Source organism: Macaca nemestrina, chromosome 19, assembly GCF_043159975.1.
Source record: "Macaca nemestrina isolate mMacNem1 chromosome 19, mMacNem.hap1, whole genome shotgun sequence".
Classification (NCBI taxonomy): Eukaryota; Metazoa; Chordata; class Mammalia; order Primates; family Cercopithecidae; genus Macaca; species Macaca nemestrina.
Window position 1 is genome coordinate 21,766,254 of NC_092143.1, and position 121,896 is coordinate 21,888,149.

A 121,896-nucleotide genomic window follows, 5' to 3' on the forward strand; every position below is an offset into this window, starting at 1 on the left:
AGCTGCTTCAGAATACCTCCAAGTTTCCAACATCCAAAATCAGCACCATTCAAAGGAGTGGAGTCTCGCCCTTCTGAGAGAGGAGGTAGAATTCACGTGTCCCAGAACCTCTGAGATGGTCCTGATTGCACATCTTCTGTCCTGTTATCAGCTCTTGTGGTAGATTCTAGAACCAGATCTGACCCAAGGACACTGAGCAGCAGGATTCTTCCTCCTCACGGCATGAATTGTTGAATGTATTGCTGCCCCCTCTCCTAATATTGTGGCTTTGAAGTCCCCAGTGGAAGACTCTTCACAGAAACCGTGGAAGGGGAAAGGCGGCCTCTTGGGTCACCACTGAGATTGTCCCATCGCCCATCACAACCTCCGCATCCCACTGGTCAGTTCCCGTGAAGGGAACTTCCACTAACCTTTCCCTTTGAAGGGGTTTGCTACATCTCTACGAAGTGTCAGATAGCCCCAGGTTTAGGATAAGCACACGTTCCCTCTTCAAAGTGTTTACCTTTTACAGAATTCTTTCAATCTCCTTGATTGTATCAGGGCAAAATATATTGAGGGATGTATTAGGAATCTGTTAGGTTGCAAAATCCAAAAAACTCGACTACTGCTAACTTAAACAGGGCAAGGTTTCTCAACCCCAGCGCTATTGTTGTTTTTGGGTTGATGCTCTGTGTCGTGGGGGCACTGTCCTGTGTATTGGAGGATGCTTTGCAGAATCCTTGGCTTCTACCCATTACCTTAGTGATTCTCAAACAGGGGCGATTTTGTTCACCCAGGGGGCATCTGGCAATGTCTGGAGACATTTTTGGTTGTCACAACTGGAGGCGAGGGGTAGAAGTTGGCATTACTGGTGGCTAGTGGGCAGAGGGCGGGGATGCTGCTCAAATATCCCACAATTCCCAGGAGAGCTCCCAGCAACAATTACTGGGCTTCTGAAGGCCAGTCATGCCAAGGTAGAAAAATCCGGGTCTGAGGGAATGGAAGTGGGCATTGAAGTTGATCCAATAGGATGAAAGGAGAAAACCCCCAGAAGATTGACACTTCCCCCAAACATAGAATTCATATCCTATTTCCTCTGCAAAATCTGGCCCCATGCTGAGAAAGCCAAAAATAGTTGGTTTTAACTGATGAGTGCTGGGATAAGATTCCTCGCTGGCCTACTCCCTGAAACAATTTTGTTTTGTTTTGTTTTTTGAGATGAAGTCTCACTCTGTCACCCAGGTTGGAATGCAGTGGTGCGATCTCAGCTCACTGTAACCTCCACTTCCTGGGTTCAAGTGATTCTTTGTCCCTGAGCCTCCCGAGTAGCAAGGATTACAGGTGCATGCCACCATGCCCAGCTAATTTTTTGTATTTTGGGTAGAGATGGGGTTTCACCATGTCAGAACTCCTGACCTCCAGTGATCTGCCTACCTCAGCCTCCCAAAGTGTTGGGATTACAGGTGTAAGCCACCGCACCCGGCTGGGACTGCAAAAATTCTAAAAGCCACCAAATGCAGCTGCATTGGGCAATATGAGCCCTGACAATATTCTGCAAAATGAAATCCTGAAAGAACCAGATGCAAACACAGCCCACCTGGGCAGCAGGCAGGGCAGCCTCTGCGTTCTTTCTTTTCTTCCCCTTTATCTGACATCTGTTGAAATGCTTCGGCCTCAAAGTGCAATCAAATATCACCCACTTGTACGTACAAATGAAAATAACGGATAACAAAGGGAGAAAGGAAAGTGTATAAGCATAAATGCCTCAGCTGCAAATCGATCCAGTGCTGGGCATGAAAGATTGTATTTTTTGTTCTCTTATAAGTATAGCTAAGTGATGATAAATAAATAGATGTGAGTCGTCACCAATTAGCATAGCTACTGGTTTCCTCCTCACCCTTCCTCCCCAGTGACAATGCACTGGGTATAGGTTGAGGGAGAAGGTCAGCTATGGAGTGAAAGAAAGGAGAGGTTAAAGTCATGGTGTGCACAGCTGCTGGGTGCACCTGAAATAACATTGTTTTCAAACCTTTTTCTTTTCTACCTACCACTAGCTTAAAATACAAGAGCTCATATGCATCTTTAAAATCCAAGTACAGGAAAATGGAAAACCAGACCACACTTCCAGTTCTACTTTTTCTCTCTGCTCTTCTGGTGTTATCAAGAGATACCACCACCTCCCTGGGCTGTCCTCTGGCCACGTGCTCTCAGGCTCAAGTCCCTTAAAGAGCTGGACAGCAAAGTCGAGGATGAAGGAGAAGGGACAGGCAGAGGAAGGTCTGCCATAGGCAGCACATTCCCAAGACATGTTGTGGGTATGAAAACATTCTGGATTTTCTCAAGTCCTTTGGCAACATTAAATTTTGTGTGTGTGTGTGTACTAAGGCTGAAACAGAAGGACTCGTAGAAAGAGGATTGTTGGTGAGTGCATGTAGACAGCCTGTGGTTGCATTGATAAGCCTTGTTAAAGTATTCATGTGAAAATTTACAAGTCAAAATGGAGAGAATTTAGGGCAATTCTAGGTCCCCAAGACCAGTGACTCTGACATTATTCAAAGATGATGGACTGGGCTAGGTGGAGTAACTCACACCTGTAATCCTAGCACTTTGGGAGGCTGAGGCAGGAGGATTGCTTGAAGCCAGGGTTTTGAGACCAGCCTGGGCAACATGGCAAAATCCTGTCCCTACAGAAATTTTTAAAATTAGCTAGAGCATGGTCTCATGCACCTGTAGTCCCAGCTACTCTGGAGGCTGCAGTGGGAGGATCGCTTGAGCCTGGGTGTTTGAGGCCACAGTGAGCCATGATTGCGCCACTGCACTCCAGCCTGGGCAACAGTGCGAGACCCCATCTCAAACCAAAACCAAGAAGTGTTAGCAGACTCACCCTTCCACAAGCTTTTGAGCCTCCCAGAGTGGGAACTGGCTCAGTCTATACAGCTCCCAGCACAGCATCAGGCAAGGGCGCCATCATGAGTAGTGTTATTAGAGCCAGTCTGCCTGGGTCCAAATCCAGGCCCCACCATTTACCTCCCCTGTGACCTTGAACAAGCCAGCTAGCCCTCAGGGCTTTTATTTTCTCCTCTGTAAAATGGGCATAATAGCAGCATTTCCACTGCAAAGACCTGAACGAGTAAAGTGGTTAGCACTGTGCCAGGCTCATAGCGCTCTATAAGTATTAGCAGTTATAATTATTAGGGGTTCAAGTTCTGTTTTGCTCAGCTTTCTAGCTCATTGAACGCTAAAGACCCAGTGCATTGATTGCTCAAAAATTTGTCATAATTGCTTGGAACTTTTCATTTACATACTGCAAAGATTATTTCTGCCATAACATTGCAAATGTTTTTGAATAGCCTACTTCCCGTTTCTGAATATGGGCAGGGATCCCTTTGGGGTGCTCGCTGACCACTCCCAGATGAGCCATGGGTTCTGTGTGGGCTGTGTGTGGGGAGGGCGTGGAGGGTGGCATGACTGAGATGTACAGGGTGGAAACCCTCGGGACAGAGGTGCACTGGAAAGTTCGTAAGGCGCAGTGGCTGCAAAACCTCACACCCACCTTAGAATTCCCAATACACTTTCCTCAGTGAAGTCAGTCTCCAGGTCTGTCTTTTCCTTACAGTGTTTCTCAGTGCCTCATTCTGTACATGAGAAATCCCAGTACAAATCCAGAGTGGGAACGATGCAAAATAGAACTGTACACTTACAAATGGTTAATATGGCAAATGTTATGTTTCACAAGAATTAAAACTAATAGTAAAAAAGCCACAATTATAAAAAACAAACTAGAGTAGGAGGGACCTAGGGACGTCTATTCATGATTTGACATCCAATTTGGAGAGGCCAGAGTCAGGGGAGCTCCCTGCCAGGATTCTGGTCCTTTTTCTTTTTCCCTGTTGGGTGGGTAGTTTTCAAAACTCCATTAGAATCTAAACGCTTTTGCTTCCGTGCCCTGCCCCTGCCCCAGGGGCCCCAGGGGCGTATCTGGTTGACTGTTCTCAAGGCAGGGGCCTCCCTCCCAGGAGATTTGGTGGAGCTTTTTTGCTATTGCTCTGCCCTTTGGCAGCATCACAGGCGTGGGTGTGGGAGAGGGAACCCGCCACTTGTCCTGGCCTGTTCGTGCATGCCCGAGTCTGGCTGTCATCCCAGCCGCCCTGGCTGCTGTCCCTCGGTCTTCCTGAGGGCCCCCAGGCCTTCCAGGTATCGTATTGAGCCACGAGCTGGACGGGGAGGGCCTGGGTGTGCTATGCGTGGGAGCTCGCGGGTGGGTGAGAGCGCACCACTACCACTGTGTGTTGCGCAGCTGCAGGGCCCCCGGCAGGTGCAGATGGCGCTCAGACCGGGACGAGTGCAAGCCTGTGCTGCCCTCTGCTGGGGACCCAGCTCCTGACCTGCCCCGAGCGCAGAAGGCTAAGGAAGACCCAAGGCCAGGCTGGGGCCCACAAAGCCGGGGTCCTCTAAGGGGTGCATCCATTTCCCAAGGCCCCCGTGCAGACTTTTAGCCGTCCCCGCGCGGGGGCCTCAGGGTTTCTCGCCGGGCCCTTCACGCCCTCTGGGCTCAGGCTGGCACGCACTGAGCCATTCTAGGTGGCCAGGACTCTGCTGTCTTGCCTAGGCGCCAGGTGAGCTCGAACTGTCCCCCTGGGGCGGCTGTGACTCCTGCAGGCTGTGCCTTCCTGGGCTCCTTTTCCAACATTGCCATCTGCCCCATTTCCTTTCCAAAGCAGAGGTGTAGGCGCCTGCCCACTATCAGTCCCCCTTTGTTGCCGGAGGCTCTGAAGGGCCCTCCTGCTTCCAGACCATCCATTCCCGTCTGACTCTGCAGCCAGACAGATCTTTCCAGAACACTAATCTGATTCTGTCATGCCCTGGCCTGACCTCCTTCAAAGTCTGCCAATTGCCAAGAGGGTCATTACAAAACTCAGCATGAAATACTAAGGCCTTCAGATCTGGTTCCTGCTTCTCTTCTACCTTTTAACCCCCAGCATTATGGTCTCTTATGTCCCTCATCTTCCTGTGGAGACGAGAGGCCTTGTGCTCTGGAGCCACACAGCCGGAGTCCTCTCCCAGCTCTGCTATTTGCTGGCTGTCTGACCTTGGCCGAGTTTCCTCTCTCTCTCCTTTTTTTTTTTTTTTTTTTTTTTTTTAAGATGGAGTCTTGCTCTGTCGCCCAGGCTGGAGTACTGTGGTGCAATCTTGGTTGACTGCAACCTCTGCCTCCCAGGTTCAAGCAATTCTCCTGCTTCAGCCTCCCAAGTAGCTGGGATTACAGGTGCCCGCCACCACGCCCAGCAAATGTTTTTGTATTTTTAGTAGAGATGGGTTTTTACCATGTTGGCCAGGCTGGTCTTGAACTCTTTTTTTTTTTTTTTTTTTTTTTTTGAGATGGAGTCTTGCTCGGTTGCCCAGGCTGGAGTGCAGTGGCCGGATCTCGGCTCACTGCAAGCTCCACCTCCTGGGTTTACGCGATTCTCCTGCCTCAGCCTCCCAAGTAGCTGGGACTACAGGCGCCCGCCGCCTCGCCTGGCTAGTTTTTTGTATTTTTTAGTAGAGACGGGGTTTCACCGTGTTAGCCAAGATGGTCTCGATCTCCTGACCTCGTGATCCACCCGTCTCCGCCTCCCAAAGTGCTGGGATTACAGGCTTGAGCCACCGTACCCGGCCTTGAACTCTTGACCTCAGATGATCTGCCTGCCTTGGCCTCCCAAAGTGCTGGGATTACAGATGGTGACCCACCTCGCCCAACCCCGGAGTTTCTTCTCTTGCCTCAATTTTTCATCTATAAACTGGGGATGATAACAGTAATATGCTTCATAGGGTTGTTGTTAATATTATTTGCATATAGAATATATAAATGTATGCAAAGCACTTAGAATAGTATGTGGTGCATAGTAGGTACTTTATAAGTGTTAGTCAACATTATTCATTGAAAATGTGGGGTATCTCACTATGTTGCCCAGGCTGGAGTACAGTGGCTGTTCACAGGAGTGGTCCTGGCTCACTGCAGCCTCGAACTCCTGGCCTCAAGGGATCCTCCTGCCTCAGCCTCCCTAGTAGCTGGGACTATAGGCACGTGGCACTGTACTGGCTGCAATGTCTTCCCTTTGACTTCAACTTCTCCTGTTCATCTGATGGCTTGAATAGCCATTCAAGCAACCTATCCAGCAACCTCAGATCAGTTCCTTGATCTTAACCCCAGTGACCTTCACTTCCAATTTACTCAATCCACCCGCACTCATGACCACCCCAGAACTGGCCAGCACTCACACTAACAGAACTGTCTTTGAACTCTTACATTTCAGTATTCCACCTTCTGACAGCACCCACCTATCCTTCCAGCTATCTTAATATAAATGATTTTTTATTTGCTCATTTTCCTTCCAGGTTATCCAGATTTTTGGCCTCTCCTTTTACTATCAGATCTTTCTAGCTTTTTAAAATTTTCCTACTGAGTTTATACATTACTGATCCCTTGAACTCTTACCAAGTTCTTGAACTTTCTTGCACATCCATTCCCTCATGTATTCACTCAGTGAACATCCAGGGACTGTGTCAGGGACCAGCACACGTGATCTCTGCCCGCAGAGCTTAGAGTGGAAGAAGGCAAAAAACACATTCACAGTTATACAATTTTGCATGAGAAAAATGCTGGGAATGAAAGCAACAGGCTGCCAGGTTGGAGAATAAAATGGAGAACTGCAAGAGGAGAGTCTTCAGGGATGGCATCTGAAAAGATTCTTTGAATGTCACCAGATTGAGGCCATATGGACACATTGACGAGGACAGTTTTTTTGTTGGTTTGTTTTCAGGAGAAGAGTGTTGGGATTGAAATAATTTCAGAGTTAATAAAAGCGGACTGGGTGCGGTGGCTGAGGCCTGTAATCGCAGCACTTTGGGAGGCCAAGGTGGGTGGATCCCTTGATTCTAGGAGCTGGAGACCAGCCTGAGAAACAGTGAGACCCCATGTCTACAAAAATTTAAAAATTTGCCAGGCATAATGGCACATGCTTGGGCCCCAGCTACTTGGGAGGCTGAGGTGGGAGGATCTCTTGAGCTCACTGTGATTGCACCACTGCACTTCAGTCTGGATGACAAAATGAGACCCTGTCGAAAAAACCAGCATTAGTAAAAGTGACAAAGTAGAGATACAAGTAGAAATAGAGATGGTTCACACAGGCTCTGTTTTGGCAGTTTAGAGGGGGAAGCAGAGAAAATGGCAGATACTAGAGCAGGCAGGACTGGCTCCTTGTTAAAAAATTAAGGATTTCTAAGCAGCGACGGCAGAACACTAAACCAGGCACAGGGCCCTGTGTGTCTGCAGAGGTCTCACGCCCACGAAGCTGGCTCTGACAGCATGCCTGTGTGCCAGTGAGAAGAAGTGGTCAAAATGAGGCATATTGATCATATTAGAGGGGACATAACCGAATAAATGAAATTTAGGAAAGACAAAAAGGAGATGGAGAGGCCGGGCACGGTGGCTTATGCTTGCAATCCGAGCACTTTGGGAGACTGAGATGGGAGGATCACTTGAGCCCAGGAGGTTGAGAGCAGCCTGGGTGACATAGCAAGACCCTGTCTACAAAAATAAAAATAAATTAGCTGGGCATAGGTGACGTGTGCTTGTAGTCCAGCTACTTGGGAGGCTGAGGTGGGAGAATTGCTTGAGCCCAGGATGTTGAGGCTGCAGTGAGCTATGATTATACCACTGCACTCTAGCCTGGGCTAGAGAGTGAGAACCTTTCTCTAAAAGAAAATAAAAGGGGATGCAACCCAGAGTCTATGTGGAGGGGTTAGACAGGAGTGACAAGTCCTCCACTGTAACAGGAAGAAAGAAAACTATAGATGCAAGAGGGTTAGTAACACGCTGTGATGGCTTCAGTTTTTCAATGACGGGTGAAACAAGGCTCCTAGGAGTGGGGGAGGGTAGGAGGAGAAGGGGAATGAGGGGCTGAAGTAGACAGAAGTGTGTGGAATGGTGGGGTTGGAGTTTCGCCAGCTGAAAGTAGAAGAGTGGATAGGGGAGTTGGTGTTTGTGAGAGCAAAGAGATGAAACAAAGAATCCAGATTCTTTGTTAGACAAGAAAGTCAAGATTTGAGTGAAATAAGAGGGGCCAAGCGTTAGCATATTGATTCTGGTGACTTGTGATATTGAAGGGGCACTCGAGAAGGTGGGCTGGAAGATAGGGATTTGTAATCAGAGAGGACAAAATTTAAATCCGTGATTTTGGAAGAGTGTAATTTTTGTGATGACAAGGTCCAGGATATCTCTTGGGTGGTGTGTGGTTGGGTTACAAGAAGTCTCTGGATGAGGAAGCCAAGGAGCCGAGAGAAGAATTGCGTGGGTCATCAACATGGAGGTGAAATTACCAGGAATGATGAGGGCATAGGATGGAGCTAAGCCTTCAGGACAAGTGCTAAGTCTTCACTCTTCTCTCAAGATGGGAAAATAATGTACCATTAAAATTATTTTTCTTCTAGGCATGGTGGCTTACACCTATAATCCCAGCACTTTGAGAGGCCGGGTGGGAGAATTGTTTGAGCCCAGGAGTTTAAGACCAGCCTGGGCAATATAGCAAGACCCATCTCTACAAACAAAACTAGCAGGGCTTAGTGGAGGATCACTTGAGCCCTGGAGGTCGAGGCTGCAGTGAGCCATGATCAAGCCACTGCACTTCAGTCTGGGTGACAGACACCCTGTCTCAAAAAAATTTTTTTTTCTAACAACAGCAGTTCTAAGTTTTGCGAACTCCTCTCTTCTTCCACTTCATCAGAGAGATCAAATCTCCGTGGGACTGAAGGGGGCACAGTTCTTGCTTTGAGCCAGGAGAGGGAGCAAGAGACTGCAACAGAAGGTTCTGAATCTAAATGAAGCCATTTGGAAAACAAAGGGGTGGATCACAAAAGAGCTTGTGGTCCCCCCTGGCCTTTCTGCATTAGTTTCCTAGGGTTGTTCTAATAAATTACCACTAGCTTGGGCCTTACAATAGTGAACATTTATCCTCTTACAGCTGGAGTGCAGTGGTGTAATCTTGGCTCCGCCTCCTGGGTTCAAGCAATTCTCCTGCTTTAGCCTCCCAAGTAGCTGGGACTACAGGTGTGTGCCACTGCACCTGGCTAATTTTTGTATTTTTAGCGGAGATGGGGTTTCACCATGTTAGCCAGGCTGGTCTCGAACTCCTGACCTCAAGTGATCTGCCCACCTCAGCCTCCCAAAGTGCTGGGATTACAGGTGTGAACCACCACACTGGGGCCCATGGTATGCTTTTTTTCAAAAAAAAAACAGCCTCAGAAATTTTGAACTACTTTTTCTAAAAGAAACCAGCTTTATGGAGAAATAATTCACATGCCAGATATTCACCAGTTTGGTATATTTCCAGATCATTGTTCATCACAATCAATTTGAAAACATTTTTATCACCCCAAAAGAGTCCCCATACCCATTGGCAGTTCCCGTTTCTCCCAAGTTCCCTGGCACCCAGTCCCTGATAGCCTACCCTATCACTGGAGATTTGCCTTTCCTGGACTCTTTACAGAAATGGAGTCAGACAGTAGAAATGCAGTCTTTTAAATTACTGATGGGCTGAGCTGGGTGCTGTGGCTCACTCCTGTAATCCCAGCACTTTAGGAGGCCAAGGTGGGCAGATCACTTGAGGTTAGGAGTTTGAGACCAGTCCGGCCAATATGGTGAAATCCTGTCGCTACTAAAAATGCAAAAATCAGTTGGGCATGGTGGTGCACACCTGTAATCCCAGCTACTCAGGAGGCTGACGCAGGAGAATCAATTGAACCCAGGATGCAGAAGTTGCAGTGAGCCAAGATCACGCTACTGTACTCCAGCCTGGGCGACAGAGTGAGATTCTGTCTCAAAAAAAAAAAAAAAAGAAAGAAAATATTATGAACAGCGGGTTAGATGTCATTCTTTTGATTTTAGGGTTGTATTCAAGTATAAGACTCATTCTTTTCACAATGAGTGGTTAAAGCAGCAAAGCTGTAGACATCTGAAGCCTTTGACGGCTTAGGGAATAGGAGGAAGATCTCTGGGGTCCCCCCTTTTCTCTCTCCTTCCCCCGCAGCCCTCTCCTTTGCCACCACCAGCCGAGGGAACAGTCTTGGGGGAAAGGAAACATCCAAACTCAGCGCTGTGGGGAGAGAGGAATGAAGGCATGGTAAGAGACATGCGGGGCTGTTCCTGGCTTACTCACCACCTCGTCCTCGTCTTCTTCCTCTTCCTCTTCCTCACCAAGACCACGGAGTTCCCCCAGCCTTGGAGCAGAAGTGTGGTTGCGCCTCTGCAGTAAGCTGGGTGTGGGACTGGCCGGCCAGCATCTGCACTCTATGCCGAGTACCTGTGCCTGGGTGACCCTTCCCCTGCGACTCCAGTGTGACCTTCCTTCCCAAGCCTCTTGTTTCCCTGGGGGTCTTCCACATTCAGCCGTGTCAAGCTCAGGGAATAGCAGGAGGAAAATGGGATCCCCCCAGAGTTAGGGGCTGGGGGATGGGTTGCCACAGGTACTAACAGGCAAACCTGTCTTGTTCTTCCAGCCGGGTGCCAGTGGTAGTTGACAGGGAAGGGGCTCCTGAGGAAGACAGCAAGTGGGGAGAGAGGGAGAGACAGAGAAGATGGAGACGTTGGAAGTCTCTGCGGTGGCCCAAGGGGGCAGTGGGGCCTGGAGGAGGTAGTCGGGTTTCTGCTCCCACCAGCCCATAGGCCACTTGGTCCCTTTACTATGGACCCTGCTGTGGGCAGCCATGGTGGGGTGGAGGCATGTCCCTGGCACCCCCATGTCTCCCTGCAAGAGTTTCTTGAGGAATCTGTGGGCATCCCGACGCCCTCTGGGTTTTACCTGGAGAACCACTGCTCACAAGTGGCCTCTCCTTATTTCTTTGAGCAACTTGAACTCTTTGTGAAATGGGCTCCACGGAGGCCTGTGCCGGTGGAGACAGGAAACATTGCCGCTGTTTTCAAGATGGTTCCGTTCACTCTTTGTCCTAGTGACCCTGTATTCAGCTCCCACTGTGATGGCTTGGGCGGGGGGATGGGCTCGTTTTCTGGATAGTTCCACTGCCTCTGCCCCACTGCATGCGAGCCTGGTCAGCCTGGTGAGGGAGGGCATGCTCAGGCCCCCTCCAGCCCTGGGCCTGCTGTCCTTCAGTGGCCTGTGTTCTGAAGACACGGGTGTGTCTCTGTCACCCACTACCCACTGAGTCACAAACACCTGGGGCAGGAAGGAAGGTAAATGCTCCTCGAGGGAGAGTGTGTGTATGAGGGTGGGGTGCGTGGCTGGGGGGCACATGAATGGTAGCTCCACTTAGGCGCCTGTACCCACATTCTAGCAGGTCAGCACGGCTGAAGCCAGCAACTTTGTTGTGTTTTCTGGGCCTCAGCAGTCACCACTTTGGGCCCCGAGATGTGCCCTTGTCGCATTTATTTAAAGAGTTGAAATCTGAAAGGTGCATTAGAAATCGTTCTATTTCTAGAGTCACTCTAAATACACTGCGGTGGAAGATGGCCAAGAGCTATTGTGAAGTGAAAGTAGGAACTGGAAGACGGTGCACTCAGCATGATCTCACACATGCACACGTGTGTACACCTGTGTGTATACATGTCTAAAAGATCTGTACACATGTATGTGTATAATACTCATACGTGTGTGTGTGTATGTGTCCAGGTGGTCTGGAGATTTATATACATAATACAACCGGAAGAAATATACACTAAAGAGGTAGCATCATTTCTTGAAAGTGGGATTGGGATTATGTGGGGAGGGGAACTTTTTTTTTTTTTTTTTTTTTTTTGAGACGGAGTCTCACGCTGTTGCCCAGGCTGGAGTGCAGTGGCGCGATCTCGGCTCACTGCAAGCTCCGCCTCCTGGGTTCACGCCATTCTCCTGCCTCAGCCTCCTGAGTAGCTAGGACTACAGGCGCCCACCACCGCGCCCGGCTAATTTTTTGTATTTTTAGTAGAGACGGGGTTTCACTGTGGTCTCGATCTCCTGACCTTGTGATCCGCCCGCCTCGGCCTCCCAAAGTGCTGGGATTACAGGCTTGAGCCACCGCGCCCGGCAAGGGGAGGGGAACTTTTAAACATTAATTTACGGAAAAGAAATGGAGAAACGTTCTGGTTCAGTCTAGCCAGGGTAAGTTTGAGACCTGGACCCCAGGGTGACTTGCACCTCAACCACTGCTCTCTGCCAGTGGCCTGGCCCTTGGTGTGAGTGTTTACAACCTCAGAAGTTACTTGTCCTGCAGGTGATTTCTTCCGATGGCTGGAGAATGTTTATGGCATTGTCCATCTCTCTTTCTCCTTAATGAAACTGCCTGGCAGCCACGGTATTTCAGAGAAGTCTTAGCCCCTAGTCACTCTCCCATGTAGCTCTCTGTTCCATTTTCCACGGGGATGACTGCTCTGACATCAGAATCGGCAATGGCAGCAGGAAGCCGTATCATCAAAGGTGCGAGGTTGAGCCCTGGAGAGAGAGGTGTTCATAGGGTAATTTTTGCAACAGTTGGAAAATGCTCTGCTGGACAGACCTGGCTTTTGCCCAGAGGCTCAGCAGGAGTTGGTCCACGTGCTCCGTTCTCATTTCCACCACCCAGTTACTCCCTGGGCCACCCGCCTGCCGCAGAACCTGAAGTCAAATCACCAGAGGCTCAGCTTTCTGGTCCACGGGGGGCTGTTTCTTTTTCTATTTATTTTATTTTATTTATTTATTTTTGAGATGGAGTCTCACTCTGTAACCAGGCTGGAGTGATCTTGGCTCACTGCAACCTCCACCTCCTAGGTTCGAGTGATCCCCCTGCCTCAGCCTCCGGAGTAGCTGGGACTACAGGTGCACGCCATCATGCCCAGCTAATTTTTTTGTATTTTAGTAGAGACCGGGTTTCATCATGTTGGCCAGGATTGTCTTGCTCTCCTGACCTCATGATCCGCCCGCCTTGGCATCCCAAAGTACTGGGATTATAGGCATAAACCGCCACACCCGGCCATGTGTGACTGTTTCTAGGAGAGATTTCTGTCTCATCCATTCTCTTCCTTTTTTCTTTCTCTCCCTCAAAATTTTCCAGTGTTCCTGGGAGGGCTAGTCATTCACAACTTAAGAGTGGCATAGTAGTGGGCTTTCTGCCTGAAAGCTGAGGAGTTGGGACTTTAGAGTGGATGAGTGGAGGGATCGTTCTGGAGAGGAAGGCAGTGACTGGAAACTAGGTGGCAAGCAGGCATCGTTTTGCACTTCCACTCATCCCGTCTCTTCCCCAGAGCAAAAAGAACTGCAGTAAATTCTGGGGATTTGCAGTACTGACATCAAGTCCCCAGGGTGTCCCAGCAGAAGGGGTGGCAGCGACCATGGGCTGTTTCTACTGAATGGAAGGCTCCATCTCAGGAAGCAATAAAAGGCAGTGAGGTTTTTTGGGCACGTGGCATCTGTGAGATCTGAGGGGATCAGATAATGCCCAGGAAGGATTCTGAAAGCAAATGAGAACATTCAAAAATGCTTACTGACAGCACAGCCATGTACAGATTATCTGGGAGATCTTAAAGGAGGCATTTTTCCAGGGATGGGGAATCTCAGGTTGGCTTCAGAAGGTTGACTGAAGCGAGGGCCAGTGCCCTCTCCCTGTACCGCCTGCTTAGGTTAGAATGCATGTGTGCCTCCCTCACTAAGGTTTCATCAGTAATTTATTCTTTTTTTTTTTTTCTTTTTGGCGGGGGGAGACAGTCTCTGTCACCCAGGCTGGAGTGCGATGGTATGATCTCTGCTCACTGCAACCTCTGCCTCCCAGGTTCAAGTGATTCTCCTGCTTCAGCCTCCCAAGTAGCTAGGATTACAGGCACCTGCCACCGTGCCCGGCTAATTTTTGTATTTTTAGTAGAGATAGGGTTTCACCACATTGGCCAGGCTGGTCTCGAACCCGTGACATCAGGTGATCCACCTGCCTTGGCCTCCCAAAGTGCTGGGATTACAGGCATGAGCCACTGTGCCCCACCAGGGTTTCATTCTTTAAAAAGGTCTGAAGTATCTCAAAGTAGATTGTAGCCACCATACACTGAACAAACAAAAAAAGCATTCTTCAGTTGGGCATGGTGGCTCACGCCTGTAATCCCAGCACTTTGGGAGGCCAAGGCAGGTGGATCACCTGAACCCAGGAGTTTGAGATCAGCCTGGCCAATGTGATGAAACCCCATCTCTACTAAAAATACAAAAATTAGCTGGGCGTGGTAGCACATTCCTATAATCCCAGCTACTTGGGAGGCTGAGACAGGAGAATCACTTGAACCCGGAAGGTAGAGGTTGCAGGGAGCGAAGGTCACGCCACTGCACTCCAGCCTGGTGACAGAGCGAGACTCCGTCTCAAACAAAACAAAAACCATTCTCCATTCGTCTCATAATTGAGTTTGGATTGGGCGACTGAGGCATGAACAGGATGTGAAGGAATGGAGATGTGGGTGTGGATGGTGTTATTGAGTAGTGTGGGAGAGAATGAGGGAGAGTTGAAGAGGGCATCTGGGATTGAGAAATGTCTTGAGGGGTGATGCTGCAGCCTCTGGTCAAGAAGCCAGTGTCCAGGGAGAGGCTGCACATATCAGAAAGGGAGGACAATGTGAGCCCCACGGATGAGTGAGCGGGGGCAGGTCCTGAGGGAGTGCTTCTATGAATTTGGCATCCTGGGCAAATTTGGCAACAGATGGGCAAAAACCCAGAGGTGGAGAGAGGAGATGGGATCTCACATGAAGCTCAGCCTGGAGAAGTATCTGGAACTCTGAGCTCGGTGGGGGTGCAGAGCGGGGTGGGCATGAGAGAGCATGGAGGCTGGGGACGGGAATGGGGGCGTGGGCCCCTATGGCCTCTGTGTCTCCATGGAGTGGGCTGAGTGGTCGTCTGCTGAGATGAGCATGGTGGGAAAGAGACGGGGGCTCCAAGGAGAGAGCTTAAGCTCCAGCTCTTGGGCATGCCCTGCAGAGTCTGCCTGATGCTGGAAAAGGAGGACAAGGAGAGGAAGGAAGTGCAGTGCTGAGGGATAGAGGCTCTGATGGGGTAAGCCGAGGCTCCCTGGGAATGTGCAAAGGGGAATTTTATCCAACTTGGAGGCTGAGCAGTAAGGTTTTCTGAGGGATGTGTCACTTAATTAAGGTACGATTTGAAGAAAGAAGAGGGGTGAGCTTGGCAAAACTGTTACTGGAAAGAGGTCTTGATCCAGACCCCAAGACAGTGTTCTTGGATCTTGTGCACAAAATAATTCAGGGTGAGTCCATAAAGTTTATCAAACAAGTTTATTAAGAAAGTAAAGGAATGAGAGTAGTTATTCCATAGACAGGAGTGGCATGGGCTGCTGGATGGAGTATATTCATGGTTACTTATGGATTCTATGCAAAACCAGGGGTGGGTTGTTCATGAGTTTTCTGAGAAAGTGATTTCCTGGAACTGAGGGTCCCTCCCCTTTTTAGACTACATAGGGTAACTTCTGGACATTGCATGGCATTTGTAAATGGTCAATTAGCAAATAAGTAGCAATGAGGATGATCAGAGGTCACTTTCATCACCATCTTGGTCTTGGTGGGTTTTGGCTGGCTTCTTTACTGCATCCTGTTTTATCGGCACGGTCTTTGTGACCTGTATCTTGTGATATCAGTCCTGCCAACCTCCTATCTCATCCTGTGACTGAGAATGCCTAACCTCCTGAATGCAGCCCCTATTCAAGATCGAGTCACTCATTCAAATCCCTCTGACAAAGTTAGGAAGGCATTCCAGGCCGTCAGCAGCAGGCACAATATTCCAGAGTGAGACAGCCTCAAGTGTCCTGGGGTGTGGTCATGATTAACCTTGACCAAGGAAAGGTTTGGCCCTTATCCCCGGCACCCAGGAGGCCACCTCTAAGCCCTTGGAATTGCCTCCCTGATAAGAGTGCATTTATTTACCTGGGGGCCTTGAGCCCCAAGAGATAGCCTCTGCTAACAATGTGACCTATGGGGGTCCCTCGGGCCAAGTGGTGTCAGCTCCACCTCTGCAGGGGCTGGAAACCAGCATCAGCCAACAGGATCAGCCATGTCTGGGTGACCAGCCCCCAGTAGAAATCTTGGACACCAAGGCTCAGGTGAGCAGCCCTAGCTGGCAGCGCTTTGTGTGTTTCGGCACATCGTTGCTGGGAGGAGTAAGCACTGACCGTGCAACTCCAGCAGAGGAGGATGATGGAGGGGGCCTGGTCTCTCCTGGCCTCTGTCCACGTGGCTCTTCCCTTGCTGATTGATTGGAATCTATATCCTTTCACTGTGATAAACCATGACCATGAGTGTTACAGCTTCTCTGAGTTCTCAGTTGTTCTCGTGAATTAATGGACCTGATCTTCCAGTGGAATGGGGTGGGCGGGAACCAGATTGGCCCGTGATGGCCTGTGATGTCCTGTGATGTCCTAGAATAGCCAGGTCACAGGTGGGCCTTCCCATCTGGGGAAGGTGATGAGCCCAGCCTGGCTGGTGCAATCTGGGGTCCTTGTCAGGAGTCATTCATGCCAAGAGATGGTTTAGTTTCCATTCTGTGTGCGTTTTTGGGTGAAATGCACACAGAAAGCACTACTCTCTGTCTCTGCATGGCTTCCTGTTGAGGGGACCAGGGAGAATGCAGTAAGAGAGATGGCCTTTGAGCTAGTCTCTGAGGTCCCCTTTAGGAATTGGTAAATAACACAACCCCAAAAGGAGAGGGACTTGGAGAAACCCAATGCTGGCTGGGGTGGCAGATTTGCCCCTGAAGTCTTTGGGTCGGACCCAGCTGTGTGGCAGCTCCCCTGCCTATCTCCCCAGGCTTAGCTCCCACGTGCCCTCTGCCCTCTAGTCTTGTCTATTGCTCTGCCCCCAGTGCTGGCCCCAGAGGTCCCCAGCCTTCCTGCTGAAGTGCCTGGGCTCCTGAGGAATGGAGTCCAAGCTTCCTCACACTCAGCCAGCAGCACTGGCCTGGGGCATGGATCACATGCCCTTTGGGGAGCGGGTGAGTCCTCTAGGAGTAGGTCCCGCACTGCCCCTCTGGCCTCTCACAGCCCCACTCGGATTATGTATTTGGAGATGGGCTCAGGGAGCCTCAGCTCTAGGCTTGCTGGTGACCCCAGGCCCTGTAGCATCTGGCCAGGAAGTTCCTGTGCAGTGTAGGCCAACAGCCAGCCTCCCTTTTAAGTGGCATTTTGAAAGCCAGCTGCTCCCATTGGCCCACCTGAAGATATCCCTTCTCCTGCCTCCAGGTCTGCTCAGCTGAGCAGGGCATCACGCAATGGTCTTCCTTATCCTCCTTCTCGACACTGTTTGGTGACATTCTTTTCAGTCTACTGGCAGAATGAATCCTACCTAGTAACGGTTGTGGTTTCCACAGCCCTCAGCCCTCCGCCCTCCCCACTCTGTTGGCCAGTCTAGCTTGGGCCTTGGTGGCCAGTGTTGGTCACATGCTGCCAACAAGGGGCCAGGACACGAAAATGTCGGAAAAGGTAATTTGTGAGTCATACCATGGGTCAGGTCTGAGATGTGAAGTCAGCTCACATGGCTAGAAAGGCTCCAAGGCAAGTCTGCAAGCTGAACCAATGAATTACTGTAGCTCAAGCAAACTGGTCAGAAAGCACCCCGGGTGGCAGACACTGGCAGGGTCCTGTAGGTGCTGTCCAGGACGGGGAGACTCTTAGCTTGGAAGCATTCAGCCTCACTGGCAAGGTTGGCCAATGAGAGGGACATTTGGCTCATCTTAGCCTGCTGTCATTAACTGTCAGGTTCATCTAGATGACCCCCACCCAGCCCCGCGCCATGTTCCTTTCGTGCTCATAGAGCCTTGGGCTATGATGTGGCCTTCTGCACGTACACTTCCAGGAAAAGCATGTCCCAGCATGCCAACCCCTGTGTGCCCCCTATCTGGCCTTCCCCCAACAAGCACACTTCTGCCTCGCAGGTGAGAGTGTCACTGCACACCTCAAAACTGTATCCCTCCCAAAGCTATATAACTGGGCGTCTAAGTGTAAAATCAGGTTTTCAGACACTTAATACCTAGTTAGCAGTAACAACTGATTCCAGTGGGAAGATACCAGACGGTGCTGCGCCTTGTTAGTAGTACCTGCTAGCAAGCCACATCTTGAATAACAAAGCTGATTTGGGGGACAAATTTGGTGTCATTTGCTCGAGGGCCTGAACCGCAGGTCAGGACCTTTTCACATGGTCTTTCCCTGTCACCAGCAGCTCACACTGGCTGACAGGACTCCCTCCAGGCCAGACGCCTCCAGCCCTCACTGTGTAGTCAGGAAGCTTTTCTTCCCCTTTTCTCTAAGGGCTGCGGTCTCCCAGAGGCGCCAAGCTGGTGTGGGGTATGGCTGTGTTGGGGGAGAATCTCAAAGCAAAAGCAGGGTTTAGCGCAGACCAAAACTTACCTGGAAAGGCAATGTGAAAAACAGTGGGGAACCCCAACCCTGCCCCTCCAACAAGGGGCTACTCTGATGTTTGAAAACCACTAGACATAGACGTGAGGTCAACTGTCTGACCAGGAGATTGGGAAGGAAACAAAGCCGCTTACCCAAGTTGGAGCATAACATAAAGGATGCTGAGGTCAGATGGCAATGTGACCCACATCTGGCAAGAATAGATGTATATGTTACAAACACAGACTATAAAAAAACTGTCAGCCTTTGAGGGAGACACTGTCTTTGTAATGTAGAAATAACCAGTCTGTACAGACTTGGAAGTGGTAAAACCAAAGCTTATGAAAATATTTTTATTTTTATTTTTTTTATTTTTTTTTTTGAGACGGAGTCTCGCTGTGTCGCCCAGGCTGGAGTGCAGTGGCCGGATCTCAGCTCACTGCAAGCTCTGCCTCCCGGGTTTTTACGCCATTCTCCGGCCTCAGCCTCCCGAGTAGCTGGGACTACAGGCGCCCGCCACCTCGCCCGGCTAGTTTTTTGTATTTTTTAGTAGAGACGGGGTTTCACTGTGTTAGCCAGGATGGTCTCGAACTCCTGACCTCGTGATCCGCCCGTCTCGGCCTCCCAAAGTGCTGGGATTACAGGCTTGAGCCACCGCGCCCGGCCTGAAAATATTTTTAAAAATATTAAAAATTTCCCTAGCAGAGCAGCCTACTGTGTGGAGCATAATACAGCAACATTAATTTTAGGTCAAATCCTTTGGACATAATGTGACCTAAAAGTACATCACATTTAGAGATGCACTTTTGCTTCTATAATGTTTCAATATTTTAAAAGCGTTTTTCATGTAAGAATGAAACATTAAGACACTGTTGTGTACTTCTCCTGTTACGGTATAAGCAGCAGCAGTACTGTGGACAAAATACCCGGCTCTGGTCTGCGTCTGAATCATCCTGGCTCTGCCCTTACTAGCTGGGTTATCCCGGAGGGTATATTAATATCTCTGGTTAGCCTAACAATCAGTTCATCTAGGAACTGCAAGGCTGTTGAGGGTTAAATAAGACCTCATGTAAAATGTTTTAACCTAGCACACAGAAAGGGCTTCCATCTGCTACCCTGGTGCTCAGCAACTTATTAATGGAGAAATACTCATCCAATCATTTTTAGTACTTAAAATGCTATTTATCAACTAAACTCAAGCACGATGAAAAAAAAGTTGGAATTACTTCAGATTTTGAGGTAGAATGAGCTTTACTAATTTTGTAACAGAATAACACTCTGTAATATGCCATTGTACTTTTAAACTGAAGACTCCTTATGAAAAGTTAAAAATGTGTTCTTAAAACAAATTTATTGAAGCTGAGCATATTTACATTATACAATTGTGCATATCTGTATTTTAAAATTATACAATCGTTCACTGTGTAAAATCTGCAAGATACAGGTAAGCAAGCAAAGAAAAATTATCCCACCAGAGATAAATGCTGTTAATCTTTTGGTAAATCACCTTTAGAGCTGTTTTGCAGGGTAGATACCTAACACAAACAACTGGTGGCATTAAATCTGCATGATTTTTGAAAAGCGATTCTGGAGTGGAATCCAGAATAAATTCTGCAGTGGAATAAAACTCAATTGCAACTTTAGAAGATAAGCACTGCCAGCTGGGCGCGGTGGCTCCTGCCTGTAATCCCAGCACTTTGGGAGGCCAAGGTGGGTGGATCACTTGAGTTCATGAGTTCGAGACCAGCCTGGCCAACATGGTGAAACCCCATATCTACTAAAAATACAAAAATTAGCTGGGCGTGGTGGTGTGCGCCTGTAATGCCAGCTACTCAGGGGGCTGAGGCACGAGAATCGCTTGAACCCAGGAGGTGGAGGTTGCAGCAAACCAAGACATGCACTGCACTATAGCCTGGGAGACAGAGACTCAAAAAAAAAAAAAAAAAAAAAAAAAAAAAAAAAAAAAGAGATGCACTGCCAATATATGAAAGTACTTTGTAGGAAGTACCTGAACAATGAATACACTCTATACTGCCTACAGGTATAGCTTTAAGAATTTAAAGCACATTTAAAGCACAAGGTTGATGGGTTGATGCTTTCCAAAAACGCCAGCACTTTAGAGGAACGGTCTTATTTAGTACTGCCAGCTCTGTAAAGTATTATAAGCCCTCTGATGATACAGCACCATCCCCATTTTACAGATAGGGAAACAGAAGCACAGGCAAGTAACACACTGAGCCACGCTATTAGTAAGGGCTGAAACCTGAGGTGTCTCAGATGACTCCTCCGTCATAAAGCCAAACTTTGATGCTCAGTATTTTTAATGCTACCAAATTAGAAAAAAGAGAACATGGACACTTACATATTTTCACACTGAGTGTACTCTTTACTAATATTTTATTTTTGAGATAGTGTCTTGGTCTGTTGTCGGGGCTGGAGTGCAGTGGCACAATCTCCACTCACTGTAACCTCCGCCTTCTGGGCTCGAGCGATCTTCCCACTTCAGCCTCCTGAGTCACTGGGACTAACAGGTGTGTGCAACTATGACCAGTTAATTTTTGTTTTTTCTTTTTTTTGGTAGAGATGGGGTTTCACCATGTTGCCCAGGCTAGTCTTGAACTCCTGGGTTCAAATCATCTGCTTACTGAAGCCTCCCAAAGTGCTGGGATTACAGGTGTGAGCCACCATGCCCAGGGTTTCAGTGTCAAACTCTGAATTTGAATGTGAATGTCAAACTGAGAAACAGGATGGAATGTACAAAAGTAGTGTGTAAACTGAGTAGCTGACATCAGTTAACAGTTAAAGTAATGACAGTATATAAGTATCAGGTGAATGTTCAAGGAATAGGAAACAACTTTGTTAGGATGTCTGTTAGGAAAAAAAAACCCTTAAAAGTAAAATTACATACATCAGATTTTATCCAGATATTAAACTGATGCTGCTGAGGCAGGAGGATCACTTGAAGGATGGGTGTTTGAGACCAGAATGGGCAACAAAATTGAGACCCCACTTCTAATAAAATTAAAAGCAAACTAAAAAAGCTTATGCCAATATACATGTCAATGATCTAAGCTTTGGCTACATAATTGAATTTCTTGAATTTGACAAGTCAAAAAATTGCAATTACTGAACAGGCCATCTCACTGTTACTTCATGTGCAAGTCAGAGATTTGAAAAGTAAGAGGTATTAGAGACGCAGGAAGAAGGAAATGTCTAAATGGACCTTTTCTGTGCCAGGATTCTTCTTTAAAGACTTTCTTTTCTGAAATGTGTTGACTTGTTCATCTCTGAATGAGGAACAATCCAGTGTTTTATATTCAAATTATCCCATGAGTTGAGATTTCTTTTATTAGAAAATATATAATTTGTAATTGTGACTTTAATTTTTAATAATTACCTTCCAGAAAATATCCCGTCAGCATCAAGTACTAGCTTTGAATTTGCGTGAGCCTTGAATTGCTCAAACCTCCACTATCCTAATTTCTTTATTACATTCTAATTGGTATTGATAGATGTGATAGATAATCTTTTCTAAATTCCACTTGTGTAAATCCTACTTCAGTATTTTTTTTTTTTTTTTTTTGAGACGGAGTCTCGCTCTGTCGCCCAGGCTGGAGTGCAGTGGCCGGATCTCAGCTCACTGCAAGCTCCGCCTCCCGGGTTCACACCATTCTCCTGCCTCAGCCTCTCGAGTAGCTGGGACTACAGGCGCCCACCACCTCGCCCGGCTAGTTTTATTTTTTTTTTTTAGTAGAGACGGGGTTTCACCGTGTTAGCCAGGATGGTCTCGATCTCCCGACCTCGTGATCCGCCCGTCTCGGCCTCCCAAAGTGCTGGGATTACAGGCTTGAGCCACCGCGTCCGGCCCCTACTTCAATATTACAAAGCAATTGCCACGAGAGATTCAAGTAAAATAAAAACATGGTTGATAAAAAAAAAAAGACCAAAACTGTATCATTCTTTTTTTAGCCAGTTTTAAAATTACAAATACATGTTTAGAATTTTTAAAAAAATTCATGCGATTCTCCTGTCTCAGCCCCCGTGGAGGCTACAGTGAGCCGAGACTATGTCACACTGCACTCCAGCCTGGGCAACAGAGCAGGACTCTGTCTTAAAAAATATATATATATATACACACACACACACACACAGAGCAGGACTCTGTCTTAAAAAAATATATATATATATGTACACACACACACACACACAGTATAAAGGGGAAGCGCGATTCTCCTGCCTCAGCCTCCCTAGTAGCTGGGATTACAGGCGTGTGCCACCATGCCCAGCTAATTTTTTTTTTTGTATTTTTAGTAGAGACAGTGTTTTGCCATCTTGGCCAAGCTGGTCTCAAACTCCTGGGCTCAAGAGATCCACCTACCTTGGCCTCCCAACGTACTGAGATTATAGGTGTGAGCTACCACACCTGGCCTAAAACTAAAATTTTAAATTCAGTTCCTCACACTAGCTATTATTTCAATTGCTCAACAACCCCATGAGGCTAAAAGCTATCACACTGGGAGTGCGGACACCAAGCATCCTATCACAGCAAGTTCACTGGGACAGTGCTGCTCTGTGGTAACCACAGCTGGGCACCTGCATGTATTTTTTTTTTTAATTATTACATACATGATTTTTCAAATTTTTTTTTCTCCCATTCTGAGGGTTTTCACTTTAATGGTGTCCTTTAAGACAAATTAATTTTGATGAAGTCCCATTTATGTATTGTTTTCCTTTGTTGCTTGTGCTTTTGGTGTTGTATCTAAGAAACCATTCCTAAGCCCAACACCACAAAGATTTACTTCTGTTTTCTTCTAAGAGTTTAAACTCTTATATTTAGGTCTATGATCCATTTTGAGTTAGAATTTGTAATGTGGTAGGAAGTAGGGATCCTTTTGCTGGGCATGTAGCTATCAGTTGTCCCAGCACCGTTTGTTGAAAAGACCACTCCTTCTCTATTGAATGGTATTAGCATCCTTGTTGAAAATAAGTTGATCAGAAATGTATGGGTTTATTTCTAGATGTTCAGTTCCATTCCTCTGATCAATATGTCTATCTATATGCCTACACTATCTTATTGTAGCTTCATAGCACATTTTGAAATTGGTAAAAGTGTCTTCCAACTTTGTTCTTTTCCAAGATTTTTTGGCTATTCTGGGTCCCCTGCATTTCCGTATCAATTTTATCATCAGTTTGTCAATTTCTGCAAAATATACAGCTAAGTTTTTGATAGGAATTGTGTTGAATATGTAGACTAATTTGGGCAACATTGCCATCTTACCAATATTAAGTCTTCTAATCCATGAACATGGATGTCTTTCCATTTATCTGGATCTTAATTTCTTTAAACAATATGTTGTAGTTTTATTCTCGATGCTACTGTATGTAGGATTTCTTCTCATTTTCAGAATGTTTTGTTAGTATAGAATTAAAACTGATTTTTGTATAATATTTGATCTTGTATCCTGCGCAACCTGTTGAACTCATTACTTTTTAGGGATTCCTTAGCATTTTCTATATACAAGTATATATCAACTGTGAATACATATAGTTTCACTTTTTTTGCAGTATAAATGGCTTTTATTAGCTTATTTTATTTTTTAGATGTTGAACAAACCTTGAATTCCTAACCTAACTGCTCTGGCTAGAACTTCAAGTACAATGCTGAATAGAAGTAGTGTGAGTGAACATCCTTGTCCTTCCCAATCTTAAGAGGAAAACATTCAGCCTTCAGTCTATCACCATGAAGTATAATGTCGTATGTGGGTTTTTCATAGATGTTATATTATGTGTAGGAAGATTCCTTTTATTCCTAAGTTTGTTGAGTGTTTTTATCATGAAAAGTTTTGGATTTTATCAAATGCTATTTCTGTCTCTATTAAGACAATCTATGTGGGTTTTGTGCTTTATTAAATATGGTACAGTTGATCCTCATTATTCACAATTATGTATTTGTGAATTTACCAACTTGCTAAAATTTATAACCCTCAAATTGATATCTGTGGCACTTTTGTGGTCATTTGTGGATATGTGTAAATGGATGAAAAATTTGAGTCACCCAATACACATGGTCCCAGCTGAGGCTGAACATGATGATGCTCTGCCTTCCTGTTTCAGCCTCTGCCTTCCTGTTTCAGCCTCATAGAGAAATGACTGGAGGATGGAAATGGCAGGGGAAATTCAGTGTAGTACAAGAAGCTCTGGCTCCAGGGCCAGGTGGATGGGGTTTGAATTTCAGCTCTGACACCTGTTAGTGGGCATGTCACTTAACACTTGATACCTCACTTTCACTTCTGTAAAATAAAGTAGAATTTGCTAGGATGAATTAAGAATTCAAGCTCATAATGTGCATGAGATAAACATATGTATACACACATATACACAAACACATTCTCCTAAAAGCAGTTGTTCCATATTTAATTCAGTGTTTGTGGGAGAATATTTTGTAGAACATAATTACTGTCAATAATGAGAACTGACTGTATATTAGTTTATTTGATTTTTAGATGTTGAACCAACCTTGAATTCCTGGGATAAATTCCACTTGGTCATGATGTAGAATCCTTTTTATACGTTGCTGGATTCAGTTTGCTAATATTTTTGTTAATGATTTTTGTGTATTAATAAGGAATATTGGCTTATAGTTTTCTCGTGATATCTAGTCTAGTATCAGGGTAATACCTCCTAGAATACGTTGGGAAGTATTCTATTCTCTCCTACTTTTAGAAACAGTTTGCAAAAAATTAGTGCTAATTTTAATGTTTGGTAGAATTCAGCAGTGAAGCCATCTAGGCCTGGGATTTTCTTTGTGAGACTTTTAAAATTATTAATTCAGTATTTTTCCTTGTTAGTGCCAATTGCATTTTTAACCAACTTTTAGGTAGAACCAAAGATAAGAATATTATCTCATTAGGCCAGTGAAATTCAAGAAGAAAATACATATTATCAAGGAAGATGCTAAATATTTGGAAAATTCAGATAGGCAGCTATGAAAATTATCCATTATATCTTGATTCTTAACCTCTATCTAGCTTTAACAAACATTTGATCACTTCTCATGTGGTTTTATAATCTTATGAACAAGAAATTTCAGCCTGTTCTACATCAGATTTATATACAAACCTCTTAACTAAAACTTGCAGCAAAGTCCTTATCAAAAACTAAAGTCTGTACATTCCTTTAGACAATACACAGCTATGTATCTCTATATATTTATACATATAAATATATTTCACTCTATCTACAAAAATAACACTTAGCTCAGAACCTGTCAGGAAGGCAGTGTGTAGTGGAAAAAATACTGGAATAGATTTCTGGAGGTCTCAGTTCTGGTGCCAGCTCTAACTTAGATGCCTCTATGTGTTTCTTCCATTGATAAAATGAGGTTATGCCTGGTGATCAGCAAGGTTCTTTCTGGTGTTAAAAATACAATGACTTATTCTGCAATAATGCCATTCTCATTGCTCTTACTTCAGATGGTCACGATGAAAATATTTTGTTATATACATATAAACATACACACCTCCATACTTCATTTGTACAGAACTAATCAACCAATTCACAAAATCTTAGAAAGAAGAAGTCTGTGATTAAATAATGTAATTCCAACATCTCAAAGTCCTGAAGTTTGCTATGAAACAGTTACTACTATTCTTTCTCTACATATACAAATTTGCCTTTTCACTTTATGTAAGTGAGTACTATCTCACATGAGGCATCTATAATTATGCTAACTTTCAAAAACAAGGCGGTCATTTTTCAGAAATTCTGAGCCTGTCAGAGAAACTAAACGGTATTTCATCAGTTGTCTCTACTGGCACATTACTTCGACTAAAATGACATGAAGAATGGTGAGCGAAACTTGAAATAAATGCATCTGGAGTCCGGCTGCAATGACAGCTATCTGCTGGTGTAACATTACTTGGATTACCAGGATGTGAATGGTAAACACCATGGAATGGGTCTTGCAATGAGTGATAATGCCCTGCTCCTCCTGAGGTGGCTGCAGAACTCTGGTAAGGACCATTAGACATAAGACAAGTTTGAAAGCAAGTCTTCCTTCCCAAACCTCGATGCATGTCTAATTTAGCAATGAGAGGTTTCCCAACATTCACTTCCTGCTTGTCCTCTACAGTATCTTCCAATCCTGAGTACTGATATGATAAACATACTGTGAAGACTAGATGTTCCTGGAAAGGAAAAAAATCTGGTTTATTATTGGCATCAACAGTGAATATATAGCAATCTGAAAATATATTCACACATACACACCCCACCCCCTCACCACCAAAAATCCACTAACTCTCCTTTTCCAGGTTCCAAATCCTCAAGGCATCCTTTATATCTCCCCAAAACTGAGAAACGCCAGCTATCATCATCTTCCTTTTCCTTCATGCGATACTTACAACACATTTAGAATTTCTAGTTCTTAGTACTGTTAGTAGTCAAAGTCAGAGATCTTATATTCTAGATGAACAGGGAAAACATATTTTCCAAGCAGTGCAGCTTAGGAAACTTATCCTTCCTTATTACTAGAGATGGGGAATGATCTGGGCCGGGCATGGTGGCTCATGCCTATCCCAGCACTTTGGGAGGATGAGGCAGATGGATTACTTGAAGTTAGGAGTTCAAGACCAGCCTGGCCAATGTGGTGAAACCCGTCTCTACTAAAAATACAAAAAATTAACTGGGCATGGTGGCGTGTGCCTGTAGTCCTGGCTACTCAGGAGGCTGAGGCACAAGAATCACTTGAGTCCAGGACGTGGAGGTTGCAGTTAGCTGAGATTGTGCCACTGCACTCCAGCCTAGGTGACAGAGAGACACCACCTCAAAAAAAACAAAAAACAAAAAACAAAAAAAACCAGTTTTGTACCAGTTTTATAAAAAAAGCTAAAGTTGTTTTTAAAATATAGTAATCCATAATCGTAGATGGAAAATATAACTGAATCAGATAATGGGCTAACTTTTTAAGAGAAGAAAGGACTTTTAAGTAGATGAGCTCCGAACAGGATGACAACAGGTTTACGTGTGTAATTCTCAATTGTGCCCATTCCATTCCCTGAGTTTTAGCTGATACATTCTATGGGCATGTACTTGTGAACAAATTAAAATCTCAATTTTTGCAAAGAAAGCTTTCATTAGGGCCAGGCGCAGTGGCTCAAGCCTGTAATCCCAGCACTTTGGGAGGCCGAGGTGGGTGGATCATGAGGTCAGGAGATCGAGACCATCCTGGCTAACACGTGAAACCCCGTCTCTACTAAAAAAATACAAAAATTAGCCAGGAGCGGTGGCGGGCGCCTGTAGTCCCAGCTACTCGGGAGGCTGAGGCAGGAGAATGGCGTGAACCCGGGAGGTGGAGCTTGCAGTGAGCTGAGATCCGGCCACTGCACTCCAGCCTGGGGGACAGAGCGAGACTCTGTCTCAAAAAAAAAAAAAAAAAACAAAAAAAACAAAAAAGAAAGCTTTCATTAGAACACTCAACATGCAGAACTAGCTTCTCATTTGTAAGTCAACTAGAAATAAAAAATGGAAAAGAAATTCCAATTCTAATTTGCTATATGTTTAGTTACAGAACTAGGAAATGATTACTTGAAAATCTGAACATATTTAAAAGTAGAATATGGAGCTGGGAGTGGTAGCTCACACCTGTAATCTGAGTGCTTTGGGAGGCCAAGAAGGGAGGATTCTTGAGGCCAGGAGTTCGAGATTGGCCTGGGCAATATAGTGAGCTCCCTTCTCTACAAAATGTTTTAAAAAATTAGCTGGGTGTGGTGGCATGTGCCTGCAGACTCAGCTACTTGGGAAGCTGAGGTGGCAGGATCATTTGCACTCAGGAGTTTGAGGTTATAGTAAGCTATGTTCATACCACTGCACTGCAGCCTGGGCGACAGAGTTAAGACTCTGTCTCTACAAAAAGAAAAAAGAATATGTTCTATGTTACTAATTTTTCAGCATTATGGAAGGTAAGCACACAAAGTCCTGTGGCCACCAGCGGAAACAGAATATAAGAAGGGTCCCTGATAGGACCTTCTGTAGACTGGTTATCTCTATTTAATAATAAGGCAGCATATCTATGGTCTATGCCAAAGTTTTCCATTAGTAGCTATAAACAGAAAAGGTAGTAACCTTTAATTTTTGCAGTGAACTGAGTCTGGTATACAGGCAATGCTTGGGAAGATCCTTTGATACCAAGTAGCTGCCAGTTTCTTCAGGTGTGCCTTTATTTGCATCTTTTGGATCAATATCTAGGTCCTGTAAAAAAAAAAAAAAAAAAAAAAAATTAGTGACTGTTAATAATGAAATCAATGAAAGCCACAATATAATCTAGTACATAAGAGGTCTTAACTGATATTGTTCTCTCGTGAATTTTGGCCTTTTGCAAATTTTGATAATCCCAAAATTATCCAGGGCTAAACAATGAAAACAACAATCTATGGTTATAATAGGAATTCTCAATTCTGTATTAAGCCATTTAAAAAGTAAAGTGGGCCGGGCGCGGTGGCTCAAGCCTGTAATCCCAGCACTTTGGGAGGCCGAGACGGGCGGATCACAAGGTTAGGAGATCGAGACCATCCTGGCTAACATGGTGAAACCCCGTCTCTACTAAAAATACAAAAAACTAGCCGGGCGAGGTGGCGGGCGCCTGTAGTCCCAGCTACTCCGGAGGCTGAGGCAGGAGAATGGCGTGAACCCGGGAGGCGGAGCTTGCAGTGAGCTGAGACCCGGCCACTGCACTCCAGCCTGGGCAACAGAGCGAGACTCCGTCTCAAAAAAAAAAAAAAAAAAAAAAAAAAAAAAAAATAAATAAAATAAAAAGTAAAGTGAGCTCTGAAAGAGTTTCCTTTCAAATGATTCCTAGAAATGCTTCTTGAGCTACTCAAGTTTCCTCTTAAGCAGAGAGAGCCCCATTAGTGTTTGACTCCTGGATTCTCTTCTCTTAATGATCACTTTTGGGAAGGTGCAGGGAAATTTATATGATTAGAATATTTAAGAAGGATAAATAAACAGCCTTTTCCTTTTTCTTCTTTTAGAGCCAACCCAATGGCCAAGAGTAAGAGGGTTCTGCTCCTCCAGTGAGAAGCCCACAGGCCCCTGGCTTGCTCAGCACCCCAGGAAGCCTATCCGGGCTCCGTAGTGCTGAAACTGGAGGTGTGGGGTGGCCACTGAATTCTGGGGTTTGGTGCTAGACCGTTTACTCTGACATGAAGCAATATCCTCCACAAAGCCTCTATCAGTAATAAAAGTGATATTTTGGGTTTCTGCTTGTCTTACTCCTTGCTTGCTTCTCAATTTTGTCACACTCATGTAGGAAAGAGGGGTACTCTTTACTGGCTTCTTCAGACCAACATAAAATAACTATCATACCTGAATGTTTGAAAAGAGCAGAACTAGATTTCTATTATTCCAGGATATGACCATACCTTAACAAGACTTAAAAACTACTGTTTCCAATATAAGTTATAACTGTTTAAAAGGAAATTATTCTTGACATATTTGTAGCACATTTTATTCCTTCACATTGGCTCTCCTGTTTAGGATACAAGAAATCAAAGGCATCCTTCCTGAGTGAACTTTAGACATTTCTAAATCTCATAAACTTAAGGTATTTTGGAAGTTAGTAAATATTATGACCAGTGTTACTAAACTATAAATATATACACATATATATTTCCTTTATATTTACCATCAACTGTAAGTTAAAAAATTGAGTCTTTAATAAGTGAGAATATATCACTATTTTAAATAAAAGAGAAACTCACAAGTGGAAAATCGGTAACGTAGGCATCACACATTATTATCTCGGGTGGTTTGTAAACTATACTTGTATAGATTATCATGACATTGGAAAACTCAGCTGCAAATCCTAATTGAATCTGAACACCACAGTCAAACTTAAGACACATACTTTCCGGAAGTTCTGAAAAAGAACAATAAGAATAACTTTGGTAGGTTTCCTGATAAAAGGCAAATATTTATGGAGGAGAATATAGTTAGTATTTCTTTTGCTTAAAAACATGATTTACATTGTTTAAACACATACAATTTAAAAAATAAAGCTCAATATTCTGCTGGCCAAACAAAATCTTTCATTTACCATTTGCTTATAGTTCTTATCCGACTGTATATATAATTTTTATTGTGGCAATAAAAAATATGCATACAACTGTAGATAAATTCTCACTGTTGCCTCAATTTATATGACCAGAATTTTTAATAAAGCACAGTGTCACTGAATGGCCACACTATAGTTTGTTACCTTTAACCATTCTGTTAACTCTTGAATATAATACTTCTGGGTTTTATTGCTTTTCTATCATAGTTCATAATGCTTTAAGATTGTCAGATGCCGGGCGCGGTGGCTCAAGCCTGTAATCCCAGCACTTTGGGAGGCCCAGACGGGCGGATCATGAGGTCAGGAGATTGAGACCATCCTGGCTAATATGGTGAAACCCCGTCTCTACTAAAAATACAAAAAACTAGCCGGGCGAGGTGGTGGGCGCCTGTAGTCCCAGCTACTCGGGAGGCTGAGGCAGGAGAATGGCGTAAACCCGGGAGGCGGAGCTTGCAGTGAGCTGAGATCCGGCCACTGCACTCCAGCCTGGGCGACAAAGCGAGACTCCGTCTCAAAAAAAAAAAAAAAAAAGATTGTCAGATATAGCTATGTGATTGTTCCTTTACATATGGGACAAATTATTTTCAGTTTACATGGAATAAAAGTTTCAGCATAACATGTCCAAAACAGAGTATTTTTAAAACATTCGTCTACTTGATGGTATTAAAAAGTAGAAAGATACCATCATAGTTTTAACTATACTTTAATTACTTAAATTAGCCATTTAAAAAATTTCTCTATACTTCCAGCAGTGTGGATTATTGAATTTGCATCATTTGCTTGTTTACTGAGGATCTAAATGTTTTTTTCTCTTACCTTTTTGTATGAGCTCTTTATTATTAAAAAACTACCTACTTATTAAATTTGTTACAAATATTTTCTATACGACCTTTTAGTTTTGTTTTATTGTTTCATTTATTGTTGACCTTTACCACTGTAATTTTTTTGTTTGTTTAGATCTTTTTTAGAGAAAAGACATTCAATTTCAATTACTTATCCAGTTATCTGGAATGGTGAGATATTTATAGCATTTTATATTTTAATGTGCTTTAGTATGTTAATTTACTAAAAATACACATTAGAGAACAAATTTTTTTTGAGACCGAGTTTTGCTCTTGTTGCCCAGGCTGGAGTACAATGGCGTGACCTCGGCTCACTGCAACCTCCGACTCCCAGGTTCAAGTGATTCTCCTGGCTCAGCCTCCAAAGTAGCTGAGATTACAGGCGCCTGCCACCATGACCAGCTAATTTTTTGTATTTTTAGTAGAGATGGAGTTTCACCATGTTGGCCAGGCTGGTCTTCAACTCCTGACCCCAGGTGATTCACCCATCTCGGCCTCCCAAAGTGCTGGGATTACAGGTGTGAACCACCGTACCTGGCCAAGAACAAAACTTATGTATGAAAATAAAGATATTTTACAGAAGTTCAATAAATACAATTATTTTTCAATTATCTGTAAGAGACTCACAGAATAGATACTTGGACTCAGAAAATCCAAAATTATTTCAATCGGTAAACTTTTTTCATTAAACCATACATAATTAGCAAAAGGTAATTAAGGTACAGATTGATTTTCACCTCGTCATCTCTGCTGATCACTCAGCTTACTGATCAAGTGTCCAAGAGAGGATGCTCAGTTATGTATGAATAATCACAAGTACAGAGGACTTGCTGAGTGCTCTGTACCTGCTCATTTCTACCTGCGCACTCATTCAATCCCAATAACCTATGAGGCAGGTACTGTTTTCTTCTTCTTTTCGAGACAGAGTCTCGCTCTGTCGCCCAGACTGGAGTGCAGTGGGACAATCTCTGCTCACTGCACTGTGACCTCCAACTCTCAGGTTCAAGAGATTCTCTCGCCTCAGCCACCCTAGTAGTTGGGATTATAGGCATGCGCCACCACACTCTGCTAACTTTCTGTATTTTCAGTAGAGATGAGGTTTTCCCATGTTGCCCAGGCGGGTCTCTAACTCCTGACCTCAGGTGATCCACCTGCCTCGGCCTCCCAAAGTGCTAGGATTACAGGTGTGAGCCACCACAACTGGCCTGAAGCAGGTACTATTTCTTATTTACATGTTATAGATAACATGTTCATACAGTGGTAGAGACTGGATCAGAACCCAATCCATGATTTTCGACAGCTGCACACTTTAACAGGTCACAATATAGGAGACTCTAAGGATTGTGTATTAGATGAATGGAAAATTAACCTATCGTAAAAACAGAAAAATTTTTAAATGGTCATTTTAATTTCACCAATAGTGACAATAATGGGCTAAATAATTTGATATCTCTAACATCAAATATACCAGTGTAATATCCATAATTGAAATATTGGTTTGGTTTGAGATTTGCCTAGAAGGCCAAAATATTTTCACTGTAAAATTGGCAGGAAAGTTATTTATTCAGAAGAAACTTTATGATTTAACGTAAGTATATTATAGATCTAAAAAAAGGGCTTTACCATACCATGAGCCTTGGCCCACTGTAGATTCCGCACAAGAGACTCTGCAGAATACTCTGTTCCCTGTATTGGATCGGTAAGTGCTCTCTTCTCAGATAAACTACTTCGAATCTCTAGTGCCTGTTTGCCTTTGGTAAGGTGACACTTACCCATATCTAAAAGATATGAAAATAAATATTTTTCAGACCACCAATTCTTATGTTTTAAATATTTAGGATAAGAACTACATTATCAGGTTATATTCTCAGCATCATTTATCCACTCAACTAGTATTTCCAGAGCACCTATTATGTGCCAGACACAACAAGCATGTTTTAATTTTTACTCATGTGTAGGTATTCATAAATGGTATATGCCAATGTTTTAGGTTTTCGAATTCAACAAAAATGTTATATTATGTCTTTGTAATGTGCCATTTTCCTTCAACATGTTTTAGATACAGACTAATGTATATGGATACACATCAATTTAAATTTAGAAGTATATTCTTTAAGTTATAGTTTATCATACTTCTGTCTACTACATTATAAATTAACAATAGTAAAGGTTCTTTTTTTAAAAAAAAGAGACAAAAATATATGTGATCCAGAACTAAGTCTAAGTTAAATCAACATGTTAGGGGTTAAAAGGAGACACCTAGTATTGTAGGAGTATATTAAAATTATTATTTGTTAGAGAAGAAAAGATATACAATTTTTTTAAAAAAGGAGAAAATGAGCCAAATCAAAAAATTAGATGGTTAAAATAAGTACAAAAAATAACAAATGTAAATTAACTGAATTTTCTCATTAAAAGACCAAGATTATTAGATTGGATTTAATTTTTTTTTTTTTTTTTTTGAGACGGAGTCTCGCTCTGTGGCCCAGGCTGGAGTGCAGTGGTGCGATCTCGGCTCACTGCAAGCTCCGCCTCCCGGGTTTCCGCCATTCTCCTGCCTCAGCCTCCCGAGTAGCTGGGACTACAGGCGCCCACCATCTCGCCCGGCTAGTTTTTTTGTTTTTTGTTTTTTTTTTTTTTTAAGTAGAGACGGGGTTTCACCGTGTTAGCCAGGATGGTCTCGATCTCCTGACCTCGTGATCCGCCCGTCTGGGCCTCCCAAAGTGCTGGGATTACAGGCTTGAACCACCGCGCCCGGCCTAGATTGGATTTTAAACAATCTGTTATACGGTGCCTCCAAAAGCTACAGCAAAGCAGAAAGACATGAAATGGTTGAAAGTAAAAGTGTAGAGAAGCAGGCTAGCCTAGGGGTTAAAAGTAGGAAAGTAAAAGTGTAAAAAATAGCATATTAGGTCAACAAAAAGGAAGCTAGTGTGGCTCTATTAATATGATACAGAAAGACAAAAAAGCATTTGAAATGGAGGCATCACTACAAAATGATAAAGGTTCAATTCAATAAGAAAATATAAACATTGGCCGGGCGCGGTGGCTCAAGCCTGTAATCCCAGCACTTTGGGAGGCCGAGACGGGCGGATCACGAGGTCAGAAGATCGAGACCATCCTGGCTAATATGGTGAAACCCCGTCTCTACTAAAAGTACAAAAAACTAGCCGGGCGAGGTGGTGGGCGCCTGTAGTCCCAGCTACTCGGGAGGCTGAGGCAGGAGAATGGCTTAAACCCGGGAGGCGGAGCTTGCAGTGAGCTGAGATCCGGCCACTGCACTCCAGCCTGGGCAACAAAGCGAGACTCCGTCTCAAAAAAAAAAAAAAAAAAGAAAATATAAACATTTAAAACAAAAATAGTCACTAGGAAGTAAAAAGTGCTAGAATTACAAGAAAATTGGTAACCTGAGAGAGTTCAACATCTCAATTATTGATCAAAGAGACTATCAGCAGAAATATAGAACTGAAAAAAACCAATAAAAATTAATAGGCCAAACCTAATGGGCACACATAGAGTTCTGCAACCAGTTACTATAAAAATATCCATTTTTTCTCAAGTACACATGCAAAATTTACAAAATTTCATCTTTTACTTGGCCATAATGAAAACCTCCACAAATTTCAAAGCATAGCAACTAGACAGACTATATTTGATCACAAAGCAATTAAGGTAGAAATAAAAAGTGAAAATTCCTGCCATATTTGAAAATTAAAGATAATATATAACTTAAAGGTCAAAGAAGAAAAAACTAAAAAAGTCCCTAAACTTGTAGGATGTGACGAAAGTGATGTTTTAAGACAAATGTAAAGCCTTAGAAACTTAAATTGGAAAAAATAGGCTAAAAGTGAATGAACTATGATGATAGAAAAAGAATAAATCAAATGCAAGGCAAGACATAAACAAACAGCAGAAGTTAGTGACGTAGAAAACAATGAAAAAGTAGAAGAAACCAATGGAGCCAAAGATTGGTTCTTCAAAACGAAATAGCACAACTGGCAAAAGCTGGCAATAAAGAAAAGAGGAAAGTAGGTACAAGTAAGTAATACTGATGAAAATGGATACATAATTACACATAAAGCAGAGATTAAAGAATACTATTAGAAATATGAGCAACTAGGCCGGGCACCATGGCTCATGCCTGTAATCCCAGCACTTTGGAGGCCGAGGTGGGCAGATCACAAGGTCGGGAGATCAAGACCACCCTGGCTAACATGGTGAAACCCCGTCTCTACTAAAAATATAAAAAGCCGGGCATGGTGGCAGGCACCTGTAGTCCCAGCTACTGTGGAGGCCGAGGCAGGAGAATGGCGTGAACCCAGGAGGCGGAGGTTGCGGTGAGCCAAGATCGCACCACTGCGCTCCAGCCTGGGAGACAGAGCAAGACTCTGCCTCAAAAAAAAAAAAAGAAAAAAAAAAAAATATGAACATGAGCAACTAAATGCCAACAAAATTGAAAACTGCCTAAATTCCTACAAAAATATTACAATATTACTTATCAAAATGGACTCAAGAAATGAAAAGCCTACATGGTACGATAAATATTCACGATATTGAAGCAGTAGTATTTCTACCAAAAAAACACCAATCCCAGGTTGGTTTATAGGCAAGTTCTACCATAAATAGATCACAATTTATACAGAATTCCCCAGTAAACAACAGGGTGTACTACTTCTGTATCAGAGTTCTCCAGAGAAGCAGTACAAACAAGATGTGCACATGCGTACGCGTACACGTGTGTATGTGTGTGTGTACCCAGAGATAGAGTGAGAAGAAGGGATTGACTTAAGGTATTGGTTTATGAATTGTGGCGGTGCAAGTCTGAAATCTGCAGGCAGGCAGGCCGGCTGGGGATGCAGAGGAGAGCTGTAGTTTGAGCCCCAAAGGCAGGCTGCTGGCAAACTCACTGCTTGTGGGAGGTCAGTCTTTGCTCCATTAAGGCCTTCGGCTAACTGGATGAGGCCCATTCACACCATGGAGAGCAATCTGCTTTACTGAAAGTCCATCAGTTTAAACTTTAATCTCATCCAGAATAACGCTCGATCCATCACCTAGAGGCATCTTGAATAATGCTGGACTAAATATCTTGGCACTGAGGCCTGGCGAAAGTTGACGTAAAATCAGCCGTCACAACCTCCATCTCATTCTACAAGGCCTACGCTACATTCTATCAGCATAACACTGATACCACTAAATACTAATTTTATTTTCTCATAAAATTAAACCAAATACTATAAGAAAGTAAAATTACAGGCCCATTTCCCATATGAATATAGATATGAAAATTCTAAACAAAATGATAGCAAATTAAATCTAGTAGTATATTAAAAATATAATATATCCCAATGAAAATGATTTATCTCAAGTTGGTTTAATGTTAGACTATAAATTTAACTCACCATATTAAGAAATTGAAAGAAAAGAAACATCCTATTATCTTCTTCATAGCTGCAGAAAAACCATTTAATCTTGTTCAACATTTATTCATAATAAAAATTTTCAAAAAAACAATGTAAAGAGAACTTCCTTAACCTGATAAGGAGTGTTAATGAAAAACTTACAATATTATTCTAAATGTGAAAACATTAGCAATATTCCCTTTAAAGTCAGAAACGAGACAAGGATGCCCACAACTACCTATTCTATTCAATAGTGTCTTAGCGGTCCTTGCTAGTATTATATCAAGAACACATACAACATTTCTCTAAATCAAACCGAAAAAAAAAAAAAAACCCACAAACACAGTAGAAAAATGGACAAATGACATGAACAGATGTTTCACACAAGATACACATATAGCTATTAAAAATATGAACAATGTTCAATATCACTAATGGTTAGGGAAAATCAAATCAAGACCACATGAGATACTATTTAACATCTGATTGGCAAAAATAAAAAAGTCTGACTATCAAGTGATGGAGAGAGTACAGATTCACATTATCCCTTGCTGGCTGCGGGGAGCAGGGTAAGTGTAGACTTGGCAACCACTTTACAAAACTGTCTGGCATTCTCTCGTAAAATGGAATACTGTCACACCCTACGACAGCAATTCCAAGCCCTAGAATCACACTGCAAAGAGATTCATGCATATATATTCCAGGAGACATATACAAGACTGTTAACCACAACTAACTCGAACGCTCACCAACACAGGAGAGTAGCTGAAAAAAACTGTAGTATGTTTGCATAATAGAATATTACATAGCAGTTAAAATGAAAAACTACGGTCATGCAACAATATGGCTCAATCTTAGCAATATAATATTAAATAAAAAAATTCTAGTCCCAAAAGACTACACAGACCATATCTTTTTATTAAGTTAAAAACAAAACTATGCATACTTTTTTGGGTATATATAAACTCAATAAAACTATGTAAAAAGAAAAAGGAGTAAGTTTAGAATGGTAGTTATCATGGAGCGGGGGAAGGGAAAAGAGAGGTCCTATAATTAGATGTAGGTTACTGTCAAGGTCCTATATTCATATCGAACATCTACTCACAATAAAAACCCTCAGTAGTATGTTCAACACTTCTGATAATAATGCTGTCCTGAATAGTACAAAAATAAAAGTCGGGTTACAGACTGATGGCTGTAGCTTTATAACAACCAATTTACCTCATATTATGTTTTCCTTGCACACAGTTGAAATTCGTAAGGTGGGCCGGGCACGGTGGCTCACACCTTAATCCCAGCACTTTGGTAGGCAGAGGCCGGTGGCTCACTTGAGGCCAAGAGTTCAAGACGGGCCTGGCCAACATGGTGAAACCCTATCTCTACCAAAAATACAAAAATTAGCCGGACATGGTGGTGCGTGCCTGTAGTCTTAGCTACTCGGGAGGCTGCGGCGAGAGAATCACTTGAACGTGGAAGGTGGAGGTTGCAGTGAGCCAAGATCATGCCACCGCACTCTAGCCTGCGCAACAGAGACTGTCTCACACAAAGAAACCAAAAACTGAAAAAAGAAATTGGTAACATGTTTATTTTCCCCTTCAACTGCTTGGCTTATAATCTCTGAATACTTTTCCCCCTCTGGAATGTTTTTTTTTTTTGAGACAGGGCTCGCTCTGTCACATACGCTGGAGAGCGGTGGTGTGATCACACTTACTACAGTCTCAAACTCCCAGGCTCAAGCCGTCCTCCCACCTAAGCCTCGCGAGTAGCTGGCAATAGAGGTGCACACCATAATGCCTGGCTAATTTTAAAAATTTTTATAGAGATGGGGGTCTGACAATGTTGCCTAGGTTGGTCTCAAACTTCTGTGCTCAAGTGATTCTCCTGCCTCAGCCTCCCCAAATGCTGGGATTACAGGCACGAGCCACTGTACCTGGCCCCGAATATTTTTTTTTTTTTTTTTAATTGAGATGGAATCTTGCTGTGTTGCCCAGGCTGGTCTTGAACTCCTGGGCTCAAGCAATCCTCCTACCTCAGCCTCCCAAAGTGCTAGGATTACAGGTGTGAGCCACCATGCCCAGCCATGGAATAATTTTTAATTAAGTAATCTGGAAGATCCAAAGGGAGAAGCAGCAAAGTTCTGTTTCAAAATTGAATGATTTGTGAAAAATTTCATACAACTGCTTTTGCTTTTCAGTACTAAGACAGGGGTCAGACACAAAGCACCCAAAACTCAAAATAAGGGCTAGATTTAACTGGATTATTTATCATGATACTATTAGACCTTTACTTATTTTATACAATGAGTGGGCTGTTACCCATGAAGGGCACAATGTACATGGCACTGAGCTGAGTGTGCTCCACGTACACTGCAGGCTCTTCCTGCCTGGGCACTTCTAGGTAAGCAGACATGGTAGGACTGAAAAAGACCAGTGAAAAGCAAAACTTTCTAAGACATTTATAAAAAGTTCAAATATCCTCACAGCACATACTGGGATGCTATTCACTGCTATGACAATTTGGTACATATCATATATGGGTGAGCATGGTGCTTTTTATTAAGTTTTAAAACAGTTAAAATGTACTTAAAAATGAAATTGAAATAAAACACTGTTAGAGTTTCTGGAGCACCTTACTGGATCTCAGTTGGAATATAACTGATGTAATCCAAAGGTTTTTTTTTTTTTTTTTTTTTTTTTTTTAAAAAGCAGAGACTTTCCTTCAAATGTGAGCTTCAGAAGAAGCCTAATGCAGAAAACAAATAAAAGTGGAATTTCTCTGGTTGAAGTGGGAGGGTGGCAGGAAGTCCAAAGCCCTGGTTGGTTATGTTAAATGGAAAAGTGGCTAAGTCAAGTGATCTAACTAACATAGCTACACAGATAAAAACATGAAAATAAATATGGCTGACAGTTGGCCAAACACCTTATACCCAAACTGCCATCACTGGAACATCCATGAAACTCCATTTTCTAGTGGTGCTAGTTTGTAAAAGAATTACTTTCTTCCTTTTTATTTGTATTTTTTATTTTGAAGACAGGGTCTCGCTATGTTGCTCAGGCTGGTCTTGAACTCCCGGCCTTAAGTGATCCTCCTGCCTCAGCTTCCTAAGTGCTGGGATTACAGGTTTGAGCCACCATGCCTGACCAAGTTACCTTCTTTCTGCTATGGCTTATAAAATGTTTTTTCAAAAACCACAGTGCAATCTACCAAAATAATAGGTACTTATTCAGCATCTGACATATGCATAACATTATACCAGCAGGCAGGGAAAGAACAGATAGAAATGGAAGATGTGGCATTAGAACCCCTAGGATCACATCCTTAAATCAGGATTTTAAAACTACTAAGTTCATTAAGGAAAAAAAATGAACTCAGCTTTTTCCAGCAGTATCTAAACATTTCTGTAAAGTTTTCTCACTCCCATCCTGGGAGAGACTGCTCACTGGACATCTCCCCACCACCCCTCCACGCCCCCCACCCACCCCCAAATAGGGAGATTTGCCAGCACCAAGGCACTGGGCACAGAAGCAAAGCAGAGATCTGAGGATTCAACTTTTAATGACTGTGCCTAGGCTTAGCCTTGTAGTCTAAGTAATGCTGCACAGATGGAGAGCTACGTCAAAAGGGAAAGAAAGATGACATTAAATAGCAGAAGTGTTGCTGAATGTTATATTAATATAAAAATTGTTTTATAAAGTAGATACTAATTCCAAACCCACATAATAAGAATTAAACAATCACCAGAGAGGGAACCCTGAATAGGTGTGTCCCCCCTGCTCTTTTTTCTGAGTAGTTTCTCTTTATTTTTTACCTTCTGCAACTTCATCCAGTAACACAGTGATTTTCTTATCTTCTAATAATCTATCTTTCAAAAATTTCATAAAGATTCCATTTGCTAATCCAGAATGCTGGATTTCAAAAGCTTCTGCTCCTTGACACCTTAAAAATAGAAAAAGAAGTTAAACCAGGCACAGAAAGGCAAATACTGTATGTTCTCACTTATATGTGGATGCTAATAAAAATGAACTCAGAGAAGCAGCCAGCAGAATGGTGATTACCAGAGGCTGGGAGGTGGGCATGGCACAGGGACTGTTAGTCACAGGGTACAATGTTTCAGTTAGGAGGAAAAAAATGGTAAGTATTTGAGGTGATATGTGAATTAACTTGATTCAATCATTCCACATTGAATACGTACATCATAGCATATCTTTGTATCCCATAAATACCTACAATTATAACTTGTCAATATCCAATAAAAATATTTTTTTAAAAAGAAAATGTTAGAAAAACAAACACTTGCCACATGGGACTTCTGTGTACACTGATGAGCCTCATTTTCTCTTCTGCCTCTCACATGACATCAATAATTAAAGAGTTAATCTTTAAGCAGGAACTACATGCCCAATTTGGGCTTAATAATAAGATACCACGATATGGAATGCTAAAGTTGACGATTTAAAATTTTCTACCAAGAACATCAAGGAGGTAAATTTATGCCTACGTGTCTATAGGTATTTTCTAGGCCTCTAATCTAGAATCAAAAAGACCTCAGGAGCCAGGCACAGTGGCACATGCCTGTAATCCCAGCGACTCAGAAGACTGAGGCAGGAGGATTGCTTGAGCCCAGGAGCAGTGAGCTATGATGGCGCCTCTGCACTCCAGCCTGGGCGACAGAGTTAAGACCCCTGCTCCTAAAAAGCAAAAGCAAACAAAAAGATATCAAAGAATAAAGGAAACTTCAACGTAAACATAAAATTTTCTTACGTGGCATATCCAAACACAATATTGGCGGTGACTTTTAGTGCATCCAAGATTGGAATGGTATCATCGTAGTCATTTCTATTCAACGGAGGCAGAGAAGAGCAGACAGAAATATGAAAAGTTAAAGATCATCCTTAAAAGAGTATAAATAATGAGATAATACAACAGTATTTTAGAATACATAATTTAAAATTATAGATTCAAAATTTTTCATCTAGGTAGCTACATATCTACCCAAAATAACCCACTAACTCCTTGTGAGCTTTAAAACCGGAGTTGCATTTGAACTCTGGCATTGGATTTTGATTCGTAAATGCTGAGCAAGCAAAAAATAGTAAATCTAGAGGCACTGGTTCTATTTCTTAGAAAGGCAATGGCAGATAAATGGGATCCAAACCTCCAAACATCTGCTTCGGCTACTCATTCTGTATCTGGAAGACCAGGACTGACTAGTGACCAGAAATCCCAACTCCATGGGTGCTGGTTTTGTTAATTCCTGAGGGAATAACTACAATGATTATTAAAGTCATCTAAAGGCATTCTGGAGAGTTGAATCCCCTGTAGTATGAGTAAATGCCCATGCCCTTTAGTTCTTTGTTTATGTTCTATAGCAAATATGAAGAGTTAAAATAATTAGATACACATGGAGTAAATATATTTTTCTCTAGTTTTGTTCTTCCAGTTTCGATGTATAAACTAAAATTCACACACGCAAATGGCTGTTAGCATTTCGCAGGTTTCTCTAGTTTGTCAAGGTTGATATTTAACTCCAACAATTGTTTAATAAAGATTAGAAAATTTACCTTTTCCTACACATATCCAATAAGAATACATTAAGTCCAGTTTCTTTTTCTTGCATCAATTTCAGTATATTTTGTACACACAGACAATTTTCAGACCTATATGGATTTGGAGCATCAACAGGGACCATGAAGCTGTTCCCAAAATTTTCATAACCATGTCCTGCATAATACAATAACCCTTTGAAAAGAGGAAAATAAAAGAGAGGTAGATTTCAATTCTAAATGCACTGTGAACATACAGACTGCATAACTTTTTGTAAAAAAAAAAACCATGACTTTAATTTTCTTCAAGGTGATGTGAGCATATGTAAGAAATACCCAATTACAAATATAGACAATGTTAATTTGCATTTAAAATTATTGGTAACAGGTCAGGCATGATGGCTCACACCTATAATCCCAGCACTTTGGGAGGCCAAGGCAGGGAGATCACTTGAGGTCAGGGGTTTGAAACCAGCCTGGCCAATGTGGTGAAACCCCATCTCTCCTAAAAATACAGAAATTGGCTTGGCGTTGTGGTGGGCACCTGTAATCCCAGCTACTTGGGAGGCTGAGGCAGAAGAATCACTTGACCCTGGGAGGTGGAGGTTGCTATGAGCTGAGATCATGCCGCTGCACTCCAGCCTGGGCGACAGAGCAAAACTCCGTCTCAAAAAAATAATAAATAAAAAAATTATTACCAACAATCTGTACTTAAAATTTGCATTTTAAGACAGTAACAAAATGCTGTCTGAAGTATATCCTAATTTATAAAAGTAATATATTTGTAACCAATAGTATAATCTAAAATACAATTTTATTTTATGATATATAAAAAAGAATGCAGCTAGGATTTCTCTCCTGACTCATTTGTCTCCTCCATGAAGCTAGGAGTTCTGTTAGGGCAGAGACAGTCTTACATTTATTTATTTGTGTATTCCTGGCATACAGCAGGAGCTTAGGAAGTATTTAACAGATGAACAAACACACACAATTCAGATGAACAGCACCTGCAATATGAAGTTAAGAAACTCCACAGGTATTACCATAAACATTAGTTAAGGGTTATTAAAATATAAAGGTAGTTTTATAATCAGAGATGGGAAATCTGATTTCACAGATTACTATTTTTTTCTTTTTGCTATGAGATATGAATACCAATCTTCCATCTAGAGTCTTTTGAATTAATAATCTAAAATTTGCGATATTTTTAGGACTCAATAGATGAATCATATTTCCTTACTGAGAAATGATACTATAAAAACTAACACAACTCAATGTTTTCTTGAAAATAATTTTGTTTTGGCTGTAAAAAACAACAAAAATATCAGTCTGAACTTCTTCATAAAAATACTGGACAAAACACTTTTGAAGATATCCTCCCCTCTGCTTGCAATTTCTGGAGCCCACTAATTTTGCTCTCTCAATATTCTGGATTTAATTATTTCTTTACACGGTATTTTAAAGCAAACAGTAAAAGCCATTTAGATAGGGAATCCAAAATAGCTAATCCATTGTAATTATGGCCCCGACTCCTAGCAGAGACTGTGGCTTTGAGAATTAAAGACAATTTGCTGCATGTGGTCCTACAGGACAAAATCCACGTCGTCTGTTTTTTTTGAATTTCTATTAAAATGAGAAAAACGGTTCTTTCAAATACAACATTTCAGCTAAAATGAGAAAATAGATACAGCCATTTATCAAGTGTGGGTTCCAGCTCATGTGTGCTCTGGAAGTTATCACATAGGCACTGAGAGATGAAAAAGAAGGACGAAGACAAAGTTCCTAACCTCTTAGCAGGAGACCGGGAGATTCATGTATGGAGATTCACACATGTTTATGTTATCAAGCAACAATGAAAGTCATCATATAATTAAATGCCATAAGTCATGTTAGTGGAACAACCACCGTGTATGTATGAAATGAATAAAGTACAGAGAGGAATATCAGTATGAAGTGAAACAACAGGGGATGGTCTTAAGAGAGGGAAAGGCTAGAAATTTGGAAAGGCAGAGAGAGAGCAAGGTAGATTATGGGCAGGAGAACAGAAATAAACAGATAGGACCTGGAATGAAAGCTAACAGAAAAGAGACTAGCTTAGCAAAAAACTAAATTACTGTTGTGAATGAAAATAAGACAGCACACATTGGCCGGGCGCGGTGGCTCAAGCCTGTAATCCCAGCACTTTGGGAGGCCGAGGTGGGCGGATCACAAGGTCAGGAGATCGAGACCACAGTGAAACCCCGTCTCTACTAAAAAAAATACAAAAAATTAGCCGGGCGCGGTGGCGGGCGCCTGTAGTCCTAGCTACTCAGGAGGCTGAGGCAGGAGAATGGCGTGAACCCAGGAGGCGGAGCTTGCAGTGAGCCGAGATCGCGCCACTGCACTCCAGCCTGGGCAACAGCGTGAGACTCCGTCTCAAAAAAAAAAAAAAAAAAAAAAAGAAAATAAGACAGCACACATAGGGAATTTTAAAAAGGAGTGCACAGATAGGTTTTAAAAATAATGACCAAAAGAATGGATTTAATTCAATAAACGACAAAGATCAGGTAACTGAAAAGACAACCCACACAACAGGAGAAAATATTTGCAAATCATTTATCTGATAAGGACAGCTTGTATCCAGAATAAAGAACTCTTTCACTCATCAGTAAAAAGACTAATGATGGCCGGGCGTGGTGGCTCACACCTGTAATCCCAGCACTTTGGGAGGCCAAGGCGGGTGGATCACCTGAGGTCATGAGTTCAAGACCAGCCTGGCCAACATGGTGAAACCCCATTTCTACTAAAAATACAAAAACCCAGCCAAGTGTGGTGGTGGGAGCCTGTAATCCCAGCTACTCAGGAGGCTAAGACAGGAGAATCGCTTGAACCCAGGAGGCGGAGGATGCACTGAGCCAAGATCCCGCCACTGTACTCCAGCCTGGGCAACAGAGCAAGACTCTATCTCAAAAAAAAAAAAAAAAAAAAAAAAGACTAATGACTTGATTTAAAAATAGGCAAAGATCTGATGCTTCTCCAAAGAGGACGTATGAGTGGCAAATATGCACATGAAAAGATGCTCAACATCATTAGCCACTAGTGAAATGCAAATCCAAGTCATTTCACACTCACCAGGATGGCTACAATAAAAAGACAGACAAGAACAAGTGTTGGCAAGGATGCAGAGAAATTGGAACCCTCATTCATTTCTGGTGGCACAAATGTAAAATGGTGTAAGAACTTTGGAAAGAGTTTCGCAGTTCCTCAAAAAGTTAAATACAGATTACCATATGACCCAGGAATTTCACTCCCAGGTACATACCGAAGAGAAATGGAGACTATGTTCACATAAGAATGTGTACACAGTTGACAGGTGCAGCACACCAACATGGCACAAGTATACATATGTAACAAACCTGCACGTTATGCACATGTACCCTACAACTTAAAGTATAATAATAATAAATAAATTAAAAAAAAAAAAAGAATGTGTACACAAATGCTCACAGCAGTATTATTCATAACGTCCAAAAATGTCCATGAGATGATAAATGATAAACAAAATACAGCATATAATTGAATATTATCTACTCCTAAAATAATGAAGTTCTAGTACATGCTGCAATATGAACGAACTTTGAAAACATTATGCGAAGTGAAAGAAGGCAGACATAAAAGGCCACATATTGGGTGATTCCATTTATATGAAATGTCCAGAAGAGGCAAATCCAGAGAAACAGAATATAGATTTGTGGTTGCCAGGGGCTGGTGTAAGGAGGAATGGGAGTGACTGTTGACGGATACAGGGTTTCTTTTTGGGATGATGGAAATGTTCGGAAGTTAGGTAGTGGTGACTGATGCCCCACCTTTGTGAAGATACTGAAATCACTGAATTATACACTTATAAAATAGAGTACAACTTATACTCCTCTATCAAGTATTCAAAACATAACTCTATTTTCCATCAGTCTCTTTACTGCTTCAAGAGCAAGACAAACTTATTTTTAACCTCCACAACTTTGCTCAAGTTACTCTATCTCCTTTCTATCTACTCTCCTCAAGGGTTATTTCCAAAGGTCAGAATCCTTAGCAAGTTACTACCTGGTAACCACTACCTGGTAACTGGTTTGTGGCTTTCTAACACACTTCAAATTCTCCCTACCTTGAAATGCTGTAGCAGCACTTTCTGACGATCACACACAGGCTTTTCCTGATATTGTATAATCCTATGTCTACTTAGTTTTTCTGATAAGAAATCATAATGACACTAATCTTTTACATTTGCACACTCTGAGTAGCTCTTATCTGAAATGTTTGGGACCAGGAGTGTTTTGGATTTGGGGTTTTCAGATTAGAGATACTCAACCTGTATATTTTCTTGGTTTTCAAAGGACTTTCATACACACAATTTAATTTTAATCTATATAATAACTTTAAATGATTTCTATCCTTATTTTATAGATGAGAAAATTAAATTACAAAGATTAAGCGATTTGCTTAAAATCACAGAGTTGATGTATGTTTTGACTCCATAGTGTTTTTTCTCATTGTATTAAAGGACAATAATTTTCTTTTTTTGGGATGGAGTTTCACTCTTGTTGCTCAGGCTGGAGTGCAATGGTGCGATTTCAGCTCACTGCAACCTCCCGGGTTCAAGTGATTCTCCTGCCTCAGCCTCCTGAGTAGCTGGGATTACAGGCATACACCACCACGCCTCGCTAATTTTATATTTTTAGTAGAGACAGGGTTTCTCCATGTTGGTCAGGCTGGTCTCAAATTCCAGACCTCAGGTGATCTGCCTGCCTCGGCCTCTCAAAGTGTTGGGATTACAGGCGTGAGCCACTGTGCCCGGCCTGGGACTAAAACTTTCTTAAAAGGACAGATCATGATCTGTATTCACTATTATTTCCCTCAGCACACAGCATACTCCTTCATCTGGACTGTCGATGTAACGAAAATAACTCAGCAAATACTTACTGAATTGCATTAAATTAACAATGCAAACCAATCAAGACAGTCTCAGATCTGGAGTTCTCTTTTCAAGGGTCTTTTAGTAGAAATGGTACCATTTCAACAACTGGTATTACTTAGAGACAACTGACAGCAGGCCTAGGTGCTGCCTCCCTCATGTCAGGTAATATGTTTGGCTCCAGCAAGACTTGACTGGGGTGAAGACACAACTCTGAGGGAAGGCTTAGCTTCCATTCATACAGGGAAAAGCTGAATGTTGTTCTGTTACATTAATGCCACATGCCCAGCCCTCCAACTGCTGAATGAAATTAAGGCACTTAACACCAACATATGTTTTTTCTTTCCCAAAATGTCTTATGAAAAGGGTAACTATTCTGTATCAAAGTCTGCAACCAAATTATATTGAGGGGAACTAAGTACTTTTGTGTAAAATGAACTAGTCCAAATCATTTTTAAAAAAATTTTATGTATTTATTTATTTGAGACAGGGTCTTGCCCCGTTGCCCATACTGGAGTGCAGCAGTGCAATCACAGCTCACTCTAGCTTCGACCTCACAGGCTCAAGCTATCCTCCCACCTCAGCCTCCCAAGTAGCTGGGACCACAGGCGTGTGCCACCATGCCTGGCTAATTTTTAAATTTTTTGTAGAGATGAGGTCTCACTATATTGTCCAGGCTGGTCTTGAACTCCTGGGCTCAAACAACCCTCCCACCTTCGCTTCCCAGAGTGTTAGGATTATAGATGTGAGCCACTGTGCATGGCCCAACTCACTGTTGTTGTTGTTTTAAATTCCATCTCTAGTACTGCTTATTTATTTAACTATCCTATTACTCAAGGATAGAGAAGAAAATATGTGTTTTTTTACAAATGTCAAAAAACTTACTATACTTAGAAATATAGTTCTGCAAATTAGATCTTTAGGGAATTTTATTTCTTGGGAGGATGATTCAAGAACATAGTCATGGATATTTATTTTTGCCTACAGAGAAAATAATCGTTTAAATGAAAAACTTTTCCACTCAACTGAATATGCACTCCACGTAGCACGTGAGGGGCCGATAAGCACAACCACCACCACCCCAGCAGGCTTACACAGCACTTACTATGTGCCAGGCACTGTTCCAAGAAAGGTCACTAGTTATATTGCCTCACACAATCCTCATAACAAGGTAGGTAATATTAACAACCCTCTTTCACAGATGGGAAAACTGAGACATGAAGAGGTTTAAAAGCTCATCCAAACTGAAATGCCTAGTAAGTGACAGAACCGAAATACAGATGCTGGCCAGCCTTGCTACTGTGCTATATAATACTGTCTATAATCTACTGCTGGCTTTTTAGGGAACTTGACTCTCAGACAATGTAAAATGTCAGTGCACTGGTTTTTCACTGTTTTACTACAATATAGCTTCAAACTCCCCAACTTTTTTTTCTCAAAATAAAAACCTTAGGCAGGCCGGGGCATGGTGGCTCACGCCTGTAATCCCAGCATTTTGGGAGGCCAAGGTGTGTGGATCCTGAGGTCAGGAGATGGAGCAAGACCATCCTGGCTAACACAGTGAAAGCCCGTCTCTACTACAAATACAAAAAATTAGCCAGGTGTTGGTGGCACGTGCCTGTAATCACAGCCGCTTGGGGGGCTGAGGCAGGAGAATCGCTTGAACCCAGGAGGCGGAGCTTGCAGTGAGCCAAGATCACGCCACTGCACTCCAGCCTGAGCGACAGAGTGAGACTCCGTATCAAAAAACTAAACAAAAAACCCCACAAAAAACCTTAAAAACCTAAAAAAAAAGAACCCCTCAAAAAACCTTTGGAAGACCCTTAACACACAGAAACTGATTAAAGCTGGGTTTCTCTCATTGAAGCCTGAAGTAGAATGCTACCTAGTCCAAATCACCAATCTAAAGATGAAAAAGTGCTTGAATGTCTTTAATCAATTGACAGGAAATGACAATAATAATGGGTACAATATTTTGAGCACTTTTAGTGTGCCAGGCACAGGGATAATTATTTTGTCTTATCCTGTTAACCTCATTAATTTAGTTCTATCCATTTTGTAGATTCCTTTTGGCTTAGAAAAGTTAAAGAACCACAGTCACACGGCTAGTTAGCAGAAAGTCAAAGCTTCGAACCCAGGCTAACTACACTAAGGCCCACTGCTTAACCACTGAGCTACGTGAACTCAACAGCTGCTCTGCTGCAGGTCAAATAACACTTTTGCCATATTCCGACCAGACTCCTTTACTGTTCTTCTACACGAATGCACAGCAAAGCTGCAGCAAGCAATGAACACAGAAAGGCTATGTGGGGACAGATCTCAGGCCAAAGGGCTACTTTTTATCCTGGCCATCTATACAACATAACTAGAAATCCTTCTCCTTATTTATATTTAAAGACATGTAGTGTAAGTCAGTTATTTCTGATTTGGGTTCCTGTTTTTTATGTTTATATATGTTTAAAACTGAATTATTGTCTGTTCTGTTGCAACTTTTATTTCTTCTACAAACCTGCATGCAATATAATATAAAAGGGCATGAACTCGAGTTCCTCAGTTCTCCGAATCTAGCTGTTCATGCTGAAATTCCGGTGACTCTGCCTTCCATCTTCCCCCACAGCCCTAGAGCACTGAGTCCCCTGGTAATATCAACTAGCAGTAAAGGCACAGTCCAAAAGAAAAACTAAACGTTTCTTTATGATATGCCCTAAACCCTCAAGCCTGTACCACACTTACATTTAGTGTAGATGTGTCTGATGTTTGGAATATTCACAATACTTCAAAATATAATGCAGCCACCCTGTTAAGACACGAATCAGTAGGATTCAAAAGTTTTCTAGCTTTCTTAAGCTGACATTCTGCTTTAACATGCCTCTTTATTTTGTACTCCAAGACGATGTTTTTATATTGGGGCAAAGCTTCAGCCTAAACTGCAATCTTGTCACAATTTTTAATATTTCTGATTCTCTACTTCACAGGGGCAACTAAAGGATTTGTTTTTGTTATTTTGAGATGGAGTCTCGCTTTGTTGCCCAAGCTGGAGTGCAGTGGCATGATCTTGGCTCAGTGCAACCTCCCCCTACCAGGTTCAAGTGATTCTCCTGCCTCAGTTTCCCAAGTAGCTGGGATTACAGGTGCCCACCATCATGCTGGGCTAATTTTTGTACTTTTAGTAGAGATGGGGTTTCACCACATTGGTCAGGCTGGTCTCGAACTCCTGACCTCAGGTGATCTGCTGCCCACCTTGGCCTTCCAAAGTGCTGAGATTACAGGTGTGAGGCCACAGGATTTGTTTTTACAAGTCAAAAAAAGGGCTTAAAAGCCAAGGTGAAAATATCAATAAGAAATGAGAATAAACAACCTAGGTAGTAATTCTTCATATAATTCCCTCAATCTTTAAATACTTCACCGACACAGAAACCTAAACTGATTAATTTTTTTTCCTTACACCTCATCACTTCTAGTGAAGTTTTGGAAGCCTTTTCCTTTTTACGCCACGTAGGCACCTTAAAAGCTGAGATCAATTGTATAATATAAAAACAAACAACACCCCTGATGCCAGATTGAAAATACAGGTTGAGTATCCTTTATCTGAAAGACTTGGGACCAGAAGTGTTTCAGATTTTGGAATGTTTACATACACATAATGAGGTTATCTTGGGGATGCCACCCGAGTCTAAACATGAAACTCATTTATGTTTTTCTTTTCTTTTATTTTTTGAGACCAAGATTCCAAGTCTCATTCTGTCGCCTAGGCTGGAGTACAGTGGTGTGATCTTGGTTCACTGCAACCTCGGCCTCCTGGGTTCAAGCAATTCTTGTGTCTCAGCCTCTTGAGTGGCTGGGATTACAGGCATGCACCACCATGCCCAGCTAATTTTTGTGTTTTTATTTTATTTTTTTGAGATGGAGTCTCGCTCTGTCAGCCAGGCTGAAGTGCAGTGGTATGATCTTGGCTTACTACAACCTCCACCTCCCGGGTTTAAACCATTCTCCTGCCTCAACCTCCCGAGTAGCTGGGATTACAGGTGATTGCCACCATACATTTTTAGTAGAGACGGGGTTTCACCATGTTAGACAGGCTGCTCTCGAACTCCTGACCTAGGTGATCTGCCCACCTCGGCCTCCCAAAGTGCTGGGATTACAGGCGTAAGCCATTGTATCCGGCCCAATTTTTGTGTTTTAGTAGAGACGGGGTTTTGCCATGTTGCCCAGGCTGGTCTCCAACTCCTGGGCTCAAGTGATCCACCCACCTCAGCCTCCCAAAGTGCTGAGATTACAGGCATGAGCCACCTCGCCTGGCCTCATTCATATTTCATATACATCTTAAAGACATAGCCTGGAGGTAATTTTATATAATATTTTAATAATTTTGTGCATGATACAAAGTTTTAACTTTGACACCTCATGACTTAAGGTGTAAAATTTTCCACTTGTGGCATCCTGTTGGCACTCAAAAAGTTTTAGACTTTGGATTTTCAGATGAGGAATGCTCAACCTGTATAAGCCAATTACCAAGGTGGCATATTTGCACTGTATATTCTTTCAGATTTTCATGAGAAAAAATGGATGGATACGCCCATTAGTCATCACTCCATAAGACTTATAAGCAAAGTTGTATTAACACATCAGCATAATAGCTGAAATCTCACATTTGAGGTGTTTACCTTGTTAACTTCATTTGTCTTTCTCTAAATCCTCATTATTTAGAGAAGGAAACTCATTTAAGTAAGATTTTAAGACTTTCCCCATCCCTTATACAACAGTGTGGTAAATCTTGGGGGGGGGGGAAGCTTTTGTTTCATTAAAAAATCTACTTTGAGAACCATTAAAAATTCTAACCAAACTTGCCTTATCAATCTAATTACAAATAATAAGAGTAAATTTAGAAATTATTAAAATAAAATAACTGGAAAGATACAGGAGCCAAACCGGTACTTTTTGTTTATCATTGTATGCCTAACAACAGGCCTGGAAATGTCACTTCCCTGGCAATCTGATGTTATTGCACAATGTCACAGAAGCACAATCCTGCAAAACACGGTTCAGATGAGCTCAACAGCTGGCCTTCCCATATTGAAAGCAATAAATCACCAAATAAATGATTTGCTACTGATAGCACATTCTGTCTCTTTTGAAATTCTTTACTATATATGCAGTGTTAACATATTTAGGTGAAAGAATGGGAAAAAAAATTTAAACATTTACTGTTAGAATTTTTGTAGAGGTACATTTCTAAGCATATCTGTATAGAATTTCAATTTACAAATTGCTTTTATAGGCCCCATCCACCAACATTTCCTTGTTAAAATCTAGTTCCCACTAAAAGACTAGAAAATACCATGCAATAGTTAGGAAAAAGAAACATACAAAACATACATTCTACTAGAACCTTTTATGCTATCCCCCCAAAGAAAACCCCACATACTGCAGTATTTTCCACATATGAATGTGAATTTTGCTGTGTGGTCATCGAGTTTTACTATACTGTGGCTCTATCAATAAAAAAAATCACAAAAGATAGGCAAGAATTCTAATAAGAACAATATGTTTTGGCAAAACAAGAAATATAAAAGTAAAGACATGAAGCTAATTAGTTATTCAGATGGAATGAAGATCAAATGTATCATCTTAATAAGAAAAATAAAACTCTTCCATTCAACAACATGCTTACCTTATCTGATTTTCAACTCTTAACCTAACTGGTATAATGAAAAGAATAATGGATAATTGTAAAAACAAACATTATAAATATCTTACCATATACTCCCTTGTCTAAAAGGAGTAAAAACTCATCCACAGCATTACGCATCTCATATTCAGTAAGATCCAACAGTGAAACGACTTTAAAGTCCAGCTGTCTCAGTAAGTTAGTCAATTCGTACACGTCCACCAAAGGAGCTTTGAGCTTGGGGTGCTCACGGTAATTCATATTTCCTATCAAAAGGGCAACCTTGTCCTTTGCTTTGAAAAAACAAAGAAAGGGGGTGTTTAAAGAAGATATAAAGATTAGAACAAAACCTATGGAAATGGTAGTATAATAAAAAAGTATGCTTTAAGACTGCATTATTTCATTTCAAATAAGATTTCCTTATTATTTAATTTCATATTAGAACTATTTATGTAGCAGATCAATATTCTCTGAGGAACACAGATGCTAACAACATCAAACTGAAATTAAACATATTCACACTTCTGAGAGCCAGGCAAAGGATATTTACTAGCTGCATATGAAGCATAATAGTAATTAATATTAAAGTTTACTTTTAATAAATTATAACAAAAGGGATGTAATATTCAACTAGACTTTTGGAGCAAATTTAAACAAGGAGTATCTGAAATTGGGTTCCCATCAAATTAGGTTCTGTTTTGCTGAGAATGGAAGAGGCTAAAATCAAGATAAATAACTAAAAAAGGGACAGGAAGAATTCACATTAGAGTGAATGAAGGGAAATACCAAAGAGAGAGAGAACTTCATTGAGTACTATATTCTCGGTTTCTGCAGTAGCCATGTAGATGTACTACTGCCTCTTCTTAGCATCTTTTAAAAATACTCCTCATTTGAATCAAATGAGGCTATTTCAGGGGTATGTGAAGATTTTGTGTATGAGTACCTTAAAAGTTCATTTTTTGAACTTAGTGCACTGAGACTTTGCTCAAAGATAATATATTCTGATAGAAACAGTTTTTTTGTTCGTAAAAGAAAAAAAGATGTGTATCTATGCCTATAAGTAGCAGCTAGCTTAACCAGGTGTGCAGCCCATCTAAAACAGTGTGGAAGGCTGGACAGTGCTTATGAGGTCTTCAACACGGTACCTTTCTTTGATAGCCTGGAATGGGGTCAGTGGTTAAAAACTCAAGACCCACTGGTATCAAAGGGAGGAAAAAAATTAAAATTAAAAAAAATAACACTCCAAAACCTCAAGACTATTCCGTGACAATAAGAGCCTGTGATGGCTCTTTCTTGAGGGCTGACAGTGGGGCGTGTGCAGCAGCTGTCATGGTAGCAGCAGTGATAGAAATGCCAGGGAGCAGAGAGACAAGGTGACAAGAGTACCTGCAGCACCAGCCAACTGGCTGAAGAGCCGCCTGGCCAGAACTGCAGGCCACCCACCTCTGACACAGGCCAGGACTCGGTAACCAACCCTGTTTATTTGTAAGTTATGAATACTACTCTTACAAAGTTGAAACAGGCATGAATAATCACATTGCTGACTTGACGGCTACAATATGTAATTTCAGATGTTTCAAATCATTGAGATGATTATTTCACCAAAAATCTGCTGAAATTGCTTTTCTTTCCATAGAACACTTAAACCTAGTGTTAAAACTGGCATCAACTTAAAATACTGTGACTTTCTCAAAGGATAAAAAACTCTACTTTGTGAAAAGCCTCAGTAATTTTACATCATGTCATCTTTATTCTGTATGTACATGTTCAGAGATTTCCAGCAAACTGCCCAGTCTTATCAATATATATAACAGTGAAATGATACTTAAGCCACATCATTAATTCAATGAAAAAGCTAAGAATACTCAGCATGGATTTCAATAGGAGGCAGCATAAAACTTAACATCACTTGTATTTCCTTTTGTTTTTGAGATGGAGTTTCGCTCCTGTTGCCCAGGCTGGAGTGCAATGGCACAACCTCGGCTCACTGCAACCTTCTGCTGCCCGGGTTCAAGCAATTCTCCCGCCTCAGCCTCCCGAGTAGCTGGGATTATAGGCATGCGCCACCATGCCTGGCTAATTTTGTATTTTTAGTAGAGATGGGGTTTCTCCACGTTGGTCAGGGTGGTCTCAAACTCCGGACCTCAGGTGATCTGCCCACCTCGGCCTTCCAAAGTGCTGGGATTACAGGTGTGAGCCACCACGCCTGGCCTTGTATTTCCTTTTCAAAATTTATTTTAAAATAAGCTAGTATTCTTACACTAAAGTACCCACTATAGGAAGACTGTTAGCTGGCTAATCCACAGCACATTTTTTGTGAGTCCATCAATGCTATTAGAATCCAGATCCAACCTCAACAGAGTGACAGACTCAGATCAATCTTCTTCTAAAGTGAGGGGAAATGCGAGAATGCATTGTCTCTGGTTTACATCATTATAGCCCAAATCATAGGTTTACAGAAGAGGTTAAAAAGTTACTGGGGTAGTAAAATGCTTGTAAATCATTCCATTTTTCCACGGAATACCATCATTTAATTATACACATCATAGATTTTTATTGGTAGAAAACAATTATAAGTATATAATAAAAAGAAATCACTGGGTCTTTAGGGAAATACAATTAACTGTCAAACTAAGCATCATGGGATGTTTTTGCTGCTATCAAATCTTTATTCACTGGTTTTGTTATCTCTTTGGGAAAGAAACACTTGGTACAGTTTACAGAATGCACAGGCTCAATAGTGTGAGAACTACAGGTCTTAAAATGTATGTATTGATAATTGTCTATAACACTTCTAAAATTTTTCCCCAATGATAATTTTTAATAGCTAGTTTCTAAGATGTCTTAGAGCATTTCCTTGACTTTAATGGTGAAAAAGATGGAGGGGTAAGTAAATCTTACCTGTCCAATCTACTTGTAAAACAGTTCCTGGGTGACAGGTGAACTGGGGTGATCGGAAGATGGAGAAGCAGTAGAAAGGGAGACGAAAAAAGACACGACAGAGAAACGAACAATAAAACTTGAATTTGAGGAGGTAAGACTGAGGAATAAAGAAAACTTCAAGATGGCAAATATAAAGCAATTTACAATGGTCTTCAAGTGATAACATAAATGAAGGGAATTTTTCTGTAGAAAAACATTTGCTGTAAGAGCTATCCACAACTTCTTGAACACAAACCATTTATTGGAAAAGTGAAACAAAAATGCCACCGGATTCAGCAAAAGAATAATGAAGCCACTTCAGAAAGACATTTTAACTCGTGATTCTAAACAGCTTCCAAAGTTTAATGTAATATATTCTTCAAAAACTGGTGTTATATCGTTAGTCCCATGTCTAATAATTTTATTATCTTACTTATCTAAAATGAGTTAATATTCAGAAGCACCTAGAAAAGGAGCTGGCATATAGTAAATGCTATTAAGTATTTGTTTAAAAATCTCATGTATTAAATCTTTTAGTGACTCTTCACATCCTACAAAATAAAGTCCCAGTTTGATGGTGTGGGTGAGGAACAGGCAGCTCAGTATTGCTGGAAGGTGGAGGACTAGGGAAGGCGTGGCTGGGGGCTAGACTGGTGATGTAGTTTGGCATTCAAGGCCATCTGCATTCTAGTCCATGCCTATCTTTCCAGCTGTGGTAGCAGGCGGCCCCCAGCAAACCACAGTATCCTTGCCCTTGTGAGTACAGTCACCCTACCTGTCAATCTGGGCTGTATCGTGACTTTCTTTGCGCAACATAATATGTGACTCTGCCAGTTCAGGATCTAAGCCTTAAGAAGCTCTGACAGTTTCCACTTTGGAGATCCAGCCATGACATAAAGAAAACAGCTACATGGAGAGACCACTCAGGGAGGGACAAGGAACCGAGGGAAAGAGGGAGAGGGAAAGGAAGAGAAAGAAGTTGGGGGGCGGGAAGAGGAGGGGATGACAGAGAGAGACAGACAAGGAGAGGGAGAGACAGAGTGAGAGGAAGAGAAAGAGAGAGAGGGAGGGAGGGAGATTTTTCAGTCTTCACAGTCTTTTGGCAACCCCCATTAAGGTGCCAGGTATGTAAGCGAAGTCATCTTGAATGTTGCAGTCCCAGCCTCATCTGACTGCAACTGCATGAGAGACCCCAAGAAAGACCAGCAGCACCACCTGCTAAACCCAGTCCAACCCCGAGAACCATGAGAGATAATAAAACTCATGCAGTTCTTAAGCTAGTAAATTTTGCAATGTTATTCAGCACTAAATAACTACATTACCAGTCACTCCTTCCCTGGTTTCCTACCTTCCAACAATACTGAACTACTTGTTCCTCACCCACACCATCTACTTCATGCCTCCATCCTCACCATGTCTTCACCCTTTTTTCCCTCTCCTTCATTTCTGAATGAACTCTCATCCCATACATTTTCATTTTATCCCCTTGAGAGCTCCCAATTCATCCTTGAAAATTGTCACCTTGGCTTTGCCTCTTAGGATAAAGCCTTCTCTAACTCTCCTAAACTAATCTGATCACCATCTTCTATAAACAATTTCTAGATTCTTTACATATTTCTACTAGGCATGTATCATGTACTATATTATTCATTTAATGTCTGTCTCCTATTAGTATCCCAAAGCCTTGAATTCACAAACCAAGGCTTGTTCTCTTGTTTCATTAAGCAGCAGTTCCCACCCTTTCTGCACCAGGGACCAGTTCTGTGGAAGACAATTTTTCCATGGACAGTGCCAGGGGAGGGGTGGTTTTGAGATGAAATTGTTCCATCTCAGATCATCAGGCATTAGATCCTCCTAAGGAGTGTGCAATAGAGTTCACACTCCTATGAGAATCAAATGCCGCTGCTGATCTGACAGGAGGCAGAGCTCAGATGGGAATGCTCGCTCACTTGCCTCCTGTTGTGTGTCTCAGTTCCTAACAGGCCACGGACTGGTTCTGGTCCATAGCCTGGGGGTGGGGGACACCTGTCATAAAGCACAGATGAAACATTAGATAAATGTTTGGTGAACTTCCATGATAGAAGTTGACTTGATATTCCATTTATCTTATTCTTTCAATTGGGACATGTTTGAGAAAGAATACCTGGCATAATGGAGCTAACAGAGGCTATGGAATGAGAGACAGCTGGGTTTCAATCCTGTCTCAACCACTAAATTGTATAATCCCGAGCAAGTTTTACTAAACACAGTTTTAAATTTTCATCTACTAAAAATGAGGAAAAATACGTACATCTCAGGGTTAAATTATACATTTCACTAGGTGAAAACACTTAGTTTATTAACATTACTATTAAATGCATACTTGTGATTAAACTATCTTCAACAACTAACCCAGTTACATTCGGATCTTGTCATTTTGTGTACCTAAGACATATGTATGCTCCTCACTATGGAATATGATGGCTATGCCTTTGTTCAGAACACTATTTTAATAGATATTTCTTAATCAGCAAAGTCTGTCTGGAGATCTAAAGAAAAGACCATAGAGCTGGAATACATGAAAACTTACCACTATGAATGAAACATAGCAGGTTGTTTTTTTTTTTTTTTTTTGAGACAGTCTCGCTCTGTCGCCCAGGCCAGAGTGCAGTGGCCGGATCTCAGCTCACTGCAAGCTCTGCCTCCCGGGTTTCCGCCATTCTCCTGCCTCAGCCTCCCGAGTAGCTGGGACTACAGGCACCCGCCACCTCGCCCGGCTAGTTTTTTTGTATTTTTTTTAGTAGAGACGGGGTTTCACCGTGTTAGCCAGGATGGTCTCGATCTCCTGACCTCGTGATCCACCCATCTCGGCCTCCCAAAGTGCTGGGATTACAGGCTTGAGCCACCGTGCCTGGCCTGCAGGTTTTTGTTTTTTTTTTTGAGACAGTCTCACTCTGTCGCCCAGACTGGAGTGCAGTGGCATGATCTCCACTCACTGCAACCTCTGCCTCCCAGGTTCAAGCGATTCTCCTGCCTCAGCTTCCCAAGTAGCTGAAACTACGGGCATGTGCCACCACATCCGGCTAATTTTTTTTCTATTTTTAGTAAAGTCGGGGTTTCACCATGTTGGTCAGGCTGGTCTGGAACTCCTGACCTCAGGTGGTCCCCCTGCCTCGGCCTCCCAAAATGCTGGGATTACAGGCGTGAGTCACTGCGACTGGCCTTCATAGCAGGTTTTCTTAAGGTGGTAATTCACAGTCCCTTATCCTTATCAACATCAAACACCTTCACCTTCACTGCCTCCTGATTCCATGATCATGGCTTGGACTTTGCGTCAACCTAAGCTGCTCCACCTCTGAAATCTAAAATAATCTATTTCCTCTTTGTAATCAAAACAACTTCCTATTCTTTTAACAGTTTTGCCATCTACTACTTATTCTACTTCTCTTCTAACTTGGTGAACTTTAAAAATCTCCTGATTCCTTCATTTTCTCCCAGTTTAGTAACTTTTTGAAGGTTTTTTTTTTTTTTTTTTTTGAGACAGAGTCTCACTCTGTCACCCAGGCTGGAGTGCAGTGGCGTGATTTCGGCTCACTGCAACCTCCGCCTCCTGGGTTCAAGTGATTCTCATGACTCAGCCTCCCGAGTAGCTGGGATTACAGGTATGTATCACCACACCCAGATCACCTTCTCTATTTTAAAGCTGAGTTCTGCTACTGAAAAATCACACAACTGATCTGAACCATTATAAATTCTTAATTTTTAAAAGTCTTAGTTGGACTCTCAATACACATTCACTTGTAGATCAGACTTATCAGACCTTGCTTCCATATTCTTTCGCCTCTAAGCCTCTGCCACAGCATAAGATCTATATTCAGCCTTACTTTATTCTTTTTCCCTCAATCTTTTTCTTTGAGACAGTTTCACTCTTGTTGCCCAGGCTGGAGTGCAATTGCGCGATCTCAGCTCATCACAACCTCTGCCTCCTAGGTTCAAGAGATTCTCCTGCCTCAGCCTCCCACATAGCTGGGATTACAGGCATGCACCACCACGCCCAGCTAATTTTTGTATTTTTAATGGAGATAGGGTTTCTCCATGTTGGTTAGGCTGATCTCGATCTCCTGACCCTCAGGTGATCCTGCTGCCTTGGCCTCCCACAGTGCTGGGACTACAGGCGTGGGCCACCATGCCCGGCCTTTTCCTCAACCTTTTAAGCATGACTATGCCTAATTACCTAGAAACAAAAAACAAACTAAAAATGTCCTCAACTTCCCAATAAATCTATCTATTCACCAATCTCTCCTTCTTTTTAATCTCAAAAGAAGTTTCAACATTCTGATTAAAGCCAATTTCTCTTGTTTTCACCTGGGCCCAAATCCCTATCATCTCTTCTAGGAACTTGCTCTATAAGTTGTCCTCTCTTTGATGGATCACTCTAATCTACACAGTCAATCTACACAGTCTCAATAGATACTTCCTTTCCAAATGTAAATATCCTCACATTTTCCCCTCCTACCAAAACACTTTGAATATGTGCCCTATCTAGTTAATTTCAAATCACCCTTTCTTTCCAACAAATTAATATGTACTGTCTTCATTTGTACACTTCTGAATCTCTTCCCACTATTTTCTACATTGTATCCATGTTTAAATTCCCAGCATAACTCAGTAACTGACACATATTAGGCACTTTCAACATTCCACTCAAAGTCACCAATCATATCTTCAGTAGCTGATCTAATGGACAAATTTTAGACATATTTTATCTGGCTTCTGCCAGAATCAAGATGTTACCTATTATTATCATCTTTAAATGTTAATCTGCTAAACTTTTCTCCCTTACATTTTCCTGTCCCAGGCATGCTTTAAATGCAACTGTTCATTTACATTTTATTCTAAATTATTTTCTCTTCCCATTGGAGAAGATAGAGGGGCAAACGCTAAAGCTACTGCAGCCCTTGTGATTTCTATCCCTCACCAAGAGACAGCACTAACCACTTCCTCCCCTATGCTAATTATGCAGCATGTACATGTTTCTTTTTGTATGCACGTCTGTTTGCATGTTGTGAGAAACACACAAATCACTCCACAGAAGGTGACTTGACCCTAGAAACTGAATTTGTAATCATTTTTAAGCCTCCTCTTCTAAACCTTCTTTTACAGATACAAAAAATAAAACATTTTTATTTATAATCCCAATGTTATTCAAATATTTCTTTAAAAAAGCAAATTAAAATGTCTTAAATTCCTTCTGGAGTTATACACAATAATTATACTTTGATCACGCATTTTAAAGCTCTACTCACCCAAAGGCTGGTCAGTTGTTTGTTCTTTATTATCTATACAAAGATAAAAAAGCAAAACATATAAGATGCTGTTGTCCATGGTATATTTCCAGAGTTAAAGATATAGGAAAAGTATAAAACAGCAGCATCATTTACAGAATATAGTTTCTAATCTTCAGATTTTTAATAAAAACACTCTTGAATGGAAAAAACTGATGGTGGTGTTCACAATAAGAAGTAGCAGTAGTTACCATTTCCTGATGCCACAGCTGGCACCGTTCTACATGCTTTATATACAATAGATCTAATGAAACCTCACTCTACCCTATCTATATTAACTCCATTATATAGACAAGGAAATTAAGGCAGAGAGAGATTAAAGTCACTCATCCAAAGTGATTAAGCTAGTAAGTAGCAAATCTGGATACTAACTGAGGGAGTCTCCTTCTGGATTCTATGCTTTCAATCTCTACTATACGGAAACTAAATCCCTCCCTGCACCTGGAGCACCATGTAGGGAAACATGTAGTTGATCAATTGTATGTCCACTACTGTCGAGAGATAACTTTGTACTATTGGTAAAATAAATGCCACTGAAGCCTATTAAAAGCTTTCCCTGTACAACATTCTTCTTTTAAACCTAAATTTTGGGTAGTCCCTGAATTGTGGGAAGTAAGAAAAAACTCAAAGGGCCAGGAAAATTTTAGAATCTTAGTCGTGGCTATTTACAAAAGTTTTTCTGAAATAGTTTTTCATAATGGTCATTAAAGAAAAGCAAGAATTAACAGACTAATTTAGGAAAGGGGATTCTATTCAGACCAAGAGAAACAATTACTAGGAAGGTTTTTGACAGTTCAAGACCTACTTGAAGCAGGTCTCACTGAGGCTTTGTGTGAATTTAAGGTTACTACAGCAAGGAGAATGATGCACACATAATGGGGACTTTCTGCTGTGTATAATTTGCTTATATTCAGTCAGCACAGTCCAACGGCATTCACAATAATAGATGTTTGCTAATGCAATATGAATATGACACTAAGCAAACTAGTAATGATGCTAAAATAATAAGAAATAAGTAGAGAAGTAATAGGGCTTTCTACAAATATTAAATGACATAACCACCTTCTTAATCTACTCCTGAAAGGTTTTATTTTCAGATCTATTCACAGGTTCCATCATTGTCTTTCAGGAAGCCTACACTGTGTTGATATCCTGTGTCTTCATGTAGTTCTCACTGTTGATATGCCTTTTATCTCAGTTGAAGGCTTAGCTTGTTAGAAATCTGTTCTAATTAAAATTAGCCTACAGAGTTCTGCATATTCTTGACAACTGTCACTCATTAAGAAATGGTCAGCCGGGCGCGGTGGCTCAAGCCTGTAATCCCAGCACTTTGGGAGGCCGAGGCGGGCGGATCACGAGGTCAGGAGATCGAGACCATCCTGGCTAACACGGTGAAACCCCGTCTCTACTAAAAATACAAAAAAAAAAAACTAGCCGGGCGCGGTGGCGGGCGCCTGGAGTCCCAGCTACTCGGGAGGCTGAGGCAGGAGAATGGCGTAAACCCGGGAGGCGGAGCTTGCAGTGAGCTGAGATCCGGCCACTGCACTCCAGCCTGGGTGACAGAGCAAGACTCCGTCTCAAAAAAAAAAAAAAAAAAAGAAATGGTCACTGACCAACCCACCTGTACGGTGCCAATGATCCCCATAAACACACTTCTTACTCCAGATATAGGCACCCACCCAACTAGTTCAAATACACTGTATGACTAAGGAACCAAGAAAAAGGTCCCAAGGGTCTGATCAGTTCAGAAATGTTACCCCTATCACTCTGTCAAACGCTGCTTCCTGCTTTCAGATTAAAGATCATGTACTTCCCCCATTAACTTCCTTGTTATGATATACGGAGTAACACACAATGATAAAAAATACATTGAGGTTTTAGGTTACCTCAAACACTTTTTTTCTACCCTTACAGTTTTATAACCTAAAATATTTTTTGTATCACTTGCATAAAATTGTACTTCATGTAGTTAATTTCAACCTTAAATTATATTATTAAACATATAGAAAAAAGTTACTAGTATTACTATAGCAAAAGAATACCTATGGTATCTTTACTGCATTCAACAACTTAAAAACCTAAAACTAAAGTTTTATGTTTATATTACTCACCAGGATGACCAAGATTATTTAATTCATCTAAAACAAAATAAGAGAAAACAGACTAAGTAATTGAAATGCCAATTTAGCATAAATAGTAAGACTAATCAAAGTAGCTTTGAGCCAGTGAATTATGCTATAGTGTTTTATCAGTTTACAACTTTTCAAATTAAATGAAGAAGCCATGCAAATACCAAATTGCAAAGAATAGTGAATATTGCTGTGCTTATCATTTAGGACTTCTAAGCTATCACTGTTTTCATTAAGTGACAAAAACTAGGCTCTTTCATAATTTATTCATAGTTTTAGATATTCTGGCCAATTAAAACCAGTAATCTCAAATTATCTTTTTTTTAAGTCAACTTTTAATTTTAGAACATTTTAAGGTTTACAGAACTACTGTGAAGGTAGTGCAGAGAGAGTTCCTATATACCCCATACCTAATTTCTCTATTATTAACATCTTACGTTAGCATAGTGTATTTGTCACGTCTTATGCTAGAATAGTATATTTGTCACAACTAATGAATCATTAATGGTCTTTTTTACTCAGGGACTCCATTCAGGATCTCACATTACAACTGCTTGTGTCTCCTTAGGCTTGTATCTTCTTGGTTGTGACAACTGCTCAGGTGTTCCTTGTTTGTGATGACAGTGCAGTTTTGAGGAGTAACTGTCAGGTATTTTGCAGAATGTCACTCAACTGAGATTTGATGTTTTTCTCATGGTTAGATTCATAGTTTCTCAAGGTGTAAGGTGTTTTTGGGGAGAAACAGTGGTTTCAGAAGTAACCTGTACCCCCATGGGACATCTTATCATGGCCAATGGATAGGTAAAATAAGCAATGACATTATAGCCATCTTTTTCTTTCAAGTTTTATGAAGATAAAAATTAACATTAACAATAAATTACAAATGTTATATACTATTCAGACTTTTTTTATGTAGAAACTTTATTCTTTTTTTTTTTTTTTTTTTTTTTTGAGACGGAGTCTCGCTCTGTAGCCCAGGCTGGAGTGCAGTGGCCGGATCTCAGCTCACTGCAAGCTCCGCCTCCCGGGTTCACGCCATTCTCCGGCCTCAGCCTCCCGAGTAGCTGGGACTACAGGCGCTGCCACCTCGCCCGGCTATTTTTTGTATTTCTTAGTAGAGACGGGGTTTCACCGTGTTAGCCAGGATGGTCTCGATCTCCTGACCTCATGATCCGCCCATCTCAGCCTCCCAAAGTGCTGGGATTACAGGCTTGAGCCACCGCGCCCGGCCGAAACTTTATTCTTATATGTTACATAAAATCAATTGAAGAAGGTCTGAGTCAGCACAAGGGTCTGAGTCAGCACAATTTCTTTTGCCTTCAGTATTAGGCTCAACTTATTCCCAGTTACTTAGTAGGCAGCACCATACTCTTTCACCCCTCTTCAATGAGGCTGTATCATACATTTGCAATACAGTTAGGTTCTTTTCTAATAGTCTCCATTCCATCTTGGGACTCCCCTCCTCTGACCTCCTAAATGATTAAAATTTGTATACATGTATTCATCATTAATCATATAGAATAGTTGCACTGCCCTAAAAAAATCCACCTATTCAACCCACATCCCTCATCCTGATCAAGTATCTTCTTCTCATTTAAACATAATAATTGTACATATTTATGGGATACATATGATATTTCGACACATGCATATAATGTATAATGATCAAATCAGGGTATTTAGGATATCCATCATCTCAGACACTTATTTCTTTGTGTGGGGAATATTTCACTTCTAGCTATTTTGAAATACATGGTAAAGAGCTGTTACCTATTGTCACCCTACTCTGCTATCAAACACTAGAACTTATTCCCTCTAACTGCAGGTCTGTACCTATTAACCAACCTCTCTTCATCCACCCCCAAGCCTCTTCCCAGTCTTAATCTACTCTCTACCTTCATGAGATTGACTTTTTTAGCTCCCATATATAAGTAAGAACGTATGATATTTGTCTTTCTGTGCCTGGCTTATTTCACTCAACATAATGACTGTTCCAACCATGTGGCTGCAAATGACATAATTTCATTCCTTTTTTATGGCTGAATAGTCTGATCAAGTATCTTGAACAAAATACACAAAATGCAATAGAGGACACCATGCTCTATAGGTAAAAAATATATATAAAATAAAGGACACTGTTCATATGCAATTCTCAACTTTGTGAACTTTCACTGAAAAAAAATTTGGATCTAATTTTTTCATCTGAGACTTCTGGAGAAACTTCATAACTGGATTTTCATCTTTATGTGTTCTAAATAGAGTTACGTGAAAATTATTATTTAATAGTGTGCTTGCTACTGCAAAAATTACAGAGAATATTGCAGGTATAGAAGCAGCACAGCAAGGTGATAATTCACACGCATCACCCTGGAGCCAAACAGCAGTGCTAGCTTATATTTATTCTTAGAGGTTTCCAACTTTAGGAAGTCTTAAAAACCATGCAATTAGGCAAAAAGGATTAAGACAGGAAGAGGAGTTCGATTAGGATTTCTTCACATGGCTTCCCTCAAACAGGGTTAACAGATCATCGAATTATAACTCCCTTACAAGACAGAATTCTTGTTCGCAACTATGTATTAGGATGAAAACAGTAATTATAGTATTTCAAAGTGATGCTATAGAGACATGCAGGACAGGAAAATCAGAAAATGTAAAATTTAACATTATTTCCTTACTTTACCCAAGTAGAGCCTAAGCTTATGTAATAAAGAGGCAGAAATTGAAAAAAATACTTTGCCATCCACAAATCTCATTTTGCAAAACAATATGACATCACACTAAGGAAAGATGATCCAAGTTTTAATATTTACTCATTACAATTTAAGTACGATGCTTTGGCTAATTAAAAAAAATTAGAAGTTTATGTTGAAACAGATTTTCAGTTCCCTTTACATATTATGGTAAAGGTGACATGGTAGATTATCTAAAGTCTTGTAGCTTCAAAAAATCCTGATCAATTTTATATTAATACAGAATATTTAATATTTCATAAAACATATGTTAAATAAATTTCCTCTCCTGAAACTTTTATAAAAACTAAATTTCATTTGACAGCATCTAATCATGGCTAAAGGACAGACAAAATAATCTAAAACAAATATCCATGATCATATAGCCACTTATCTTTTTAATAAATTTTATGTAGATAAAGCTTAACATTAAAAATTAATTGGAAATGTTCACTACTCAAAAGATACAATGCAGGAACTTTGTTCTTATATGTAATATTAATAGAAAGTCAACTGAAGATTAGTTATTGTAATAGTGTGTCAATTTAATCGTGTCTGTCCATTTATAAAACTTCAAAGATTAAAATACAATATTCTTCAATCAAAATCATTTCTTACAGCTAGTATTTTTTCCATCACTGCACTCAGTAAGCTAAGAGCACTCCACCAATCCCAAGAGTAACTAGCATGCAGGAGATTTGGTTTCAAACCAAAGACTTACACTACCTTCAGTGCACTCCACTGCCTCATCTGTTCTTCCTTGTTTCAGAAAAAACAAATTTGAATATATTGTAATTCATGATCTTAAGAAGGGCGGCCGTCAAGCAAATAGAGATAAATATCATAGAGATATGTTGGCAAACCAACACATGCAAATACCTCCTACTATGAACAATATAACTTCAAATATATTAAGCTGAAATATAACAAATTCCCAAATTATGCAGTTAATAATGGGATTGTTGATTAATAACCTTTCTTTCCTTTATATGTGTATGTTTGTTTTTAAAAATGTTTTATTAAAAATCTTTTTATTATTTTTAATTCAACCTCCCAGCCTGAAGCAATCCTCCCACTTTAGCCTCCCAAACAGCTGGCACCAGGTGCATGCTACCATGCCTAGCTAATTTATTTATTTATTGGTATTAGGGATGGAGTTGCACTATGTTGCCCAGGCTGGTTTCAAACTCCCGGGCTCAAATGAACCACCAACCTTTGGCCTCCAAAAGTGATGGGATTTTACAGGTGTGAGCTACTGCACCTGGCCAAAAATCTTTTTCCACTGAATCAAATTTTTTGTAGCTAAAGCTTTAAAGAATACATATTTTATCATAAATGTTGAAAATAAACTATAACTAAAATAATCTAAATAAAATGGCCTTTTTTCCTGATTATTTTTCCTTTCTGTGAACCTAGATTATGATTTTAGTGTGCATTCTTTCAAATTTCAATATAAATAATATAACTTCTAATACTTAACACATCATTAAATAGTATGGGGTAAAAAGTATAATTTCCTTTGCTTAAACGTTGCAGTTTATATAGCTTATATTATAGTCCACTTGTCAGAACACTGGAGAAATATTTCTTACCTATGATGATTTCTGCCTTCTTGCTATCTTGACTGTCTCGATCATTATATACATGACACCAGTAGGTTCCTTGGTGTTCCAAATCCACATAAGGCACCTATATCAATATTAGAACATGTAAATACTTCCTCTTCAATTTTAATGGCTTGGAGAAAAAGTCATTTTGTGTTTTAAAAATACCCTGCAAAACATAACATCTCAGAAGGCTTTAGACAATGTTACATTAGCTCCATTCATCAGGTTAAATACCAGCAAGTAAATGTTGTAATGATTCTAACAGTGCTGACTTTCATGCAATACTATTTGACGCTTTACATATAAGCCTGAATTGAATTCTAGCACTTTAGCAAATATAAGAGTTAGTTAATATGAAATCATAAGGGACTTTAAATACAAATATTGAAAACATTAAAACATCTGAAAGGATATGAGTTTTAATGTTTACTTTATATTTCAATTGTACCATTTGTTTTACATGTTAACTTCCCCAAATGCCCCCAAAATCAACTTCCTACCATGTATAGCTTTTTGGTCTCATGTGTTAACGGTAATTCATTTTTGAACCACTGGTAGTGAGGAATAGGGCTTCCAACAGCAACACACTGTAAAACCAATGTGCTGCCTGGCATCAGCTTTTGGGAAGTTGGTTCAACACAGATTTGCAACTTGGATTCAGAGACGCCATCAACACTTCCTTAAATTAAAAGAAAAAATAAAATCTCTAGGTTAAAAATAAAAATGAAATTTTCCTATAATTAAAAAAAAAGATGCGTCAAATTCCCCCTTCATTTGTTACAATCTTTAATAACATTTCCCAAACTGTTTCAAAAAACTATAGCACTCATAGAAATGTTAAGAGATATTCTGTGGCCAAAAGAATGCTGTGGACAAATAACTTTACAAAATTCTGGGTTACATAAGGTTAACACATTTCTCAATTGCAGGACTTCTCAAAGTTTTCAAAGTGCTAGTATGCATTGTTAGTTAAGGAGAGGAATATAGTTCAAGTGCCTTCCAAATGTGTTTGGCTGCAGAATCTTTTTGATGGAGGCAAACAACTTATTAACATCTTGAATGATATTGGCATTCAACATGGAAAGCTCTATGTTCCGTTCTTTGACATACTGAAATAAGTTTTGTAACCCGCACTGAATAAATACAGATGAGTTATCACTAACATTTCTACCCCAGGCAGATATTAGAAATCATTTACTTAACACTCATTTAATACTCTTTAAGTTCCCAGAAGGCAAAGAGCTTGTCAACTTTATGCCACAAGTCTCCATGATGAAACTCAGCGTCTAACACATTACAGATGATCAGTAATATTCATTGAATGAATATGATGCCATTTATAAATATATTATTACATGCACAGAAATAGTGTAGAAAGACATACGTTGCTCTCTTAATTCATCAGGATTATTTCTGGAGACTGCTCCACTCCCACACGGACACCTTACCTGGGCTTTGATATCCTGCTCTGGGTCATCCCAGTGCATCCCAGTTCCTCCCACCCCCTCCCACCCCACACAAATGTCTACCATGTTTGGCCCCACCTAATGCCTTTAGAACTGAGTTGACAAGGAAGGGTAAGCCAGCTGAATGTTTTACAAAATTTTAAAAGCAGTGTGTGAGCTGGCATTAGGGTAACCAGTGGTCTCAGTTTGCCTAGGACAGAAAGGTTTCCCAGAATGCAGCACTTAAAAGTGTGAAGACTAGGAAAGTCCTGGGCAAACCAGATGGCTGGTCACCCCTTGCAGGCATGACCAATTAGATCCTCAAGGAACCCCACCTGCAAAGAGATTCTGCCTTCCTCACCAACTCCCTCTCTTGGGCCCTTCTCAAGTGCTCTTGCAGAAGGCTAAAGAGGAGAGGAGAGGTAAAAGATCACCTGTGAAGTGCAGGTCCACAGGGCCTGTTTAAGGCTGAGGGAAACCCTTGGAGGTCCATGAGGCCCTCAGTGAGTGCAATGCCTTTGCTTTCCAAGGCTGGCTGGGGGTAGGGCAGCTAGGCAGGGGGTCTCAGACCCCCTGAGACATAGAAGAGACAAGGGTGGAGTTGGAGAACAAAAATGCTTCAGTGGTTCAATAAGCTGAGACTCTGGATGTAAAGTGAAGAGAGATCTCTTGCAGTTTGGCACTAGAGCTGTAAAACAGATTCTTGAAGTCTTCTCGATATGTCAATCTCAGTCCTGCCAAAGGGAAATCCTCATTCTACCCTCAATTCCATCAGTAGTAAATTGAATATATCTAAAGCCCAGACATAACAACTACAAATTGGATGGACTCATACCCCATTCTAGTAGCCATTACAAGGGGTGTCCCTAGTTCCTGGACATAAAAATATTAATTTCAATCTCTGTTATATGTTAATGTGTAATATGTTAATCTCATATGTTAATGCTCTTTTTCTTTTATACTCAATGTTCAGCATTGAATAATTATGAGACTTACGAAGAAGAAAGAAAATGCAACCCTGTCGGGGGGTGGGAAGCTAGGGGAGGGGTAGCATTAGGAGAAATACCTAATGTAGATGGCAGGTTGATGAGTGCAGCAAACCACCATGGCATGTGTATACCTATGTAATAAACCTGCATGTTCTGTACATGTATCCCAGAACTTAAAAGTATAATTTAAAAAATTTTCCTAATGTTGAAAGAGTCTCACATTTCTAAAATAAACCATGTTTACTTGTCAAAAAAAAAAAAAAAAGGCCAGGCGCAGTGGCTCAAGTCTATAATCCTAGCATTTTGGGAGGCCGAGATGGGTGGATCATGAGGTCAGGAGATCGAGACTATCCTGGCTAACACGGTGAAACCCTGTCTCTACTAAAAAATACAAAAAAAACTAGCTGGGCGAGGTGGCAGGCGCCTGTAGTCCCAGCTACTCGGGAGGCTGAGGCAGGAGAATGGCGTAAACTCGGGAGGTGGAGCTTGCAGTGAGCTGAGATCCGGCCACTGCACTCCAGCCTGGGCGACAGAGCGAGACTCCGTCTCAAAAAAAAAAAAAAAAAAAAGAAAAAGAAAAAGAAAGAAAAGCACAGCTAGTCTACATTCTGGAATTATCAGATTAACTCACATTAACTCAAAGACAAACATCTTAAAGGATCTGGTGAGAAAGGCAGTTAATCAACTTGCACAGAAAATGGTGGCCGACTTACAATTTCAGCAGTGAGAAATTGAAGAAAAAAAAAGAGCCAAATGGAAATAACAGAAATTTAAAATATCAAGATTTTCACTCATCAGTGCATTTGATGGGCTTACCAGCAGACTAGTCACACCAGAGAAAAGGATCAGTAATCTTGAAAACAGGTTAAAAGAAATCCAACTGGAAATAAAGAGATAAAGTGAAGGAAAGAAAGAAAAAAAGACAGGGCTTATAAGACCTGTGGGACAACATCAAATAGTCTAACATACATATAGAGTCCCAGAAAGAAAGCAGAAGAAAAATATTTGGAGATTATGGCTAAAAATGATTCAAAATTGACGAAAGATAACAACTTACAGGTCCAAGAATCAGAGAACTCCAAGCAGAAAAAATTCAAGGGAGCAATTATAAAAGGAATAAATAAATTTCCATGATAAACAATGGAGGCTGAGGCCAAAAGACAATGGAGTAGTATCTTTAAAGTGGTGAAAACAAACCAACACACCTCTAAAATTCTATACACAACAAAAATGTCGTTCAAAAATGAAGACAAAGAGATTAACAGAATTCAAATGCTGAGCTAATTTGTCTACAAATTATTTCACAAATAATTTTTACAAATTATTACAGAAAAACAGCAGACCTGAACCATAAGAACTGTTAAAAGGAATTTTTCAGCCAGAAGGGAAATTTTACTTGATAGCAACCTGGGTCAGAAGGCAAGACTCAAGAGTGCCACAACAGGTAACTATGTCAGTGAATATTTTAAACAAAATCTTTAAAAATTACACACATGTGCCCTGGGCGTGGTGGCTCATGCCTGAAATCCCAGCAGCCTGGGAGGCCGAGGCCAATGGATCATGAGGTCAGGAGTTCAAGACCAGTCCGGCCAAGATGGTGAAACCTCATTTCTACTAAAAATACAAAAATGTACCCGGGCGCGGTGGCAGGCACCTTTTATCCCAGCTACTTGGGAGGCTGAGGCAGGAGAATCAGTTGAACCTGGGCGGCAGAGGTTGCAGTGAGCCAAGATCGCACCACTGCACTTCAGCCTGGGTGATAGAGACTCTGTCTCAAAAACAACAACAAAAAATTATATACACATATGTATCTTTACAAGATTGCTTAAAAGTAAATGTAGAAGTAAAACATATGACAACAAATGTACAATGGGGGGCACAATGAAAGTATGCTATATAAGGTTCTTATATTTTAAGGTTGAATATGTAAAGGTTTACCACAATAAGCTAAAGAGGCATACTGTAATCTGTCACACAGCCACTAAAAATAACACTAAGGCATAGCTAAAGTCAATAAAGGAGATAAAATGGAATATTAAAAAGTGCTCTTTTAGCCGGGCGTGGTGGCTCACACCTGTAATCCCAGTCCAAAAGAGGGCAGGAAAGGAGGATCAAAAGAGAACAAATGAGACTAACTGAAAACAAACACCAAAACATCAGACTTAAACATAATCACATTATATGTAAATGGTCTAAACACCTTAAAAGCGACTTTTTTTCTAGACTAGAGCAAAAAGCAACACTTATCTGTATTCTGTCATCTAAAATGAAACTTTAAACAAAGACATTCCAAATTAAAATAATGAAAAATATATACCATACAAAAAAGCTTAAGAAAGCTACCATAGTGCTGGCCAGGCATGGTGGCTCATGCCAGTAATCCCAGCATTTTGGGAGGCCGAGGCAGGAAGATCACTTGAGCTCAAAGGTTGAGACCAGCCTGGGCAACATGATGAAATCCCATCTCTACCAAAAATACAAACAATTAGCCAGGTGTGGTGGTACATGTGTGTGGTCCCAGTTACTCAGGAGACTGAGTTAGGAGGATCATTTGAGCCTGGGAGGCAGAGGTTGCAGTGAGCCAAGATCATGCCACTGCACTCCAACCTCGGTGACAGAGTGAGACCCCCTCTCAAAACAAAACAAAAAAGAAAGCTTCCATGGCTATATTAGTATCACACAAAGTAAACTTCAAGACAAAGAGGATTACCAAAGATAAAGGAGCATTTCATAATGACCAAAAGCTTAATTCATCAATAAGAGCTAACAACCAATGTTGGCCAAGATATGGGGCGAGTAACCTGAATTCTCATACCCTGTTGGTGGTAATGCAAAACAGTAAACTATTTTGGAAGCTTTGGCAGTTAAGAAAAATTAAACATATATCTACTCTATGATTCCACTTCTATGTAACTATCCAGGAGAAATAAAACGTATGTCCAGAAAAGGCCTTGTATGAGAATGTTCATCGTAGCTTTATTCATAATATTCCAAAACTGGACACAAACTAAATGTCTATCAACAGGAGAATGAATAAACAAACCTAGTCAATTCATACAATGGAATATGACTCAGCAAAAAGACAAGACTGCCTAATGATACACTGAACAACATGAGTAAATTTTAAAAACATTATGCTGAGTGGAAGAAGCTGAATATAAAATATCGAGACTGGTCAATGACTATACATATGTTAAATAGATACATATACTGATGTTATATATACATGTTAAAACTCACTGGACTGTACATGTAGTATCTATACATTGTACTGTATATAAATTACCCCTTAATAAAAATGGGATAAAAAAGTTAAATAAAATTGAGAAATGTTGATATGGGTTGACTGTGTCCCCAACCAAATTTCACCTCGAACTGTAATCCCCACATGTTGAGGGAGGGGCCAGGTGGGAAGCGACTGGATCATGGCAGCAGTTTCTCCCATGCTGTTCTCCTGACGGTGAGTTCTCACAGATCTGGTTATTTACATGTCTGGCATTTCCCCTGTTTGCTCTCTCTCCCTCCTGCCACCATGTAAGACATGCCTTGCTTTCCTTTCCCCTTCCACCATGATTGTAAGTTTCCTGAGGCCTCCCCAGCCATGCGGAACTGTGAGTCAATTAAAACTCTTCTGTTTATAAATTACCCAGTCGCAGGTAGTATCTCTATAGCAGTGTGAGAATGGGCTAATACAGAGGTGCATGAGATATTTTTTCTTTAAAGAAAATGGTGATATTTTTTCTTTTTGTTTTTTGAGATGGAGTCTCGCTCTGTTACCCAAGCTGGAGTGCCATGACGCGATCTTGGCTCACCGCAACTTCTGCCCCCTGGGTTCAAGCAATTCTACAGCCTCAGCATCCTGAGTAGCTGGGATTATAGGCAAGCGCCACCATGCCCAGCTAATTTTTGTATTTTTAGTAGAGACAGGGTTTCACCATGTTGGTCAGGTTGGTCTCAAACTCCTGACCTTGTGATCCGCCCGCCTCGGCCTCCCAAAGTGCTGGGATTACAGGTGTGAGCCACTGCGCCCAGCCGATATTTTATTTCTCAACAACTTTATTGCTATTTGAGTTTAAGAAAGGCTAAAGTGAAAGAATGAAAGCAGCATTTTAACTCTTTTAACAAAAAGTGTGTTTCCCTCCCTATTCTTCTTTTTGTCCAGCAAATACAACAAAGAACATGGTTCTTGATTGTGCACCGAATAAAATAATACCTGACAACTACTCTTTAAAGAGTATACTGTTTTTTTGCCTTGATCAATGCGAGTTATTGAACGAAAAAGATGAAGCAGAGGGAGAGCAAAGCAGTCTGATGAATGTTTCCTTGCAGTGAATGATACACTACACGGCCTTTAGTGCTGACATCAATGCTAGAGTTTTTTTTTTCCACGACATAATTTTTTAGGAACAATACAATAGTTTGGGAGAACAATATGCATTACGGAAAACAATTGAAAACTGAGCAGCAAGACTACTACATGAGAGTTTTTTCTCCTACAAAACTGGAGACCACAACATTCAAATCCATAACAAACTGACCTCTTTTTGATTCACATTCTAATTATAGAACTCAAGACCGTCAGGTCTTAAATGCTATGTATTTATCTACTGATCTACTTTTTATAATGATCACATTTAGTATTCGTGAGTAACTTCAGGAAATAGCATTTTTCCATGATGTTAGTTTCACAATGTGTTTCTTTTTCTTATTTTTTGAGACAGGGTCTTGCTATGCCACCCAGGCCGGAGTGCACTGGTGTGATCTCAGCTCACTGCAACCTCTGCCTCCTGGGCTTGAGTGATCCTCGAACCTCAGCCTCCCGAGTAGCTGGGACTACAGGTGTGCACCGTCAGGCCTGACTAATTTTTTTTTTGCAGAGATAGGGGTTTGCCATGTTGGCCAGTGTGGTCTTGAACCCCTGGCCTCAAGTGATTCACCCGCCCCAGAACCCCAGCCTCCCAAAGTACTGGGATTACAGGTGTGAGCTACCATGCCAGGTTCACGATCTGTTTCTTAAATAAGGAAAAGTAAGTTTTAGATATCGAGAATCCTTCAGAGATTTTTAGATAGCTTTGAATTTGTAAGAATATTAGGTGTTATTGACGGAAATATATCTGTCTCTGCTTTGTGAAACAGAATTCACCCTCGTTCTTCATTCTGTCAATAAACACTTACCGAGCGCTATTGGTTATTCAGTGTTTGGTTTTACAAAAGATCATTAAGAACCAGACTTTCCCTTCAGGAGTTCCATTAAATAGGGAGACAAGCCTGACAATATAAACAACCAAAATATAGAAATATGTTCAAAAGACTAATTTTTGGGAGAAAGAAGTGGTAGCAAGAAAGTCTTCCTGCTTTCTATTGCAACAGATAATCTTTTCTGATAGTTGTGTAAGTAATCTGGGGTCAGGGGCTCTCTCTTATACTTAGTTTAAAACAGGTGTAACACCGAAGCCCAAGGCTGTGCCTCATGAGGGTGGTCACTGAACTGCATAACTGATGAGCGACTACTACCTGCCAGGCTTTGTTCTAAGAACTAGAAAGAGAAAAGGGAACTCCTTATCCCTATACTGCTCAGACAGCTAGCAAACAAATAATTTCAAAAGCAATGCAATGAGTTCTATAATAGAGGTAAAATCAGAATGCCAAGGGAACAGAGGGAGCCGAGGCTTGAAAGAGTCATAAGAGTATGCCAGGCAGAAAAGGTATGCAAGATGGAAGGAAACACTGATGCAAAGATGTGGAGTGTGAATACACAAGGCATTTTCAAGACAATGGAAGCAGCAGGGAGAAACTAAGTTGAGTATAGGTGCCGTGTGTGAGGGCAGAGTAATGGACCATGAAGGAAGGCAAACTTGAAGAGGTCCATGGCAGGGACCAGACTAAGGCCTGTTTATGTCTATGTCATCCTAAGGTATCTGCACACACGTATATGTGTGTGTGTGTGCACGCACGTACACACACAGAGAAAGACAAAGCAGGCTGGGCATGTTGGCTCACACCTGTAATCCCAGCACTTTGGGAGGCCGAGGCAGGTGGATCACCTGAGGTCAGGAGTTTGAGACCAGCCTGGCCAACATGGTGAAATCCCACTTCTACTAAAAGTACAAAAATTACCCAGGTGTGATAGCACGCGCCTGTAATCCCAGCTACTCCGGAGACTGAGGCAGGAGGAATCGCTTAAACCTGGAAGGCAGAGGTTGCAGTGAGCTGAGATTACATGGCACCACTGCACTAGCCTGGGCAACAAAGTAAGACTTTGTCTTAAAAAACAAACAAACAAACAAACAAACAAACAAAACCAAAAACTAAATTACAAAAAAAAAAAAAAAAAGAAACAAAGAAAAAGCACATGGATCAAATCTTAACAATGGTTGACATTATAATGGATGAAGTACCTATGTGAAATTTTGCTATGATTTTTGATACTTTAAAATTATTTAAAAGTAAACATTTAAAATAAAATAAAATATGGGGAATCCCCATGCCAACATTCAGTTTCTTTCATTACTTACTCCGGAAGCTCTCTGGGACATCGCAAACATCCAGCTGTGACCACTGGCTGAATTCAAAGGTGACATTGTTATTAACTCGACAGACATAAAAGCCTGCATCTTTTACATGCACTGCATTAAAAATAAGCTCTGATGTATTTCCATTTGGAATCTGTGGAAGAATCAATAAGAGAATAGAAGTGGATGACTCATCAAAAACACATCTTATAAAATATGCTGTACAAAATCTATGATTTCACTATGGAGCTTTGGAAGTGCAACATTTTTCCCCCAAGTACTAAAACATTTCTGAGTTAAAAACAGTAACACTTTGAGTTATTTAGGACTCAAGTATTAAAAATCCAGTCTTTTACAAATCCATTAACTAGAGAGTTAAGCTGGTCCCAAATATCTTCCAAAGGCTCACTAACAGAAAACTATTTGCTCTGTCATTTAAGAGATCAATCACTGAGTTCTGAAAGAATCTACAACTGCAACACTTAAGAGTTTAGCAGCCATACAGTTTAGCAGCCATACAAACACCACGGCGGCACAGAGAAAACACAGAGAATTAGGCTTGGCTATTGTTTTCAGCTCTGCCCACATTAGCTGGGAAGACATTGGCAAGTTATTTGACGTTGAGACCACACCTTCTGATCTGCAAAATTCTATAAGAGGATAAACTCCTCAACCAAACAATATCCAATCTCCTTCAAGGTCTAGACAGAGAAGGGCTATGGAAAGCGTATCAATGAGACAGTGAGAGGGGGTGGCCATCCACAGGCCCCACCTCCAATAGTAACATTTCTTTTATTAATGCTTTTTCTGCTCCCAGTGATTGATCAGCTACACCCAACTTTGGCACATTGCCAAGGGGCTTATTCAAGTGCCTCATTACAACAATTCCCTTGCAAAGAACAGGTTAATCTGACGATTTAAAATCTGAAATAGTCCCAAATTCAAGACTCTTTCAGCACCTCCATGATGCTCACTGGAACATTTCAGATTTGGGATGCTGAACTTTTAAGTATACAATGCAAATATTTCAGCACCTAAAAAAAATCCAAAATCTGAAATACTTCTGGTCCCAAGCATTTCAGACAAGGGATATTCAACCTGTACTTTAACAAGCTCACTTCCTCCCTCTCCAAACCCCAAGTAACTGAACTCTACTCTCTCCCCTTTCAGTACCTATACCAAAGCAAGAGTATTTTGCTGAGAATGTGACAACTGGGACAACAGGCTGCACTTTGAACTGCCTGACAATCCTACTATATGGTCCTAAGTGTGTTCTCCTTCTAGACTATTGATGTATACTCTCTCCTCAAACCTCCTGTAATCCTAGTTCTCTCAGGTACTGACTTCAGATAGAAATTATCTCCTTTTTCTGCCAACAAATCACAAACCTATCCATGTCTGTACCTATTTACAACTCCTCTGTTCCCTCCTGTTAAAATGGAAGATGCGTCTTCTGAACAAACGCTACTTGGGCTGAAGATCTGTGGAGACTCAGAACCCCAGAGTTGGTACGAAGATTTTATTAAACTGAAGACATCTGGGATTCAACAGATGCAGAAAGAAGTCTTCTCAGGCTTCCTTTATCTGACCCAAAGCAAAAACTTCTGGGAAATGAGGGTGCCATAAATTCCCTCTTGGGGCAACTTTTACTCCCCTTGGTAGACCAAGAGTAAAACTACCATAAATCTCTCTTTGGGGACTTTATGGTCACAATGAAGAGGAGATATCACTGGTGCCTGCATGAACAAACATTACCACAAACTTTGCTATCTTCCCTTGTTCTTCTCCCCTTTGTCTTTCCTGAACAAACCCATCCATTATGCTCACAGGGCCCCTGCCTTTCCCTACTAAATTAGTTACATAACCAGTTAGCAAGCTACTCCTTCTGAAAGCTCTTGCATGCACACAAATAAGCTTTTTCTCCATTAATCTGTCTTCTGTCAGTTAATTTTCCAATCTTCAACACCTCAGTATATAACACATCTCAGAGGCTGATATGGAAAGCCTAGGGGTCATCCTTGATTTCTCTTCCTTCTCCCCATACTCTATATCTAATCTGTCAGCTTAGTTGACTGTCTCTAAAATACACATTGAATAATGCACTGTGATCCACCTTCTCTGCTCCACACTACTGCTACTTCCAGTCAAGCACAGATATTAGACAACTACTCATCTTGCTGTTCTCTGCTTCCTTTAAGCAGCAAGTTCATGTTTTAAAAGCATGAATCCTGGTTGCGCGCGGTAGCTCACGCCTGTAATCCTAGCACTTTGGGAGGCCGAGGCAGGCAGATCAAGAGATCAGGAGATTGAGACCATCTTGGCCAACATGGTGAAACCTGTCTCTACTAAAATACAAAAAATTAGCTGGGCGTGGTGATGCACGCCTGTAGTCCCAGCTACTCAGAAGGCTGAGGCATGAGAATCGCTTGAACTGGGGAGGCAGAGGTTGCAGTGAGCCAAGATCGTGCCACTGCACTCCAGCATGGCGACAGAGCAAGCCTCCATCTCAAACAAACAAACAAACAAAAAACAAAAAACATGAATCCTACCATGTTACTTCCCTTGCTTAAAACCTTTAGTAGCTTCTCACATTATGTTGCCACTCTGTTGATTTTCCTCATAGCTCTTAACTCATAGGAATTAACAGTGCTTGTTCTGTCCCCATTGGTGTGTAAGCTCTTTGAGGGCAGAGACCTTCTGGTCACAGCTGTATCATCAAGCCTAGAACATGGCCTGGCATAAAACAGGTGCTCGACAAGCACTTGTTAAGTAAACATCTCCTACAATACACCTATGATCATAAGAGTGGTTTCACAAAACTTGACTTAAGAGTTTTAAAAGCCATTACAACTCTTCAACTCTAAGATGCATTTTCCATCCCCTACATTTCTACCTTTCTCCAATCAGGACATAGTTTACAAATGATACACTTAATGTAGTAGGCTTTTTCCACTATTTCTCCTCAAAGGGCATTTATTAAAATGAAAGTAACTTTGCAATTGAGAAAATATGATTTAAAAAATACCTTTAGGTACCATCTTTCAAAAGCCTAGGCATGTAAAACATCCTGTCTACTTAATTCTCACAACCTCTGATGATAGGAATTCACATGGCTAATAATGGCAGTCAGGGTTCCAACACAGACCTATCTAGTGCCAAAGCTACATGCAATCTTTTTACTACATTCCACAGTTGCTCTGTCTTACCTCTGTGTAACAGACGGAAATAAAAGATTGTATAAAACCACAGAATTCTCCTACAGTATGAGGCAATCCAATTAAAGGAAAAGTCATTCTCAGAACAGCTTTATTTAGTTTCAGATTTGCAAAGGGAGACATGGCATCAAGTTTGGAAGAAAGCTGAATGACTGGGACTAACAGAGTGAAAAGAATATGGACTTTCTGGGCACTGTGAAAGTGGGAGCAGAGTAGAGAGGGATGAAGGAATGGAAAAGAGAAAACCCCACAGAAGTGGGACACAATGCAGGCAGCCAGACCACTGAGAAACCCCCAGTGCAGGATGGCTCAAGGAACTCTGAAGAAAAGAGAATTCTAAGATGTGATTTAAAATTATTTGTTGGGGGCTGCAGGGATCCAATCATTTCACAAAAGGAATAAATGGCCCATTCTGCCAATCTGAATTTTACTTCAGAATCTACCACAAGGTTCTAAATCTTCTCATACAGATAAAACAGTGATGTGGAATTCTTAAAAAGAATAGCACATTAACTTTCCATATAGCCTTGAAAATCTTCTAAAGATTTTGGTTGGAACATAATCTGTAGTAAAGAGTTTTGTATATACAAGAATGTACTGGTGATGTTTTATACTTGCTAACACTGTTGCCCTAAGTAATCCCTATTTTCCACAATTTTTAAGAGTAGAGAACCGATTTCATTATTGTTTACAATGTTTCTATACGACGATTCTGGAACTGTCTTACCAAAATAATGATTATTGACTACTTCAGTAATAACCTAGCAATGTCTGTCAGACTTTTACCAAACTGTTAAAACTACATTTAGGACAATAATGTTAATTAATTCTCTATCATTCTCTCTCCTTATAACAGAAGCATTAAAAGATATATTTTTAAAAATTACCTCTTTATTCATTTTGAACCACTGATATTGAACAAAAGGATGTCCAGTTGCCCGGCAACACAGTTTCACAAACTGTCCAGCCAAGACTGCCTTTGACTCTGGGTTTATAGTAATCTTTATTCCTAAAGAAAAAAAAATTAAAGTCACAAAAGAGGGATTTTCCTTGTTTATACATCTGAAACCAAAAATTGAAACATTTTAGAAATAACCTGCATATTTATCTTTCTCATAAATCACTCATTCACATCGCCTTCTCAATCAATTTACACTTTGTGAGTTGCAGGCTTTGTAAAATCAGAGGAAAGAAACTTACTTGCAGAAGACTTTGATCTATTGTACTTCCCCATGATTGGGTGGGGGAGAAAATTATGTACCATATTTCTTCAATTTTTAGAAGCTTTTTTCCCCGTATTCTAACACTTCTGAAATCAGGATGCACCTTATAACAGATGCCTGTCAGGCACAGCCATAGCGTAGTTCTCAGTGTCAGCTCATGGAAATGTTTGGTCACAAATGCTCATATAGCTGCCACTTCAGTCGAGTCACATGCACTGCTAGTAACACAAGTGTTAAGTTGCAATGTCTGCTACGGTCTGAATGTATGCCCCCAAATTCATGAGCTGGAAACTGAATCCCGAATGTAACAATGTTGGGAGGTAGAGCCTAGCGGGAGGCTGTACCCTCACGAATGAATTAATGCCGCTGTAATAAGGAGGTTTGCAGGAGTGGGTTCTCTCTCTTTTCTGCCATGTGAGGACAAACTGTTCTTCCTTGCTTGCCCTTCTGCCTTGTGCCGTGTGAGGACACAGCAAGGAAGCCTTCATCAGAAGCTGATTCCTTGATCAGGGACTTCCCAGGCTCTGTAACTGTGCAAAATACATGTCTGTTCTTTAAAAATTACAGACTGTGGTACTGTACTATGGAAGCATGCAATGGACAAAGATAACACCATTGAAAATGTCTTCAAATTACTGCATTATTATTTAGCATTGAAAAGAAACGATTTTGGAAGAGAAGGACACAGAAACAGAGCAGTGGGATATATATTTGATATACCTGTGACACAAACATTCCTCACTTGAGGAATAACTGCCAACATCGAAGCTTGGAAGACTTTTGACAGGAATTTGGAAGAAAATCCTAGTCAATAATGGAACACCCCCACTCCTTCTCTTGCCTCTCTCTCACTCACCAGCCCCAGGGAAGCACATGACTATGGCAGGAGGCCATTCAGGTAGCCCTGCAGAGAGGCCCAAGTGGTAAGAGTATTAGTTCATTTTCACGCTGCTGATAAAGGCATATCCACAACTGGGTAATTTACAAAAGAAAGAAGTTTAATAGACATACAGTTCTACGTGGCTAGGGAGGCCTCACAATCATGGTGGAAGGTGAAAGGCATGTCTCACGCGGCGGCAGACAAGAGAAGAGAACAAAGTTTGTGCAGGGAAACTCTCCCTTATAAAACCATCGGCTCTCATGAGACTTATTCACTATCACAAGAACAGCAGGGAAAGACCTGCCCCCATGATTCCATTACCTCCCACTGAATCCCTCCCACAACACATGGGAATTCAAGATGAGATTTGGGTGGGAATACAGGCAAACCATATCACTGTGGAAAGAAACAGACCTCCCGCCACAGCCAGTGAGGAAATGAGGTCTCCTGACAACACCTGCGAGCGAGCCATCTGAGAAGAGGATCCGCCAACCCTGGGGAAACCTTCGGACGACTGCAGACCTGGCTCAGAGTCTGACTGATGCCTCACGAGAGACCCTCAGCCAGGACTGCCCAGCTAAGCCACTCCTGGACTGCTATCCTCAGAAACTGTGTGAGATAATACACCGTTGTTGTTTTTCATTTCTGACTTGGGTATAATTGATTATGCAGCAATAGATAACTGACATAAAAGAAACCAATGCTAGAAAAGTTTACATTTGCAAAAGTTTTAATAAATAAAACTGGGTTAGCTGGCTTTTAGGAAGGGAAGAAAAAGATAATTAAAATTTATAAAACTTAATTTCCTGCACCTACTTTTATTTTCTTTCCTTGTGTATACTGAATGTGACCTCATAACAGTGTCTTTCTTCTACCACCCACCAATGCAAAGAAACAAAACAAGACTACCAGTAAAAAGGAAACAGTGTAAATAACAGTAATCTTAATACATCAAAGGTGCCAAACTTTCTAGGAAAAAAAAATGTTCACGAAAGACATAGCACAAAGACACTAAATAAAACCAAAATTAAAAACGAGTAAATATTTATTGTATATCTAGTACATTGGAGAGTCTCAAGAAACCCTAGAAAATCTTTAGTAAATATAGTAGAGCCTCTCAGAATTTTAAACTCTTGCCAAGGGAGGACATTGATTCACTAATCCTTTATGTAGAGGCCAAGTTAGTACAGGAGAGAAGTTCAAAATCTTTCTGAAATCTGTGATACGTGTTGGTAGGAAAGGTGGAAAATGGGATAAGCACTCTTGCTGAAGCCAGCAAATTCATAACACTGTATTCGAATGTCCCCATATTTACCATTCATCTGCCAGGAGAGTTTTACATCACAACTTTGAAATACAAAGATTCTGATTTCCCAAGTTTCGATGTGACAGGAAAAAAAGTTGCAACAATGACAAAAGAGAACAAGTAATAAACCTAAAAAATATAGGAGTTTTGGCTACCCCAGCTTTAAATTTGAATGTCCTATAGCCACTACAAATTTCACATACCCAAATCCCTTCTGACACAAAATCTACTCCTCTGCCAGTCCCCACAGTTTCCCCATCTCAAAGATGGTAAACCAGTCTTATGGCCTACCACCATCCATCCGGTTATTCAGGACAAAAACTTTGCAGTTTTTAACATCATTCTTAAGGGCCCTAGGATTTTCAGAATAGTAAACGAGCACTGGCTTCAACTTTAAAGTTGTCAGCTGCATTAGCCCCTAACAAGAGAGTCAGCCAGGCACTGACTTCTCTCTAGCTATCAAAGTTCTAGATGGCACCTTCTTCCAACAGAAGGCTGTTTCATCTACGCTGAAAAATCTGTTTATTATAGCCATTTTCTTTAATGAGCTGGATCTTTTTTTGCTTTTTTGTTTTGAGACAAGGTCTCACTCTGTCACCTAGGCTGGAGTGCAGTGGCATGATCTCGCTCACTGCAACCTCTGCCTTCCAGGTGTAAGCAATTCTCCCACCTCAGCCTCCTGAGTGGCTGGGACCACAGGGAGGTACCACCGTGCCTGGCTAATTTTTTGTATTTTTTGCAAAGATGGGGTTTCACCATGTTGCCGGGGCTGGTATTGAACTCCTAAGCTCAAGCAATCCTCCTGCCTTGGCCTCCCAGAGTGCTAGTACTACAGATACCATGATCAATTGTGAGCCACCATGCCTGGCATTAGCTAGGTCTTCTGGATGACTTGCTGCAGCTTCTCCACCAGTACCTGCTGCTTCACTTTGCACTTTTATGTTACGGAGACAGCTTATTTCCTTAAACCTCATGAACCAACTTTTCTTCCGCAGCTTCCTCATCTCTCTCAGCCTTCACAGAAATGAGGAGAGTTAGGGCCTCACTCTGGATTAGGCTTTGGTTTAGGGGCATGCTGTGGCTGGTTTGATCTATCCAGACTACTACAACTTTCTCCATCTCAGCAATAAGGCTGTTTTGCCTTCTTATCATTCGTGTGTTCACTGAAGTAGCATTTTTAGTTACCTTCAAGAACTTTTCTTTTGCATTCGCAACTTGGTTAACCGGCACAAGAGGCCTAGCTTTCAGCCTATCTCAGCTTTTGATATGCTTTCCTCATTAAGTATAATCAATTCTAGCTTTTGATGTAAAGTGAGAGACACGTGACTCTTCCTTTCACCTGAACACTTAGAGATCACTGTAGGGTTATTAATCAGCCTAACTTCAATATTGTTGTGTCTCAGGGAATAGGAAAGCCCAAAGAGGGAGGGGGGAAGTGGGAGAGGAAGAGGGACCGGGAGGGAGAAGGAGAGGAAGAAAGAGAGAGCACGCGAGAGAGGGGAATGGCCAGTTGGCGGAGCAGTCGGAATACACGTGACATTTATCAATTAAGCTCACCTTCTTATAGGGGCATAATTTGTGGCACCCCAAAACAATTATAGTTTTTTTTTTTTTTCCTTTGCAATGCAAGGGCTCTTTATTGTCAGTGAGACCACCAGGCTAGATGAGCACTGAGGCTCCAGGGGGACCCCAGACCCTCTTCAGTGGGAGAAGGCAAAGGCGGGTTTCAGGCCTCAGAGTGGTCCTTGGCTCACACAACACCATGTAAATACAGAGCTAAAAACTTCCTGGATGTCTCCTACTGGAAACCAGTCAGTCCAACACATTCCACAACCACCTTTTTTTTTTTTTTGAGACAGAGTCTCACTCTGTCGCCCAGACTGGAGTACAGTGGCGTGATCTTGGCTCACTGCAACCTCTGCCTCCCGGGTTCAAGCAATTCTCCCGCCTCAGTCTCCTGAGTAGCTCGGATTACAGGCATGTGCCACCACACTCGGCTAATTTTTTTTTTTTTTTTACTGGAGATGGGGTTTTACTGTTAGCCAGGCTGGTTTCAATCTCCTGACCTTGTGATCCACCTGCCTCAGCCTCCCAAAGTGCTGGGATTACAGGCGGGAGCCACTGGGCCCGGCCCCACCTTCTTTTTGATCACTGGGAGACACCAAAAATGCTGAGAGTAGCTGGTATGATTCCATCCAGACCAAACTCTTGCCACACTTGTCAGAGGCCAGGTCTGTGGTGTTCAACTGTAACACCAGGAAATGGAATGCACGTCTGTCTGTGCATATACTCTGCACAACCACGGACTGCTCCAAGATCTTGGTGTCGTTCCCATAGAGGAGCTGGGCCTGAGCCAGGGCAATGCCAAAAGCAAACAGGATCATCTTGGCTCACAGCTGATCTGGTTGAAGGCTATGTGGTTGTAAACTGGCTTTCTCCAGGAAGTACAGGATATGGAGATAGGGGTAAGGATAGCCCTCCCAGAATCCTGTGCCATCTTCCACATCATAAACATTGCATTCCTGAAGATCAGTGGGGAGGGGGGTTGGGGATAGAAGGTCTCAAGAACATAATTTTTAGTAGCTTCAACCTCGTCTCTGGAGGAGATGAGGGGGACAGAGGATCCTTGGCACTCAGCGGTCTCCACTAGAACCATGACCCTGAAGAAGAGACTCAATTCCAGGTGGTGGATAACGTGGAGTTTTGGGCACAAATATGCCTGGCCAGAGAAGGATGCCTGAGAATCGGAGACTTACACAACCGTATCAGACTGTCTACAATGACCGGACAGCAGGCCTCTCTCCTGAGGATGTCCTCAGTACAGTGCCAGAGACAGGCATGAGAGATCAAATTCAGAAGACACTCATCTTGGTTCTCTATGTGGTTCCCTGTATCATCAACAAGGCTAAGTACTTTCTCAGGAAGGCATTCTATTAACTTGGCCTTGGTAAGCCAGAGGGCCTGCTTGACACCCCTGAGAAGGCGGCAAGGCTGGTGAAAGACATAGCACGCCTCGTCTTTGTATAGTGGCTGCTTGTGAATGGAGCTTGAGCAAAACTTTGGGGGCTTCGAGTCAGGGTCCCAGGGTCATGAACAGGGGGTGAGCAGAAGTTTGGGTGTTTGTAGCTAGGGTCCCAGGGCAGGAAGATCAGCGGTGGCAGCCCGGGCGTGAAGTACATCTTTCCCACAGAGGGGATGGGCTCCAGTCCAGGGATCTCATACACTCCATCCAGGGGAGAAGGCTCTGGCTTCCACATGGAGTGCATGCCCCACTTACAGGGGCCCCACTCCACGTCTCGGGGCCCCGAAGCCCCCAAGGTTGAGCTGCCTGGAGCTAGCCAGTGCCTGCCTAGCAGTCCCCAATGCCAACACCACACTGATCTGGTCTTCTTAAGACCGCCACCTGGATGCCGCCATCTTTCCACGCACCAACAATCACAGTAGTAACATCAAAGATCACCGATCACAGATCACCATGACAGATATAATGAAAAAGTTCGAAATATTGTAAGAATTACCAAAGCGTGACATAGAGATATGAAGTAAGCACATGCTGTTGGAAAAATGGCACTGACAGTTGCTAGACACAGGGTTGCCGCAAGCTGTCGACTTGTAAAAAATGAAGTACCTGCAAAGTGCAATAAAGTGAAGCATAATAAAACAAAGTGTGCCTGTACTTAGAATAAAAAATCCAAATTCCTTACCAGGGCTACAAAGTCCTCCACGAACTGCTCCCTCCTTTGGCCCCTCCCGCTCTCCTCCAGGCTCACCAAGCTCCAGCCGTACTGGGCCTCCTTCCTTCCACAAGCCAAGCTCTTTTCTGCCTTCCACTTACCAGTCCTCTGCTGGGTTCCCCCCGAACAAGCTCTGCTCTGCCATCCCCCACAACCACCACCCCACTGGCTCCCACTGTTCTACTGTTTCATGGCAGGCCCTTTCCTCATCATCCAGGTTTCTTACTAAATTATCACCAGCTTCTCTGGGAAATGTCTCTAAATTAGGTACCTTCCCACCCCCACAGTTATCTATTACATTCACCCAGTTCAGTGTCCTTCACTTTCTAAAATCCTTGTTTCTTACTGTTCATCTTAGGTACTAAAATAGAAGCTCCATGAGAGCAAGGACCTTGACGGTCTTAGTCACCAGTTCATTCAGCACCTAGAATTGTGCCCAGCACATGGCAGTGCAGTGGGTGTTAGTGGGTGTTCAACATGTGTTTGTTGAATATACATAATAATACTAGAAATTACTACAGCAGCAAGTTACTGCTTTACATGTACCAGGCATTTTTATCACTAACCTTTGAAATAACCACATAAGGTAGATATTACTTACATATATGTTACGATGAAAATAAGGTACATAATTTGCAGAAGGTCACCCAGATTACCTGGGCTAAATTAAACTGAGACTGTTTTTTGTTTTTTGTTTTTTTTTTTACATTGTAAAATGGCAGAACCAGGATGCAAACCTAGGTTTTCCTGCCTTTTAAAGGTTTTAAACCCTTATGCTTTGCTTTCTCAGTGATTCTGATTCTTTTTTTGTTTTTTTGAGATAAGGTCTTGCTCTGTCACCCAGGCTGGAGTGCAGTGGCATGATCAGGGTTCACTGCAGCCTCAACCTCCTGGGCTCAAGCTATCCTCCTACCTCAGCCCCCCAGTAGCTGGGTCTAAGCGTGTGTATCACCATGCCTGGCTACTTTTTGCATTTTTTGTAGAGGCAGGGTTTGGCCATGTTGCCCAGGCTCGTCTTGAACTCCTAGGCTCAAGCAATCCACCCCATTTCAGCCTCCCAAAGCACTGGGATTATTGGAGTGAACCACCATGCCTGGCCTCTTGGTGATTCTCAATATATCTCCCATGGTAATCTGCTTTCTGCCACAGTGAGCCTATCTTACTGAGAAAGTATATCACACAAAGAGCAATCCCACACCAGGACACTGCTCATGAATATATACCATGGCAAATATTCTCTGCCACTATACAAGGAGATAAGAGACAAGAATGATGGAAAGGGTTTTTCCTCTCAAGTATTTTACAAAGAAGTAGGTGACTACTGGAAAGGGACCACATGGCCAGGTTCTAAAAGTTATCCTTCCTTTGTGTGGGACACAAGACTAAGTGATTTTTAAAATTAGTACTATTTTTATTTTTTTGTAGAAACAGGGTCTCACTACATTGTCCAGGTTGGCCTCATATGTTGCCCAGAACTCCTGGCCTCAAGGGATCCTCCTACCTCAGCCTCCCAAAGTGTTGGGATTACAGGTGTGAGCCACCATGCTGGGCCAAGAAAAAGTGGCTTTTTTTTTTTTTTTTTTTTGAGACGGAGTCTCGCTGTGTCGCCCAGGCTGGAGTGCAGTGGCCGGATCTCAGCTCACTGCAAGCTCCGCCTCCCGGGTTTATGCCATTCTCCTGCCTCAGCCTCCCGAGTAGCTGGGACTACAGGCGCCCGCCACCTCGCCCGGCTAGTTTTTTTTTTTTTTGTATTTTTTAGTAGAGACGGGGTTTCACCATGTTAGCCAGGATGGTCTCGATCTCCTGACCTCGTGATCCGCCCGTCTCGGCCTCCCAAAGTGCTGGGATTACAGGCTTGAGCCACCGCGCCCGGCCATACAAAGTGGCTTTTAATGTACATCTAAATTCACAGTTTATAAGCCTGTCCTGCACCAACAACTTTATTAATAAGCAAGGGGGTGTGTGTGTGTGTATAAAATATATACACAATTTATTGCTTCAAAGACTGAGAATTGAAAGGCAAAATGTGATTTGGAAACCACCCCTGGTGAATAGTCAAGAAAATTAGTTGCAATACCTCCCATATTTTAACCACACAAATTTCCTTCCTCCCACAAAGCCTTGTGCGACAGGGACCCATGGTCAACCCTTAGCCACCCCAATGCAGCACCCACTAGTGAGAAGGTGCTGAACAAAGGTAAAAAAAAGAATATGGTATAGTGCTACGTAGGCTGTATGAAGGCACACAAATGAAAGTTCTATTTTAAACGGTGAACACACAGCTTCCTGGCAAACAAGCATATTTTTCAGATAACATCTACAAAGAAGTCAGAGAAGTTACTTGATTTCCTGTAACCCTGGGAGAATGTGACTAGGTACGATGGAACCAAGGATCGTGCTTTCAACTACACACACATATGCTGATAAACAAGTACATGCTACTAAGCAATAAAACAAAAATTTAAAACTCTGCTGGAATAAGAAAGATAGGATAATTTTTGACAAAAGGACACATCATAGCTTCCCTTGAAGTTATTCTCTCTCACAACACATTTAAATGTTGATGCAGTTTATCAATAAATACTTTTTCCAGAAACAGATCTATTCCGTACACTGAAGTTCATCTACTTTCAGAGGCCATGAAACAAACAAAAAAAAATTTTCATCAACTTCCATCTAAAACTCATCCTCAAAGTTACTCTGCAATCTTCTACGCTATCACAGAGAGTACCTACATGCCCCACAGCGTGCCCAAATAAATATCATTCCTCTTCCTCTAACAATTTCCCCCACTATATAACCAAAGTAGGTCCATGTGTGTCCCTCCCACCGCATTATACAAAGTACGTCCACATGTTTCTCTTACATGTCAACTGAAATTTGTATAGATTGTGGCTAAATCTAGTCTCCCACATCACATTCCTTATCCTGTTACATTGCCTGAGACTCCCCTCAACACTCCACACCCAGAAAGATACTCCTTCAGCCCTGTTCACCAGCCCTTTCTCTCCCTCTACTTCTTCCTTATATTCATGCCCATCCATACCATCTTTTTCTCTCTTCACTTCTTGATATTTTTCTTTGAGGAATAATTGCCAATTTCCTGATGGTCATGAAATAAGAAAAGTCCCTTACAAACAAGATCCAGTCTCTGAGCACTTTTTCAGTTGCCAAGAAGAAAAAAATTGAAGTCCATGGGTCAAAGAGGCAACTGAGGTAATAATACAAAACTAAGTTTCTTAATTCAGAAATTTCCTAGCATAATGGCAATGGCATGGAGTTCAGGTCAGGGGCAGCAGATCTGGTTTTTAACCCCCACCTTTGTTAATAACTGTGACTTTGGCCAAATGATAACTTTTGGAGATCTCATTTTCCATATAAATGTTTGTTGGTTAAAATTTAAATGTTCACAATAGTACTGTTCTGTCGCCTCACAGAATTGTGAAGATAAAATGTGAAGGTATTTTAGAAACTAAAGAATAATATTAAACAATCTTTGCACTTATTTTAGAAATTAAAAATTAATAGCCAAAACCTAACAATGCATGTGTTACAATGGATCTAAGAAAAAATGATACGAAATAAAAAAGGAGTAGAGGCAAACGGAAAGGATGTTACTGAAAAGATGGCACATGACCCTGCCACAGACATCTCATAGGTACCCTCAGTGAGGCACCTTTCATAAGAAGAGTGATATAAAATAGCAATATCGCAACACTTGAGCTGAAAAGCAACTTGGGATTCATCTTAATGAGACCCACATCAAGAATGCTAGTTCTCTCTGAACAGCTCCCATTGTTCAGCCTCTGGTCTGCCCATTCAAGGTTAAGGGCATCACTTCTCCAGGTAACCATTTCGTGATATATGTAACTAGGACTGATGAAGCCTATAATTCTACACTCACAATGTTTTCACTTAAAACAAAAGAAACGGGCCGGGCGTGGTGGCTCAAGCCTGTAATCCCAGCACTTTGGGAGGCACAGACGGGCGGATCACGAGGTCAGGAGATTGAGACCAGCCTGGCTAACACGGTGAAACCCCGTCTCTACTAAAAAAATACAAAACACTAGCCGGGCGAGGTGGCGGGCGCCTGTAGTCCCAGCTACACGGGAGGCTGAGGCAGGAGAATGGCGTAGACCCGGGAGGCGGAGCTTGCAGTGAGCTGAGATCCGGCCACTGCACTCCAGCCTGGGCGACACAGCAAGACTCCGTCTCAAAAAAAAAAAAAAAAAAAAAAAAAAAAAAAAAAAATCAAAAGAAACAAATACGCTGGGTGTGGTGGCTCATGCCTGCAATCCCAGCACTTTGGGAGGCCGAGGTGGACAGATTACCTGAGGTCAGGAGTTTGAGACTAGCCTGGCCAACAAGGCGAAACCTCGTCGCTACTAAAAAGGCAAAAATTAGCTGGGTGTGGGGGTGCACACTTGTAATCCCAGCTACTCAGGAGGCTGAGGCAGAAGAATCACTTGAACCTGGGAGATGAGGCTGCAGTGAGCCAAGATCACGCCACTGCACTCCAGCCTGGGTAACAGAGTGAGACTCAAAAAGCAAGCAAACAACAACAACAAAAGAAACAAAAGCACCTTGAACTACACATCTGAGTCTATCTGCATTTGCCAATAACACAGATGTCAATATTGGTCGCTTTGGAATCAGTCTTTGAAACTTAAATAAGATCTAAAAAAAAATCATTACAGACCTTTGGTTCAAAACCATTTCAACACATTCATTTAACCCCGTTCTCCAGTTCCCACTGAGATAAGCAAAGGAATAAAAGTAGGGAAACAATTTACTAGCGCTGGAAAATGGGATGAACACCATCCACTCATTAAAAACTAGAAGCAATTTCTCTATCACATAATTCAAGTAAGAGCAGACTGAGGGGCAAGTTGGCCAACCCATGTGCAGTGGAAATGCTTGACCAGAGAGAAAGCAACAGAGAGTAAACCTCGATTCTCTGAGGCTCCTTCAGAAAATAGATAAAATTATAATTCCAGAGGGAGTTTACACTCAGACTTCATGCTGAGTGACTGCTGAAGCTGGCTCCTCCTCACAGAAACTGTTCTACTTAGAGATGCGTGGATACTGCCCTAGCTATTTCTGGGCACCAAAACAAATTCAGAAAAGAAACTTGGTCAGTTTCTCAAAAGACAGAGAAACTCCACATGATAGTTACCTCTCAGAGCTACCTCTGACTGTAGTTGGAACCATCACTTGGAACAGAATATGGCAACGTAAGACTATAGTTTCTCATTTAATCAAAAGAAATCTAAAGTTTCCCCTTCTCCCTGCATTTAGACCTCAAAGGCCAGTTCACAGGACAACCCAAACCAGGCTTCTCTAAGGACAGAGAAAAATCATCAGAATTCCTGCGGAATAAGAAGTAATGTCCTTCTATGAAATAGTATTAACGCAAAAAAGAGAAAACATTAGAATATTTCTATTTTGTATTTTCACTAAGACTCAAGAATATAGCAAAGAGGGAAAACTGGAGATCAGATGAACTTACTATATGTATATTTTTTAAAACTGTCTTGGATATGATCTTTTACATATTTGTCTCCCCTACTAAACTATGACCTATCAGCAGGTGGAAACTATTGCTTTATTCATCTCTAAACTCACAGTGCCTAGCATAATGCCTAGCACAGCAAAGGCACTGCAACACAGTAAACTTTACTGAATGCATGAGGCAAACCACCAATTAAGTTGATTCTATCAGAGCTTATCTTCTTAATATAATTACAGTAGCTTTTATTCTCAATATCTTTATTAAAATATTAAAATTCTTCTCTATAATTCTTATATTTCTTTATTCTACTATGTATAAATAGAATAAGTCGGCTGGGTGCAATGGCTCACACCTGTAATCCCAGCACTTTGGGAGGCCAAGGCGGGTGGATCACCTGAGGTCAGAAGTTCGAGACCAGCCTGATCAACATGGAGAAACCCCATCTCTACTAAAACTACAAAATTAGCCAGGCGTGGTGGCATATGCCTGTAATCCCAGCTACTCAGGAGGCTGAGGCAGGAGAATTGCTTGAACCCGGGAGGCGGAGGTTGCGGTGAGTCAAAATCACACCACTGCACTCCAGCCTGGGCAAGAAGAGTGAAACTCCACCTCAAAAAAAAAAAAAAAGAGTAAACCTTAGATTGTTCATACTAGATGCTAGATAATAAGCTAACAAATTAATTACTTCTTCCTAAAATTACTGAGCTTTATTAGATCCCAAAATATTTACTGTTAAATCAATAACTAACATTCAGGCAACAACCAATTCCTAAGGATATTACATGGCTAACACGACATAAAACCTCACAGAAAAAGTGCACAAGTGGTAATATAGAAACAGGGTGGTGGCTCCTGCCTGTAATCCCAGCACTTTGGGAGGCCAGGGCAGGTGGATTGCTTGAGCCCAGGAGTTCAAGACCAGCCTGGGCAACATAGCGAAACTCCGTATCTACCAAAAATAAAAAAAAATCAGCTGGGTGGTGCGTGCTTGTAGTCCCAGCTACTCAGGAGGCTGAGGTGGGAGGATTGCTTGAGCCTCGGGAGGTAGAGGCTGCAGTGAGCCAAGATCATATCGCTGCATTCCAGCCTGGGAGACAGAGCAAGACCATTTCTCACAAAATATTTAAAAAACAAAACAAACAATATTTCCCTACAGCTCACAAATGGACTGAAGAGAAAATTAAAAACAAAAAGAGAAAAACAAACTGCTTTCCTTTTCCTATTCTCTCCTCAAATGCAAAAAAGCCCTATAAGATAATCTTGAGAAAGCCTGTAAGCCAAATATCAGGATAATCTGCACTGGGGAAAATTGATAGAAAAGTGCTAATCCTATTTGGAAAAAAACACAATGAGCAAAAATGGATTTTTCAAAGGAAGATTACTAATGTTTATTAGGGTAGCACTTTATTAGTCACTGGCCTGTCAAAAATAAAAATATAATGTTATTTTAAAAATTCAGGCAAATTGTTATACCTAAATAAATATACGACTCAATTTCAGTCAAGTCCGGTTTCACATATGGGAACCTTAAAAAAATTCCGAAACCCTAGATCTCAGGCCAGTGATCACAACACAAATCAAAAGAGATATGAGGCCCCTGTCATTGTATAGATGAAATTCAACACAGCATCATCTCATGTAGCTCCTATAACTCTGCGAGGCAGAGAATACTTATGTTCATTTTATAGACTTGGCAAACAATGGTTAGAGTAATTAAGCATAATTATTGAAAAAGAGAATGAAATACATGTTATATTTACTTCCCAGAAAGGTTTCCTAAGCTTTCAGAGGCCCTAGTATTCCATAAAGTATGAGAACTTACTAAAGTAAGTAAAAGTAGACTTTACTAAGTATGAGACTTCACTAAGTATGAGAACTTGGACTTTACCAGCATGAAACCTAGATTGGTAGATTTCAAATGTCACAACTCCTGGGTGCTGCTTCAGGTACCAGCAATGTAATAATTAATAAATACCACTTTAGGAAGTCTACTGTTTCTATCAGTAATGGGCCAGGTTTAAAAAAGAAAGTTTACTGTTTGGTGCCAGTCAACGGTTGCATTTGGAAGGGTGGCATTAGCAGCTACTTATTCCCACCCCAGCCCTGTTGGTACGAAGAGGCGCTGGGAAACAGAAGGCAAGCATCCAATACAGTGTGTATCACATTCATAGGGCATTTATCAGAGGCCTATTTTACCACCTACAGCGGGCCTTGTAAAGCAGGGATGACTGGGAGTCCAAGTCTCCTTATTTATAATCCAGGGCCCTTTCCATTTGCAGTAAACTACAAATAGAAAACTAGTTACCTCCCCAGCATCTGCTGCTTCCTTTTTCCTTCTAATAGTTCCAGTTTTGTTTGGTGATCCATGTGGTTCCAGGAAAGCTGACTCAACCCAACTCCACTCCTGGCTTCAAGCCAGGCGAGTCAGCACATTCCATCTCCTTGGCACAGTGACAGGTTTAGAGTTAGGCATGTGACCGAAGCTAGTTAACCAGATGAACTCTCTGGGTTTTGCTGGGACGAGAATGAAGAGCCCAGAAACAGCCAGCAAACATCTTGGGCTATGTGGAAAGTCAGTCGTGGAAGGAAGCCAATGCCAAGAAAGGAAGAGCAAAGACAAAAACCAACCAACTCCTTGAGAACAGGATTGTTCCTTGATTCTCTTGAAGCCAAACCAGCTCTAAGCTTTTCAGTCAGAAGGAGAAATGTATTCTCTTTATTAGGTCTATTTGAGTTGGGGTTTCTGGTACATGTAACTGACAGCATACCACTATACCATGTGTTCCTAATTCCCTATCCCACAACTAACAATAAAAAATAACATCTCAATTATAGTTTTAAGTTCCTCATGTTAACTTAAAAATACATCATAACCAAGCTGGTTATATAATGAAATGGTATACATCAAAACCACGTAAAATAGAGTGCATCAGGTCCTTTGTCCACTGCCCTTCCAAGTTCAACCAGCCTCTCTGCTTCCGGTGGGACAAATAATGGCCACTGGACCCCCGGGTAAGGAAGGGGGCCTGCAGTGCTGCCACAACCAGGCAGCTTCGATGGCATGTCCCTCCTGCCTCCCACCACTGCTGTAGACCAACTCTATCTGCAGCTGAGAAGAGAGGAGCTGAATGGAGAAGAAGGACTGTTTCCTAAGCCTCACCTGATGTGGGAAGTGCAAAGCCTCACCCAGTGTTGGTAATTCAGGAAAAACTCATAAGGTGATAAGGTTGAGTTCTACGTGGTTTTGATGTATACCATTTCAACATTCAAAAGCCTCACTGCAGCAAAAAAAACTTAAACATTTGTCATACTTGCTTTACCTCATCTATACAGATATATAGGATTAAATATATGTTCATTTTTTTGGCTGCACTATTCCAATGCACATTATAGGAATCTTCTCCCTAAATACTTTAAAATGCATCTACTTTTAAAAAAAAGGACATTCTCCTATAGCATCATTATCATATGATAATTACTTAATGTCAAATATGTAGTTACATCCAGATTTTTCCAACTATCTCAAAAATGTCTCATGTAGCTCGTTTCTTCAACCACAACCCAACCAATATTCATGCGCTGCATTTGCTTTTTATGCGCTCTTTAGTCTCAACCTGGGAAAGCAAACAAGGCCCTACACATTTACATTTTCCAAAAATACTTCACACCATTCACCTGGTCAAAAAGAGAGATTTTCTTCTAAGTTTGGCTCCACGAACTCCTAAGAACCAAACCTACCTGGGGGGCTGAGAAGCTGAAGAACTTCAGTGTGCTCCATAGCCTGCAGGAAATCACTCAATTCTGTGACTGTGCAACCTTTTTCACCCATTAACTTCAGCAGACACAAGCTGGGGCTTCCTTCAGGCTCCAGCACCTTAAGAGAACACTGCTCCAGGTCTAGGCAACTGAAAGCAACAGAAAGAATTCAAGTCAACAGCTTTCTTCCACATGCTACACCTGCTATATATCTGGACCGCGGTGGTGCTGTACGGAATAAATCACAAGGGAGTGGGTGGGTGGTGACAAACTTTCACATAATGAATGCAAGTATCCTTTCCTCCTCTTTCCTCATGGGGAATCCCTCTTTATTCCCTTCTCCCACTCAGCTCCCATGATTATTAAATCAGGAGAATGAGAAACCTAGAAACAGGATGTGAGAGAAATTGAGCCTTGATACTTAAAGGATTTTTGCCTTTAATTTAGGAATGGGGAATAGGAAGGCCAGAAAAATTTCCTTACTCCTTCTTCAAAGATGGTGAAATACAAAGTGACCCCAAATGAAGCCCCAGTAGGCTACATTTTGCTGCCTCCTGAGTGAAAGAAATATGCACTCATTCCATTAGGGAGCCAAAATATCTTAAATCATAGGCACATGCATGTATACAAATGGTGTTGGTAGTACTCTGAATTGAAAGGAAGAGAGGCTAATGTCTCAAAAATGACACTAAACAGAACAATCAATGTTACAAGGTTAGCAATGGAAAAACATTTAAAATATCCTTAATTACTAGTTCAAATACAGTAGGGCATGCATATCAAATGAAATACTGTTAATTCAGTAAAAAAAAAAAACTGAGCCTGAGGTAAAGGCATAGGTCTTCAAGACATACTGAGAAATGAAGGAATTAACATAAACAACTGTATATTTTACACTATTTGCATTAACAAGATAGTATGTCTATGTGTATATTCATACAAAAAAAGGAAGATACAGAACAGTGTTTGCTATTGCCAAGATCCTTTGTGTGTGTTCTTATACATGGTGAGTAAACTTTGAAAAGGTATCTAAGAAACTCATAGCCATGGTTGCCTCAGAGAGGGTAAGAGAGTAGAGCTCATGGCTGGATGATCTACTTTTCACTATAATCCCTTTTGTACGGTTGATTTTTTATGTGTATTTATTTTTTGATAGTTTTTTTTTTTTTAATAGAGATGGTGTCTTGCTATGTTGCCTAGGCTTGTTTCGAACTCCTGGGCTCAAGCGATAATACCGCCTCTGCCTCCCAAAGTGCTGGAGCCACCACTCCTGGCTCTTTTGATAATTTTTAAAAAGTATATTTAGAAAGAGAACCAGTACTATTGACATTCAAAGTACTTAGGCTGGGCATGGTGGCTCACACCTGTAATCCCAGCACTTTGGGAGGCCAAGGCAGGCGGATCTCATCAAGCCAGGAGTTTGAGATCAGCCTGGCCAACATGGTGAAATCCCGTCTCTACTAAAAATACAAAAGTTAGCTGGTGTCTGGTGGCGCACGCCTGTAGTCCCAGCTACTCAGGAGGCACAAGAATCGCTTGAACCCAGGAGGTGGAGATTGCAGTGAGCTGAGATCGTGCCACTGCACTCCAGCCTGGGCGACAGATCGAGACTCTCTTAAAAAAAAAGAAAAAAGAAACCAAAGTACTTCTAAGTACCTAGAAATATCCTACTGCAGGGACCATGGCCTGTGGGCCAAATGTGTTCAGCTACCTGATATCCGTAAATAAAGTTTTATTGGAGCACAGCTACACTCATTCATTCACATATTTACAAATGTCTATGGCAGCTCTCCTGATACAACAGCAGAGCTGAATACCTGGCTGCAAAGCCAAAAATATTTACCACTGGGTCCTCTATGGAAATAGTTTGCTAACCCTTCCTTTAAAGAGTGTCTTACTGTCCTTTTGTTAAAACTATTCTTTTAAAAATACCAGTATTTAACATACATATACAATTTCCTTTTCCATGTTATCGTGTGCCGCAGTGGTATACGAGATTAGAAAGATAGGTTAAGATCAGATCATAGAAGGCCACAAAGAATGGAACAATATATGAATTGTAATCATTTTATAGAAGGGGAAAATACAAGTATGAAACATGCAAGGGGAGACAAAAGAATAAAGTAAAAACCAAGCAATCAATGACACAAAAACTTTCCCAAAGAAACATAACCAACAGCAGCCAACCAAAGTGTTCAGATAATCTGCGTGATATACTATAGAATTCATGCCTCATCCATCTTTGCAGATCCTGCTCCTTTTCCTGCCAATTTCAATTACAGTCCCATATTAACTCTAGCTTCTCTATAAGGTCCTCCTAGACCACACCAGTCCACCAAACACACTTTATACACACAGTCTTCTAATTGCACTAATTCTATAGACAACTGTTTTTCTAAATGGCCAGTGAGTACATACTTTAGATATTCTGGGCCATAAAGTCTCTATCACACATTCTTCTTTGTTGTTGTTTGTTTTGTTTTACAATTCGTAAAACACAAAAACCAGTCTTAAATCATGGGTTATATGAAACAAGTAGCAGCCTGGATTTGGGCCTTAAGCAGTCTTGTGCAGACTTGTTTCATGTTTTATCTCACATAATTTAACCTCAGAACTGTGAGCTTTTCTTCATGCTCATGAAGAAAAGCTTCTTTATCCAACTAGATTATAGTAAACTCCTTGAAAACAGAAACCCCAGCATATTAAACATACGTGTGTGTGTATACACACACACACAGACATAAAATCCCTCAATACCTAAAATTCTGTCTTGTCCATATTAATTATGCATAAATGAAAGATTACTGAATGAATTTCAATCATAACTGTCAAGGCTGAAAGCCTGAATAGATGCAAGGGGTGAAACATAATAGTGCTGGGGTGTGACAGAATCAAGGTTAGCAAGCTATTTTATTGCTTGAAATATTAATCCTCATTCATTTTGAGTAGTCTTATTAAGATGCTACCATACCATTTATACTGTCATCCAAGATTTATAATTCAACGATGTTAATTATTTCACATGGAAAAAATGTATACGATCAAATTAATTTCATTAGTAACATTATCTACCTCATAGAGTTGTTAGAATTAAATAGCTAATCCATGTAAGAAGTGTTTAACACAGTGCTTGACAGGTAACAGACATTCAATAAAGGTTAGCTCTTACTATGCAATAAGAATATGGGGATATTAAAATAATATTAAAGCTAATTTCTTAACTATGCTTATTTCTGAAACAATTTTAGCTTTTCCTGAAAAATTTTTTTGAGTAACTATTATTTTGGTAACCTGAAAATGTCCTCGAAGGCCTTCTGTGATCACTATCTTTACTAGGTATTCTTTTCTAAGCAATCTCGTTCAATTTTATTATATTCAATATGCCATTCTTGTTAAATGTGAATCATATCACAGGTCAACCAGTCCCAAATTCCGGACTGTAGACCAGTGGCAGCACAATCTGCAGTCCAAGGTAAAATGATACAAATAAGGACAACAAAGCTGTCTTTTATTCTAAAATTATCTTTTCTATTTTTAGGTGTTAAAAGTGTTCTTTCTTTCAAGAAACAATGCTGACTATGATGACAGAATACATAAAAAGTTGAAGCTGCCTGTTAGTGCTCTTATTTTGTGAAATTTTATTTTACTAGTTTCTGAAATGCCCAAGTGAAAGAACCTGTGTTAGAAACAATACAAGGATTACCAATTTTGTAAATAATTAGAATGAGATTTGTAAAAATAAGGATGCTGTATGCTAAATATAATTTTTATGATTCAGAAGTTTACCAGGATCTGACAAATGAAATTAAGAAGCCATCTCATCAAATGCAACCAAGTGATGCTTTAATTAATGTCATATTGATACAGAGACAATTAAAAACACTTGGCTTTCCTTCCCGCCAAAAGAACAAAGATCAAATTGAACTACAGATGATTTATCTTCCATTACAAGAGGCACAGGAGAAAAAGAAGATTCTGTATCTCCTTTGGTTTTACTGATTTTCCACATGGGCACCGGCTTTCAGCTAAGATGATGCTTACACAGACCTAACTTTTCTTTCTTTCCTTTTTAAGTTACATTCCTGTAAGAGTGTGCTTTGAAGTAGTTTCTGAAAGTCCTAATTTAGAATTTTTGATTTAATTTAAAAACTGCTTTATTACTGAAACAAATGTATTTTGCTTTTTAAAAACATCTCTATTTTTCACTTTAAAAATATATAATCAAATAGAACGTATTATACACCCTTTAGGGGACAAACTATGATGCTGTTTTTAGGTTCTTCTGCTTCTCCTCTTGGTACATTTACCGTTTGGAATCTTTATTCATTAATTTGATCTATTTAACAATCACCTAAAATAGGCTACCGGTTTTTCTAGGTGTTGAGGATACAGCAGGAAACAAAATTCTGCATCTTCCTGGATCTTTCACTCTAGAGAAGTATAGACATAAATTTAAATACACACAGAGCTCTCTCTTTGTGTATGTATCCAAGCAGCCAATGGTCATAAGTGTTTTGGAGGAAACTAAGATAACGCACGCAAGTAGACAGGTAACACTGAGCAGATGTAGGGGGTAATTTTAAATATTATGATCAGACAAGAGCTCAGTGAGGTGAACAAGTCATGTGGTTACTTACGGAGACCATCTCAGCCTGAGTAAGCAGCAAGTACAAAGACTACTGTGTCCAAAGGAAGGCAAGAAGGCACATGTGACCAGAGTAGAGAGGGATGGAGATAAGAAGGTATCAGGATGAAGACTGAACTGGTAGCTAATGGTGTTTTTACTCTGAGATGGAAAAGCAATAGGAGAGTTGGCATTTTTTTTTTTTTTTTTAAATGGGGTCTCTCTATGTTGCTCAGACTGGTTTTGAAGTCCTAGGCTTAAGTAATCCTCTCACCCTGGCCTCCCAAAGTGCTGGGATTACAGGTGTGAGGCTACCACGCCTGGCCACAAGTGGAGAGTTTTGAGCAAAGGAGGAATAAGACTTGATATGATGTTTTAAAAGAATCATTCTTACTGCTATATTGATAACAGACTGGGGTGGGAGCAAAGTGAAAGAAAGAGAAGTTAAATGGCTACTGGAATAATCCAGTTGAGAGACAACGTGGCTTGGTCCAGTGTGCCAGCAGTGGAGGTTGGATTCTACATACATATAGTGAAGGTACAGCAGGCAGGATGTACTGACAAAAATGATTTGTGTGTAAAAGTGGAGTCAGGAATGACTTCGAAGTTTTTGGCCTGAACAACCAGAGGGTATGGAAACTGTGAAAGAAAGAGGTTTATAAGGAAAGACAGGTTAAATTTTGGACATGTTACATTTAAGACGTCTCTTAGTCATTCAAGAGAAGATGGCAAACAAGTGTTTACATACATGAATCTAGGAGTTCAAAGCAGAGAAACGGGCTGGAAATAGAAATCAGGAGTAATCAACCCAAATAAATGTAAAGCCATGGGACTGAAGGGTAAGACCAAGAGGGCGAGAAGGAAACCTTTTTTAGTTTATTTTAGAGACAAGGTCTTACTCTGTCGACCATGCTGAAGGCTGACAATACCTAAATCAATACCTAAAATTCTGTCTTGTCCATACTAATTATTCATAAATGAATGATTACTGAATGAATTTCAATCATAATTGTTGAGGCTCACTGCAGCCTCGAACTCCTGGGCTCAAGCAATCCCACCTCAGCCTGCAGAGTAGCTGGGACTATAGGTGTGTGCCACTATGCCTAGCTAATTTTTTATTTTTTGTAGAAACAGGGTCTCAGTATGTTTCCCAGGCTGGGAGGAAACCTTTTGTTAGAGCCTTTTATATGTTCTCATTCCTATAATAAACTGCATGAGAGCAGGATTTCTGCAGCTAAAAGTGCACCTTCTATTTAGCAGGTATGCAATGACTGTTTTTCCTTGGTCCAGGTTCCATAGCCTCATTTCTAAGCTCCCTACTTAACAGAATTTTAGGCAGCATGTGATGCCTCCTGTAAGGTCTGCCATCCTTAGGGCTCAGATGTTCCATGCCACCAAAGAATTTATATAGCTTGGGCAAGACCCTCAGAGTCTGTGCCTATCCACACTAACAGCAAAGGGTGTCCAGGTCAGTCTTGAATGGAATTAGGGCTGAGTTTGACTATAGTGCATTCCCAAATGTACATGGCTGTGGGGAACTAAGCTATAAACAAGGATTTACTGTGAGTCATCAGCAATGAAAACATTTACAATTATTCCTAATCTATTGTAGACAGTTTGAACAGGCTCTTTTCTTGTGGTTTACTTATTTGTATTATTAAATTTTCACCCAGTTTGAGGAAAGATGTAAAGTGTCAGAAAAAAAAAGTGAAGAGAAGAAAAAGAAACAGAATGGGCAACACTTCGAGATTTTAGGGCTGCAGATCCAGTGACTGAAGAAAGCACTTCACAGCCTCGTGGGACTTGTCATCCACGTGGACTAGACGCTCACACTGTAATTCCTGTCTCTGGCACCAGGGAAAAAATACCTTTAGGACCTTCTAGTATCACAGATCCTCTCCCATCAGTATGAAATCACTTTACAGTAACTTTTTTGTCTTAAATAGAGTAAGCATCCTCAGCTGACCTTGCTTCACTGTCCAGCCCCCAAGTTCCCAGTGCTGCGTTTTGAAAAAAGTCAGTTTAATTCTTCTGATTTCAATAACGATGAGCTTAACATTCCCAAATTCTCCAACACTTCTCACTGCAACCAACCTTCTCAAAACTAACCTTTACCATCCTGAAAGACAGGTGAAATTTATCTGCCTCTCGTCAGACTTCCCACCCCAAATTCTCAGATTCCACAACTGCATGCCCTTTGTGCTTGCCACTTCTTGTTAGGCAACGGTCCCCTTCTCTGTGTGACTCCACAGAAAAGTGGCCGCAAATCTTTCCTTTAGTTCCCCCAAACAAAGCTAAGACCATTCTGTGGTCTTCAACAAAAACTGATCGAAGGCAGGCAAAGAAAACACAACACCCAACATCAAGTATCCACTGCTTTTGGATTCCAGCAGCCATGCTTCTGCCCTGGCAGGGCCTTGCTGACTTTCTTCTCCCTCCTTCATGGCCATGTAGGAGTCCTCCACACCCGGCTTTCTTCAGGAAGCCCAGAACCTTCCCTAACTAGAGTACTCTTAACACTGTAATACTCTGGAGATCTGCCCCCAAAGACAATTTTTTACATTATGGTAAGTCCAGAAATTCAGAAATTTATGGACCTAGCATAACAGTATTTTGGACTTTTTTTTTTTTGCGTATCCAAAAGCCCAACATGTTTTTCCCAGAACAGAAAAAAAATATGCCACCTCTCTGTTAGGTCTTGCTAGTTATTCCCTCCTTACATCATTACTCCTTTGCACAAGCAATAATTCCAAATCACTATTACCCTTTGCCTCAATCCCAGACTCTGAAACTGAGAGTTGACAGGAGGGTTTAAGAAAATAATGTGGCCAGGCAGGGTAGCTCACGCCTGTAATCCCAGAACTTTGGAAGACTAAGGCGGATGGATCACCTGAGGTGATCACCAGCCTGGCTAACACAGCAAAATCCCCTGTCTACTAAAAATAAAAACAATTAGCGGGCCGTGGTGGCGCATGCTTGTAATCCCAGCTACTCGGGAGGCTGAGGCAGAAGAATTGCTTGAACCTGGGAGGCAGAGGCTGCAGTGAGCCAAGATCACACCATTGCACTCCGGCCTGGGCGACAGAGCAAGACTCCATCTTGGGGGAAAAAAAAAAGACAATGCAAAAATAAGAAGAACAAAGAAGAATGAAACAGCAGCAGCAGCATGTAAATATTTAGTACATTTTATGGTACATACCATGTCCTCAATAAATGACAAAAATCCACTATCATTCATATCCAACACAGCATTTAATGTCATTGTAAAGGTCCCCAAATAATAGTCCATTACTGGATAACCCCTTATGATTAGTAATTTAATATTTGTTAGTTTTTTATCTTCTAAAATTTCTAGCAAATAGTAAGCACTTAATACCATTTTGAATAAATGACTTCCCTTTCATCAAGTATTTACTAACTTCTACACATAACAATATTAAGAGACGGTTTCTGTTCTTAAGGCATTTATACAGATGTGTACAAATAATTATACTATAAGACAAATCACAGTCATTTGAGAAGTTTAAAAAACTGCTAAGGGGTTCAAAGGCAGGCCAAAATTACAACAATGGTATAAAGTAATGGTTCTAAGTGGGGTCTGGGAACCCCTAGTGTAGTTCCTGAGACCCTTTCGCGCGGTCCACAAGGTCAAAAAGATGTTTCATAATAATATTAAGATTTTATTTAGCTTTTTCATTCATTCTTTCAGGAGTGGACACTGCAGTTTCCAGTGTCCTGTGACCTGTAATAGTGCAAAAGACTGAATGCAGAAGCACATAAACGAATCCAGCTCTGTGATTAAGCCAAGACATTAAAGAGATCTTCAAAACGAAAACCAATGCCACTTCTCTAATTGACTTTTTTGTTTTGGAAAATTTGTTTTTCCACGAAAGTATTATTTCTGCTACCATGTAATGGGTTATTCTTTTTAAATAATATTTTTTAAATGTCTTAGCTTTAATTTCAATGGCGGTAAATATCAGTATATATTACATGTATGTATTATCTCTAACCCACATAAGAGCTCTCTGGGGTCCTTAATAATTCTTAAGAGGGTAAAGGAGTCTCGAGACCAAAACTTCAGGAACTCTAATACAGCCATTCCAAACCTAATAAGGAAAAATAGTTTTAATTCGAGTTTCATGTTCATGGTGAAGTCAAAAAGGGAACGTGGTAACCTGGTTTGATGGAGGAAGATGATAAGTTCGGCGTCAGTCTTTTCCAATACCCTGCAAAATGTTCATGAATTCCTGCACCCCGCCCTCTGCATTCATCACCTCGCCTGCGCTTCTTCCCAGCCTTCCTTAGGTCTCCCAGGGCAGTGTCCACATCCCTTTCTTTTGCATTTTAAGTCCTCTGGATGACTGCCCCATCCCAGGGGTCTCCTGACAGCTTTCCTTCTCTCACTATCCTCCGGAGTCAACCTCGACTTCTCCCTCTCACCCAGGGGCGGGGGTGGGAACAGGGAGCTAAGCAGCCGCTGGGCCACTTTTGCCTCCTCCCTCCGGAGCCCCGGGCTCCGCTCTCAAATCCCAGGCGTTCCGGGGCGCTGCTGGGTTCCGCTCCGTCTCAATGACCGAAGTCCTCCCCACCTCCGCTCACTCACGCCGGCGGCCCCTGCCGCGCTCAGCCCCGCCGACGGCGCCCCCACTTCCCCACGGGAGCCCACCTCGCTCGGACCGCTCGCCCGGCCTGCCGCGGCCCCGAGCTCACCTGAGGCGGAGGCGCCCGCGACTCCCCGCCAGCTCCGCCAGCCTCCTCCAGCCCCGGCCCTCGGGCGCCTGGTCCAGGTGCTCGCTGAGCCTCCGCAGCAGCGGCTCCCGCAGGCGGTTGAGGGTCGCGCCGGCCGGAGGGGCGAGCAGCGGCCCCGTGAGGGCAGCCGAGGGCGGCAGGGCCTGCAGCGGGTCCCCCAACAGCGACATGGCCCGCGCCGGCGACCCCGGACTGCCGGGGCTCCTGCCCGCGCCGTCACGGGCCTCGGCCCCGGGGTACCTTCCGCTCGCCTCCGAGCCGCGGAGGCAGGGGCGGAAGCACAAATCTGGCAGCGCGGCACGGCCCTCGGAGGAGGAAGCTCCGCTCCCCGCCCCAACCAGACAGGTTTGCCGGGGGGAGCCGGGCCTACCGGCCACGCCAGCCACGCAGAGGGGCGGGGCACCCGGGGGGCGAGGCGCGGAGCCTCGAGGGGCGGGACCTTGGGCCTCGAGGGGCGGGGCAGGGTCGCCTACTGCGGGCGGGCATGCGGCTATGCGCCTCCCTTGCCCACCCCTGCGGTCCCGGGCTGGCAGTGGCGCGCGCTTCAAACCCGGGAGGTGGGGAGGCCCTACAGAGCAGGAAAGGACGGGTTGGGTGCAGCTGGAGGAGGAAGCGGTGGAGGAACTACGCCCCGGCAGCTCCTCTACTGCGAGGAAGCCTGCGGCGTCTGGGCTTCCCGAGACCGTGGGAGGAGGCCTGCGTACTCACGCCAGAGAGCTGGGCATGCGGTTCTCAGTCGCCGGCTCCCGCCCGCAGTCTCCGGTGGGCGCTCTCCCCTGACTCAGGAACTTGCATGTGCTCAGCGACACACCAGAATCCTGCAATGGGCAACCTCAGTGGACGCTTCCTCGTTTTAGGGTTAGATGTGTATGGCATTGCTAGAGGGAAGTAGTGCTAGAGATCCGGATACTTGAGTTGGAATTGGCCAAAATTTTTGACTAGACTTTTAAAAAATTACTACTTTGCAAACTGAGTTGTGGCATATTTAAGGCTAATCAGATCTGGGAAATGATTGTATTTAGCAGGAATCATCTGGTTTTCCCGGGTCAGACTGCCGCCCGCAATCTTCCTCGTCGAAGCAGACAACCCTGTAGAGGATGCCCTTCCCTGGAATGATCCGGAATGGATGACACCTGAGCTCTCTCTGCCAATCTTAGCAACATCCAGGGCCATTATTCCTTTGAAAACTATGGCTTCGTTTGGGACAAAAAAGGAAGTAACTTAGAAATGTGACCAGATAGTTCCCTACACAAGGCTTCCTGGCCCAATTTCTGTTGCCATTAGCTTTTCATCACCCAAGGCAGCAGGATTTTCTGATCAATAATTTGGATACCTATATTCTTATACATGTTGGCGAGGTAGGTGCGCCATACAGTCTCCACCTCTTTCTAGCAGAAGCAGTCCTTAAACTTCACTCTAGCATAAGTTCAGAATTCAGACTGCAGTGCGATGGCTAAGAGCATGACCGTTGGACCCGGAAAGATCTGCTGGATTCAAGGGTTAGAAGCTTGAATGAGTTACTTAATTTCTCTGCCTTATCTGTTAACACAGGACTGAAAATAGTTTATATAGAGTTGTTGCCTATGTGAAGCACTTAACTCGGTAACTGGCACATCGTAGATAATAAATGCTATTACCCTTACACATACATACTCAGTTTGACTTGGCAAGCCTTTCCCAACCACTTCAGGTGCCTTCCCGTTTTGTCCTCAATCATTGAACAAATATTTTCTGAGGATCTATTACCTGCATCTGCCAATTATGCAAATCAAATGTAGTCTTTATGGGAATCCTGCCTTTTAATTTAAATTCAACAAAGGTCTTCTAAATTTAGACTTAGAAAAGTCTGCCGTGTACAAAGTGTTGCTTATGCAACCTCTCATGAGTTAAATGGGTGCCAGTGTTATTTACTCTTCTCCAATATAGCTCAGCTGGGCACTGTTTTGACCTCGAGTTGTACCCTCCTCCCCCTGCTTCCCAAGTGACTGCCTCACTCGTTTTACCCTACTCCCAACCTTTTTTTCCACCTAGCAATTTTATAACCTATCCAGTCACTCTACCCGCCACCCTCCATCCTCTACCCAAACTGACATTACATTTTTTGACTGGTCTTTTTCTTCCCTCAACCAAATGTTAATATTTCTATGACATAATTTTACTCCTGTGGTTCTCTTACGGGCATAATGGTGTAGTAGAATGTGACCTTTAAAGTTAGTCCTGAGTTGGGGACTTGATGCTGCTGCCACTTACTAGTGGTGGACGTTAGGTGAGCTGCTTAACCTCTCTGAGCTTCAGTTTCCACACCTGTAAAAAGTGGAAAATAATAGTACCTAACAGTATTACATAGTGTCAGGGAGAAGTATGTGCATTGTATATTAGTACTATTAAAGTTGCTACATCAATTTTGGGAACAACATAAGTAATTCAGCTTCCTTTTCTATATTAATCGTTATGTTTATATGAAGATAGGAAAAAAATTGGGGCTAAAGATCTGGCTTTTAAATGTCCCTTAAAAGTTCATGCATGTCTATAGATAATAGCCTTGGGAGTTCTTCCTCATTAGTTCAAAGTGAAATAGATCTTTGTAAATCCAGACAATTGGCAGGAAGCTTGTGGTTTCAATATATGGAACTCCATTGATGTAATCTTCAAAGCACTCATAGATCTGGAAACTGACTCATAGGATTTTTTTCCTTTATATAATTTAACTATAGATGGTACTCCAAGTAAAAAAAAAAAAAATGCCAGAATGATATATTATTTCACAGTTGGACAGAGTTTAAAAGACTTAGTGCAGGAGAAACCCTGCTGGTCCTTGAATCTGTATACAGTGGAGGAAAAGGAAGCAGGACTTATGTGGCTTAAATGGCATTCATGGCCAGGCACGGTGGCTCACGCCTGTAATCCCAACACTTTGGGAGGCCAAGGCAGGCAGACAACGAGGTCAGGAGTTCGGGACCAGCGTGGCCAACATGGTGAAACCCCGTCTCTACTATACACACAAAAAAATTAGCTGGGTGTGGTTGTGCGCGCCTGTAATCCCAGCTACTTGGGAGGCTGAGGCAGGAGAATCGCTTGAACCCGGGAGACAGAGGTTGCAGTGAGCTGAGATCATGCCACTGTAGTCCAGCGTGGGCGACAGGGCGAGACTGTCTAAAAAAAAAAAAAAAAAAAAGTCATTCATTGTCTCCCATCCCTTATTCCATGCTCAGCCCGCTTTGTGACTTCTCTGACTCAGTCTTTGTAGAGGCCACTCAGGTGACCCACAGACACAGGCTCAGCACATCCCTTGCAGCCCATTCTTGCCACCATCTTCCAAAGGATTAGGGAAATTTTCTCATTTCGATTTCAACTTTGTAATAGTAGCTAAGCGTCATACTAGTATTCCACACTCTTCCTTCATGATGAATCATCCAGACCTAAATATTTGATCCTGACCATGGGAAATCTACACCTACTTGCCTAAATTTATTCATTCACTCAATCATTCCATCATGAACCCACACTCATGGAGCACCAGACTCTGAATCAAATACAAACTGTTAAAGAATAGTTTTCATTTGATTAATTTATTTATTTTGAGATGGAGTTATGCTCTTGTTGCCCAGGCCGGAGTGCAATGGCGCGATCTCGGCTCACTGAAACCCTCCGCCTCCCAGGTTCAAGTGATACTCCTGCCTCAGCCTCCTGAGTAGCTGAGATTACAGGTGCACACCACCATGCCCAGCTAATATTTTGTATTTTTAGTAGAGATGAGGTTTCACCATGTTGCCCAGGCTGCTCTTGAACTCCTGACCTCAGGTGATTCACCCACGTCGGCCCTCCCAAAGCGCTGGGATTACAGGCATGAGCCACCGTGCCCGGCCTTAAGAGTAGTTTCTAAAAGAAAGTTTAAATCATGATGCAACAAATATGCAATGAATACATATCAGAGATTTTAACTCATTAACTAACAAGGGAATCAGAAAGGTGTTACAATTACTTCAGAGGAGAACCCAAAGACCAGATAAATATGTCAGCCTATTGAAATGAAGTTGCTTCCTAGATGCAAAACTCGCTTCTTCCACAGTGGAGGAGGGAATGCAATTGAACCTCCACCTGACAGAATTTATTTAATTGTAAACAAGATTCACTTGCATCACTATCAGTTTTCTGCAAGTTCGCTTTGACCTCAGAGTTGTAAAATAGCCTAGTCACGAGACAAAGACGAAGACAACCCAGGCAGATGAACTAGGTGGGATTCCCACACCACAGTTCAGTCTTCACCAGTTTTCCCTTAGAGTTTGCAGAATACAATGTTGACCAAACCCGATATCTGCTTAAGACAAGGAATGGTAGGAGTGAGTGCTCTTTTGATAGCAAAGAAGTATACAAATCCAGGGGAGATCCCTTTGGTCCATGTGGAAAGATGAGAGGGATGGCTTGGGAAACAGGGTAGAAAGAATACCATACTGTAGGCCAGCCGCAGTGGCTCACACCTGTAATACCAGCACTTTGGGAGGCCGAGGAGGGTGGATCACGAGGTTAGGAGATCAAGACCAGCCTGGCCAAGATGGTGAAACCCTGTCTCTACTAAAAGTACAAAAATTAGCCGGGCATAGTCGCAGGCGGCTGTAATCCCAGCTACTCGGGAGACCGAGGCAGAGAATTGCTTGAACCCGGGAGGTGGAGGTTGCAGTGAGCTGAGGTCGTGCCACTGCACTCCAGCCTGGGCAACAGAGCGAGACTCTGTCTCAAAAAAAAAACAAAACAAAAAAACCATACTATAAAAGCACAGAGCCGGAAAATATCACAGCAAGGTTGGAGAATTGCAGTTGCTCCAGGAGAGCTGGGGATACTGATAGAAAAAGGACAGAGACCAAAATATAAAAGGCCGTGAAGACCGGATTATGTCATGCCAAAATCCTGAGATTTTATTCTGTATAAATGTACCTACCACAGAGCCATCTATGCCCCACTGCTGTTATACAAGATGCTTTTAAGTTATACATGGATGAACACTTTTCTCTTAGTAGTTGTACATTAATACAGAAAAGAAAAATAGCTGCCAATCAAAATTGCTATTTCAACTAATAGTATTGATTAGGACTATATCAAATTTACTTGTAAAAATTTGATTTTGTTTAAGGAAGTATATTAAATGCCCAAGAGTACAGGTGGTATGTGGATATGTCAAAACCCCTAAAGCTGCTAAATGTTTACAGTTCGAGAAACACTGCTTTAAGTGGTGGAGAGTAATTGAAATATTTCCAGCAGGATAGTGATTTCACTTTTGGGTTTTTGAAACATCTCTTGGGCAGCAGTGTGGGGAGGGGAAAGAGTGGAAGTCCAAGAAGTATTCCAATAATGTAGATGGGAAACAAAGGCCTCCACCAAGAGCCACAACACTGGGCATGGAAAGGAGGGGCAAACTGAACACATATTTGGGATTATTTTTTACTAGTCTGTGGTCGTGTCCAGTTGCATGAATCACTATACTTTAAAGAATGTTTAAACTTTTTTTTTTTTTTTTTGAGACAGAGTTTTACTCTTGTTGCCCAGGCTGGAGTGCAATGGCGCGATCTCAGCTCACTGCAATCTCCGCCTCCCGGGTTCAAGCAATTCTCCTGCCTCAGCTTCCTGAGTAGCTGGGATTACAGTCGTGTGCCACCTCGCCCGGCTAATTTTTGTATTTTTAGTAGAGACAGGGTTTCACCATGTTGGTCAGGCTGGTCTTGAACTCCTGACCTCAGGTGATCCACCTGCCTCAGCCAACTTTCAAATGTGTTATTCTACATTCTACTTGGTTTAGTCAGAAGGAAATGAAACAAACATTTCTGGTATATGGAATATAGTAAATGTGCAGTAGAGAGGGCAATGGTATTAGATTTAGCCTTGTTGTTAAATGAGTAAGTGTGAAAGGTAGAGATGACAAATTATTCCCAAGAGAAGATTCATGTAACTGTATCATCAGCAGGTTCTCTGTGATACACTAGCATTAAATAAAGGATAATTTAAATAACTGAACGTTCCATGTAAGTGGACTTCTTCAGAAAAGTCTTCCTATAGTCAGAGTTTAGGGCTGGATCTTGAAGGAAGGGATGGATATGTTTCAAGTGGAAGAAATGAGAAGGGGCAAAGGTGCAGGAGGTGGATTTTAATAGGTGGCATTCAAGGGGATGGGAGACACATTGTCTTGGAAAGAAAAGTGGCTAATAAAAGGAAACGAGAGTTGTGAGAAGCTGTGGTTGAATAAGGGCTTAGAATGCTAGGAGGAATGAATAGGGTTTGAAGGGCCAGGTGTGGTGGCTCATGCCTGTAATCCCAGCAATTTGGGAGTCCGAGGTGGACGAATAACTTGAGGCCAGGAGTTTGAGACCAGCCTGGCCAACATGGTGAAGCCCCATCTCTACTAAAAATACAAAAAATTAGCCAGGCGTGGTGGTACATGCTTGTAATCCCAGCTACTTGGGAGGCTGAGGCAGGAGAATCGCTCAAACCTGGGAGGCAGAGGTTGCAGTGACCCAGATTGTGCCATTACACTCCAGCCTGGGTGACAAGGGCAAAACTCTGTCTCAAAATAATAATAATAGGGTTTGAAGGTCCAGGGATATAAGAACAATGGTTGCAAGAGTATCCAGTTGCTCTAGAGCAAAATTCCCCAAGTTATGTCCTAGGGAACACCAGTTCCTTGAAACACATTATTAATGCATTACTTACAAAAATAGCTCCATGGCAAAACTAATTTGGTAAACCCTGTGTTAAAGTTTTTCAGGTTTCTTTTCTGTATGTCTCAGAGCCATTAAGAAACTGCAACATGTTGTGGCTTCACCAGTATATAGAGTGTCTCCAAACTTCTTTACTTACTGGGCCTGTTTTTGCTAAGTGTGTCCCAGAACTAGTGTTCTATGGATTTTCCTGTAGAAGGTGCTATCTTAGAATGTACCTAGTAGAGCTCAAAACTCACAGGTGTTGGCACTTCTCCTCTCAGCTCAATCAACTCTCCAGGTGGCACTGACTCCCCTCTGCTCTTCCTGTCCCCCTGACCTACCCCAGCTGATGCCCCAAACCACTATCATTCCTTTACATCCAGGAATGGTTGTAGAACTTCAGACACATTTTTTTAAAATGGTAAAGCAACAAGAAAAAGGTAAGAGGTTGATCAATTATTTGAGACAACAGCAGTTTTCACTATTGCTCAGACTGGTTGGCAACTTTTTCTTTTTTTTTTTCTCCCAAAGTTCACTTTGGGATTTCTGTATTTGATACATGTTTATCCATGTATACATTTTTACAGATTTGTATACCCTGAGGTGTGGGATTGAAGAACCTTTACAGGGAGACTGCATGTGTTTCTCTCTCTCTGTACCCATCCCTGTCTCTGCATAGAGCATCCCACCTGACTCCTACATTGAAACAGAAGTTGTAGATTCTGAAGAAACTGTCCAATTTGCAGAAAGGGCAATCGTGCATTGCAAAAGGTGGTTGACATCTTAGAGCAGACACCACTTGGGTAGGAAGGGTATATTATCATGTAGGAAAGCATCCTTGCAGTTAATTTTCAGGTAGAAATGTTGGGGCCTGATAGAAAAGGATAGTTTGGCAATGCTTTATGAGATGGAAGACATTTATATGTGCTTGTTCCTATGGATATAGACAGCTTCTCCTTTCTTTTCAAGAGAAGCTATCTGAGCATTAGTATTACAACAGGAATAACACCAGGCATTATTACAAAAATGGCATTGTGATAGGAAAAGTGTTGAATCAGGCCTAATTTATTATCTACAAAGCAAATCATTAAGAAACTCTGATACTTAAATTATCACAGGGGACACATTTCAACTATGGGTGGAAACTTCAATTGGGATTTTATTTCAAATGGAAAATGGGATTTTCAACAGGTTAATAACTACATTAATCCACGGAATAGTTTTTTGAATGTGGGATAATAACAAATGCATTGGACTACCGTATAATTTTTGAAGAAATTCATTCAATAATATTTACCAACTACCAATCAGTATACTCTTAGGTTTTTTTTTTTTTTTTTTTTTGAGACGGAGTCTTGCTCTGTTGCCCGGGCTGGAGTGCAGTGGCGTAATCTCGGTGCACTGCAACCTCCGCCTCCCGGGTTCAAGCAATTCTCCTGCCTCAGCCTCCTGAGAGTAGCTGGGACTACAGGCATGCGCCACTACGCCCAGCTAATTTTTAGTAGAGATGGGGTTTCACCATGTTGGTTGACCAGGATGGTCTCAGTTCCTTGACCTCATGATTCCCCGCCTTGGCCTCCTGAAGTGCTGGGATTACAGGCATGAGCCACCACACCTGGCCACTCTTAGGTTTTAAGAGGAATGCTGGCCATATTAGTGCTCCTTCCTCTCCCTTGTCTGCACCTAAGAGTTACATGAGGGAAAAAGAATTCCTCAAAAAGCTAAACATAGAATTACTATTTGATCCAACAATGCCACTGCTAGGTACGTACCCCAAAGAATTGAAAATTCTTTTAAAAATTATAGTATATCCATACAATGGAATGATATTCAGCCATAAAAAATGACATTCTTTTTTCTTTTTTTAAAAATAAGTGTCTGTTTGTTTGTTGTTTTTATTTTTTGTTTTGTTTTTGTTTTGAGACAGGGTCTCATTCTGTCTCCCAGGCTGGAGTGCAGTGGCGCCACCTCGACTGACTGCACCCTCTGCCTCCCGGGTTCAAGCAATTCTCGTGCCTCAGCCTCTGGAGTAGCTGGAATTACAGACGTGCACCGCCACACCCAGATGATTTTTGTACATTTTAGTAGAGATGGGGTTTTGCCATGTTGGCCAGGCTGGTCTCAAACTTGTGGCCTCAAGTGTCAGCCCACCTCTGCCTTCCAAAGTGCTGGGATTATAGGCGTGAACCACCGCACCCGGCCTCTTTTTTATTTTTGGAGAGAGGGTCTCCCTTTGTTGCCCAAGCTAGTCTTGAACCCCTCCTGTGCCCAAACCATCCTCCCACGTCAGTCTCCCAATGGTGTATGATCCCTCCCACACCTGGGATGACAGGCATGAGCCACTATGTCTGGCCCATAAAAAAGGAATGATATTCTGACACATGCTCAGCATGGATAAACCTAGAAAGTATTGTGCTAAGTGAAATAAGACACAAAAGGACAAATATTGTACAACTTTGCTTATAGGAGATACTTCGCATGGTCAAATTCATAGAGACAGGAAGTAGAAAAGTGATTGCCAGGGGCTAGCGGGAGAAGGGAATGGGGAGGTATTGTTTAATGTGAACAGAGTTTCTGTTTGAGACGATGAAGCAGTTCTGGAAATGGCTGTGCACCCTGTGAACGGACTTAAGGCCACTGATTTGCACACTCAAAAATAGTTCTAAGGTAAATTTTGTGTTATGTATAGTTTACCACACACACAAAAAGAATCATACTGATATCTTGGCTGCAGCCCCCAGAGACAGTGATTTTAATTGGTCTGGGTGAGGCACAGGCAACCGTGGTTTTAAAAGTTCCTGAGATGAGTCTGACATGCAGCCAGGCCTGAAAAGGGATGGACAATCTCCAGGGCAGCTGGCTCAGCCTTGACTGCATATTAGAATCATTTGGGGAGTTTAAAAATGTACCGAGATCTGTGGCTAAAGTAAAAAAATAATTCATTGTACACTTAAAAATAACTAAAAGCATAATTGGAATGTTTGTAATACAAAGACATGAGAAATGCATGAGGTGATGGACACCCCATTTCCTCCAATGTGATTATTATATATTGTCTGCCTGTATCCAAATAGCTCCTGTGTCCCATAAATATAGATACCTGCTAGGTACCCATAAAAATAAACAATTAAAAAAATACACTCAAGATGTATTTTTTATGATTATGCCCAAGATTCTTACTTAATTGGCTTGGGGGTGCTGCCTGGTCATTGAGATTCTTTGTGATTCCTCCGCTGATTCTAAAATGTGGGTAAGGCTCAGAATCATTGCTCTTGAGAAAGCCCAGGATCATTTCACCTTTGGAGAGAAAGTACTTAACATATGTCATTGAAGAAATCAGAGTCATGGGGCTGGAGGGTGCTGCCGGTGACAGTCAAGGGGCCAAATTTTCTATATATTGCCATGTATGTATATACAGTCAGAATGTGAAAAATGGGAGAAGCAAAGACCAGTAGAGGGCCCAGGAGAAAGGGAGTAAAGATCCATCTATTAGGCTCACTCCTAAGGGAGGAAGGCTCTTTATTCTTCCAGGCCTCCAGCTCCTACCAGCTGCTGCTGCTTTTTTTTTTTTTTTTTTTTTTTCTGAAACTGGAGTTTTCCTCTGTCACCCAGGCTGGAGTGCAGAGGCACGATCTTGCCTCACAACAGCCTCCACCTCTTGGGTTCAAGCAATTCTCCTGCCCAGCTGCTGGGACTATAGGCACATGCCACCACGCCCAGCTAATTTTTGTATTTTTAGTAGAGATGGGGTTTCACTATATTGGTCAGGCTGGTCTCAAACTCCTGACCTCAGTTGATCCAGCCACCTCAGCCTCTCAAAGTGCTGGGATTACAGGCGCGAGCCACTGCGCCTGGCCTCCCTACCGATTTCTAACATAAGCACTGCTCCACTGCTCCCCTGCTCCCCTACTCCATCCCCAAACCCCATTTGAACCCCTCTCCCTGCCCCAGAAACAGTTCAGAGCTGACCTTTCCAGCCAGAGTTATAAAAAGCCGGGGCTGTTGAGAGTGTCCCAGTGAAGGGACCATAGGCTGGTGCATGAAAAATAAGCCCGTTTACCTTTAAAGGACCACTGAGGTGGTAGACATATACCATCCCCTGATGAATTCTGACCGGCTTCAGCTTTCTCTCTCTTTTTTTTTTTTTTTTTTTTTTTTTGTCTTTTGTCACTCTTATCTGCCTTGGTATTTGTACGTCTGTTCTTCTGTATAGATGCTTTCTTAGTCTGCTTATTAGGTTGCATTACATTCCTGCCGTCTTATTTGTGAAAGTCCTACTCCAGCCCTAGGTCCTTGGAATCAAAGCCAACTAGATGAAGGGTGGGGTGGGGATTTAGACATGCAGCTGAAAGGCAATGAGGGATCAGGGTGACACCTAGAAGACAGGAAGTGTGGAGACAGTTGATGAAGCCAGCTCTGCTCTGGGCCTTGGAGTAACGGTGGTTCCTTGTTAGTCCAACCCATTCCATCAAGGTAGAAGTCTATTATAAAGATTTCAGCGGATGACTCATCCAATAGTAAAAAGAGCACACTTTCCAGCAATGTCTTCTGTGTACCATGCCCCTCTTTCATTTGCATATGTCCTTGGGAACCAAGCGGACATTGACAAGGAGACTTGGGCTTCCAGATCCTAACTCCATTCAGATACAGCTGCCAAGGGGCACAAAATGTAAACAGAACTCATGTTTTCTAGAAACCTAATATGATCTAGTTGAGGAGATAAATTATACAAGCAAAAAAGTGACAAGCAAGGTTTTGGACATTAGGACTTCTGTATTGTTGATGTATGTAGTTCAGTAGTTTTCCAGAGACGTTTGTCAAAGGACCTATGGATGAGCAAAAAGCAAAGAGAAATAATTTTCTAGGATTAGGAATAACAGAGAGTTAAAGGAATCTTTGTGAAGACTGATTATGAAGGCATGATTCTTTCTACATAATACATTGTGTACTTTATTATTATTAGCTTAAATATGACAGCCATGATCATTCCTGGTTAATATCGACATTACCCTTTGCAGGTATGCACACTCAGGTAGAAAGGTGGTTAAATACTGTATTACACGCCTCCAAGGATAACCTGTTCTCAGTCTTCTGGGATTTGTGATAGAGGGAGTTTAGCAGACTCTTCACAAAGTGTTAGGTGCCAAGAATTTCTTGAAAGCTCCTGATCACTAGGCTGTTCATTCGGAGTGTGGGAGTTCTTGGGTGTAGTACACTGTAGACACATTTAATCAGAGGGCAGTGTGGCCTACATGTTCTCTGAGGTTCCTTTACTCCTGAGGTTCTAAGTGGCAAGGGATTTTGGATAAGGGAGAAACTTAAAAAAGTTACAGTGGCTGAAGAAAGCCTAAGAGAAAAGTAGGGACCGAAATTGTACCCTGAAGGCTGGGCAGAGTTGGAAGGACATTAGTTCCTCCAGACGGGAGAACATATGATCAAAGACTAACTGTGGACAATTATCACAGATCAAAGACTAGCTGGGGACAATGATCACAGTGACTGCAGGATGGTGGAATACTTATGAAGCAAATAATATGTAAATAAGATTTATTTGTGTCAGGGAGGGGGCCGCATTTAAATAACTGGCAGTTGAAAATTATAACATATTAGTTATATGTCTAAAATTAGATGTTGAGAATAAACAGCTATTTCAGAAGAATGGACACAGTATTAAATTAAAATACAAGTAAGATTTATTTGTTGGAGGAAGTGGGAGAGGAAGGTACATGTTCAGTTGACTCAACAGTTTAAATCATATCTAAGACATTTACATATCAGCTATATGCTAATCCTTACAATTAGTAATTAAATTCATTTTGCAAAAACATCAGTGAAAGCTTTGCTGTGAAGCATTTTTGTAGGAGGCTAGTTGAAATTATTGTTAAATGCCTATTTGAAAGGGCGATTAGTTAGACTATTCTATAGTTCAAGTTTTCACTAAGTTACTTAGTGAGTGATATTTAATGAAGTTCTGTTATATATAGATCAGAGGTCTGAAGCTGCTGGGAATTCTTATATTTTAATAAAGTAAGCAGTCAAGAATTGTTTAATGATAATAAGAGTAGCTTGACACAGATACATATTTAGTCACCTGTTTAACAATCACAGAATGTCAGCCCTAAAGAGCACCTTAGCTGACTTAGGCCAAGACCTTCGGCATCAGACAGTCTTGTAGCCTAGAGAGATTTTTCTCTGTCTCTTCCTAAACCTCTACCATAGTGGTTCTCAAAGTGTGGTCCTGCATCAGCATCATCAGGGACCTTTTTAAAAATGCAAATTCTGGCTAGGCGTGGTGGCTCACGACTGTAATCCCAGCACTTTGGGAGGCCGAGGCGGGCGGATCACTTGAGGTCAGGAGTTTGAGACCAGCCTGGCCAACATGACAAAACCCCGTCTCTACCAAAACTATAAAAATTAGCCAGATATGGCGGCACGCACCTGTAATCCCAGCTACTCGGGAGGCTGAGCCAGGAGAATTGCTTGAACCTGGGAGGCAGAGGTTGCAGTGAGCCGAGATCTTGCCACTGCACTCAGGCCTGGGCGACAGAGCGAGACTTCATCTCAAAAAAAAAAAAAAAAAAAAAGAGTTAAAAAAATGCAAATTCTTAGGCCCCACCTCTGATCCCCTGATCGACTGAATCGAAACTCTGGGGTGGACCCAACAATATGTAGCTTAATAAGCCCTCCAGGTGATCCTGATCCATCCTGGGCTTTGAGAACTGCTTCCCCACACTACAGCTTCAAAATATCTTGAAGCAATAACTTCTCTTAGATCACTGTCAGTCACACAGAGAAATACTTCCGGTTTTATGTCTAAATTTATCTTCCTAAAGCTTTGAAGGGTGGAGCACACTATCTTCAGAAGTGTAGATACTTTTCTCACATTCCTTTATGGGCGACAGGCTAGGGTGCATCTCAGCAGAAGGGGGGCCAAGTCTGGGAGGGGATGAAGACAGAGCTGACGCTTAGCAGGGACATGGGGAAACAAGGGCTGATTTTAGCCATTATTTGATTATTTGATAATCCAAGATTCGCTCCAAAGAGGAGCACAGCATAGTCTGGTTCAGGACCTGGGTTTTTAAGACTGATAACACTGAGTCAGAGATTCACAAGTTTAGGGGCAGGGAATCTTTGGAGCTAGATATAGAGATAAGATGATGGGAATCATCTCTACTGGCCAACATTGTTCTAGAAATTGTCTGAATAAAGTATGACAGAATAGAGAAAAGTCCAACCCTCTGGGGATATAGCACTGACAAGGAAAAAATAGCCTCAGATGACTGGCTGCAACTTAGGGCAGGATTCTACTGCTCCCCTCCCCATCATTTCTGCCAACCCAGCATTAGCTGAGAAATCCAGTGATCCAGGATGCCCAAGTAATGAGGGCGGAAGGAGCACATAGGTGGTTCAACTGTGCTGCTGAGGTCTTCCTAGCGCTGTTTGGGATCTGTTCCAGAGGAGGGAAGGACTGTGCAGATGGATGGTGGCTACTGTTTTGTCTGACTAGAGTGCGGTAGCACTCTGTTCTCAGAAATATTGCTTTCCACAGTGTGATTTAATGGGATCTCTCAGTTTCTGACTGATGTGCTTCCCTAACTCAGTGATTGGCTACAGGTAGGCATGTTCCCCAAGTTCAGTCTTGATACTTCTGACCTTCAGCCAGATGGAAGATCTTGGGTTTGCTCAGGTGGCAAAACTGTGAGGTATGAGTCTGAGCTGTTTGGTGGCCATGTCCCACAGGCTGTGCAGAAGAAGCCAGTCTGTGGTGGGAGAAAGTGGCTGGTACACTGAAAGAAGTAGAAACAAGAGACAGAGAAAGGGTGGGAGGTGTTCCAGTCCCAGCTGTGGTCATTCCTGAGGTCCAGCTCATACCCACCCTTCCTGCAGTTCAGTTGGGTGAGCCTACAAATCTCCCTTTTCTGCCTAAGCCAAATTGTTCCTCTGGATATAGTGTCTAACTTCTTGTCATCTTTCTGAAGCTGCTTTAACTGGCAAAGCAGCCATCAGGGTTTTATTTTGGTTTTAGAAGTAATAATGATTATTTTATTTTATTTTCCCAGTGGATAAAAAATCATCCTTATGCTATATTTTTTATTGTGGTGAAATATACAATACATAAGATTTGCCATTTTAACATTTTTTAGTGTGCAATTTAGTGGCATTAAGAACATTCACATTGTTGTGACATCACCATTCATCTCCAGAACTTTTTCATCTTCCCCAACTGAAACTCTTATACCCATTAAATAATACCTCCCCATCTCAGGCAACCACCAGAGGATTTCTAGTCAAAAGTAGAATGGTGGTTTTATTTGCATTCTAATACTTCCCTGAGAACAATTCTTGAGGCCTTTGAGACATTGGGCAGGTTAACTTCAGGACAGAGATGAGACTCCTAGGTTCCTTCACATGGCTACACTTTTCCAGTTGAAATTCACCAACTACTTTTCTATCTCACCTCAGTAGTGTGAGTAACCTTAAGTTGAACGGGCAGGACTTGGAGGGTCTAATTATAATACAATTTTACTTTTAACTCCCACTACTGCTTTAAATGTAGTCTGTGGAATTAGTCTTTGTCCCACCCTCGATTAAATTTAGAGCAATATGACTATGCCATTTATTCATGTGTAATAAAAAAGTCTTGCAATTAGTAATTAAAATGTCCAATCTTGGGTAATCATAACACAATCAAATTCAGGAGGCTCCTCCTCTCCCAAGCTCAGATGAGAAGCCTGTAGTGAGGAAGGAATGAGGTAAGCTGTTTCCATATGATTCCATCTAATGCTTTTACTTTTTTTTTTTTTTTTCCTTTTTCCTTTTTGAGACAGAGTTTCACTCTTTTTGCCCAGGCTGGAGTGCAAAGGCACAATCTCGGCTCACTGCAACCCCCACCTCCCAGGTTCAAGTGATTCTCCTGCCTTAGCCTCCCAAGTAGCTGGGATTACAGGCGCCTACCACCACGCCCAGCTAATATTTTGTATTTTTAGTGGAGACAGGGTTTCACCATGTTGGCCAGGATGGTCTTGATCTCTTGACCTCGTAATCCGCCCACCTTGGCCTCCCAAAGTACTGGGATCACAGGCATGAGCCATCATGCACGAACAGCTTTTACCTTTTCTTCTGCAGTTTGTCAAGTGTGTTTTCTGACCCTGCAAGCATAAACTGAGGAAGGGAGAAGAGGTATGGGGTACAAGGAATGCTTACTTGGCTGGTACTGTTATGTTGAGCTAACAGGGGGCTCTAGAAACTTGGCAGATGTTTAGAGCTCTCTGGTGGCCATGTTAATAGACTGTTCTTCAAAGACCCAACCCTCATGACTGGGTATCTCTCATTACTAATTTCCCTAGTTGGGGCAAGTACAGCTCTATTTTGGATGGCCATTTCCTTCTTCTTCAGCCCTTAGAAACTTCGGATTATTTATGGCTTACTCTACTGAGGTTTTGCTGCCCCTCTAGGTAACCCCCAGGACAAGACCTAAATTGATCCTTTGTGCTGGCTGTCGCTTGTATGAGGCCCCCAAAGGGATTAACAGCCCACCAAAGTGGCATTAAAATTACTCTGTAATGAAAGCATCTGAACAATTAGCAGCCACAGAAAAACATTAAACTTAAGCAGAACCTGTCAGCCAAGAGTTTTGTGTCCTGCCAGAAGCTTACTTCATAAATCAAGGAGAAATAAACTCCTTCCCAAA

General features: G+C 41.7%; 1 protein-coding gene and 1 pseudogene across 3 annotated transcripts; both read right to left on the reverse strand.

Annotated features, from left to right (window-relative positions):
- Nucleotides 1-19,680: 19,680 nt before the first annotated feature.
- Nucleotides 19,681-105,724, reverse strand: LOC105477057 (MALT1 paracaspase). 3 transcript variants are annotated; one of them, XM_011733395.3, is made up of 17 exons: nt 105,478-105,724; nt 96,123-96,289; nt 80,617-80,738; nt 76,518-76,668; nt 68,069-68,247; nt 67,554-67,650; nt 66,688-66,720; nt 63,215-63,241; nt 61,065-61,097; nt 52,947-53,150; nt 42,260-42,437; nt 41,460-41,534; nt 40,507-40,634; nt 32,928-33,077; nt 30,105-30,262; nt 28,471-28,596; nt 19,681-26,534 (listed from the first exon to the last, which is right to left on the reverse strand). In XM_011733395.3, exons 1-17 carry the CDS (start codon nt 105,684-105,686, stop codon nt 26,097-26,099), a joined length of 2,475 nt encoding a protein of 824 aa, XP_011731697.2. In that variant the 5' UTR covers nt 105,687-105,724; the 3' UTR covers nt 19,681-26,096. The 3 variants fall into 3 exon arrangements, with proteins under 3 accessions (XP_011731697.2, XP_011731698.2, XP_011731699.2); XM_011733396.3 differs by lacking the exon at nt 66,688-66,720; XM_011733397.3 differs by lacking the exons at nt 63,215-63,241; nt 66,688-66,720.
- LOC105477113 (large ribosomal subunit protein mL37-like) lies at nt 80,747-87,017 on the reverse strand (annotated as a pseudogene).
- Nucleotides 105,725-121,896: the final 16,172 nt, after the last annotated feature.

Excerpts from the sequence above, each read along its gene's own strand:
- LOC105477057 (XM_011733395.3), bottom strand. The coding sequence starts at position 105,686 with ATGTCGCTGTTGGGGGACCCGCTGCAGGCCCTGCCGCCCTCGGCTGCC. Across the intron at positions 33,078-40,506 it reads ACTGGATGAAGTTGCAGAAG|ATATGGGTAAGTGTCACCTT; the intron begins GTAAAAAATAAA and ends CATATCTTTTAG. Across the intron at positions 28,597-30,104 it reads ACGTTACCGATTTTCCACTT|GACCTAGATATTGATCCAAA; the intron begins GTGAGTTTCTCT and ends TTTTTTTTACAG.